General features: G+C 48.2%; 1 protein-coding gene across 2 annotated transcripts; it reads right to left on the minus strand.

Annotated features, from left to right (window-relative positions):
• Positions 1-855: 855 nt before the first annotated feature.
• On the minus strand, positions 856-99,013 carry MAF1 (MAF1 homolog, negative regulator of RNA polymerase III). Of its 2 annotated transcripts, none has more exons than XM_069221062.1 (8): positions 98,784-99,013; positions 79,286-79,415; positions 70,390-70,518; positions 64,531-64,696; positions 59,457-59,578; positions 57,880-57,999; positions 34,141-34,254; positions 856-2,573 (listed from the first exon to the last, which is right to left on the minus strand). In XM_069221062.1, exons 2-8 carry the CDS (start codon positions 79,366-79,368, stop codon positions 2,552-2,554), a joined length of 756 nt encoding a protein of 251 aa, XP_069077163.1. In that variant the 5' UTR covers positions 79,369-79,415; positions 98,784-99,013; the 3' UTR covers positions 856-2,551. The 2 variants fall into 2 exon arrangements, with proteins under 2 accessions (XP_069077163.1, XP_069077162.1); XM_069221061.1 differs by having other exon boundaries at positions 34,070-34,254.
• Positions 99,014-144,179: the final 45,166 nt, after the last annotated feature.

The following is a 144,179-nucleotide window of genomic DNA, read 5'->3' on the forward strand; positions in this document are numbered from 1 at the left end:
TTTGGTTGGTTCCCAGACCGATGGAGTGAGACGTGTGGGAGAATCATGACTAAGAACAATTCCACCAATGGAGTAAATATGGAAAAGGAAGGTTTTGAAACTGGACCGAGTGGAAGATGGAGTGAAGATAGACACGTTGGAACCCAAAGGCGGAGAGGAAACAATCTAATGAAAGAGTCGAGGCCCATGCGCAGTATCACAGAGGAGTCACTTGATCCTGTGACTCCAAAGTGCTTCTTCGAAAAAAAAAAAAAAAACTTATTGCGTCTCTCCGAACCCAACACTAGATGGTAGGAGTATGCAGAGCATGTGTATCTAAAGCCACACATTCCATCAAACATACAGTTTCTGGTATATAGTTGGGTACAGGTGTTTTCAGTTGGGAATGGGTGGTGACAGATTTCACAAGATTTTTCTTTACATACAAAAAAAGACAAAACGCACACACATTCTCCTCGTTTTGAAAGTCTTAAAAAACCTAAATTCACAAAATAGTGTTTTCCCACACCTAGAACCCTTACCAAACTGCATTCTTCTCCCTTTCCACTGCCCCTTAAGCCCCTCTCATGCACACCCTGCTAGTCGTATAAGGTATTTTAACATTATATGCCAGCAGGACTGTTGGAAAATCTGAGGCTCAGCTTACATTCAAGTTATGCTCCTGGATTTCATCACACTGCAAAGCCATGATACCTTAGACATTGGGGGGGGGGGGGGGGGGGGGGGGGGGAAGATTTGAGAGTAAAATATGAATAGAATTTGACAGATTATTATGCTGGGTCAATAGTGCAATCATACCCTACACTGGGCATGCCCAATATTCGAGTTTAACACAACTCAGACTATAGAAGGAAGTTCCAGAACAAAAGTTTTATTCACCATTACATTGTTTTGATTTACCTGGTGACAATATCTGAACAGAGAGTACAGACTGGGTTATATTTGTGCAAGCTCACTTTCTGCAAAATAGGAGTGTACCTAGTTCAAGCATACCTCACTCTGGTAACTACCCATAAAACGATCGTACCATTCAGACAGAATGGCACAGGCTATGTGAAGGAGTCTGAATTTTACTCAATTACACTTTATCTTTCTGTAATTACATTTTAATAAAGTCAATGTAAAAGGAAATACAAAGTCAGAGCTGAGGACACATGAACTGCCCAGGCAAGGGTTGCAACACCTTTTCTTCTAGGACAAGACTGTACAATTCTTTAGGGCGCCTACAACAACTTAGCAAATTGGGCTGTTTGGAATAAAATACATCAATGACCCAAACACGATCACTGTGTGGTTGTTTGAAGCCACTGTAGTTCAGAACACTCAAAGATGTTTAAGCATTAATGCACAGAAGTCTACCTGAGCAAGTCTCTTCATCCCTAAGCAAAAGTACCAGGATGTAGCACCTCTACAAAACCAATGACCAACTGAAAGAGCAGCCACTAAAACTGCATATTATTCTCCTCACCAAAGTAGAACAGAAGTCCCCAGGCTATAAGATCCAAAGCATTAAAAAGACAACAAAGCCAATTTCAAAATGGTGCAGTAAGCATGTTCAAGGAAAGCACCAAAGCAGAAATCACTTGTGTGTATTGCTGAAAGTTTTCAGTGCTTAAAAAAAAATTAAAACAAATACAACGTTGCCACTTGAAATGGGATGGAGATTCCCATATTAAAGATTTTCAGTTCTGATATTTTCAACTTTAGTCCGTCATGTTAATCTTGCAAGAGGAGATTACCTTCCAGCAGGGACCATTCTCCATAACTTTATTCGGTGTTACCATAAATATAAAAATGTATGAGCAGTCTAGAATGGTAGCCAAGAGATGGTCAGATGGTCAGTGAAGACCTGTCCTTGCAGAGTTCAAGACGTAAATCAGACTGTCCCCAACGGGTTTTCAAGGCAGGTGCTCAAACGCATAAAAGTCATAGAAAAATAATAAAACAATACACCAGCACAGTCCAACTTAACATGTCTCGCTGGCTCTAGAGGTCACAAATACCATCAGGCAAGCACAGAGGCAGCATATCTTGAAATTAAAAACATACAATTGAGTTTGCATTCAAATAAAATGCTGGTGCTATGCATGGACGGAATTTGCTACATCTGATTCTGTCAGAGAAATGCAAAACTTTGTTTGGTTCACAGCAGTTATCACTAGTTGAAAGAAAAACAATTCTTCATCCAGCAAGGGGAGTACAAGAACTATTGCACAACTGCCTGTCACAAACAATGTTGAAACAGGCACAAGGGCTTGTGGGTGTACTGTGATGCCCCTGTGGGGCATTCAGATTTTTAGCGGTCTCAGAGGAAATATATGGAGATGCCCAGTGACCGAGGAGCAAGGGTTCCTCCAAGGGCTCTCAAAACATCACAGGCTGCCATCCGTCATGCAGATTAGGTCAATGCAGAGATGTATCCTTTACAGCCAGAGCTGGCATTCATAGAAGCATCTAGGATCTTCCATTGTATGTTAGGCAAATATTTTCCACATTCCTTTGCAAGCAATCTAGACAGATGCGAGTCGTTGCAGAGGTTCATTGTTGGGCATCATATGCACATAACCTGAAACCTAAGGAAGAGAAAAAAAATATTAACATTCATGGAACATGTTAGATTAACACACCTGTTAGTTCATGAAGTATTACTAATTGTGAATATTAAAAAAAAACACACAAGCCCTTTCAATCTGAAGCACGAGATGTTTAAACCCAAGAAAGGGAAAGACCTAGATGGGAAATCTCAGCGTGAGGTTCCCAATCACAACATACTATGCAGCTCTGCTTTCACTTCAACATCTTCTCACCCGCCACAAGATAGATCGATTTAATGACAAAGAAACAAGTAGAATGGGGAATGAGGGACAAGAATGGTGAACAAAAGGAAGTTAGCACAGAAGAACAAGTTACTTACTTTCGGTGACACATTATTTGGGAAAGACTATCTAGCTGCAGATTCTTTCCCTTTGAATTTCCCCAGGCGTCAAGACTGGATCCGGCAACTTTTGCTCAAGCAATACCCCAGTGCACACAGTTGTGCGGTTTCATTCGGTTCTGCGTGGCGTTGTCAGCGCCAGATCTGTTGTGGTCACCAGCACTCACCTACAAAGGTGCCACCCAGGGGCGTGGAAGTCAGTTACTTTAATCAAGACCTTCCACACCAGGAAAACAGATCCATGAAAAGAACTGGTGCATGTGTGGGTTCAAACTAGGATCACCGTGAGCCTCGCAAATGAATCTGCAGAGTGGGGATGCATGGGTGGGTGTAAGGAATCTGCAGCTAGATAGAGTCTCTGCCAGATAATGCTTCACTGAGGTAAGTAACTTGTTTATCGGATAGATACTTCTAGCCGCACAATCCTAACCTTTGCATAGAAACACAAAGCCATATTCTCCTGGTGGGGGGCTGCAGACAAATTTACGTAGGACTGAATGGGCGAAATGACTGTCCCTGCGGACCGGACTGCCCAGGCAGTAGTATTTAGCAAACGTGTGCAGGGATGCCCTTTATAGAGTGCACAGAGCAGAGCCATGCTGGGCAAGAGAGGGAATGAAAAGAAAAACATTGTTGAGAGAAGCAGAAAGACGATCTATAGACTTCTCTGTACAAATCTTTGCCCAACGGCAGGCATGGATAAGTTACTTACCTGTAAATCCTAGTTCTCTTCCAGGGGTATCCTCATCAAAGTCATAAACATTGAATATTCCCGCCCTTGTGCGGGGACCCCGGAGCATATATAAAATACACACATATTATACATGTGTAAAACAGCAATGCAGGCTATAATGTTAAAACAGGCTAAAATGCTTTATTTCTATGAAGTTTTTTTTTTTTTTTTATATTATAAAATTACAATAGAGAATAAATATCTACCCAAGCCCCCAAAACTGGGCTTAGGGAAGTAAGCAGCAGTAAACTCTAGAGAAAAAAACTGCATTGAAAAACAATGGAGCATTCTTAGCCAATAGGCTGCATGCAGGTTAACACAGGAGAACCATAAAAACTTTGGCACTGTGCCTTTAAGACCCTGAGCACCTCCAGTATCCCACCATGCCTCAGGGGTGAAGGAAAGGTGACAGTTGGTTCACAGTTAGGTCAGTTCTTTTTTATGGTGACAATCTGTGTAACTGATTCAAAATACAGTCTGTCCTGCACTTCTAGGAGACGTGCGTCCGGGGAGGAGGGTGGGTTGTTTATGACTTTGATGAGGATACCCCTGGAAGAGAACTAGGATTTACAGGTAAGTAACTTATCCTTCTCTTCCAGGGGATCCTCATCAATAGTCGTAAACATTGAATAGATTAGCAAGCCCATCCCTAAACTCTGCGGACTGTCCGATAGAAGTGCAGGAATAGATACGTATTATGCAAATAAATTTCTCAGAGAGGCCTGCCCCACTTGGGCATCCGCTCTTGCATCTGAGTCTAAACAGTAATGTCTAGTAAACGTATGCACAGACTTCCATGTAGCAGCCTTACAAATCTCAGATATTGGAACATTGTTAAGGAGGGCAGCAGTAGCCGCTTTTCCCCTTGTGGAATGCGCTTTAGGCCTCGCTAGTAATTGTTTATTAGCCAGCTGGTAAGTATTAACAATACAAGAAACTATCCATCTTGATATCGTTCGTTTAGATGCTGCCTCTCCTGCCCGCAAATGACCATAATTTACAAACAAGCGGTTAGAGTGTCTAATCGCTTTTGTCTTATCCAGATAAAATTTCAGCACTCTTTTCAAGTCTAAGGAGTGCAATGCTTTCTCTGCCGGAGTCTCCGGATTGGGAAAGAAAGTCGGTAAAGATATAGTCTGATTGATATGGAATTCTGACACCACCTTCGGAAGGAAAGATGGGTGAGTTTGCAGAACCACTCTATTGTCATGAAAAACCGTGTACGGTTCTTTGGAAGACAAAGCCTGGATTTCGCTGACCCTCCTCGCTGAAGTAATGGCCACTAAAAAAGCTGTCTTCCACGTAAGGTGTTGTAAAGAGGCCTTATGTATAGGTTCAAAAGGAGGGCCCATAAGTTTTGCCAATACTATGTTCAGTTCCCATGGAGGAGAAGGTCTCCGAATGGGCGGAAAAACTTTCTTCAAACCTTCTAAGAAATCCTTGACTACAGGTTTCGTAAAGAAGGATTCCTGAGAAGGTGACTTGCGATAGGCTGTAATAGCAGACAAATGTACCTTAATAGATGATACCTGCAGACCGGACTTTGCCAGATGAAGCAAATAGGACAGTATGACATCCTCCTGAGCCCGTATGGGATTCTGACCTTGTTGACAGCACCATAGAATCTCTTCCACTTAAAAGCGTAAGAACGTCGCTTGGAAGGTCGTTTGGACTCTTTCAAGATGTTCATGCACTCCTGTGAGAGCCCTAGGTGCCCATACTTCAGGAATTCAGGAGCCATGCTGTTAAGCTCAGAGAGGGTAGGTTGGGATGTAGAATCCTGCCCTCCATTCTGCTCAGAAGATCCGGTCTGCACGGCAGCCTCCTGCGAGGTTTTTCCGATAGGTTGAGGAGATCTGTGTACCAGAATTGACAGGGCCATTGTGGCGCTATGAGAATCATTCTGGTTCTGGATCTGTAAAGTTTGTTGATCACTGCCGGTATGAGGGGAATCGTCAGAAAGGCGTAGAGAAATATCCCTGACCAGTCGATCAACAGGGCATTCCCTTGAGATCCCGGACGGTAGAACCTGGATGCAAAGTCTGGGCATTTCTTGTTTACTTCGTCTGCGAAGAGATCCAGTTGAGGCCGACCCCATTGAGCGAAGATGTATTCCTCGACTTCGCCGTGTAGGACCCAATCGTGAGCGTCCTCTAGGTGTCTGCTCAGAAAATCTGCTTCCACGTTTTTTTGACCTGGCAGGTGAACCGCTGTAAGTGACATCCCTCTGGCCAGGAGCCAATGCCATTTCGTTTGGGACTCTCGAGATAGGGGTAGGGATCTCGTTCCCCCCCTGTTTGTTCAAATAATACATCGTGGTTGTATTGTCCGTTTGTATTAGGAGAGTTTTCCCCTGAATTAGTGGTATGAAAGACTTGAGAGCCAGATGGACCGCTCTGAGTTCTAGCAGATTGAGGTGGTACTGCTTTTCCTTGTCTGACCACAGGCCCTGAGCTTGAAGGGGACCCAGATGAGCCCCCCATCCCTGAAGAGACGCATCCGTTACCAGAGTGTCGGATGGAACTACCTGGTGAAACGGAGCACCTACTGACAGGTGAGGTCTGTGCATCCACCATCTCAATGACTGAAGTGCTACTGCCGGTAGTCGCACTCTGTCCTCCCAGCGACCTGTCCTTTGGCTCCAGTTGCTCTCCAATGCCTCTTGGAGGGGCCTCATGTGGAGTCTGGCATTTGGGACAATAAAAATGCATGATGCCATGGAGCCCAGCAGCGATGTCACCTGACGTGCCGTAGGTGCGTTGGCTCTCAACAGGTCCTGACACTTCCTGTCTATTGAGGATAGTCGTTCCTCCGAAGGATACACTCTTTGGAGTTCTGGGTTTATGATAGCTCCCAGGTAGTGAAGGTTCTGTGTTGGAATCAAGGTTGACTTTTGGTAATTGACCTGAAGACCTAGAGACTCGCAAACTCCGAGCACAATGTCCCGATGGCTTCTCGCCTGCTCCGGAGAAGAAGCCTTCAGTAACCAGTCGTCTAGGTATGGATATATGAATATCTTTTGTTTTCGAAGATGCGCCGCTACCACTGCCATACATTTCGAGAAGACGTGTGGGGCAGATTTCAGGCCAAATTGTAGAACTCTGAACTGATAATGCTGTAACGCTACTTGGAAGCGCAGGAATTTTCGATGTTTGGGAGCTATTGGGATGTGAAAATATGCATCCTGCAGGTCGATGGAGCACATCCAGTCTCCCTGATGTAGCTGAGGGAAAATCTGGTGAAGCGCTAGCATCCTGAACTTCTGTTTCCTTATGTATTTGTTCAGCAGCCGTAGGTCCAGAATTGGCCTGAAAACGCCCTCTCGACCCTTCTTCGCCACCAGAAAGTAACGGGAGTAAACCCCCTTTCCTCTGTGCGCAGGTGGAACCTTTTCTATGGCATTCTTTTGTAGGAGGGCGAGAGCCTCTTTGCGCAGCAGGCTGAGATGAGATGGATTGCCTTTGGTTGGTGGCAGGTGTGGTGGAGGCTGTTTGAAAAGAAGAGAGTAGCCATGTTCGACAATATTGAGCACCCATTTGTCTCTTGTGATAGAGTGCCACTCGTGAAGATAAGCTGTAATACTCCCCCCCCCCCCCCCCCCCACCGGCGTGGTGTACAGTGTCGAGGGAAGCGAGATCTCATTGTTTGGCCGGCGCTTTCGGAGTGGACTGTTGAGGTCTACTTGACCCTCGCTCCCTTGTGTTCCTTCGCTGAAAAAGAGGGCGTCCCTGCCGTTGCTGTGACCTTTGGGACCAGTGAGGGGTTTGAACCCTCTGCTGGAAAGGGCGCCTGTCATAAGGCTTATACCTCCGCCTGAAATCTTTCTTTCTTTCCAGGCCCACTGCCCTCATGGTATCCACCTCGGTCTTCATGCGGGCCATTTCCTCGTCTGCATGGGCACCAAATAGTGAGTTCCCGTCGAATGGGAGATTCAGGATGCGTTGTTGTGCTTCCTGCTTTAAACCAGTGAGACTCAGCCAGGAAGACCTCCTTGCACAGATTCCATGCGCGTACCCATGTGCAGCTAAATCCGCCCCATCTGCTGCCGCGCTGATAACCTGGTTGGATACCAGGCATCCTTCTTGCAGGATCTCTTGAAAATCTCGTCTGTCCTTTCTAGGCAATTTCTCTGTGAATCTATTGAGAGAGTCCCACAGAGAACGATCATACCTGCCCAGGAGTGCAGAAGCACTGGAGACTTTCATTGCCGAAGCCGCCGCCCCGCATATCTTTCTCCCCAGAGTCTAGATGCCTGCTCTCTTTATCCGGGGGGGGGACCGTGGATGATGATGCCACCGAGTGGGTCTTTCGGGCTGTGGCTAATATTACCGAGTCCGGTGGCGGATCCTTCCTGAGGAACAAAGGGTCCTGTTCGGGAGCCTTGTATTTTTTGAGAATCCTAGCCGGGGCAGATTTGAGCGAGGCTGGGGCCAGAAAAGTGTCCATGGTTGGCTGCAACAAACCAGGCACTAGAGGCAGCAGCTTTTTTAATGCTGATCTCTGTTGTAGAGTCTCAAAGATGACTGACGAGGAGGTAGATGGCTCTGGAACCTCTAGGTTTAGTTTCTGCGCTCCGCTTAACAGCACCTCGTTAAACGTGGTAATGTCATCCACCGGTGAGACCCTAGCAGGTGGAGAATCTGTTAGGGTGGGGGAGTAACGCCCGACAGATGATCCTGACGACGACCAAGAGGGTGATCTTCTTCGTGAACGAGACCTGGATCGTCGTTGAGAACGAGACCTGCTGCGAGACGCTGTAGCAGAGCGCCCAGGCCTCGCAGCCGGTTGACAAGGAGCAGAACGAGCCCGTCCTGCCCTTGCTGTCGGTGATGGCGTTCTTGGCAGGGAGGCAGTAGGCGAGTACATTCGCGAATATTGCGAATCCGGGGAGGCCGCTGGTCTGTTAAGGCTCTCTAGCCATCTTGGAGATAGATTGATGGGCGAGACATGCCCAGATGATGCCGCTCTTGAACGAGATGAGTCGCTCGGTATGGAGACCACTGGAGATGGTGCGGCCTTGTCTGGCGTGGGCGATGTTCTACTCCCTGCGGGACAGGTAAAACCTGTGTCGACGTCGACAGCTGTGTCTACGTCGAAGGGCGCCCCACCGGTTGCTCTTGCCTCGACGTAGAGTGTCTCGACGTCGAACGGCGATCTTTGGACCTCGACCTGCTCGCCGTCGTGTGCCTCGACGTGGAGCGGTGGGAAGCAGACGGCGGATGTCTCTCATGCCGTCGTGGCGATTTCGACGCCGTGTCTCTTGGCGTCAGGGGCGCACAGCCTTTGGCGGCGACCGGGCACGCCGGCGATGGCTCGACGTCGATCGGCGGACTGCCGTCGACGGAGACCTGCCCCTGTGATGGTGTTCCCTCGACGCCGTCCCCTTCGACGTCGGGTGTGTCGCCGTCGACGGCGATCTATGCCGGTGAGACTGTGGTAGCGACGACGTAGACTGGGAACAAACAGGTACTTTCCTACCAGCTGACGTCGACCTAGCCATTCTCTCCTGAGAATGGCCTGCTGGTTGTCTGGGAAGTGAAGAGGACGATGTTTTCTGCCTCTCATGAAGCCCATGTAGCCTGATCTTTTCTCTGTCCTTCAGAGTCCTCTTTGACATATTCTTGCAGTGCTTACAAGTGTCAGGGCAGTGACTCTGAGGCAGGCACACTATACACAGAGAGTGTGGGTCTGACTGGGCCTTCTTCTTCCCACAAGCAGGGCATTTGACAAAAAGTGAAGGCATTTTTCTGTCAGGAAAAAACTGCCAAGCTCAGACAAAGATGTTATCTGTCGAATGAAAAAAGGAAAAAACGCTTTTTTAAAGGATTTTTCTGAGAAAAACTCAGAAAAACTGAGAGCTCAATGCTCCAGGATCCTCTCAGAAGAAGCCGGAAAAAAGAACTGACCTAACTGTGAACCAACTTTCACCTTTCCTTCACCCCCGAGGCATGGTGGGATACTGGAGGTGCTCAGGGTCTTAAAGGCACGGTGCCAACGTTTTTATGGTTCTCCCTTGTTAACCTGCATGCAGCCTATTGGCGAAGAATGCTCCATTGTTTTTCAATGCAGTTTTTTTCTCTTTTTCTCTAGAGTTTACTGCTGCTTACTTCCCTAAGCCCAGTTTTGGGGGCTTGGGTAGATATTTATTCTCTATTGTAATTTTATAATATAAAAAAAAAAAAAAAAACTTCATAGAAATAAAGCATTTTAGCCTGTTTTAACATTATATCCTGCATTGCTGTTTTACACATGTATAATATGTGTGTATTTTATATATGCTCCGGGATCCCCGCACAAGGGCGGGAATATTCAATGTTTATGACTATTGATGAGGATCCCCTGGAAGAGAAATACTGTATTTCTGGAGGAACGCCTGGCTGCTAAAATAACAACATTACAGACTTCGGGAGGAAGGTCGAAGGAAGTCAACTGTCACAGTTCAATCTCCATGCATGAAGGCGCAAAGTTGACCGGTTCGGATGGCGAATGCTCCTCTGTGATAGAAGATCCCCCTGAAGTGGCAGCCTGATTGGAGAATCAATGCTCAACTTCAGAAGCTCAAGATACGAGACACTCCTTGCCCACTCTGAAGCCAGCAGGATTACTTGGGCCGGGTCGTTCTTGAAATGCGTACAGGAAGCCTGAACTCCACTCACGACGAAGTGAAGCCGAGCGATTGCGGCCTTGAAAACTCCAACGCGCAATACTACTGACATTGCATGTTATCTTCAGAGGCGAATAAATCAAACCAAGGCCCGCCCTACTGCTGAAAGAGTGCTTGCACCACCTCCGAATAGAGATGCCACTGGTGATCCGCTAAGCATTGATGGCTGAGTCCATCCACCCTGGCATTCAGAGAACCTGCCAGGTGTTGAACCATCAGGACTATGCCCGGGTTCTTCAGCCACGTCCACAGGCCTCCTGACAAAGGGTCGATGACCTCACCCCGCCCTGCTTGTTGCAGAACCACATGGTGGTGTTGCCTGTCAACACCTGCACTAACTTCTCCTTGATAGAGGTAAGAAATGCCTTCAATACCAGACAGATCGCCCAAAGCTCCAACAGGTTGATGTGGAGCTTCGATTCCGCCAGAGACCAGAAGCCTCTGGTCTCCACCTCTTTCAGATGGCAGACCCATCTCAAAAGTGATGCATCTATCACTACTGTGAGGTCTGGTTGGGGAAAGGAGAGGAGTCTGCCTCTGACCTAATCACGATTCATAATCCACTGCTGCAGGTCTTTTGCAGTTCCCTCCGAGATCTGGACCTTGTCGGAGAGATTTCCAAAACGCTGCGCCCACTGGAACTTCAGGTCCCACTGCAGAGCCTGCATATGCCTTCTGGCAGGATTTACCAACAGGATGCAGGAGGCCATGAGGCCTAGCAGCTTCAGACTCCGTCTCATCAAAGCCCAGGCTAGAGGGAGGAAAAATAGGTATCATAGCCTGAATATCCTAGACTTGCTGCTCTGGAGTAGAAGTCTGAAACTGCATGGTGTCCAGAACAGCTCCTATGAAAAAGCACCTGAGAGAGTCCGGCGTGAGTTCAGAACTTTTGTAGTGAACCCCAGCACATGCAGGAGGTTCGATGTAGTCTAGAGGTGGGAGACAACTGCATGCGCAAGCTCGCTTTCAACAGCCATTTGAGGTAGGGGAAGATTGAAAACCCTACCTGCGCAGATGAACTGCAACCACTGCCATCACCTTGGTGAAAATGCGAGGGGCACTTGTAGGGCCAAACGGCAGCACAGTGAAATGAAAGTATTTCGTGACCAACCATGAACCACAGGTAATGCCTCTGGGCCGGCAGGATAGGATTATGAAAATACGAATCCAGTGAGGCTAACACTACCAAACAGTCTTCTAGGTCTAGGGCAGACAAGACCTGAGCCAACGTGACCATCTTGAACTTCTTGAGGGAGATTTACGGTCCATAGGTCTAGAATAGGGCAAAGACCTTTGTTCTTTTAGGGTATCAGAAAGCAGGTATAGCAACCATTGCCTACTTCTGATATCTGGACCGTTTCTGTGACCAAGAGAGCTGTAACTTCCTCTCGGAGCAGAGATAAATCATCCTCAGCCAGGCGGTATGGGGTGTAGGATTGGAAAGGCAAGGCATAGCCCTTCCGAATGCTCACAGTTTGGCATAAAATGGCAATAAGCTATTTTAAAAGTGGACACAGTGCAACATTCAACAGTTCCTGGGGGAGGTAAGTACAGGTTTGTTTTTGAGGTAGTAAAGCACTTAAAAGTTCAGTCTTCGGGGCATAGGTAGCCCACTGTTGGGGGTTCAAGCCAACTCCAAACACCCAGCAACAGCAACACAGGGCCGTGGGGGTGGAGGGGGATTTTTCAAGGAGGGGGTCACCAGCTCTGATCACCACAGGGGTGTACCTGGCTGAGGGGGTGACTCCTTGTTTTTCTCATTATCTCCCCAGAATGGCTGCCAAAAGTGGGGGCTGGTATCTGTAGGAGGCTGGACTGGCTTGTAGTGAGTACCAAGGGGTACTTGCACCTTGCACCAGGCCCAGTTATCCCTTATTAGTGTATAGGGTGTCTAGCAGCATAGGCTGATAGATAATGGCAGCTTAGCAGAGCAGCTTAGGCTGAACTAGGAGACTAGTGAAGCTCCTACAGTACCACTTAGTGTCATATGCACAATATCATAAGAAAACACAATACACAGTTATACTAAAAATAAAGGTACTTTATTTTTATGACAATATGCCAAAGTATCTTAGAGTGTACCCTCAGTGAGAGGATAGGAAATATACACAGGATATATGTACACAATACCAAAAATATGCAGTATAGTCTTGGAAAACAGTGCAAACAATGTATAGTTACAATAGGATGCAATGGGGACACATAGGGATAGAGGCAACACAAACCATATACTCCAAAAGTGGAATGCGAACCACGAATGGACCCCAAACCTATGTGACCTTGTAGAGGGTCGCTGGGACTATTAGAAAATAGTGAGAGTTAGAAAAATAACCCTCCCCAAGACCCTGAAAAGTGAGTGCAAAGTGCACTAAAGTTCCCCCAAGGACATAGAAGTCGTGATAGAGGAATAATGCAGGAAAGACACAAACCAACAATGCAACAACGATGGATTTCCAATCTTGGGTACCTGTGGAACAAGGGGACCAAGTCCAAAAGTCACAAGCAAGTCGGAGATGGGCAGATGCCCAGGAAATGCCAGCTGTGGGTGCAAAGAAGCCTCTACTGGACAGAAGAAGCTGAGGTTTCTGCAGGAACGAAAAGGGCTAGAGACTTCCCCTTTGGTGGACGGATCCCTCTCGCCGTGGAGAGTCGTGCAGAAGTGTTTTCCCGCCGAAAGAACGCCAACAAGCCTTGCTAGCTGCAAATCGTGCGGTTAGCGTTTTTGGATGCTGCTGTGGCCCAGGAGGGACCAGGAGGTCGCAAATTGGACCAGGAGGTAGAGGGGACGTCGAGCAAGACAAGGAGCCCTCTTAGCAGCAGGTAGCACCCGGAGAAGTGCCAGAAACAGGCACTATGAGGATGCGTGAAACGGTGCTCACACGAAGTTACACAAAGGTGTCCCACGTTGCCGGAGACCAACTTAGAAAGTCGAGCAATGCAGGTTAGAGTGCCGTCGACCCAGGCTTGGCTGTGCACAAAGGATTTCCGCCGGAAGTGCACAGGGGCCGGAGTAGCTGCGAAAGTCGCGGTTCCCAGCAATGCAGTCTAGCGAGGTGAGGCAAGGACTTACCTCCACCAAACTTGGACTGAAGAGTCACTGGACTGTGGGAGTCACTTGAACAGAGTTGCTGGATTCGAGGGACCTCGCTCGTCGTGCTGAGAGGAGACCCAAGGGACCGGTAATGCAGCTTTTTGGTGCCTGCGGTTGCAGGGGGAAGATTCCGTCGACCCATGGGAGATTTCTTCGGAGCTTCTAGTGCAGAGAGGAGGCAGACTACCCCCACAGCATGCACCACCAGGAAAACAGTCGAGAAGGCGGCAGGATCAGCGTTACAGAGTTGCAGTAGTCGTCTTTGCTACTCAGAAGGTGAAGAGAGAGATGCAGAGGAACTCGGATGAGCTCTTGCATTCGTTATCTAAAGTTTCCCCAGAGACAGAGACCCTAAATAGCCAGAAAAGAGGGTTTGGCTACCTAGGAGAGAGGATAGGCTCCTTCAGGTGTTAGTAGCCTATCAGAAGGAGTCTCTGACGTCACCTGGTGGCACTGGCCACTCAGAGCAGTCCAGTGTGCCAGCAGCACCTCTGTTTCCAAGATGGCAGAGGTCTGGAGCACACTGGAGGAGCTCTGGGCACCTCCCAGGGGAGGTGCAGGTCAGGGGAGTGGTCACTCCCCTTTCCTTTGTCCAGTTTCGCGCCAGAGCAGGGCTAAGGGGTCCCCTGAACCGGTGTAGACTGGCTTATGCAGAATTGGGCACATCTGTGCCCAAGAAAGCATTTCCAGAGGCTGGGGGAGGCTACTCCTCCCCTGCCTTCACACCATTTTCCAAAGGGAGAGGGTGTAACACCCTCTCTCAGAGGAAGTCCTTTGTTCTGCCATCCTGGGCCAGGCCTGGCTGGACCCCAGGAGGGCAGATGCCTGTCTGAGGGGTTGGCAGCAGCAGCAGCTGCAGTGAAACCCCAGGAAGGGCAGTTTGGCAGTACCCGGGTCTGTGCTACAGACCACTGGGATCATGGGATTGTGCCAACTATGCCACGATGGCATAGAGGGGGCAATTCCATGATCATAGACATGTTACATGGCCATATTCGGAGTTACCATTGTGAAGCTACATATAGGTAGTGACCTATATGTAGTGCACGCGTGTAATGGTGTCCCCGCACTCACAAAGTCCGGGGAATTGGCTCTGAACAATGTGGGGGCACCTTGGCTAGTGCCAGGGTGCCCTCACACTAAGTAACTTTGCACCTAACCTTTACAAGGTAAAGGTTAGACATATAGGTGACTTATAAGTTACTTAAGTGCAGTGTAAAATGTCTGTGAAATAACGTGGACGTTATTTCACTCAGGCTGCAGTGGCAGGCCTGTGTAAGAATTGTCAGAGCTCCCTATGGGTGGCAAAAGAAATGCTGCAGCCCATAGGGATCTCCTGGAACCCCAATACCCTGGGTACCTCAGTACCATATACTATGGAATTATAAGGGTGTTCCAGTAAGCCAATGTAAATTGGTAAAATTGGTCACTAGCCTGTCAGTGACAATTTGAAAGAAATGAGAGAGCATAACCACTGAGGTTCTGATTAGCAGAGCCTCAGTGAGACAGTTAGTCACTACACAGGTAACCCATTCAGGCACACTTATGAGCACTGGGGCCCTGGAGAACAGGGTCCCAGTGACACATACAACCAAAACAACATATATACAGTGAAAAATGGGGGTAACATGCCAGGCAAGATGGTACTTTCCTACAGTATCTCCACTAGCTGGAGTGCCGTGGGGCATTGTAACACGAAGCCCGAGCCTTTCAGGCTCACTGCTAGGTGTTACAGTTCCTGCAGGGGGGAGGTACGAAGCACCTCCAACCCAGTGCAGGCTTTGTTTCTGGCCCCAGAGAGCGCAAAGGCTCTTACCCCAGGGGGTCAGAAACTCATCTCTCAGTGGCAGGCTGGCACAGACCAGTCAGTCTTGCACTGCAGGTTTCGGTAAAATAAAGGGGACATCTCTAAGATGCCCTCTGTGTGCATTTACAATACATCCAACATTGTCATCAGTGTGGGTTTATTATTCTAAGAAGTTTGATACCAAACATTCTGGACCTCACTGAAGCCATCATGGAGCTGTGACAGACTCCCAGCATATGTACTTAATATGGCCACACTGTACTTACAATGTCTAAGAATGGAGTTAGATACTGTAGGGGCATATTGCTCGTGCAGCTATGCCCTCACCTGTGGTATAGTGCACCCTTCCTTAGGGCTGTACGGCCTGCTAGAGGGGTGACTTACCTATGCCACAGGCAGTGGTTTGTGGGCACAAGGGGTCCCTTAGGGTGGCACAATACATGCTGCAGCCCTTAGGGCCCCACCCTGGTCACAGAGCCCTTGGTACCACTGGTATTTTGTTTTTTTTACAAGGGACTTAGCTGTGTGCCAGAGGTGTGCCAATTGTGGAAACAATGGTACAGTTGTGTGTAAGAACACTGGTGCTGGGGCCTGGGTAGCGGGATCTCAGCACACTCTCAGTCAAGTCAGCATCAATATCAGGCAAACCTTTGTGGGTGGGGGTGATAACCATGCCAAAAGGGTCACTTTCCTACAGATCCAGCACAAGATAAAATGCTTCTGCAAAGCATTGCCTTTTATTGATCCAGCGAAACCCATAAAGCGATGATCGTACCTAACAACACTGGATGGACAATCTTTGTAGAAGACTAGTGTTCTCTTGGGGTCCAACTGATGGGCTCTCTCCTTGTTAGAGAGGTGAGGCGGAGCATAGAATGCCAGCAGGCTGATGGTTTGACCGATGTGGAGTAGCGTCAACTTTAGGCAGGAATGATTCCCTAGTATGAAGAACCAGTTTGCCTGGGAATAATGTAGTGTATGGTGGTTTAACAGAGCATGAAGCTCATGGACATGCTATGCTGAGGTCGTGATGACGAAATACAGACTTGATGGTAAAGAGGTGAAATGGACAGCTGCGAAGCAGCTCCGAGTGCAAATCAGATAAATGAGGACCAGACTGAAGTCCCACTGGGGCATCGCAGAAGGAGAAGGGGAAACATGTTGCAGCCCTTTCAAAAAGTGCATCACAACAGGTGACAAACAAAAAGGGCTGATCAGGCAACCATAAGAAGGCCGAAAGAGGACCTTTAACTGTTTAACTGTGCCCAAAGTAATTTCTTGCCAGGCAAGAGATATGGAGAAGAGAAAAAAAAAAAACACGGGGCATCTGGCATGTGCTGCACCAAACCAGACCAATAATTTGCTCCAATGGCAGGTATATACAGTATTTGTCAAGGGACGCCTGGCAGCCAAGATTACACGAGCCAACACCAGAAGGAAAGTAGGTGTTCAGCTGCTAAGGCTCAATCTCCATACATAAAAGGTGGAGACTTCGAAGGTCCGGGTGATGAACCAGACTGTGCCGTTGCCCCAGTAGATCTTCCCAGAGGGGCGGCTTGATCGAAGGCAGATACTCAAGATCAGGAGATCTGGATAACATACTCCCTAATCTGTAGCCACTAGAATGACATGGGCCCAGTTGGTCCTGATTTTGACAACTTGGGGAAGGAGTGGTATCATCAGAATGCATATAGGAGTTGAGGGCTCACCTCAAGGTGGAACGAGACTCCCAAAGGGAGAAGCCTTGTAAACTCAAGAAGTCTGGACATTACAGGTTCTTGGTGGTCGCAAAGTGATCAATCCAAGGTTCTTACCATTTGTGGAAGAGATCCTGCACCACCTCCAGTTATAACTGCCACTTGTGATCCGCTAGGCACCAATGACAGAGTTTACCCACCCTAGCGTTCAATGATCCGGCCAGTAGGTTCCTCACCAGGAATAATCTTTGGACTAGCCATTTTAAAAGGCACAAGGCCTCCTGGCACAGGATCAGTAAGCCCCACCAACCCTTTTTGTTGCAGTACCACGTAGCGGTGGTGTTATCTGTGAGCACCTGTACCAGCCTCCCCTTGATGGCTGGCATGAAGGCTTTCCATGCCAAGCGGGTGTCCCAAAGCTCCAGAAGGTTGATATGTAACCAGGACACCACCGTAAACCAGAGGCCTCTGATCTTCACTTGTTTTAGGTGGCTGTCCCACTTCATAAGTGACGCATTAGTCACCACTGTCTGCTTGGTGTGGGGAAGGGAGGGGGCATGGTGCTAACCCAAATTGCGACCCAGTAACCACCACTCTGAAATGTGAACCAGGTAGGACAGGTCCCTTGCTGTTGGGTCCACTGGGACTTCAGATTCCCACAGCAGGGCCTGCATACGCCACCCGGTGTGCTTGACCAAGAGGATGCAGGAAGCAATTTGTCACAGCAACTTCGGAGTCGACCACACTGAAATATAGGACGAGGCTGAAAGATCAGGATCATTGCCTGAATGTCCTAGACTCTCAGGTAAAAGGCACAAAACCTATCTGTATCCAGAAGACTTCAATGAAGGTGAGCATCTGAGGAGTCAGGTGTGCCTTCCAAATGTTGATCATGAACCCCAAAGATTACAGGAGGTTCCCCATAGTCTGGAGGTAGCAGACAACTGCTTGGGGGAGCCCGCCTTCAACAGCCAGTTGACGAGTGTAGGAAGTTGGCTCTGTATGTGCTATTTCAAAGTAAGGAATAGCATGCACAGAGTCCAAGGGTTCCCCTAAGAGGTAAAATAGTGGTAAAAATAGATAATACTAGTGCTCTATTTTGTGGTAGTGTGGTCGAGCAGTAGGCTTATCCAAGGAGTAGTGTTAAGCATTTGTTGTACATACACATAGACAATAAATGAGGTACACACACTCAGAGACAAATCCAGCCAATAGGTTTTGTTATAGAAAAATATCTTTTCTTAGTTTATTTTAAGAACCACCGGTTCAAATTTAACATGTAATATCTTGTTTGAAAGGTGTAGGAAGTTGGCTCTGTATGTGCTATTTCAACGTAAGGAATAGCATGCACAGAGTCCAAGGGTTCCCCTTAGAGGTAAAATAGTGGTGAAAATAGATAATACTAGTGCTCTATTTTGTGGTAGTGTGGTCGAGCAGTAGGCTTATCCAAGGAGTAGTGTTAAGCATTTGTTGTACATACACATAGACAATAAATGAGGTACACACACTCAGAGACAAATCCAGCCAATAGGTTTTTATATAGAAAAATATCTTTTCTTAGTTTATTTTAAGAACCACAGGTTCAAATTTAACATGTAATATCTTGTTCGAAAGGTATTGCAGGTAAGTACTTTAGGAACTTCAAATCATCAAAATTGCATGTATACTTTTCAAGTTATTGTCAAATAGCTGTTTCAAAAGTGGACACTTAGTGCAATTTTCACAGTTCCTGGGGGAGGTAAGTTTTTGTTAGTTTTACCAGGTAAGTAGGACACTTACAGGGTTCAGTTCTTGGTCCAAGGTAGCCCACCGTTGGGGGTTCAGAGCAACCCCAAAGTCACCACACCAGCAGCTCAGGGCCGGTCAGGTGCAGAGTTCAAAGTGGTGCCCAAAACACATAGGCTAGAATGGAGAGAAGGGGGTGCCCCGGTTCCGATCTGCTTGCAGGTAAGTACCCGCGTCTTCGGAGGGCAGACCAGAGGGGTTTTGTAGGGCACCGGGGGGGACACAAGTTGACACAGAAATTTCACCCTCAGCAGCGCGGGGGCGGCCGGGTGCAGTGTAGAAACAAGCGTCGGGTTTGTAATGGAAGTCAATGGGAGATCTAGGGATCTCTTCAGCGCTGCAGGCAGGCAAGGGGGGGATTCCTCGGGGAAACCTCCACTTGGGCGAGGGAGAGGGACTCCTGGGGGTCACTCCTCCAGTGAAAGTCCGGTCCTTCAGGTCCTGGGGGCTGCGGGTGCAGGGTCTCTCCCAGGCGTCGGGACTTTAGGTTCAAAGAGTCGCGGTCAGGGGAAGCCTCGGGATTCCCTCTGCAGGCGGCGCTGTGGGGGACAGGTTTTGGTACTCACAGTATCAGAGTAGTCCTGGGGTCCCTCCTGAGGTGTTGGATCGCCACCAGCCGAGTCGGGGTCGCCGGGTGCAGTGTGGCAAGTCTCACGCTTCTTGCGGGGAGCTTGCAGGGTTCTTTAAAGCTGCTGGAAACAAAGTTGCAGCTTTTCTTTGGAGCAGGTCCGCTGTCCTCGGGAGTTTCTTGTCTTTTCGAAGCAGGGGCAGTCCTCAGAGGATGTCGAGGTCGCTGGTCCCTTTGGAAGGCGTCGCTGGAGCAGGATCTTTGGAAGGCAGGAGACAGGCCGGTGAGTTTCTGGAGCCAAGGCAGTTGTCGTCTTCTGGTCTTCCGCTGCAGGGGTTTTCAGCTAGGCAGTCCTTCTTCTTGTAGTTGCAGGAATCTAATTTTCTAGGGTTCAGGGTAGCCCTTAAATACTAAATTTAAGGGCGTGTTTAGGTCTGGGGGGTTAGTAGCCAATGGCTACTAGCCCTGAGGGTGGGTACACCCTCTTTGTGCCTCCTCCCAAGGGGAGGGGGTCACAATCCTAACCCTATTGGGGGAATCCTCCATCTGCAAGATGGAGGATTTCTAAAAGTTAGAGTCACCTCAGCTCAGGACACCTTAGGGGCTGTCCTGACTGGCCAGTGACTCCTCCTTGTTATTCTCATTATTTTCTCCGGCCTTGCCGCCAAAAGTGGGGCCTGGCCGGAGGGGGCGGGCAACTCCACTAGCTGGAGTGTCCTGCTGGGTTGGCACAAAGGAGGTGAGCCTTTGAGGCTCACCGCCAGGTGTGACAATTCCTGCCTGGGAGAGGTGTTAGCATCTCCACCCAGTGCAGGCTTTGTTACTGGCCTCAGAGTGACAAAGGCACTCTCCCCATGGGGCCAGCAACATGTCTCGGTTTGTGGCAGGCTGCTAAAACTAGTCAGCCTACACAGATAGTCGGTTAAGTTTCAGGGGGCACCTCTAAGGTGCCCTCTGTGGTGTATTTTACAATAAAATGTACACTGGCATCAGTGTGCATTTATTGTGCTGAGAAGTTTGATACCAAACTTCCCAGTTTTCAGTGTAGCCATTATGGTGCTGTGGAGTTCGTGTTTGACATACTCCCAGACCATATACTCTTATGGCTACCCTGCACTTACAATGTCTAAGGTTTTATTTAGACACTGTAGGGGTACCATGCTCATGCACTGGTACCCTCACCTATGGTATAGTGCACCCTGCCTTAGGGCTGTAAGGCCTGCTAGAGGGGTGTCTTACCTATACTGCATAGGCAGTGAGAGGCTGGCATGGCACCCTGAGGGGAGTGCCATGTCGACTTACTCGTTTTGTCCTCACTAGCACACACAAGCTGGCAAGCAGTGTGTCTGTGCAGAGTGAGAGGTCTCCAGGGTGGCATAAGACATGCTGCAGCCCTTAGAGACCTTCCTTGGCATCAGGGCCCTTGGTACTAGAAGTACCAGTTACAAGGGACTTATCTGGATGCCAGGGTCTGCCAATTGTGGATACAAAAGTACAGGTTAGGGAAAGAACACTGGTGCTGGGGCCTGGTTAGCAGGCCTCAGCACACTTTCAATTGTAAACATAGCATCAGCAAAGGCAAAAAGTCAGGGGGCAACCATGCCAAGGAGGCATTTCCTTACACAACCCCCCCCCAAACGAAAGAGGATGAGACTAACCTTTCCCAAGAGAGTCTTCATTTTCTAAGTGGAAGAACCTGGAAAGGCCATCTGCATTGGCATGGGCAGTCCCAGGTCTGTGTTCCACTATAAAGTCCATTCCCTGTAGGGAGATGGACCACCTCAACAGTTTAGGATTTTCACCTTTCATTTGCATCAGCCATTTGAGAGGTCTGTGGTCAGTTTGAACTAGGAAGTGAGTCCCAAAGAGGTATGGTCTCAGCTTCTTCAGGGACCAAACCACAGCAAAGGCCTCCCTCTCAATGGCACTCCAACGCTGCTCCCTGGGGAGTAACCTCCTGCTAATGAAAGCAACAGGTTGGTCAAGGCCATCATCATTGGTTTGGGACAAAACTGCCCCTATCCCATGTTCAGAGGCATCAGTCTGCACAATGAACTGCTTAGAATAATCTGGAGCTTTGAGAACTGGTGCTGAGCACATTGCCTGTTTCAGGGTGTCAAAGGCCTGTTGGCATTCCACAGTCCAGTTCACTTTCTTGGGCATTTTCTTGGAGGTGAGTTCAGTGAGGGCTGTCACAATGGATCCATATCCCTTCACAAACCTCCTGTAATACCCAGTCAAGCCAAGGAATGCCCTGACTTGAGTCTGGGTTTTTGGAGCTACCCAGTCCAGAATAGTCTGGATCTTGGGTTGGAGTGGCTGAACTTGGCCTCCACCTACAAGGTGTCCCAAGTAAACCACAGTTCCCTGCCCTATCTGGCATTTGGATGCCTTGATAGAGAGGCCTGCAGATTGCAGAGCCTTCAAAACCTTCCTCAGGTGGACCAGGTGATCCTGCCAGGTGGAGCTAAAGACAGCAATATCATCAAGATAAGCTGTGCTAAAGGACTCCAAGCCAGCAAGGACTTGATTCACCAACCTTTGGAAGGTGGCAGGGGCATTCTTTAAACCAAAGGGCATAACAGTAAACTGATAATGCCCATCAGGTGTGGAGAATGCTGTCTTTTCTTTTGCTCCAGGTGCCATTTTTATTTGCCAGTACCCTGCTGTCAAGTCAAAGGTACTTAGAAATTTGGCAGCACCTAATTTATCAATGAGCTCATCAGCTCTTGGAATTGGATGAGCATCTGTCTTGGTGACAGAATTGAGCCCTCTGTAGTCCACACAAAACCTCATCTCTTTCTTTCCATCTGTGGTGTGAGGTTTGGGGACTAAGACCACTGGGCTAGCCCAGGGGCTGTCAGAGCGCTCAATGACTCCCAATTCCAGCATCTTGTGGACTTCCACCTTGATGCTTTCCTTAACATGGTCAGACTGTCTGAAGATTTTGTTCTTGACAGGCATGCTGTCTCCTGTGTCCACATCATGGGTACACAGGTGTGTCTGACCAGGGGTTAGGGAGAAAAGCTCAGGAAACTGTTGTAGGACTCTCCTACAATCAGCCTGCTGTTGGCTAGAGAGGGTGTCTGAGTAGATCACTCCATCTACTGTGCCATCTTTTGGGTCTGATGACAGAAGATCAGGGAGAGGTTCACTCTCTGCCTCCTGATCCTCATCTGTTACCATTAACAGATTCACATCAGCCCTGTCATGGAAGAGCTTAAGGCGGTTCACATGGATCACCCTCTTGGGGCTCCTGCTTGTGCCCAGGTCCACCAGGTAGGTGACCTGACTCTTCCTCTCTAGCACTGGGTAAGGGCCACTCCATTTGTCCTGGAGTGCCCTGGGAGCCACAGGCTCCAGAACCCAGACTTTCTGCCCTGGTTGGAACTCAACCAGTGCAGCCTTTTGGTCATACCAAAACTTCTGGAGTTGTTGGCTGGCCTCAAGGTTTTTGGTTGCCTTTTCCATGTACTCTGCCATTCTAGAGCGAAGGCCAAGTACATAGTCCACTATGTCCTGTTTAGGCTCATGGAGAGGTCTCTCCCAGCCTTCTTTAACAAGGGCAAGTGGTCCCCTTACAGGATGACCAAACAGAAGTTCAAAGGGTGAGAACCCTACTCCCTTCTGTGGTACCTCCCTGTAAGCGAAAAGCAGACATGGCAGGAGGACATCCCATCTCCTTTTGAGTTTTTCTGGGAGCCCCATGATCATGCCCTTTAATGTCTTGTTGAATCTCTCAACTAAGCCATTAGTTTGTGGATGGTAAGGTGTAGTGAATTTATAAGTCACTCCACACTCATTCCACATGTGCTTTAGGTATGCTGACATGAAGTTGGTACCTCTGTCAGACACCACCTCCTTAGGGAAACCCACTCTGGTAAAGATACCAATGAGGGCCTTGGCTACTGCAGGGGCAGTAGTCGACCTAAGGGGAATAGCTTCAGGATACCTGGTAGCATGATCCACTACTACCAGGATATACATATTTCCTGAGGCTGTGGGAGGTTCCAGTGGACCAACTATGTCCACACCCACTCTTTCAAAGGGCACCCCCACCACAGGAAGTGGAATGAGGGGGGCCTTTGGATGCCCACCTGTCTTACCACTGGCTTGACAGGTGGGGCAGGAGAGGCAAAACTCCTTAACCATGTTGGACATATTGGGCCAGTAGAAGTGGTTGACTAACCTCTCCCACGTCTTGGTTTGTCCCAAATGTCCAGCAAGGGGAATGTCATGGGCCAATGTTAGGATGAACTCTCTGAACAGCTGAGGCACTACCACTCTCCTAGTGGCACCAGGTTTGGGGTCTCTGGCCTCAGTGTACAGGAGCCCATCTTCCCAATAGACCCTATGTGTTCCATTTTTCTTGCCTTTGGACTCTTCAGCAGCTTGCTGCCTAAGGCCTTCAAGAGAGGGACAGGTTTCTTGTCCCTTACACAGCTCTTCCCTTGAGGGTCCCCCTGGGCCTAAGAGCTCAACCTGGTAAGGTTCAAGCTCCAAAGGCTCAGTTCCCTCAGAGGGCAGAACATCTTCCTGAGAAGAGAGGTTCCCTTTCTTTTGCTGTGTTGCAGTTGGTTTCCCAACTGACTTTCCTTTCCTCTTGGTAGGCTGGGCCATTCTTCCAGACTCCAGCTCTACTTGTTCACCCTGTGCCTTGCATTGTGCTCTTGTTTTCACACACACCAGTTCAGGGATACCCAGCATTGCTGCATGGGTTTTTAGTTCTACCTCAGCCCATGCTGAGGACTCCAGGTCATTTCCAAGCAGACAGTCCACTGGGATATTTGAGGAGACCACCACCTGTTTCAGGCCATTGACCCCTCCCCATTCTAAAGTAACCATTGCCATGGGATGTACTTTTCTCTGATTGTCAGCGTTGGTGACTGTGTAAGTTTTTCCAGTCAGGTATTGGCCAGGGGAAACCAGTTTCTCTGTCACCATGGTGACACTGGCACCTGTATCCCTCAGGCCCTCTATTCTAGTCCCATTAATTAAGAGTTGCTGTCTGTATTTTTGCATGTTAGGCGGCCAGACAGCTAGTGTGGCTAAATCCACCCCACCCTCAGAAACTAGAGTAGCTTCAGTGTGGACCCTGATTTGCTCTGGGCACACTGTTGATCCCACTTGGAGACTAGCCATACCAGTGTTACCTGGATGGGAGTTTGGAGTGGAACCTTTCTTGGGACAGGCCTTGTCTCCAGTTTGGTGTCCATGCTGTTTACAGCTATGACACCAGGCCTTTTTGGGATCAAAGTTTTTACCCTTGTACCCATTGTTTTGTGAAGAGGCTCTGGGCCCACCCTCCTGTGCAGGTTTTTGGGGGCCTGTAGAAGACTCTTTACTATTTTTAGTTTTGGTTGTCTCATCACCCTTCTGCTGGGGAGTCTTTGTGACCCCTTTCTTTTGGTCACCCCCTGTTGAAGTCTTGGACACCCTTGTCTTGACCCAATGGTCCGCCTTCTTTCCCAATTCTTGGGGAGAAATTGGTCCTAGGTCTACCAGATGCTGATGCAGTTTATCATTGAAACAATTACTTAACAGGTGTTCTTTCACAAATAAATTGTACAGCCCATCATAATTACTTACACCACTGCCTTGAATCCAACCATCTAGTGTTTTCACTGAGTAGTCAACAAAGTCAACCCAGGTCTGGCTCGAGGATTTTTGAGCCCCCCTGAACCTAATCCTGTACTCCTCAGTGGAGAATCCAAAGCCCTCAATCAGGGTACCCTTCATGAGGTCATAAGATTCTGCATCTTGTCCAGAGAGTGTGAGGAGTCTATCCCTACACTTTCCTGTGAACATTTCCCAAAGGAGAGCACCCCAGTGAGATCTGTTCACTTTTCTGGTTACACAAGCCCTCTCAAAAGCTGTGAACCATTTGGTGATGTCATCACCATCTTCATATTTAGTTACAATCCCTTTGGGGATTTTCAACATGTCAGGAGAATCTCTGACCCTATTTATGTTGCTGCCACCATTGATGGGTCCTAGGCCCATCTCTTGTCTTTCCCTCTCTATGGCTAGGATCTGTCTTTCCAAAGCCAATCTTTTGGCCATCCTGGCTAACTGGATGTCCTCTTCACTGGGGTTATCCTCAGTGATTTCAGAGTTGTTGGTCCCTCCTGTGAGGGAACCAGCATCTCTGACTATTATTTGTGGAGTCAGGGCTTGAGAAGCCCTGCTCTCCCTAAGTAGGACTGGAGGGGGGGAATTTCCCTCCAAGTCACTATCTTCATCCTCTGAGTTGCCATCCTCAGAGGGGTTGGCCTTTTCAAACTCTGCCAAAAGCTCCTGGAGCTGTACTTTGGTAGGTTTGGGGCCCATTGCTATTTTCTTTAGTTTACAGAGTGACCTTAGCTCTCTCATCTGTAAATGGAGGTAAGGTGTGGTGTCGAGTTCCACCACATTCACATCTGTGCTAGACATTATGCTTCTAAAAGTTGGAATACTTTTTAAGAAACTAAAACTGGTTCTAGAATCTAATTCAAACTTTTACCAAACTTTTAAACTCTAAAAGAAATGCTAAACAGGATCTAACACAAGGCCCTAGCAGGTCTTTTAAGAATTTAGAAAACTTTTCAAATTGCAAAAATCAATTTCTAATGACAATTTTGGAATTTGTCGTGTGATCAGGTATTGGCCGAGTAGTCCAGCAAATGCAAAGTCTTGTACCCCACCGCTGATCCACCAATGTAGGAAGTTGGCTCTGTATGTGCTATTTCAACGTAAGGAATAGCATGCACAGAGTCCAAGGGTTCCCCTTAGAGGTAAAATAGTGGTGAAAATAGATAATACTAGTGCTCTATTTTGTGGTAGTGTGGTCGAGCAGTAGGCTTATCCAAGGAGTAGTGTTAAGCATTTGTTGTACATACACATAGACAATAAATGAGGTACACACACTCAGAGACAAATCCAGCCAATAGGTTTTTATATAGAAAAATATCTTTTCTTAGTTTATTTTAAGAACCACAGGTTCAAATTTAACATGTAATATCTTGTTCGAAAGGTATTGCAGGTAAGTACTTTAGGAACTTCAAATCATCAAAATTGCATGTATACTTTTCAAGTTATTGTCAAATAGCTGTTTCAAAAGTGGACACTTAGTGCAATTTTCACAGTTCCTGGGGGAGGTAAGTTTTTGTTAGTTTTACCAGGTAAGTAGGACACTTACAGGGTTCAGTTCTTGGTCCAAGGTAGCCCACCGTTGGGGGTTCAGAGCAACCCCAAAGTCACCACACCAGCAGCTCAGGGCCGGTCAGGTGCAGAGTTCAAAGTGGTGCCCAAAACACATAGGCTAGAATGGAGAGAAGGGGGTGCCCCGGTTCCGATCTGCTTGCAGGTAAGTACCCGCGTCTTCGGAGGGCAGACCAGAGGGGTTTTGTAGGGCACCGGGGGGGACACAAGTTGACACAGAAATTTCACCCTCAGCAGCGCGGGGGCGGCCGGGTGCAGTGTAGAAACAAGCGTCGGGTTTGTAATGGAAGTCAATGGGAGATCTAGGGATCTCTTCAGCGCTGCAGGCAGGCAAGGGGGGGATTCCTCGGGGAAACCTCCACTTGGGCGAGGGAGAGGGACTCCTGGGGGTCACTCCTCCAGTGAAAGTCCGGTCCTTCAGGTCCTGGGGGCTGCGGGTGCAGGGTCTCTCCCAGGCGTCGGGACTTTAGGTTCAAAGAGTCGCGGTCAGGGGAAGCCTCGGGATTCCCTCTGCAGGCGGCGCTGTGGGGGACAGGTTTTGGTACTCACAGTATCAGAGTAGTCCTGGGGTCCCTCCTGAGGTGTTGGATCGCCACCAGCCGAGTCGGGGTCGCCGGGTGCAGTGTGGCAAGTCTCACGCTTCTTGCGGGGAGCTTGCAGGGTTCTTTAAAGCTGCTGGAAACAAAGTTGCAGCTTTTCTTTGGAGCAGGTCCGCTGTCCTCGGGAGTTTCTTGTCTTTTCGAAGCAGGGGCAGTCCTCAGAGGATGTCGAGGTCGCTGGTCCCTTTGGAAGGCGTCGCTGGAGCAGGATCTTTGGAAGGCAGGAGACAGGCCGGTGAGTTTCTGGAGCCAAGGCAGTTGTCGTCTTCTGGTCTTCCGCTGCAGGGGTTTTCAGCTAGGCAGTCCTTCTTCTTGTAGTTGCAGGAATCTAATTTTCTAGGGTTCAGGGTAGCCCTTAAATACTAAATTTAAGGGCGTGTTTAGGTCTGGGGGGTTAGTAGCCAATGGCTACTAGCCCTGAGGGTGGGTACACCCTCTTTGTGCCTCCTCCCAAGGGGAGGGGGTCACAATCCTAACCCTATTGGGGGAATCCTCCATCTGCAAGATGGAGGATTTCTAAAAGTTAGAGTCACCTCAGCTCAGGACACCTTAGGGGCTGTCCTGACTGGCCAGTGACTCCTCCTTGTTATTCTCATTATTTTCTCCGGCCTTGCCGCCAAAAGTGGGGCCTGGCCGGAGGGGGCGGGCAACTCCACTAGCTGGAGTGTCCTGCTGGGTTGGCACAAAGGAGGTGAGCCTTTGAGGCTCACCGCCAGGTGTGACAATTCCTGCCTGGGAGAGGTGTTAGCATCTCCACCCAGTGCAGGCTTTGTTACTGGCCTCAGAGTGACAAAGGCACTCTCCCCATGGGGCCAGCAACATGTCTCGGTTTGTGGCAGGCTGCTAAAACTAGTCAGCCTACACAGATAGTCGGTTAAGTTTCAGGGGGCACCTCTAAGGTGCCCTCTGTGGTGTATTTTACAATAAAATGTACACTGGCATCAGTGTGCATTTATTGTGCTGAGAAGTTTGATACCAAACTTCCCAGTTTTCAGTGTAGCCATTATGGTGCTGTGGAGTTCGTGTTTGACATACTCCCAGACCATATACTCTTATGGCTACCCTGCACTTACAATGTCTAAGGTTTTATTTAGACACTGTAGGGGTACCATGCTCATGCACTGGTACCCTCACCTATGGTATAGTGCACCCTGCCTTAGGGCTGTAAGGCCTGCTAGAGGGGTGTCTTACCTATACTGCATAGGCAGTGAGAGGCTGGCATGGCACCCTGAGGGGAGTGCCATGTCGACTTACTCGTTTTGTCCTCACTAGCACACACAAGCTGGCAAGCAGTGTGTCTGTGCAGAGTGAGAGGTCTCCAGGGTGGCATAAGACATGCTGCAGCCCTTAGAGACCTTCCTTGGCATCAGGGCCCTTGGTACTAGAAGTACCAGTTACAAGGGACTTATCTGGATGCCAGGGTCTGCCAATTGTGGATACAAAAGTACAGGTTAGGGAAAGAACACTGGTGCTGGGGCCTGGTTAGCAGGCCTCAGCACACTTTCAATTGTAAACATAGCATCAGCAAAGGCAAAAAGTCAGGGGGCAACCATGCCAAGGAGGCATTTCCTTACAAAAGGTATTGCAGGTAAGTACATTAGGAACTTTGAATCATTTCAATTGCATGTATACTTTTCAAGTTATTGACAAATAGCTATTTCAAAAGTGGACACTTAGTGCAATTTTCACAGTTCCTGGGGGAGGTAAGTTTTTGTTAGTTTTACCAGGTAAGTAAGACACTTACAGGGTTCAGTTCTTGGTCCAAGGTAGCCCACCGTTGGGGGTTCAGAGCAACCCCAAAGTCACCACACCAGCAGCTCAGGGCCGGTCAGGTGCAGAGTTCAAAGTGGTGCCCAAAACGCATAGGCTAGAATGGAGAGAAGGGGGTGCCCCGGTTCCGGTCTGCTTGCAGGTAAATACCCGCGTCTTCGGAGGGCAGACCAGGGGGGTTTTGTAGGGCACCGGGGGGGGACACAAGCCCACACAGAAATTTCACCCTCAGCGGCACGGGGGCGGCCGGGTGCAGTGTAGAAACAAGCGTCGGGTTCGCAATGTTAGTCAATGAGAGATCAAGGGATCTCTTCAGCGCTGCAGGCAGGCAAGGGGGGGGGTTCCTCGGGGAAACCTCCACTTGGGCAAGGGAGAGGGACTCCTGGGGGTCACTTCTCCAGTGAAAGTTCGGTCCTTCAGGTCCTGGGGGCTGCGGGTGCAGGGTCTTTTCCAGGCGTCGGGACTTAGGTTTCAGAGAGTCGCGGTCAGGGGAAGCCTCGGGATTCCCTCTGCAGGCGGCGCTGTGGGGGCTCAGGGGGGACAGGTTTTGGTACTCTCAGTCGTAGAGTAGTCCGGGGGTCCTCCCTGAGGTGTTGGTTCTCCACCAGCCGAGTCGGGGTCGCCGGGTGCAGTGTTGCAAGTCTCACGCTTCTTGCGGGGAGATTGCAGGGTCTTTAAAGCTGCTCCTTGAAACCAAGTTGCAGTCTTTTTGGAGCAGGTCCGCTGTCCTCGGGAGTTTCTTGTCTTTTTAGAAGCAGGGCAGTCCTCAGAGGAGTCAGAGGTCGCTGGTCCCTTGGAAGGCGTCGCTGGAGCAGAGTTCTTTGGAAGGCAGGAGACAGGCCGGTGAGTTTCTGGAGCCAAGGCAGTTGTTGTCTTCTGGTCTTCCTCTGCAGGGGTTTTCAGCTAGGCAGTCCTTCTTCTTGTAGTTGCAGGAATCTAATTTTCTAGGGTTCAGGGTAGCCCTTAAATACTAAATTTAAGGGCGTGTTTAGGTCTGGGGGGTTAGTAGCCAATGGCTACTAGCCCTGAGGGTGGGTACACCCTCTTTGTGCCTCCTCCCAAGGGGAGGGGGTCACAATCCTAACCCTATTGGGGGAATCCTCCATCTGCAAGATGGAGGATTTCTAAAAGTTAGAGTCACCTCAGCTCAGGACACCTTAGGGGCTGTCCTGACTGGCCAGTGACTCCTCCTTGTTGCTTTCTTTGTTCCCTCCAGCCTTGCCGCCAAAAGTGGGGGCCGTGGCCGGAGGGGGCGGGCAACTCCACTAAGCTGGAGTGCCCTGCTGGGCTGTGACAAAGGGGTGAGCCTTTGAGGCTCACCGCCAGGTGTTACAGCTCCTGCCTGGGGGAGGTGTTAGCATCTCCACCCAGTGCAGGCTTTGTTACTGGCCTCAGAGTGACAAAGGCACTCTCCCCATGGGGCCAGCAACATGTCTCTAGTGTGGCAGGCTGCTGGAACTAGTCAGCCTACACAGATAGTCGGTTAAGTTTCAGGGGGCACCTCTAAGGTGCCCTCTGGGGTGTATTTTGCAATAAAATGTACACTGGCATCAGTGTGCATTTATTGTGCTGAGAAGTTTGATACCAAACTTCCCAGTTTTCAGTGTAGCCATTATGGTGCTGTGGAGTTCGTGCTTGACAAACTCCCAGACCATATACTCTTATGGCTACCCTGCACTTACAATGTCTAAGGTATTGCTTAGACATTGTAGGGGTACCATGCTCATGCACTGGTACCCTCACCTATGGTATAGTGCACCCTGCCTTAGGGCTGTAAGGCCTGCTAGAGGGGTGACTGACCTATACTGCATAGGCAGTGAGAGGCTGGCATGGCACCCTGAGGGGAGTGCCATGTCGACTTACTCGTTTTGTTCTCACTAGCACACACAAGCTGGCAAGCAGTGTGTCTGTGCTGAGTGAGAGGTCTCCAGGGTGGCATAAGACATGCTGCAGCCCTTAGAGACCTTCCTTGGCATCAGGGCCCTTGGTACTAGAAGTACCAGTTACAAGGGACTTATCTGGATGCCAGGGTCTGCCAATTGTGGATACAAAAGTACAGGTTAGGGAAAGAACACTGGTGCTGGGGCCTGGTTAGCAGGCCTCAGCACACTTTCAATTGTAAACATAGCATCAGCAAAGGCAAAAAGTCAGGGGGCAACCATGCCAAGGAGGCATTTCCTTACAACGAGGTAAGGGGAAGACTGGTACCCCAGATCTTTGAAGATGAGCTACCACCAAAATCACTTTTGTGAACACCAGAGGGGCGTTGGTGGGACCAAAAGGGAGCACAGAAAAATGCTCTTCTCTCAACACAAACCACAGGTAGTGCCAATCAGCCGGCAGGCAGGTATATGCAGATAGGCTATGCAATCTAAAGGTCCAACGCCACCACCCAATCTTAAAAGCAGACAACGCCTGAGCCATAGTAAGCATTTTGAATTTCTCCTTCGGGAGAAAGGAACTGAAAAAATGCAGATCTAGAATAGGTCAAAGACATATGTCCTTCATGGGCACCAGAAAGTAGCAGGAATAGCAACCATGTTCTACTTCTGGCACCCTCTCAACAGCCCTATTAGTCAGCTTGCATTTCCTGCCAGAAGATGAAGAGATAATCCTCACCCTCTGGTTGAGTGGAAGGTGCGTAGGGAAGAAAAGGAAGGGTAGGGTGTATCCTTTGTGAACAATTTGTAGGTCAGTGTCCCTGTGGGGATGGACAGGATGCCTCAGCCAAGCTACGAAAGGACAGATGGAATTATTGCTGCTGGTGAGGCGAAGAGGGCGGAAAGGCACAGAGAGCGATCGGTAGCCTACTCTCCTTAAAATGCTCAAAGACTGTATCAGACTTGACCCTGAACAGGCGAGTCCCGTCAAGGAGTATGTCCATCAGTAAAGACTGGACGTTGCCAGAGAATTCAGTTGATAGAGCCATGCATGACTGCGAATGGCAACACTGGTGCCTACAGACTGCCTATGACCTTGGTTTCATCATGGCCATCTTGAATTGCCTGAGAATGCGTAAGGTGATGAAGGTCTTCAGGGATACCAGAGAGAGGACTTGCGCTAAAAAATCCCAAAGGGTGAACGTACACATCCCAACAAATAGCTGGTGTTAACAGGTAGGTTGGACAAGCTGGTAGAAGAAAAGCAGAGTTTACCCAATGTTTCCATTTGCTTAGATTCTCTATTAGCGGACTGGCAAGCAATGTGTTTGGATTGGAGCGGCTGGTAGAAGCCTGCTCCACAAGCCCTTCTGGCAAAAGGCTTGTGGGAAAAGGAAAGGCAGGTTGCCTGGATTACGGCGATGGTGCCTGGCAATCTGTTGATTGAATGGTGGCTGGAACAAGTTAGGCCCAAGTCCCAATAGGCTGTCCATTAGTGCCTCGAAGGAAAGAAGGGGCTCAGAAGATGTTAGGCTTGTTGAAGACCAATGTTACTTTCGAAGTACGGAACTGGAAGTCAAGAACTCTGGCTGCCATATGACCAAGGTATGGAGGCAGATTCTTCAGTGGTTGTTTCGAGGATAGGGGGTGTCCTTATACAAGTTGTCATCCTGATAGGGCAGAGTGAACTAATCACCTGGTTCATAGTCACTATCCAAGTCAGTCCCAAAGTAGAAATGCAAGGAATTTTGTCTGCTATGAGGTAATTCAAGGGCAGGAATGAGCACCTCAGTCTGATTCGGGCACTACTTCAGTCAAGGTCGGATTGGTGTCTATTCACTGTCGGAGATTACATTCTGCTCCACGTCTTCGGCTGGCGTAGACATATCCAGGAATGGCACGGATTTTGATGCCGGGAGCAATGTCTGAACAGGAACTGGAGACAAAATAGGCTCAGAGGGTCCAGCTGGCATAGAGGGCCAATCTGCCAGCGGTATTTCAGGTGGAAAGGGAGTCAGTCGGGATCCGAAGTGCCAGACTAAAGCTTTGCAGAACTCTTGACATGATGCAGCATGGCTGGAGGCCCCAGAAACTCAGGTGGACCGAGAACCAGCTGTGGAATCAGCGACAAAGTTGGCCAACTTCAGGAGCGATATCAACATAGGTGGTGCCACCAACATACTTGTTCAGATAAATGAGTGGTGCTAGGGACTGAAACCCTGCTTCAAATTCTTGTGCTTACCTGAAAACAGCAAGTGATGAAGACTGACCTCTGGACCAGCTAGGTTGACCACGGGAATGGACCTGGATTGAACACTGAACGCAGAGCGGGGCTTGGAACGGTCACAATGGGGAGTCTTCTTATGCTTGGCCACAAAGTTTCACTTCACATCTCCTGACGGCCTTCTGGTTCAGCGATAAGCAGATATCACTGGTCTTTTACTCACAGCCTTATACCAATACATATTTAACGGGGGTCCATCACAGACATCCGTTTGGCGACAGTGCCTAAAAAGTTATGAAACAAACCCTGTTTTCTGGGGAGACATCTCTAGCGCACTTAAGAAATGGTGGGGGAAATAGGGGTCAAGTGTTGATGATAGGAAGAACCGTATCCACTTCTTTTGGGGTGGAAAGTAGTAAACTGCCGCCAGCATGCAGGCTTACCACCTATTTAGGATGCACACATTTCTGTATTGGAATGGTGTCAATGCAAAGCTGCTTAGCACTACCTTCCTGCGTGCAGAGCTACTATGAAAAAGTTTCCAGATCCAGTCTGATGCCTGGGCAATATTCAAAAGGTGAGGAATCTATGGCTAAATGTCTTTATTAGACATAGGGTACCATGTTACAGGGGGTTTTATAAAGCACAATGTTCACTGCAGAAGGCAAGTCAGTACTGGCAAATCGCTAACGGCAATTTCAAGTTAAGTAATATGCCAATGTAAACTGCAGATGAATCCACATGCTAGTTGATCCAACCATCAGATATGAAGTAATGGCAGAACAGACAGGTGCAGGCTTTGTATGAATGCTACATGGAAAATGCCAATTACAAACAAGTCAAAAGTATGTTTATTAGTCAACCCGGGAAAAGGGAATACAGTAGCTCTTGAGATGCGCATTTGCTGTTGGATATTCCAACACTTACACTCCTGCACACTGCTTCTTGATTGTTAGCAGGAGTTGTCAAATTATAAGAAATGGCTAGGCAAGTAGCTTTCTCACATGAGGAATTTAGCCCTTGTACAACTGTAGACTGATTCTATGACACCACACAAGTTACAGGTTCACGGCCAGACAATCGATCTACCCTAAATTGTCTTTCCTCTTTGCGTACCTCATAACCCCTCACTTTATTGCAGGATGCCACATCATTTACAAGAGGGAACGTGCTGTAGTTTCACTGACCGGTCTTCCTCAATGTTTATCTCATCATCGTAATTGTCATCAATTCCCTCTTCATCGTCTTCAAGATCCATATCCAACTCAGTGCCAACATCAGAACGCGTGTATGTGTACCCACTGAAAAAAAAAGTACATCAGTGTGCAAGAGATGTTTGCATTTATAAATGCTGCATTAGTTATATATTGTGGGTACAACACAGAAACAAAAGTAGAACATTTCCATACCAATTCTTACATACCCTTTTTGAATATTTGTTCCATGTCTGATTTTTAGCTTGTTTAAACTAATACCACCTGTTGTTCCTACGAGAACAGGATTCCACAGACTGGGGTGACAGAGGACGTAGCACGATCTGATCTGCCTCACTCCTTTTGTTTTCTACTCGTGTGACATATGTTGAATGAAATCTCTGAGTGAACAATAGCTGCCACCGGAACCAGTTCCTACAGTCCATGGAATTGTGTTAAGACTTTGAGACACCCTGTTTTAGATATGGGTAGGCTTGGCCACCCAGAAATGTCAACTAGGGAAGTTGTTATAAGCCTAAAGATGAGTGCAAGGTATCTACTGGACAAACTTCCTGAATGAGAGATGAGAGGTAACAAGGCAACAGACTGCTGCCACAATGAAGTTTGAAAAAAAAATAAAAAATAAAAAAACACACAAAAAAACAAAAGTTAAAGAAAAAGAAAAAGCACTACTGTATGACTGCCCTTTCTCCATAACCTTAGGAACCTAGCTACATAGATTAGGTAGGCACACCTACACTACTCTAGGGAGAATGTCTTTAGTGGAAAACACAACCAGGGCCTCAGACTCTAGGTATGAGAACCTTAACTTTCACGAGTTAAGGGAACTGTGTGCTTCCAGGAAGATAAAGACAGGGAAAATTGCCAACAAGGCTCTCCTCCTAGGATTGCTCCTTCAGGTTGATAGTCAAAGCACTGAAAAGCAGGAGATAGAGGCTGACCCTCCACTTTTCGACAGGGTAGACAGGCTACACTGAGGAGGGTCAGGAAGAAACTGGGGCATACCATACCCCTGTTAGGAGCACTGCAGGTAGTGAAAGGGTAAGTCATTCAAGGAGGCCCACTTTTACTCCTAGGGGGTTGGTACAAAGGGTCTCCAGGAGGAGGGAATAGGTCCTCCTCATCTGTCAACACTCATGTCTCAAGGACCTCCTGTTAGACCACTCTAACTTGGGTGGGGGCCCCTAGATAAGGAATTCCACAGACTGAAGTTAGACCAGGCAAAACTGAGGCTCCAGCAGCAAGGGAGGCCCTAACAGTGGAAAGGGAAAGACAGAATTTGGGTCTAGCTCCCCATGGTGGCAGCAGCAACAACTTTAGGAACACCAAGGTCAGGGAGGATTCCTATGATTATAGGAACCTGAGCATAATAATCCAAATTTATAAGGTGGAAGAGGACATACACAAGTGGTTCACTGCCTCAGAGAGGGACTGTAAGACAGTGGGCAGCAATCCTGTAGCTCTCCTTCTCTGACAAAGGCAGAGACAAAGTCCTCACTGTCAGGGAAGAAGATGCAGATGATTACCAGGCATTAAAGAATGCACTCTAAAATGGGTTTGGGCTAACCACAAAACAACACAGAATCAAGTTCAGGGAGAGAGAGAAAAAAAAAAGAAGAAGTCCTCCCAGGATTGGGTATATTTTGTGGCCAGCTCTGTCAAGGCCCTGGAAGGCTGGTTGCATTGCAGCAAAGTAAGTGACTATTAGGGTTTGTACAACCTTATTTTAAGAGAGCACTTCCAGAATTCACTAGACTGGTCCTGTTCTTGTATATTCCTTTTTCTAAGTTCTCCCGATAGTCCCTGGGAAGACCAGGCAGTTACTTCTGCTCTCCTAGTAGTTGGTGGTCACTCAGGTACTCACCTAGACCCTCTAACAACTCCACATTCTTGGGTGGGGCACTTTCTTGGTATATGGTTTGGCCGTTCCCTCAGGGCCCGCTCTATTTTCATTAAGCATTGGCAAAGACTGTTTCTATGCTAATTCCTGATTGCTATTGTGTATATATATCTAGTGTGTACTTGCATCCAGTTGGGGAAACTGCTCATAAGTAAACAAGTGTTGTGTAACTATAATAAAGTATCTTTATTTTTGTAAGACTGTATGGTTCTTCCATGTGTGACACATTGCTGTGTGCCTATAGTGATATTGCATAGATAAGTCTTGGCTGCTCATCCACAGCTACCTCTAGAGAACCTTGGCTTCCTAGACACTGCCTACACTTCACTAAGATGGGATAGTTGGACCTGGTATAAGGTGACACCATAGGTGTCCACCACACACCAGGCCAGCTTCCTACAGTAAAGAGCACCCCCAAAACCACTGCTTGAGATGGACCAGGAACTAGCAGTTTAAATTAAGCACTCTTACGCATGTCACATAGATGGAAGAGAATGCAATCAGTCCTTTTGTGGTTTAGGAGCCTCAAGTGCTTTGGTTTCCATCTTTACCTGCCTAGGTGAGCACCACCCTTCTGTCAGGTTCCTGCATATTTTTTTATTTATTATTTTGAGAGTACAGCCATATTTGCGAAGCATTTATTTTCATAGATGTTACTATTACTCAGTACTATTTTCACAGATACCTACAATTTTGTGGCTTGGGATTTCAAATAAAAAAAAGAAAAAAGAAAGTAAAGAAAAACCTTTGCACTAAGCTTAACTAGCTAGTTGGCCTTGTTGGTGTGCCTAGGCTCAGAGTCTCAGACATTACTGACTGAGCCAGAGAGTTTTTTCAGGTATCAGATTAAGTTCATATTATTGGTCAAGATTTGACCTGAATGTCCACGAAGTGCTGGGGGGAAGGCTTTGAGTGAAAACCAACTGCACTCAGTTCCAACAGACTGATGTGACAACTCTGCTCTCCTGGACTGCAAATGCACCTGATCTCTTGGTCCTTCAAGTGCACTTCCACCCTAGAATGGAAGCACCAGTTACAAACGGGGCCACTGCTTCTACTGTGTCGTCCATTGCTTAGCTTGATCTCTTTTTTTCCTTCTGTTTTGCTTAACATGCTTTCAAGCTATTCATATTGTCTCAGTTGGGAAGATAATCCCTCGATTTAATGGCATCGAAGCACTGTCAACTTGGTAAATGATATATCTTATTTGTTATTACATATTGTACAAAATCGTTATTAAATTTACTGGAGTGTCCTTTCTATGGCTTATAGTTGTGTCTCTTTTTGAGTACTGTAGCAAAGTGGCCTTTTTGACATGGCCATCCCTTACTTTTTGCCTCGTTTCCGATGTAATGTTGACTGTCAATGCACTGGATACCTGCTAACCAGGCCCCCAGTGCTAGGTGATCTTCTCCAAAACTGCACAGTCATTTTGCACAATTGGCAAAACCTTTGGATACCACAGTAAGTTCCTAGTAAATGGTACCCCTGGTAACTAGGGCAGGGGTTACTAAAGGACGGCCCTTGAGGGCTGTAGCACAAATTGTGCCACCCTCAGGGACCCTCTTTCACCTAGAGCACACAGTGTTGCTTTTGCAGGCTGCATGTCTTGGTGCAGAACTAAAATGAAAACATGACATGGTACACAGCCTGTGTGCCCCCGTCCCCTTTACACTGCATACTGCATGTAATATTTCTAAGTCATCCCTCTAGAAAGCCTTCCAACCTTAAAGGCAGGATGTCATATATAACATGTGAGAGCATACTTGCATGAGCATATATGCCCCTGTTGTGTCTGTCAATTCTCAGACATAGTAAGTGAACAGGGAAGCCGTTTTCAATGCATTTGTTGGAAGCTAGTCATTAAGAGTTACCTAGCTACATGATGGCTTCTCTGAATCTGGGATGTTTGGAATCACAGTGATGGATTTATTAAATAATAATTACAGGGGGCACCTTAGAGGTACCCCCTGAAAACCTACCAGTTACTCGTGTGCCGACTGACTGGCCCTAACCAGTTCAGCCACCACAGGAGTATCTCTGCACCCGACGACCTCGACACGGTGAGATGCCAACCAACAGTGCGAGCATGCCTCTCCAGCTGTCCTGAGCAGGAGTCCATCCGAGTGTCACCTCTCTTGGACTCATCCAAGTCGCCTGCAGCACCTGTCTACCTCTCCCACTGCCTGGTGATTAGAGAGAACAGGACATCTACAGCAACCACTGCACCCATCGCCCCTGATGCCATCTGAGAAGGGCCACCAGTGCCAACTACGTCCCTTAATTTCCTTGAGCTTGAGTCCACCTTGGTTGACCCTCTTGCTGGACCCCCAGATGACGCCTGCAGTCTCAACAAGCAGGACCCCCCTGACCGAGAGTACTCCAGGACAGTGAAACCCGACACCAATGGACACCTGCACATCCTTGGCCCCTGGAGACAAGGACAAAGGGTGCACCTACCTTCCTGGACATCTCAAGTCTTCGCCCTACCTGCTTGTCGTCCCTGGCTGGCTTCCTAGCCAGAGCCTGAAGCCGGTCTTCACAAGGACCAAATTCCCATAAGAAGTCATTGGGCACCCACCGCCTTACTGCACCTGGCTGTCCTAGTACTGCCCAGTATGACCTGTTGGTGTGGTTCTGATCAGTACCCAGTACTTACCTTATCTCGCTGAGATTGGCTTTTTAAGTCGTTGTTAACCCCATGTTTGCTGAACTTGGTTTTCCTCCACAGGTTAACACTGAGAACTCTAAAAATAGCATTAATTGTTGATTTTTGAAACTGTAAAATATTTTTCTTGAAAAACACACTTACCTTAAAATAGACAGGCCTCGAAAAATCATAAAAATGTTACTAGACCTGCAGGTCGAGTAGCTTGAATAATCTACTAGACCTAACTGTAATGTACTTGACTGGGAAAAGGATCTCAAATTGTGTGATCACCGGCCTAGGACTGAGCATCTGAATCAGCCTCCATAGTGTGATGGAGTGTGTATTATTCTTCCTACAGAAGAAGACAGAATGACTTGCACCCCGAGTGATATGTTTTGACTGGCAATCGGGGTTAAGGTGAGGGCTGTGATGACCTATCAATGTTGAAGGCAGTTTTGCCATAGACATAAAAGACGGCATGGACTGTCTCGGATTCTGCAGAGGGTCATGCCTGACCGGAGCTGTTGTTTCTATAGACGTTACTCAAAACTGGTGGTTGTGATAGGGGCCCAAAAATGGAGTGTGAGGGTAGGCTTTATCTGCACCAGACAGAATATGTCTGGTGCAAACAGCGTTCCACGAATGAGGCTGTACGGGCCTGGGACTGCTCCTGGGGGCCCAAGGGTGCTCCAGAGGGGTAGCCACCCTCCTGGGCACAGCTGACACCGCTGGAGTTATCTCCACTACCTTTCAACGATGGCGATGGAGGGGACTTGGACTTACCTGTTGATTCAGACCCTTAAGGAGAAAAGGGGTGCTTTTTCTTTTACCACCTCTTGACCTTTGAAGATCTGGTGAAAGGGGACGTTCTTCAAGGTGACCTAGTCCTGTACCTGGACTGTCACTCCACCTTTGTCCTACAATGCCTCAGACGAACCCTTTTAGAGCGAACCTAAAAAAGCTTGGCTGTATGTTCCTTCACGGCCTTCAGGTGCAACTATTTGCAGAGGCCACACAACGACACGTCATGCCTTGGCCCGAGGCACCAGAGGGAGCCGTAGAGTGCATCAGTGATGGACATTTAGCTGTTGCAACAACAACATAGCTTGAAACCAGTCCCGTCGGAGGTGACGTCCCTATTGCCGCCAACTTGAAATATTTTAATTTTTTGGAGAAAATGATCACTCCAGAGTGAGAGAATGAAGCTCCTGATGCATCAAAAGGAGCTCCTGGGATGGTACTCTTCAGTGAGTAAATTGCTCAAATCATTCTGTCGTCAGTCCTGACAGCACTCTATATTATATCAGGAAGTTACTTACCTGTAACCAGAGTTCTTCTCTGGGGAACCGTCATAACAGCCATAGCCATAAGCAATGAAACCTCCTGCCCACGTGCATGATCCAGGAGCTTTTTTACAAAATACATTATATAGATACGGTCACTTACCCAGTGTACATCTGTTTGTGGCATGTAGTGCTGCAGATTCCAATGCTGCACATATATCGCGTTCTAGTGTTGGGCTCAGAGTGTCACAAGTTGTTTCTTTTACCAAAGAAGTCTTTTGAGTCACTGGATCGAGTGACTCCTCTCTGTGACAGTGACTGTGACTCCTTTGTTTTCCCCCCAGGAGGGTGAAGTAAGGAGTGAAGAATTGTGTATGTACAAATATATATATAAAAAGTAAAGAAGATGTCCATGCAATGTATATACTATTTATATGATTAAGTACTACAACGACTTCAGGCTCCCGGGGAGGAGGGAGGGCACATGTAAATTTGCAGCACTACATGCCACAAACAGATGCACACTGGGTAAGGGACATTTTACGTTCGATGGCATGTGTAGCTGCAGATACACAGGCTGTGCACAGACTGAAAAGCAGTTCTTCTCTCAAGTAAGCAGTGGTTAGCCTGTAGGAGTTGAAGTAGTTTGAAATAGTGTTTTTAGCACTTGACCAACATTCTCTTGTAGAGAGAACACATCCACAAAGTAGTGTATAGTGAATGTGTGTGTGGTCTAGACCATGTGGCTGCTTTGCAGATGTCCACCATTGGTATATTTCCTATGAATGTCATTGAGGCACCCTTTTTTCCTAGTAGAACGTGTTTTTGGAGTTACTAATAGATGCCTTTGCGCCTTGAGATAGCAGGTTTGAATACATTTTACAATACATCTAGCTAATCCTTGTTTTGAAATAGGATTATCTTCATGAGGTTGCTGGAAAACAACAAAAAGTTTTTTAGTTTTTCTAAGTTTTTAGTTCTGTCTACATAATACATTAGAGCTCTTTTGAGATCAAGTGTGGAGAGTGATTTCAGCAGCAGAATCTGGCTGTGGAAAGAAAACTGACAATTTGTCGGACTGATTAATATGAAAGGGTGAAACCTCTTTAGGTAAAAAGTTTGGATTTGTCCTAAGTACTACTTTGTGTTTGTCTACTTGGAAGGATTCTTCTAAAGTAAATGCTTGAATTTCACTTACTCTTCTTAAAGAAGTAATTGCTACTAAGAAAGCAACCTTCCATGAGAGAAACGGAATAGGGCAAGAGTGCATGGGTTTAAATGGTAGACCCATAAGTCTTGTGAGCACAATATTAAGATTTCATGTAAGAGCTGGTGGTAGTCAAGGTGGAATAACTTGTTTAAGCTCTTCCATAAACGCTTCTATAACAGGAATTCTAAACAGAGAAGTATGCTGTCTGTTTTGGAGGTAGGCCGATATTGCTGTTAAATTAATTTTAATAGACAAATAGGCAAGATTGGCTTTTTATAAATAAAACAAACAATATCCTGTCCTGAATGGATCAATATTTTCAGGTTTGCAGTAAGATACAAAATGTTTCCATTTATTTGCGTAGCACTGCCTAGTTGTTGGTTTACTTGCTTGTTTTAGAATGTCCATACATTCTAATGGAAGCTGTAGGTATCTAAATTCTATTAACTGAGGAGGCAAATTGCCAAGTTGAGTACACTGGGATTGGGATGCCGGATTTGATCCCGGTTCTAAGTTAACAGGTCTGGTCTGTTTGGAAGCTTGTGATGTGGTACTACTGACAGATCCAACAGTGTTGTGTACAGGTGTTGATGTGCCCACGTGGGAGCTAGGAGTATCATAGTGAGGGAAGTGCAATGCAAATTGTTGACCAGAAATGTTATTAACTGGAGGGGGGCTGGTGTTAGGCTTTAGCAAATATCCCTGAACAGTTGATCCATAGAGCATTGCCCTTGGATTGAGGGTGTGGGTATCTGGACGCGAAGTTTTGGCATCTTGCATTTTCGCTTGTTGCGAAAAGGTTTATGTTTGGTATTCCACACATCTGAAAGTAATATTGAATTACTTGTGGGTGAATCTCCTATTTGTGTATGTGTTGCTGCGTCCTGCTTAGAAGGTCCACTAGCTGGTTGTGTATCCCTGGGATGTATTCCGTTAGGTGAATGTTATTGTGAATTGCTCATTTCCATATTGTTTGTGCTGGAAGGGACAATTGGGATGAGTATTCTCCCCCTCCCTGTTTTTGCAGATAATACATTGTCGTCATGTTCTCTGTCCTTATTAAGACTATTTTCTGTATGATTTGTGGTTGGAATGCTTTGATGGTTAAGAACACTGCTAGTAATTGCAAGTGGTTTATGTGGTAAGTTTCCTGGATGGAGTCCCATTCCCCTTGTACTGTCAGATTGTTGAGATGGGCAACACAATCTGTCACTGACGTATCTGTTGTGATTATGGTTTGTGACACAGGGTCCTAAAACGGTCACCCTTTTATTGAGTTGTGATTCCACCATTGCAGAAATTTGTAAATTTGGCGGTCTAACAACACTAGATCCTGTAATTGACCTTGTGCCTGAGACCATTGTCACTGCTGCAGCGGTCTCATGTTTAGACGTGCATTTGGCACTACTGCTATGCATGATGCAATCATTCCCAGTACTTTCATGACAAATCGTATTGTGCAAGTTGGATTGGCTTGTAATTAGGATATGAAGGAGTGAACCGCTTGTATCCGTTGTGGATTTGGGTAGGCTAATGCAGACTGAGTATTCAGAATTGCTCCTAGATAAGGTTGAATTTGTGCTGGCTGAAGGTGAGATTGCTGGTAATTGATTGTGAACCCTAATTTGTGTAGGGTATCTATTGTGTGCGCTGTTGGCAAGACATGTATGTGTTGCCTTCTGAAGTATGCTGCAACTACAGCTAGACATTTTGTGAACACTCTTGGTGCTGTTGTTACCCCAAAGGGTAGTATCTTGAATTGATAGTGCTTGCCTGCTATTACGGACCTTAGATACTTGCGGTGAGCTGGGTGTATAGGAATGTGGAAGTAAGAGTCCTTTAGGTCTAATGCGGTCATGTAGTCTTGTTTTTGTAGCAAAGGAATGACATCCTGTACAGTGACCATGTGAAAATGCTCCGACAGGATATATAGATTTAGAGGCCTGAGATCAAGAATGGGTCAGAGTGTACCATCCTTTTTCGGTGCAAGGAAGTATAGGGAATATACTCCTGTTCCTTGCTGTGAGATGGGAACTATTACCTCCTTGAGTAGTAGAGATTGTACCTCTTGTTTTAGTAGAATAGTGTGTTCTGGAGAGAGTCTGTGAGAACGAGGCTCAATGATGATGGAGTAGAGATGAGCTCTAGGCAATAACCACTGCAGATAAATGAGAGTACCCATTGTTCTGTAGTAATTTTTTGCCAGTGAGAATGACATTTTTGCAGTCTTCCTCCCACAGGAGATGTATGGTGCTGTGGAATTTTGGGGAAGTCATTTGTAGGAAGCTGGCTTTGCATAAACTATCTCAAAGTGAGAGAGTGTGCACAGAGTCCAGGGGTTACCCAAGAGGCTTGACAGAGGCAATAAAATAGATAATACTAATGCTCTATTTGTGGTAGTGTGGTCGAGCAGTTAGGCTTATCAGAGGGTAGTGTTAAGCATTTGTTGTACACAAACAGGCAATGAGAGCACACACTCAGACTTAACTCCAGGCCAATAGATTTTAATATAGAAAAATATTCTTAATTTATTTAAGAACCACAAGATTCAAATTGCAGGTAAGTACATTAAATGTAAGGTACTTTGCACAGGTATTGATAGGTTGTTGAATCAAAACACGAATGTACACAATTTGGCATAAAATGGCAATAAGCTATATTATAAGTGGACACTGCAAAATTCAAAATTCCTGGGGGAGGTAGGTATAGTTAGGTTAATGTGGTAAGTAAAGCACTTACAAGTTCAGTCTCCGGGGCATAGGTAGACCATCGTTGGGGAGCTCAAGTCAACCCCAAACACCCATCAACACAGGGCCTGTCAGGTGCAGAGGTAAAAGAAGCCAAAATAACAAAAGGCGCCTATGGCGACGGGGTGCGCTGGTTCTAGTCTGCTGGCAGGTTAAGTACCTGCATCCTTGGGGAGCAGACCAGGGGGGTTTAGGAGAGTACCTGGAGGGGTTGGGGGAAAGGGGGAGGGAGAATTTACAAATAGGCACACAAAACACACCCTCAGAGGCACAGGCTGGCCTGGTGCAGTGGGCAAATAGGGAGTCGGGTTTGCAATAGATTTCAATGGAGGGACCCGGGGGTCCCTCAGATGTTGCAGGCAGGGAACAGGGGGGTTTCTTGGGCCGGCCACCGACTAGGCAAGGGTGAGGGCCGCCTGCCGGTCACAGCTGCACTGGTGGTGCTTCTTCGAGGGGTTGGGTTTCTTCGTCCCTGGCAGTAGCGGTCAGGGGGTCCTCGGGATTCCTTCTGCATGCTGCATAGTGGGGGTGCAGAGAGGTTAGCCCAGGGTGGACACGTTATCAGAGTCGCCCGGGGATCCTCTCTGGGTCGTTGGTTTCTCTGGACACGGGACAGGGGCTTCAGGTGCAGAGTGGTGGGGACTCACACTTCTGGAGTGAGGTGAGAGTCCATTTAAAGATGGTTTCTTCTTGCTTGGTTGGACAGGTCCGCTGGAGTTTCTTGGTCCTTTGTAATTGCAGGGCAGTCCTCTGAGTCGGCAGAGGTCGCTGGGCTCGCAGGATAAGTTGCTGGTGCAGGTTCTTTGAAGTTGGACAGGACGGTAGGGTTGGGGCCAATGCAGTTGTCTTCCTTCTTCTCAGCTGGAAGTTTCAGCTACGTAGTCCTTCTCCTTTGTAGGAAGTCAGGAATCTAAAATCCTGGGTTCAGGGTCGCCACTAAATACTGAATTTAGGGGTGTGTTAGTGTCACAGGGCAGTAGCCAATGGCTACTGTCCTGGAGGGTGGCTACACCCTCCTTGTGCTTTCTCCGTTTGGGGAGCGGAGCACATCCCTATCCCTATTGGGCTAAGTCCTCCAAAACAGGATGGAGGATTTTCCAAGGAGTGGGTCATTTCAGCTCTGGTCACCTTAGGGGTGGGGACCTGGCTGAGGGGGTGACTCCTCCTTGTTTTTCCCATTATCTCCCTGGACTTGCTGCCATAAGTGTGGGCTGTGTCTGGGGAGGAGGGTGGGGGAGGTGAGAGGGAGGGAAGGCATCTCCACTAGTTGGAATACCCTGGGGCATTTTAACACGAAGCCTGAGACATTGAGGCTAGGTGTTACAGTTCCTGCAGGGGGGAGGTGTGAAGCACCTCCAACCAGTGCAGGCTTTGTTTCTGGCCTCAGAGAGCACAAAGGCTCTCACCCCAGGGGGTTCAAAAACTTGCCTCTCAGTGAAAGGCTGGCACAGACCAGTCAGCCCTGCACCAAAGGATTGGGTAAAATACAGAGGGAATCTCTACGGAGCCCTCTGTGTGCATTTTAATTTTTAATAAATATAGCACTGGCATCAGTGTGGGTTTATTATTCTGAGACGTTTGATACCAAGCTTCCCATTGTTCAGTATAGCCATTATGGAACTGTGGAGTTCGTTTTGACAAACTCCCAGACCATATTCTTAATATGGCCACACTGTACTTACAATGTCTAAGAATAGACAGACACTGTAGAGGCATTTTGCTCATGCAGCTATGTCCTCACCTGTGGTATAGTGCACCCTGCCTAAGGGCTTAAAGGCCTGCTAGAGGGGTGACTTAACTATGTCACAGGCATTATTTTGTGTGCTTGGCATCCTGATGGGGATGCCATGTAGACTTTTTGCCTTCTCCCCACCAACACACACAATCTGCAATGGCAGTGTGCCGGTGTTAGGTGAGGGGTCCCTTAGGGTGGCACAACACATGCTGCAGCCCTTAGGGACCTTCCCTTGGTACCACTGGAACCTTTTATAAGGGATTTATCTGTGTGCCAGGGGTGTGTCAATTGTGGAAACAATGGTAAATTTTTAATGAAAGAACACTAGTTCTGGGGCCTGGTTAGCAGGGTCCCAGCACACTGTTAGTCAAGGGGGGTTTAACTGCAACAAAGAGCCATTTTCCTACATCATTGTTTTGTGGATGTTGAAGCACCCTTTGAGGCTGGGAATTTACCTCTGGACCTGAAATGTTGTCCTCTGTAAGAGCTTCTGAATGACCCCCTTGCATAATACTGCTGGCTTTGCTTCGAATGGGAGGTGGAAGGTAGTTTGGATTTCAAATCCTTCCCTAAATTGTGGTTTTCGAAAGGAACCCTGAAATGGTGTCAGAATCTTTGAGTTTTTCTATAGTTGTGTCCTACTCTGGTCCAAAAAGCTGTTTATTGAATGGCATATTAAGGTCCGCCTCCTGCTCTCTGGTTTGAAACCAGAGGACCTCAACCATGCATGTCGCCTAATAGTAATGCTGGTATTAATTCCTCTAGCTGCAGTGTCAGCTGCATCTAGAGCAGACCTAATTTGATTATTTGTGATGGCCTGGCGTTCCTCTACAATTTGCTGCGCCCTTTTTGGTGTGCTTTGGGGAGATAATGCAAGACTTCTTGCATCTCATCCTAATGTGCCCTGTCGTATCTTGCTAACAGGGCCTGGGAATTGGCAACAGCATCTGGTGGTAATTGCTGCGAGATGTAAATTGCGTCTGTTGGTGCAGGCTTATATTTTTTGTCAATTCTTGGTGTTAGAACATTAGTTTTAACTGGTTCTTTGAAAATTTTGTCTGTATGCTTGAGCATACCAGGATGCCTTGGTAGACACTGTTGAGTTGAGGCCAGAGTATTGAAAAGTAAGTTCTATAAAAGGTTCTGCATGCATTTGTACTCCATGGTATGCAGCTGCTCTGGAGATAACTTGGTTGCATGCTGTACTATACTCAGGTGGAGATGGTCTGTTGGGATACAAATCTGGATCGTTAGATAGGATAGGATCTGAATCATACATATCCCATGGATCTATGATGTAACAGAATGTGATGGTGAAGGTGGTGGTGGAGTCAGAGGTTGTGCTGAAATTAAGCTGAATGTAGTGGAGAATGCTCAACAGGATTTGTTTTTTCTTTTTGCTTGTAGATTTTTGCCGGTGGTGGGGCAGTATCCAGAGTTTCCTGGAATGCTAACTTCTTTTAGTCTGTGGCGCCGGAGAAGTAATAATTTTTCCAGTCTCTTTCTGGATTTGAATTCTCCTTTGTTTGCTGTCCATAACCTCCAAACTGGGCTCATGGCTGATTTCTCTGTAGGAAGTTGGCTCTGTATATACTATTTCAAAGTAAGAAATAGTGTGCACAGAGTCCAAGGGTTCCCCTTAGAGGTAAGATAGTGGCAAAAAGAGAGAATTCTAATGCTCTATTTTGTGGTAGTGTGGTCGAGCAGTAGGCTTATCAGAGGGTAGTGTTAAGCATTTGTTGTACACACACAGGTAATAAATAAGGAACACACACTCAAAGACTTATTTCAGGCCAATAGGTTTTTATATTGAAAAATATATTTTCTTAGTTTATTTTAAGAACCACAGGTTCAAGATGGATAAGTTACTTACCTGTAAATCCTAGTTCTCTTCCAGGGGTATCCTCATCAAAGTCATAAACATTGAATATTCCCGCCCCCGTGCGGGGACCCCGGAGCATGTATAAAATACACACATATTATACATGTGTAACAAACAGTCATGCAGGCTATCATGTTAAAAACAGGCTAAAATGCTTTATTTCTATGAAGTTTTTTTTTTTTTTTTTATTTTTTATATTATAAAGACTACAATAGAGCATAAATATCTATCCAAGCTCCTAAAACTAGGCTTAGGGAAGTAAGCAGCAGCAAACTCTAGAGAAAAAATAGAAAAAACTGCATTGAAAAACAATGAAGCATTCTTAGCCAATAGGCTGCATGCAGGTTAACACAGGAGAACCATAAAAACTTTGGCACCGTGCCTTTAAGACCCTGAGCACCTCCAGTATCCCACCATGCCTCAGGGGTGAAGGAAAGGTGACAGTTGGTTCACAGTTAGGTCAGTTCTTTTTACGGTGACAATTTGTATAACTGATTCAAAATACAGTCTGTCCTGCACTTCTAGGAGACGTGCGTCCGGGGAGGAGGGTGGGTTGTTTATGACTTTGATGAGGATACCCCTGGAAGAGAACTAGGATTTACAGGTAAGTAACTCATCCTTCTCTTCCAGGGGATCCTCATCAATAGTCATAAACATTGAATAGATTAGCAAGCCCATCCCTAAACTCTGCGGACTGTCCGATAGAAGTGCAGGAATAGATAGGTCTTACGCAAATAGATTTCTTAGAGAGGCCTGCCCCACTTGGGCATCCGCTCTTGCATCTGAGTCTAAACAGTAATGTCTAGTAAACGTATGAACAGACTTCCATGTAGCAGCCTTACAAATCTCAGATATCGGAACATTGTTAAGGAGGGCAGCAGTAGCCTCTTTTCCCCTTGTGGAATGCGCTCTAGGCCACGCTAGTAATTGTTTATTAGCTAGCTGGTAAGTATTAACAATACAAGAAACTATCCATCTTGATATTGTTCGCTTAGATGCTGCCTCTCCTGTCCTCAAATGACCATAGTTTACAAACAAGCGGTTAGAGTGTCTAATCGATTTTGTCTTATCCAGATAAAATTTCAGCACTCTTTTCAAGTCTAAGGAGTGTAATGCTTTCTCTGCCGGAGTCTCCGGATTGGGAAAGAAAGTCGGTAAAGATATGGTCTGATTGATATGGAATTCTGACACCACCTTCGGAAGGAAAGATGGGTGAGTTCGTAGAACCACTCTATTGTCATGAAAAACCGTGTACGGTTCTTTGGAAGACAAGGCCTGGATTTCACTGACCCTCCTCACTGAAGTAATGGCCACTAGAAAAGCCGTCTTCCACGTAAGGTGTTGTAAAGAGGCCTTATGTATAGGCTCAAAAGGAGGGCCCATAAGTTTTGCCAAGACTATGTTCAGTTCCCATGGAGGAGGTGGTCTCCGAATGGGCGGAAAAACTTTCTTCAAACCTTCTAAGAAATCCTTGACTACAGGTTTCATAAAGAAGGATTCCTGAGAAGGTGACTTGCGATAGGCTGTAATAGCAGACAAATGTACCTTGATAGATGATACCTGCAGACCGGACTTCGCTAGATGAAGCAAATAGGACAGTATGACATCCTCCTGCGCCCGTATGGGATTATGACCTTGCTGACAGCACCATATGTAGAATCTCTTCCACTTAAAAGCGTAAGAACGCCGCGTGGAAGGCCGTTTGGACTCTTTCAAGATGTTCATGCACTCCTGTGAGAGCTCTAGGTGCCCATACTGCAGGAATTCAGGAGCCATGCTGTTAAGCTCAGAGAGGGTAGGTTGGGATGTAGAATTCTGCACTCCGTTCTGCTCAGAAGATCCGGTCTGCACGGCAGCCTCCTGTGAGGTTTTTCCGACAGGTTGAGGAGATCTGTGTACCAGAATTGTCGGGGCCATTGTGGTGCTATAAGAATCATTCTGGTCCTGGATCTGTAAAGTTTGCTGATTACTGCCGGAATGAGGGGAATCGGCGGAAAAGCGTAGAGAAATATCCCTGACCAGTCGATCAACAGGGCATTCCCTCGAGATCCCGGACGGTAGAACCTGGATGCAAAGTCTGGGCATTTCTTGTTTACTTCGTCTGCAAAGAGATCCAGTTGAGGCCGACCCCATTGCGCGAAGATGTATTCTGCGACTTCGCCGTGTAGGACCCAATCGTGAGCGTCCTCTAGGTGTCTGCTCAGAAAATCTGCTTCCACGTTTTGCTGACCTGGCAGGTGAACTGCTGTAATTGACATTCCTCTGGCCAGGAGCCAATGCCATATCGCTTGGGCCTCTCGCGATAGGGGTAGGGACCTCGTTCCCCCTTGTTTGTTCAAGTAATACATCGTGGTTGTATTGTCCGTCTGTATTAAGAGCGTTTTCCCCTGAATTAGTGGTATGAAAGACTTGAGAGCCAGATGGACCGCTCTGAGTTCTAGCAGATTGATGTGGTACTGCTTTTCCTTGTCTGACCACAGACCCTGCGCTTGAAAGGGACCCAGATGAGCCCCCCATCCCTGAAGAGAAGCATCCGTTACTAGGGTGTCGGATGAAAGCACCTGGTGAAACGGAGCACCCACTGACAGGTGAGGTCTGTGCATCCACCATCTTAATGACTGAAGTGCTACCGCCGGTAAGACCTAGAGCTTCGCAAACTCCGAGTACAATGTCCCGATGTCTTCTCGCCTGCTCCGGAGAAGAAGCCTTCAGTAGCCAGTCGTCTAGGTATGGATATATGTATATCCTTTGTCTTCGAAGATGCGCCGCCACCACTGCCATACATTTCGAGAAAACTCTTGGGGCAGATTTCAGGCCAAAGGGTAGAACTCTGAACTGGTAATGCTGTAACGCTACTCGGAAGCGCAGGAATTTTCGATGTTTGGGAGCTATTGGGATGTGAAAGTACGCATCCTGCAGGTCGATGGAGCACATCCAGTCTCCCTGATGCAGTTGAGGGAAAATCTGGTGAAGCGCTAGCATTCTGAACTTCTGCTTCCTTATGTATTTGTTCAGCAGCCGTAGGTCCAGAATTGGCCTGAAAACGCCCTCTCGACCCTTCTTCGCCACCAGAAAGTAACGGGAGTAGACCCCCTGCCCTCTGTGTGCGGGTGGAACCTTTTCTATGGCATTCTGTTTTAGGAGGGCGAGAGCCTCCTTGCGTAGCAAGCTGAGATGAGATGGATTGTCTTTGGTTGGTGGCAAGCGTGGTGGAGGCTGTTTGAAAAGAAGAGAATAGCCATGTTCGACAATATTGAGCACCCATTTGTCTCTTGTGATAGAGTGCCACTCGTGAAGATAAGCTGTAATACTTCCCCCCACCGGAGTGGTGTACAGTGTCGAGGGAAGCGAGATTTCATTGCTTGGTGGGTGCTTTCGGAGTGGACTGTTGAGGTCTACCTGACCCTCGCTCCCTTGTGTTCCTCCGTTGAAAAAGAGGGCGTCCCTGTCGTTGCTGTGACCTTTGAGACCAATGAGGGGTTTGAACCCTCTGCTGGAAAGGGCGCCTGTCATACGGCCTGTACCTCTGCCTGAAATCTTTCTTTCTTTCCAGGCCCACCGCCCTCATGGTATCCACCTCAGTGTTCATGCAGGCCATTTCTTCGTCTGCATGGGCACCGAATAGAGTTCCCGGCGAATGGGAGATTCAGGATGCGTTGTTGTGCTTCCTGTTTCAAACCAGTGAGCCTCAGCCAGGAAGATCTCCTTGCACAGATTCCATGCGCGTACCAATGAGCAGCTAAATCCGCCCCATCTGCTGCCGCGCTGATAACCTGGTTGGATACCAGGCATCCTTCTTGCAGTATCTCCTGGAAATCTTGTCTGTCCTCTCTGGGCAATTTTTCTGTGAATCTACTGAGAGAGTCCCACAGTGAACGATCATACCTGCCCAGGAGCGCAGATGCACTGGAGACTTTCATTGCCGAAGCCGCCGTCCCGCATATCGGTCTACCCAGAGAGTCTAGATGCCTGCTCTCTTTATCCGGGGTACCGTGGATGAAGATGCCACCGAGTGGGTCTTTCGGGCGGCAGCTATTATAACCGAGTCCGGTGGCGGGTCCTTCCTGAGGAACAAAGGGTCCTGTTCGGGAGCCCTGTATTTTTTGAGAATCCTAGCCGGGGCAGATTTAAGCGAGGCTGGGGCCAGAAAAGTGTCCATAGTTGGCTGCAACAAACCAGGCACTAGTGTCCATAGTTGGCTGCAACAAACCAGGCACTAGAGGCAGCAGCTTTTTTGATGCTGATCTCTGTTGTAGAGTCTCAAAGATGACGGACGAGGAGGTAGATGGCTCTGGAACCTCTATGTTGAGTTTCTGCGCTCCTCTTAGCAGCACCTCGTTAAACGTGGTAATGTCATCCACCGGTGAGACTCTAGCAGGTGGTGAATCTGTTAGGGTGGGTGAGTAACGCCCGACAGATGAACCTGATGAAGACCAAGAGGGTGATCTTCTTGAACGAGACCTGGATCTTCGTTGAGAACGAGACCTGCTGCGAGACGCTGTAGCAGAGCGCCTAGGCCTCGCAACCGGTTGGCGAGGAGCAGAACGAGCCCGTTCTGCCCTGGCTGTCGGTGATGGCGTTCTTGGCAGGGAGGCAGTCGGCGAATACATTCGCGAATATTGCGAATCTGGGGAGGCCGCTGGTCTGTTAAGGCTCTCCAGCCATCTCGGAGATTGATTGATAGGCGAGACATGCCCAGATGATGCCGCTCTTGACCGAGAAGTCGCTCGGTATGGAGACCACTGGAGATGGCGCCTTGTCCGGCGTGGGGCGATGTTCTGCTCCCTGTGGGACAGGTAAAACCTGTGTCGACGTCGATGGCTGTGTCGACGTCGAAGGGCGCCCAGCCGGTTGCTCCTGCCTCGACGTTGAGTGCCTCGACGCAGAGTGCCTTGACGTCGAACGGCGATCCTTGGACCTCGACCTGCTCGCCGTCGTGTGCCTCGATGTGGAGCGGCGGGAGGTCGACGGCGGATGTCTCTCATGCCGTCGTGGTGATTTCGACGTCGTGTGTCCTGACGTCGGGGGGCGCACAGCCTTTGGCGGCAACCGGGCACGCCGGCGATGGCTCGACGTCGATCGGCGGGCTGCCGTCGACGGAGACCTGCCCCTACGATGTTGTTCCCTCGACGCCGTTTCCTTCGACGTCAGGTGTGTCGCCGTCGACGGCGATCTATGCCGGTGAGACAGTGGTAGCGACGACGTCGACGGTGAACAAACAGGTACTTTCCTACCTGCTGACGTCGACCGAGCCATTCTCTCCTTAGAATGGCCTTCTGGTTGTCTGGGAAGTGAGGAGGACGATGTTCTTTGCCTCTCCTGAAGCCCATGTAGCCGGATCTTCTCTCTGTCTTTCAGAGTCCTCTTAGACATGTTCTTGCAGTACTTACAAGTGTCAGGGCAGTGACTCTGAGGCAGGCACACTATACACAGAGAGTGGGGATCTGACTGGGCCTTCTTCTTCCCACAAGCAGGGCATTTGACAAAAAGTGAAGGCATTTTTCTGTCAGGAAAAAACTGCCTAGCTCAGACAAAGATGTTATTTGTCGAATGAAAAGTGAAAAAACGCTTTTTTAAAGAATTTTTCTGAGAAAAACTCAGAAAAACTGAGAGCTCAATGCTCCAGGATCCTCTCAGAAGAAGCCGGAAAAAAGAACTAGACCTAACTGTGAACCAACTGTCACCTTTCCTTCACCCCTGAGGCATGGTGGGATACTGGGGGTGCTCAGGGTCTTAAAGGCACGGTGCCAAAGTTTTTATGGTTCTCCTGTGTTAACCTGCATGCAGCCTATTGGCTAAGAATGCGTCATTGTTTTTCAATGCAGTTTTTTTCTATTTTTTCTCTAGAGTTTGCTGCTGTTTACTTCCCTAAGCCTAGTTTTAGGAGCTTGGGTAGATATTTATGCTCTATTATAGTCTTTATAATATAAAAAAAAACAAAAAAAAAAACAACTTCATAGAAATAAAGCATTTTAGCCTGTTTTTAACATGATAGCCTGCATGACTGTTTGTTACACATGTATAATATGTGTGTATTTTATATATGCTCCGGGGTCCCAGCACGGGGGCGGGAATATTCAATGTTTATGACTATTGATGAGGATCCCCTGGAAGAGAATTACAATTAATACTTTAAATGTAAGGTAGTTACTTAGATACTTTAGGAACTTTGAATAAAAGCAATATCACATACAGTCTTTGTAAAAATGGCAATAAGCTATTTTCAAAGTGGACATAGTGCAAAAATCAACAGTTCCTGGGGGAGGAATGTAAAGGTTAGTTTTGAAGGTAAGTAAAACACTTACAAGTCTCACGTTTGGGGCATTTGCAGCCCAGCGTTGGGGGTTCAAGGCAACCCCAAAGTTACCACACCAGCAGCTCAGGGCCGGTCAGGTGCAGAGGTCAAAGAGGTGCCCAAAACACACAGGCGCCTATGGGGAACAGGGGTGCTCCGGTTCCAGTCTGCCAGCAGGTAAGTACTTGCGTCCTAGGAGGGGGAGGGGGAGACAAGCAGGCACAGAAAGTACACCCTCAGCAGCACAGGGGCGGCCGGGTGCAGTGTGCAAACAGGAGTCGGGTTTTAGATTATAAACAATGGACGGACCCGGGGTTCACTTCAACGATGCAGGCAGGCACAGGGGGGGCTCCTTGGGGGTAGCCACCACCTGGGCTAGGCAGAGGGTCGCCTGGGGGGGGTCGCTCCTGCACTGGAGTTCCGTTCCATCAGGTCCTGGGGGCTGCGGGTGCAGTGTTGGCTCCAGGCGTCGGGTCCCTTGTTACAGGCAGTCGCGGTCAGGGGAGCCTCTGGATTCTCTCTGCAGGCGTCGCTGTGGGGACTCAGGGCGGGGGTGGGTGTGGGTGTGGGTGTGGGGGGGGGGGGGGGGGGGGGGGAAGTCTCATCTCTGGATACTCACAGGCTCGCAGTGCCGGGGAGTCCTCCCTGAGGTGTTGGTTTTCTGCAGGTCGAGCCGGGGCTATCGGGTGAAGAGTGGGAAGTCTCACGCTTCCGGCGGGAAACGTGAAGTCTTTAAAGTTGCTTCTTTGTTGCAAAGAAGTTGCAGGTTTTTGAACAGGGCTGCTGTTCACAAGAGTTTCTTGGACCTGTAGTCCAGGGCAGTCCTCTGAGGCTTCAGAGGTCACTGGTCCCTGTCAGATGCGTTGCTGGAGCAGGTTTTCGAAGTTGGAGACAGGCTGGTAGGGCTGGGGCCAAATCAGTCGTCGTCTTCCTCCTTCTCTGCAGGCTTGTGGGTCAACAGTCCTTCTTTCTTCAGGTTGCAGGAATCCGATTTCCTGGGATCTGGTCAGCCCCTAAATACTGAATTTAGGGGTGTGTTTAGGTCTGGGAGGGCAGTAGCCAATGGCTCCTGTCCTTGAGGGTGGCTACACCCTCTTTGTGCCTCCGCCCTGTGGGGAGGGGAGCACATCCCTAATCCTATTGGAGGAATCCTCTAAACTCAAGACGGAGGATTTCTCAAGGCAGGGGTCACCTCAACTCAGGACACCTTAGGGGCTCTCCTGACTGGTGGGTGACTCCTCCTTGTTTTTCACAGTATCTCCTCCAGCCTTGCCGCCAAAAGTGGGGGCAGTGGCCGGAGGGGCGGGTATCTCCACTAGCTGGGATGCCCTGGGGCGCTGTAACAAAAGAGGTGAGCCTTTGAGGCTCACCGCCAGGTGTTACAGTTCCTGCAAGGGGAGGTGAGAAGCACCTCCACCCAGTACAGGCTTTATTACTGGCCACAGAGTGACAAAGGCACTCTCCCCATGTGGCCTGCAACATGTCTGCTGTGTGGCAGGCTGGCAGGAACTGGTCAGCCTACACTGGAAGTAAGGTATATTTTCAGGGGGCATCTCTAAGATGCCCTCTGGGTGTATTTTACAATAAATTGCACACTGGCATCAGTGTGCATTTATTGTGCTGAGAAGTTTGATACCAAACTTCCCAGTTTTCAGTGTAGCCATTATGGAACTGTGGAGTTCGTGTTTGACAAACTCCCAGACCATATACTCTTATGGCTACCCTGCACTTACAATGTCTAAGATTTGCTTAGACACTGTAGGGGCATAGTGCTCATGCACATATGCCCTCACCTGTGGTATAGTGCACCCTGCCTTAGGGCTGTAAGGCCTGCTAGAGGGGTGACTTACCTATGCCACAGGCAGTGTGAGGTTGGCATAGCACTCTAGAGGGGAGTACCGTGTCGACTTCGTCATTTTCTCCCCACCATCACACACAAGCTGTGAGGCAGTGTGCATGTGCTGAGTGAGGGGTCCCTAGGGTGGCATAAGACATGCTGCAGCCCTTAGAGACCTTCCCTGGCATCAGGGCCCTTGGCACCAGGGGTACCAGTTACAAGGGACTTACCTGGGTGCCAGGGTTGTGCCAATTGTGGACGCAAAAGTACAGTTTACGGAAAGAACACTGTTGCTGGGGCCTGTTTAGCAGGGTCCCAGCACACTTTAAAATCATAACTTAGAATCAGCAAAGGCAAAAAGTTGGGGGGTAACCATGCCAAGGAGGCATTTCCTTACATCCTCCATTTGATGTTCTGACGCATGTTTTGTGTTTTTAGAGGAGTGTTCGGTAAATGTCTTGGGCACATGCTTCATTTGAGTTAAAAGCCCTGTTTCTTCCCGTGTAAGATGTTTTTTCTCCTCTCCGAAGTTGGACCCAGATGTTTCGGGTCCAAAGCTGTTAGCTGAGGTTTGGGCTCTGAAGGAGAGCATTTTTTTTCCAGATTCGATGGTTTTGGACGTCGACTCGGTTCGGAGGTGGAGGCTTGCATTGTTTGGCTCGACCGACACAGGCATGGTATCCTGTTGAGGGAGTGCCTTGGCCTTTTTTGGCGCCGAACCCAAGGGTCAGTCGACGATTAATTTTTCCTGGGTGGAACCATGCCTTAAAAGCAGTGATGCATCCAAGGCCTTGCCTGATTTTTAATTGTTGGTGTTAAGGCAAGTGTACTCACGTACTGCGCCACTGATATTGCGTGGCTGTTGTCCTCTGAATCCTGCTCTGAGTCGGAGTCTAGGTTCGAAACTGCAGCTTGTGCCTGCTCTTCGCCAAGGATGTCGGTGGTGGACTCTAAGTTTAGACGCCATCTCCAATCTTCTTGCCCTTTGATCGCGCAATGTTTTTTTCGATTGAAAAGACCGACATGCCTCACAGCTTTCTTCTTTATGTTCTGGAGAAAGGCAGAGATTGCACACCAAGTGCTGGTCGGTGTATGGAAACTTGGCGTAACACAGAGGACAGAATCGTAATGGAGTCCGATCCATTAGCCTTTGACACAGTAGGCCCGAACAGGCCTTAAGAGGGCGTGGGCGTCCAAAATTGTGTTTATTTGATCCCAACAGTACTATCGGATCGAGTGCAAAAAGGAAACCACATTCGGAACAATACCGATGGTATGAGAAAAGTTTGAAAGTGTAGAGAATTTCCGAACTGAAAATCCCAGAGCGAGAGGGAACATGTCCAAACCTGACGGTGGAAAGAAAACAATCTAACAAAGGAGTTGACGCCCACATGCACTATCACTGAAAGGAGGAGTCACTTGATCCCGTGACACGAAAAAAAGACTTCTTAGAAGAAAAACAACGTGCAACACTCCGAACCCAACACTAGATGGCGATTTATACACAGCACATGTATCTGCAGCTACACATGCCATAGAACATCTATACACACACACACACACACACACACAAAAACAAAAAAAAGGTTAAAGTGGCACTCTGGTTGGGCCTTGTAATTAAATAAATCACCAATTAAAGTTTCCTGAGCTAAATATTACGTGCGCCTCCGCCATGCACTGCTTAGGACCTCACATATTGTCATTAATTCCATACATACATCAGTCTACGGCACAGCAGACAAGTGTTGCACTGAAGGGGCTTGGTCAATCCTCTCACCTCCTTTAAGGATCGAGCCAAAAAGATCAATGCTGTGGCAACTAGAATGGCACAAAGGGATGTGGTAAAATCACCCATCATAAAAACAGGGGCAGTAACGAAATCGGACAAGGGTTAACGATCTTTCTAAAGTGATAGGGAAGGCTACAATAAGAAACAGTTACATCCAACAAAATAAATGTCTGAAGTTAAATAAACAACCAAAAGAAAGAAAAGATTAAATGTATACAATTTACAAATCAGTCACATGACTTCATGCCTCCTTTTACTATAAGAGACACACTTCTGGAGCAGCAATCGCTGATTTACAGACTTTCATACAATAAAGTAACCTAAAATCTCAGGATGCTGTTTTTCATTGAGAAAAAACTATTAACTATAGTTGTTGACACTGACCTGATGGAGCGACAGGTGAAGAAGACAATCCTCTTAAGTTTCTTATTATAGAAAAAGTAGTTGAATGACCAAAGGCTTCCCTCCTCTCCGAAAGGATCAGAGTCCAGATCAGGGTTATAGCTAAAGCAAAGGATAAAACTAAATTAACTGCATGACTGAGAATAAATGACATGCACACAATACAGTGTATAGGACCAAGAGTAATCGTGGAGGATAATAAAAGACTGTACAAAATAAGTAACATAACACATTATTCCAACAAATGTGAATTTACCAACATAGGGAAATGCTTATATTTTAGGCTACGACTTTGGTAGTCCTGATTTTGCACAGTGGATGTTCAATAAACACTTCGGTTCCGGTTTAGTGCTGGGCAATGGGTGATAGGAGTCAGTCTGCACTTGATTAGACTTCTCTCTTCGAATGTCAATGAACTGAACACGAAAAATTAAGAGGGGTCACTGTGGTGAAGTCAGCAAGAAGACCAGCTTACAGACTTATTATTTTGCCAACAAACACTTGTTAGACACAAATAGTTCAAGCTATAGGAGTTGTACAAAAGAACAATTACCAGTTTTGTAGAGACAATGAGGCTTCCCGGATAGGTTCTTCTACCAACATAACCTTACTGTCCCCCACATTAGCAACTGTTTCTATCATCTGTGATCTGGGATTTGAGGTAAGGCTTCAGAAACCTCCTCTGAGAGCCCTGGTGAAGCTCAGTCAGTTCCTTGGTGGCACAAATGCGGATCCTTCTTGCCCTTTTAGTTCTGGAAACCTGTGTGGCAAGTTGGCAATTAAGCATTCTGACTACAAATGGGTCACCAAACACATTGGGTACTATGGTCAACAACAAGGTCTATACCAGACTGTCTACCAATCATGGATTTACTCACTATTGATGGTCACCATCAGGAGACCAATATCAACTGTCCTGCTTGACATTTGCAACCTGCAATGTTTTACCAGGTCATGCAGGGGACTTTTGGCCAACCAGCAGTTAACAGACAGAAAAGATCCAGTGCTAAAGAACCAAACATTTCCTACAGGATGGCATCGCCCTTGCTCAAGAAGCATTCTAGATGGCTGTTTAAGGTGCAGACCTCATCAGAATGGGAGCCCACACAAGAAGTCTGAGTACCAGAAAGAAGAAACAGAGTTAAGTTTTGATAGCCCTAGTAAACTGAAGAAAAGAGGAGTGAAAAGCAAGAAAAATGTACAAAGGTTGCAGAAGCACTATGTTAGGATGGGCTTAAGTTAACTGATAAATGTGTGCATGAGCATCTGCATGGGGCAAAGGAGACAACTATGCACAAGACACATCCGCATGCACAATACCAGCAAATCCAAGGATTTCCAACATCTGATTTTAGTTAGTAGTTTGTGATCCACCTTCTAGGTGGTAGGCTACCGAGACTGGCCACGGAATGTTAGTAAGAATCCAAATGTCTGGAACCCAACTACTGCTGAAGTCTCACACTCACCAAATCAGATATTTTTCAAATCAAACTGAAAATGTGACAGGAGTCACTTGCAGCAGTGCATTTGGTAGTAGTCTAACGAAACATATCACCCACCTGTATATGTCGCACTCGGAGAGACCAATTTCTTCATCCACAGCATTCCATAAATGGGGTTTCAGAGTATTGAACTCTTCCCCGACCGCAGAGCACAAACTGCAGTTAACAGCATTCACCACCTAAAAGTCACGGATAAAAGAAAGCAAACAAGTGACGAAATAGATGACTCTCAGGCATCCACACCATGCAGAAAAGTAAAGTAACAACCAAACGGAGCATATGGCTGAAAGCAATCTATATTGGGGATTAGAATACACAGTATACTGCCCCACAACATTATTAGCCTTCTGAAGTCCAGACCTGCGGCTTATGAACTTGAACATCGAGATGAAACATACTGCAGTCTCAGATCAAACTTTTCTCTGTCCTTAAAGGTCTTCAAGACCCAGGTCGCCAGATTTCGTGATACTTTACAATTTGAATAAAGTGGTGTAGGTCACCTGTGTTTCAAGGTTGAGTGGAGAAGGAATTGTTTCTTACCTGTAATCCTAGTTCTCTCTCTGGGAAATATCCACTGAAATTATAAGCAATGAATAGTCCTGCCCACTTGCAAGTACCCCAGAGCACTTCTTTCAAAGTCAAATTTTTACTGTAACTTTGCCTTACTGCTGAAGAGGCATGAGGTACATACACAAATGTAAAAACAGCCTTAAGGCAGTCTATTGCCAATTCCATTAATTTTCTTCAAAAAATGGAATAAAAAACATAGCTGTTGAAAGCCAATAAAAAACAAGCAACTGCAACCTCACAAACATTTTACTTTCTTTTAAAATGAATGATAGGGCAATGCAACCGTGTAGGCTGCAGCACTGAAAAATAGATTACTGTATCACATCATGCCCTCCAGGTGGCAGTTTAATCGATTCTTGTTGATGCAATAAAGAACAGGCCAGAATGAACTATACTATATCTCTTCCACTAGAAAGGATGGAGGGTTGCTAATGATTATTAGAGTTTCTCTTGAGAGAATTAGGATTACAGATAAGTAACCATTCCTTCTCTTTCAGGGATTGCCACTAAACCATAAACATTGAATAGAATAGCCAGTTCACTCCTCATCACGATCCACAAAGGAAAAACTAACCAAAGCATGATGTTTAAGCTTATCAATTTCTTAGAGAGGCTTGCCCTTCTTGTGCATCTGCTCTCAAATCTGAATCAAGACAACAGTGTCTTGTAAAGGTATGAACAAATATCCAAGTTACAGCTTTGCAGAAACCAGATGTAAGAAAGTCCCACTGTTGGCATGGTTACCTCCCTCCCACCCCCCAAATATTTTGCCTGATATGGATGCCAACTTTGAGTGAAAGTGTGCTGGAATCCTGCTAACCAGGCCCCAGCATGAGTGTTCTTTCCCAAAATCTGTACCTTTGTTTTCACTGTGAGCACACAGTTGGGTCCCTTCTAAAAAGGTACCCATGGTACCAAGGGTCCTGTGGCCAGGGAAGGCCCCAGGGTATTCCTTGGCTTGACTGGTTATTACAGGAGGTTTGTGAAGGGGTATGGATCCATTGTGACTCCCCTCACAGAACTGATCTCTAAGAAGATGCCCAAAAAAGGTAAACTGGACTCATGACTGTCAAAAGGCCTTTGACAACGTGAAGGAGGCAATGTGCTCAGCATCAGTACTCAAGGATCCAGATTATTCTAGGCAGTTTGCTGTGCAGACAGATGCCTCGAACATGGGATAGGAGCAGTCCTGTTTCAAACCAACAATGATGGCCTTGACCAGCCTGTCGCTTCCAGATTCCCGGCGACCTGACAAGAAGGACTGCATAGTTGAAACCCAGCAGCGAAGAGGATAGACCACAACTGTCTTGTCTGCAGCAGACCTGTCTCCTGCTTCAAAGAACCTGCACAAGACCAGCAGCACATTCCGTGGGATCAGCAACATCTGCCAAGCTCCAGAGGACAGCCCTGCACCCAAAAGGACCAAGAACTCACCTGGACAGCGACCCTGACCAAGAAGAAACCACCACCAAGGACTCCAGCCTCACTCCAAATGCTTGAGTCCTGACCACTCTGCACCAAACTCCCACAGCCCGTGTCCAGGAGACCCAACCAGCTAAGGAGGTTCTCCAGGCAATTTTGAGCAAGTGCCCACCCTGAGTTGACCTCTTCACGATGACGACTGCAGAGCAAATCCAGAGGACCCCCCTAACCAGGAAAGCTCTGGACGAAGATATCCAATGCCTAAATACACACTGCACCCGCAGCCCCCAGGCCTTGGAGAACCTGACCTCTGGTGCAGCTACATTCAAGCAGGCGGCCCTGCTCCCTGTCCAGCCTGTGGTTTACCCGATTCTACCCCTGGGCCTCACCTGCAGCATCTAAGTGACCCCCCCCCCCCGAGGTCCCCTCACAGACTCAGAGAATCATTGGAAACCCAACACTTTGTTTGCACCCAGCTGCCCCAGCGCCACTGAGGGTGTATGTTTGGTGCCTACTTGTGCACCCCCCGCCACAGGGCACCTCTAAACCCCACAGGTCTGCCCTCCGAAGATGCAGGTACTTATCTGCCTGCAGATCTGAAACCGAGTGACCCCAGTCTCCATAGGAGACCATGTTAATTTTGCCTCACCTTTGACCTCTGCACCCGGCTGGCCCCATGTTGCTGGTGGTGGGTGTGCGGTGTTAACCTGAAACCGACCTGTGGACTTCCTAATCCCTGGATACTGAAACTGTAAGTGTTATACTAACCTACAAATCGATATAACTTTTCTTCCCCCCAGGAACTGTTTCTGAAACTTGCTCCATGTCAACTTTTAAAACAGATAATTGCCAATATTTCAAAAACTATATAACTTACCGATTTCAAACAAAGGTCTCGTTATCACATGAGCGAGATCAATGGCGGTGCCACACGTACAGGTGACTGATGGCCAAGAATCACTGACTGGTTGAGCTGGTGTCAGTATTACTGCTGGATCTACAGCTTGTGAAGGAGGAGGAGAAGACAAATGACCGCTGGAACGTAAGGAAGTGTATGAGACATGAAGGAGAATCTTGTATAAGGACTGAAAAAGCCAATCTGGATGGAGAGTAGTTTTGAGTCCTCTAAATAAGACACTGATGGAAGCCTGCAAGATTTCAGGCACAAGACTCATTCAGCTGTCTCTTTCTGTGTAATCTTGGTGTTAGAGTTCTTGGTATCTACTGATGTCAACGTCAAATGTGTGTCAACATCAAGTCTCCTACTAGATGTTGAAAAGTAGGTGCAGTATCTTTTCTTGACACTGATATTATCTATGTCAAACAGGGATGTAATTTCTCACCAGATCGCCTCCTTTTGGATCTCCTACTCTGGGAGCCCTGAAGCAGAGATAGAGGCACTGGTCCCTCAGATGTCTCTCCAGCCACAGAAGGTAGCATTTTTTGGTGCTCTACTTGGCAATGTAGGCACATTTTCTCTCAAAGTGGTTGTGGACAGAAGTCCTGCAGTGCTGACATGATTTGGGATCATGTGAATCTGGCATGTAGAGAGTACAGATCCTGTGCAGGCAGGTCTGTTTTTGCAATTGTTCTGCTATATTCTAGGCACTGTGCAAAAAAGTATGGCCTTTTGTGGAAAAAAAAAAAAGATATACTTCTTATCAGGGAAATATCAGAAAATACTCTTCTCCCTAAAGTATGTTAAAAGACACCCTCTGAAATGGGTTATGATGAACAATTCCAAGTGAAAAAGACTTAAGGCACAGCTCTGCTCCAGGGTCTTGTCTGCAGGAGCCAGATAAAAAGAACTGAGTAAACTACCAACTGTAGTGCATGATGGGACACTGGATGTCAAGTTACCCTTGAAAGGCCCAACATTCTATTGCCATTGCTTCAAAGCATGAACCTATACAATTACATTGCCCTATCTTTCACTTTAAAAGAACAAAATAACATGAAAGGTTTGTCAAAGACATTTTAAAAGGGTCATGATTGCTTATTTTTAATTACTTTTTAAGGCAGCATGTTTTTTCTACCACCTTCTAAAGTAAATTAATGGAACTGGCAATAAAACTTGTCTTACGGCTGCATATTATTCAATATTTTTACATGTACCCCCTGGCCTTTTCGAAGCAAGGCAAAGATACTGTAAAATGTTTACATTAAAAGGAGTGCTCTGGGGACCTCGCACATGGGCCGAACAATTCAGTGTTAATGATTATCAGAGGAGATCCTCAGAGTGAACTGAGCTTATTTGCCACACTGGCTGTAAAGCAGCCCAAATAATGGCATGAACAGGTGACAACAGGACTGTATTAATTATGTGCACTTTCAATACTGGGAAGGTAAAATAAGTTACAACTGTACTCCCAAGCCTGATGTGAAAATTAAAAGGACATGGTTATAAAAGATCAAACAATGGAGAATGGACAAATTTGTTCATAATGTGGATGGAAAAATGCCAAGCAAACTCATAAAAAGCTATGCTTCCCACTTTTTTGGCACAAACACAAGAAGCCTAATTCTCAAAAAGGTTTTGTCTTGGATGTTTTAAGTTTTGTAAAATGACTTTGTACCTTCACTGAACTTACATTTCACTTACTGCACGACTACTATCCTAACCGCAGGTAGCAGTTGCTGATGTTTATGGTGCAAGAATTAAGAGAAGAATTAATAGAAATGAATGGGGCAAATAGTATTCTAAACTAACAGAATGCAATGTAAGAAAAGGTACAGGGCATGGTAACCATACAGAAATAAAGACCAAAATAAATGTACACCCTTTAATAGGTGTGTTCGAAATTAAAACTCCACTGCAGGAAGGATTGTAATGTAAATCTGACAACTTTCAAGTTTCATGAAATTTGCTAAATGGGCGGGTGTGAAAGAGTGATGAAATTTATAAACAATTTGTTAAGCAAAACATGGACTGAAAGAAAGGTACATGTATCAGCAAGCTGTTTAAAGGAAGCTAAGCATGCTGTACTCATCTTTAACAAGCAGCAAACCCTGCAACATCACTTGACAACCTATTTAAATACGGTCCATGAATCATTGCCAACGTTTCAGAATTTGGCAACTGCACGCTTTTCCACATGCAAATTCCATGGTATTCCTTCGCCCAGAAAATGAAGCTTACCCAGTTGAGACTGGGCTCTCTGCTGAACTCATGGCTCTTTGCTGCACTGAAGTCGTAGTCAGGCCGAAAAGACTCGTTCAGTGTGGCAATCAAATAGAAGAGTGTCTTCCGGCAGCATTTGTCACTGAGAGGGCTGTCTTCATCCCCACTCTGACTTTTACCTAAGCTATAAAAGAAAAACATTCATTAGCATACAGGTTATATTATGCCGTAACCAACGCTAACTCAGGAAACATGACTTAAGCACAATGGCCCTTTTATTGCTTGAGAAATATACTCTGCATTACAATAAATCAGCTCCGCGGTGATAAAGTATTAACGCTTCCCATGTGCAATGCAGAATTACATATTGTCAAAGAAAGAGTTGAAGTTATTAATCTACAGAGCCCAACCAGTGCAACTGGCAGACGTGTGTGTGCGAGGACCACGGGTGCTACCTTACCCTCCTGGATTCCTGAAACGCGAGATCTTTCACACACAGGCATCGGCATCAAACGGAAAACAAGGAACCGGTCCTGGATCACAACACGTTTTAAACAAATACATGATCAACTCCAAACCAAAAACAATTGCTGTATATGTACACAAAGTGAATACAATAAATCAAGCCAGTCATTAATACACATCAGAACACACAGCAAACTCATCCCATTCCACCCAAGAGCGCATGAAATGGGAGGAAGAGGTGTCACATCTGCAGACGTATGGTCCACAGCTTCTCGCTTAAGGACATCTGGATGAGCCCATCATTAAATACAGATGTTATATATATACATACATACATACACGCACTCCTGTCTCCTTCAACCCATCTTAAACCCCTCCTTCCAATGAGTTCCAATGACAAAGCTACACCAATAAATGCAAGTTGTACCCTCTGCACCCTCAAACACCAAAGCTGCCTGCACACCTACCTCCAGAAGATACGAAGAACACTAAAAGTGATTATTCTGCACTCCCATCAGGCTGAACAAGAATAATCTGGCTGCCTTGCTTTGTAAAAACAAAGCTATCACTACAGGGTAATTTCAGAAAACATGCACCTCTCACGATTACTTCAATAGCCCTGGAAACTACCACTTTTCTGACCACCAAGAGGTGATGCTTCCTATCTTGAGTACCCAGGCTTACATGAAGAAACAGGAGAAGTATGTGGATATCAGAGATCACTGGGCTCTTACACAGTGCTGCTTTCAAAGTAGTGTTATGCCTCTCTGGAGGTACTGAGGACCACTGCCAATATGTCTTCAGTACTCCTTTTAGCAGGGAGTCTACATGGATAGGACACCGGTTGCCCCATTTCCTCCTTCAGAATTTTTAATAGGTTCCACGGTACCGTTTCCATCACATGAGCCAATGGCTACTCATTAAATGAGGCAGGAACCCACAGAACCCTAAACTGCAACCCCTGCCACTTATTTTCCCCCCACCAATTCACACCGCAGTTCCAACAACACCTGACACTTTACTGACAGCAAAATCCTTGCATTCAGCTGTCAAAAGACCCTTGTATCTCTACAAAGACTGCTGGATAAGGGGCGGCAGCACCTCGGATTGTAGGCAACTGGGGCACTCCTACACCAGTTGGCAGCTGTCAGCCTCACCCTTCCAGCTTTCTAGCTGCACCTCACCCAAAACATAATCCGTAAAGGTGATTTCTGGCAGCCTAGCGCATGCACTCCGAAATCCTCAGGGTAATCGCAGTGTAACAAGTATTTCCCTTTTCTCTCGTTAGAATTGAGTCTACCATAAACAGGCAAGGAAGAAGATACAGAAAAGCTTTCAGTACACTTATTGAAAAGGCTGCACTCTATGATAAAATAAACTGCATGACTAGGATAACGACGAGAAAAAATCATGATTGTGAGAACAAGCAATGTGATTATGAACAATTCCAACATTTTGCGACAAGCATGAAAACACAAATTCCTCCCTACAGCATATGGTCTACCATAAAGAGAGCAAGGCGTAATAAACCTAATCTGCCAAAGTCCTGTCCATGAGAAGCACCCCAATTCCCATTACCTTAGAACAAGGTCAGCCTCCAGTCCCCAAATCAGGCAGTGTAGAGACGCAGAGACTGTAGTCTGCTGAAAAGTGATGTGCAGTATGGGTGGAATATCCTGGGTAGAACCCCCCTTCTAATGACCTTGGTCTCACAGGTCGTTTTTATAAGGCCAAGGCTAATGTCCATGCAGACATCCTGACGTGGGAATGTACCTAAACGTTAGATTGTGTGCGCAAACTTGGATCACAACAAAATGCCTGACATGTTCATATTCTATGAAGCAAAGGGACATGACAATCCAATTCATACATTACTGATGACGACACTTACGGAATGGCAACTGATTATAACAAAAACATTTTGTATAAAACGCAAGAACTTCTAAAAGGAACAAAAGGAATAAACAGAGCATGTTTATCCTATCCAGGTGAAAAGGCAAAGGCCTGCAGGCCGGGGCTAAACTCTTATACCCAAGCAAACTAAAATGGATCCTCGACACAGCCATTTTCACCAAATCCTCAGTGACCCACAGTCCCTGGCTATTCAGCTGCTGAACCGCTGCAGACTACTTTGCTGTTGGCTGTCCCACCAAAACCACTATTTGACAGCCCCTCCAATTTGTATTCCTGTGCTCACATTGCAGGTTTGAACTTGCCAGATTTTTTAAAATACTGGAGTACATTTACTCCCCCCATCCACAGCCTTTACTCCACATCATTCGCAGGTTTACTGCCTGTTTTGCTAAAGAGGTTGAGGCGCAAAAGTCCCCTCTTTTTCCATCCACCACGTTGCGCTGATAGAAAAAGCAGGACAGAAAAGCATGCCCATTCCTCAAACCTCCTGTTGGAGATATAAGTATACCTTCTAGTGGAGGAAAAGGCACCCCCCCACCCCCACTCCCCAATCAGCAGCCTGAGTGGACACCCAATAGCACGGGGGGCTAATCCTGCTCTTGTGGTCACCATTATCCCTGCAGTGCTCTAATGTCCAACACTGCACTGGTGCTGACAGAACTCATACATGGCTCCACTTTTGCTCGAAATTGTCGCAACACTTCAAAATTGGAGCCATGGAGAGGACACAACCGCCAGTGCCATTTCCCAGTGATTTCTCTGTTGCATGGTTATAGCCAGATTACGGTAAGGGGAATGCAGATTAGGACATACAATTTTTGCTACCCTACTGCCCAGCCACTCGGATACTGCAGAATTTCTACTTAACTGATTAATCTGGATCACAGAACCTTCCCATGCAGCACAGCCCTATTAAAAATCGGGGCCTCAGCTGGAGCCCCACAGAAATATGATTATCTTGGATCCTGGGCGGCCCCATCCTTCCATCCACACTTCAGAATGCTCAAGGGAAAAACAGGAGCTTTGGCTTCTACACCCAACACTCACATAGCTTTTTCCATTCACAGAAAGGTACAACATTGTGCTGGAGCGCAACAATATCAAGGGCATATACTCGCATCAAGTGATGCAGGCATGAAAAGAGATTCCAGCGACCTATGGGGTAGTTAAATTATGATATATTTTATTACTTTTGTTTAAAATCATTAGAGCTTTATGCCGCCCAGTGGACATAAAAAAAAAAAAAAACATAGCAGAAGACCCTAAGCCATTACACATGTTCTATCTAAGCCATTACACATGTTCTATCTACCCCTGCACAAGAAACATTAAGCCTTTTTACATATTCCTGATATAAATATTACTTTTGATTACAAACCCATCAAACCATACAAAAAACATGAATAAACTACACAATAACAGCAAATACACATATCAAATTCAAAATGTAAAACCGTAAGGAGTCAATCAATTATGGTTATACAATTTTTTATGGCTTGTTTCAATCCTAAATTAATAGTTGTAGGAAGTTGGCTTTGTATATACTATTTCAAAGTAAGAAATAGTGTGCACAGAGTCCAAGGGTTCCCCTTAGAGGTAAGACAGTGGCAAAAAGAGATAATTCTAATGCTCTATTTTGTGGTAGTGTGGTCGAGCAGTAGGCTTATCAGAGGGTAGTGTTAAGCATTTGTTGTGTACACACACAGGCAATATAGGAGGAACACACACACTCAAAGACTTACTCCAGGCCAATAGGTTTTTATATAGAAAAATGTATTTTCTTAGTTTCTTTTAAGAACCACAGGTTAAAGATTTACAAGTAATACTTCAAATGAAAGGTATTTCACTCAGGTATTCTAGGAACTTTGAATAATCACAATATCATGTACAGTTTTGACAAAAATGGCAATAAGCTATTTTAAAAGTGGACACAGTGCAAAAATCAACAGTTCCTGCGGGAGGTAAGTAATTGTTAAGTTCCCAGGTAAGTAAAACACTTACAGGGTACAAAGTTGGGTCCAAGGTAGCCCACCGTTGGGGGTTCAAGGCAACCCCAAAGTTACCACACCAGTAGCTTAGGGACGGTCAGGTGCAGAGGTCAAAGAGGTGCCCAAAACACATGGGCTGGGCTTAAACGTAGAACAGGGGTGCCCCGGTTCCAGTCTGCCAGCAGGTAAGTACCCACATCCTCGGAGGGCAGACCAAGGGGGCTTTGCAGGGACCTGGTGGGGGGAGAAGGTGCACAGAAAGTACACACTCCGTGGCACAGGGGCAGCCGGGTGCGGAGTGCAAAGAGGCGTTGGGTTTTGTATTGAAAGCAATGGGGAGATCAACAATGCCAGCAGGCACGGGGGGGGGCTCCTCGGGGTAGCCACCACCTAGGCTAGGCAGAGGGTCGCCTGGGGGTGGTTCCTGCACTGGAGTTTGGTTCCTTCAGGTCCTGAGGGCTGCGGGTGCAGTGTTGGTACCAGGTGTCGGGTCCCTTGTTACAGGTAGTCACGGTTAGGGGGAGCCTCTGTATTTCCTCTGCAGGCGTCGCTGTGTGGGGCCCAGGGGGTCAACTCTGGCTACTCACAGGTCAGCAGTCAACAGGCAGTCCTCCCTGTAGTGTTGGTTTTCCACAGGTCGAGCGGGGTTGTCGGGTGCGGAGTAGAAAGTCTCACGCTTCCGACGGGAAACGTGAAGTCCTTAAAGTTGCTTCTTTGTTGCAAAGAAGTTGCAGGATGTTGAACAGTGCCGCTGTTCACAGGAGTTTCTTGCTCCTTGGTTGCAGGGCAGTCCTCTGAGGCTTCAGAGGTCGCTGGTCCCTGTTGGATGCATCGCTGTTGCAGTTTTCTTCGTAAAACTACAACTGTCTCCTGAAATAAAGGACTACGCATCTGTGGCATTGAAAACAAACTAATCCTTTCAGCTTAAGGGTGCATTCTAGAGCCAGGAGAGAGTCTGAGGGATGTGCAGGAAAACAACTGTCACAATAGCAGACTACACACCTACACAAAGGCACACAGAAAAGTGGAATCTGCACAAAGGCACCACCAAATATTTCACATGAACTAGCCCACCATATAGGACAGCAGACCCTGCTTATGTATAGGGATATATCCTGTGCAATGTTACATCTATTGCCACAAGAGGTCAAGGATCATTATCGTTATGACCAGCGATCTGCACAGGACAAGGACTGAGCAAGAGATGTCCTGCCTCCATCTCCAACCCCCAACAAGACTTCAACTGTACAATATATATCACCTCTTCATTTAAGAATGCTTGCTACTTTTCACCCCTTAATTGCTCATCCAGTAGAAGAAGAGTGGGGTGGCATATACAGAGCTCAAGATGAGGCTTTTGTATTATTTTCTTGTTGCCACACATCATGACATTAGGAAGCTAATGGGCTGAGGGATTCATTGGAGGGCTTACGGCAAAGTGTGGCTCGTAGTGGGGAAAAAAATAATCAAAAAGACGTGAAAGCAAAATGGGTTATTGGTGGCTTCTTACCGACTGGGGCTAACTCCACTGGTCTGAGGCGGAGACAATGCCTCCAGTACATGCGGCTGGCCTTCCTGACAGAACTGCTTGAACATGTGCTTGTCATCACCAGCCATCTTACATGAGTAACTCTCGATCCTGTCAAGAAAAAACAGAACTTCAATATAATGATGAGCTCATGCCCAGGTGTACTCTAAGGTAGAAAACAAACTAATGAAAACAAACACACGATGCAACCATTCCTCCATGGTCTAAATTTACAAAATAAGTAAATCACAAAATGGCATTTAAATACAAGTAAATTAGAGGTGCGGCTAGAACCCTGCCAACACCTTTCTGCTTTGAAAATTGCATGGCATCCTGTTTTTTATCTGGTCAGTATTTTTTATGGTCTATGGGATGATATTAACTCGAGTAACTCCACAGGAATGGGGTATTTCACCAATCCATAGGAAAAAAAATATTATCTCTGTAAACAATAGAGATAAGGAAAAGTTACTAACCTGTAATCCTATTTCTTTTTTTAGAATAGTGACTGGGTTAAACACTGAATATTTTGGCTTATGTGTTGAGCCTTAGTTGAACACGCATTGGTAAATGCATTAGATTTCACCTATATGATTAATAATAATATGAGGTGTGGGAGCAGTGTGGGAGGAGTGCAGGTCAGATGGTGTTCGTGTACGCATCAGTGTGAGCCCGGGTGTGTCAGTGTATCCATTTGTGTGTGCCCGCTACATCAAGCGACCCCAGACGCTTCCCCGGGCTGGATCACTGTGCCATAACCTCTCCGCCATCGCTTCAGAGAGAACCCATATGCTGAAATTGGAGCTGGCGCCGGGGTGAGGCCTGACGAAAGATGGACGGTCAGCTCCCAAGATGGACGGCTCGTAACTGGCTGGTCGAGCTCACCTGGGGCCTTGCTGAAAACGAGAGGTTGCGGCGGCGACTAAGGCCATTAGTGGAGGCTCTTGAAGTGACAGGAGCAGCGGGCCTAAGGGCGGACGGCCCGTGGTTGATCAGCTGGGCCACCGGGGAGCAGCATGGAGCAGCAGCAATGGATAGGGCCGTCAGCAGCAGCCCCTGAGAAGGCGGGCGCTACAGGCCCAGAGGTGGATGGCCCATAGCTAGTCAGATGGGCTCACTAAGTGGCAGCCTTGGTTGGGACCCTTAGTGGCACTGCATGTGGAGACAGCGGATGAAGAGAGGAGCATCTGCCCAGCCCGCGGCCTACCTGGCAAGGAACACTGAGGGGAGCTGTGTGCAGGGTAGGTGACCGCATGGCCTGTGCATAGTGGCAGTAGGGTGCACTCGCCCGGCAGTACCAGATATATGGGTGCCTGCTGAGGCCCTGAGAACCGGCAGGAGACAACTAAGTGAGAGCTGCTCTGGGGGAAAAATACCAGTTGGAGGAGCGGGAGTGTGCTGTCGCCCACTGATGGACTGGCGGGAGCAAACTCGGCCCATCTTGGGCACCGATGGGGTGTGTGGTGATCCTTCTGCTCCTTTGGATTGGACCTTCCTGAATACACAGCGAGACGGGGAGCTGCTGCTTAACGGACTTCCTTCTCAAGCAAGGGATCAGATATAGATGAGGATATCCCTTTCGCCTCCAATTTGCATGGAATAAGAGGATGGAGAATATCCGCACACTGGTAGAAACTCAAGCACAGACGGACACGCCTCCTCGTTCCGAAAGACCCTCATCCCAGCAATCAGAGTAGGCCCTGGACCCCTCCGGGCTGGCGACACCTGCCGCGTCCGAGAAAAGGAAATCTTTTCAAGCCCACGGAGACTGAGAGTCACAGTAAAGAGCAGCGCAGATACACCTGTTGCAGTGCCACAAAGAGTGCCGGAAGCAGATAGTGACCACTGAGACATTGGAGTTTTCAAACTAATATATCAGGCATTACCAGTAAAGCAACCACCTTGTGAAGGAGGCGTTTCCCCCTTCCCGGGGCGCGTTTGTGGGCAGACTCTGCTGTAGATTGCATTCTTAGCTGCAGTGATCCTATCCCAAGACTTGGTGGCGACAATTAGAGCCCTCAAATCCACGATCTGGGCCCCTCAAGATCAATTATTGGTGTTTCCAGGTGTGGAACAGTTTTATGTTTTTTGTTTACCCCGCCTCCTTTCTCCTTTGACGACTTTTCAGCACCTACATGCTCCCTCTCTGAGGCCCTTTGTTTGTATACATGTTTAAAGACATGCCTTAATCCATCCGAAAACAACAATTAAAATCATCAGTATTATTGCAAGGGCCTTAATGCCCCTGTAAAAAGGTTGGCCCTCCACTCCCTTATTAGGGAGCCCAAATGTGACATTTGCCTCATCCAAGAAACACACTTGCTAAGGGCTGACTGGAAACGCTTGCACTCTCGCTTGTTTGACCGCCAATATATCTCATCAGGTCTGGGGAAAAAAGCCAGAGTGGTGATATTGTTACTTTGAGAATTGATTTGAAAGGCTACAGGTTTACAGTGGCCAATGTTTATCGACCAAACAACAGTCAAGAGCTATTCCTATGCGATGCACTGGGTCAAGTGCTTACTTTCCCAGCTGGGTGTTTGGGGTGGGGGGGAGAGAACTATCCATGATGCATAGGTAGACTGATCCATTCGAAGGTCCGGGCTAACTGGGGCACTGTCCCCCTGTAAGGAAATGCCTTCCTTGGCATGGTTACACCCTGACCTTTTGCTGATAACAGTTATGACTGAAAGTGTGCTGGGACCATATTAACCAGTCCCAGCACCAGTGCTCTTTCCCTAAACTGTACCTTTGGTCCCATAATTGGCACAGCCCTGTCACACAGATAAGTCCTTTGTAAATGGTACCCCTGGTACCAAGGGCCCTGTTGCCAGGGAAGGTCTGTAAGGGCTGCAGCATGTCTTATGCCACCCTAGGGACCCCTCACTCTGCACATGCACACTGCCTCACAGCTTGTGTGTGCTGGTGGGTAGAAAATGACTAAGTCGACATGGCACTCCCCTCAGAGTGCCATGCCCACCCCACACTGCCTGTGGTATAGGTAAGTCACCCCTCTAGCAGGCCTTACAGCCCTAAGGAAGGGTACACTATACCACAGGTGAGGGCATATGTTCATGGTCCACAGGTAAAACCTTAGACATTGTCAGTGCAGGGTAGATATCAGGAGTACATGGAAAACTCCACAGTTCCATAACAGCTACACGGAAATCTGGGAAGTTTGTTATCAAACTTCTCAGTACAATAAATACACACTGATGCCAGTGTGGAAGTTATTGTAAAATACACCCAGAGGGCATCTTAGAGATGCCCCCTGAATACCAGTCCGACTCATAGTGCTAGGCTGACTAGTTTCTGCCAGCCTGCCACAACCAGACGAGTTTCTGGCCACATGGGTTGAGTGCCTTTGTCACTCTGTGGCCAGGAACAAAGCCTGTACTGGGTGGAGGTGCTTCTCACCTCCCCCTGCAGGAACTGTAACACCTGGCGGTGAACCTCAATGGCTCATGCCTTTTGTTACAGCACCCCAAGACATCCCAGCTAGTGGAGATGCCTGCCCCTCCGGCCACTGCCCCCACTTTTGGTGGCAAGGCAGGAGAGGATAATGAGAAAAACAAGGAGGAGTCACCCACCAGTCAGGACGGCCACTAAGGTGTCCTGAGCTGAGGTGATCCCAGCCTTTAGAAACCCTCCATCTTGAGAGGATCCCCCCTGTAGGAAGTTGGCTCTGTACGTACTTTTTCAAAGTAAGAAATAGCATGCAAAGAGTCCAAGGGTTCCCCTTAGAGGTGAGATAGTGGCAAAAAGAGAATTCTAATGCTCTATTTTGTGGTAGTGTGGTCGAGCAGTAGGCTTATCAGAGGGTAGTGTTAAGCATTTGTTGTACACACACACACACAACGACAATTCCAGGCCAATAGGTTTTTATATAGAAAAAAATATTTCCTTAGTTTATTTTAAGAACCACAGGTTCAAGATTTACTAGTAATACTTCAAATGAAAGTTATTTCACTCAAGTATCTTAGGAACTATGAATCAACACAATATCATGTACAGTTTTAGCAAAAATGGCAATAAGCTATTTTAAAACTAGACAGTGCAATTTTCAACAGTTCCTGGGGGAGGTAAGTTTTGGTTAGTTTTGCAGGTAAGTAAAACACCTACAAGGTTCAAAGTTGAGTCCAAAGTAGCCCACCGTTGGGGGTTCAGGGCAACGCCAAAGTTACCACACCAGCAGCTCAGGGCCGGTCAGGTGCAGAGGTCAAAGTGGTGCCCAAAACGCATAGACTTCAATGGAGAAGGGGGTGCCCCGGTTCCAGTCTGCCAGCAGGTAAGTACCCACGACTTCGGAGGGCAGACCAGGGGGGTTTGGTAGGGCACGGTTGGGGGACACAAGTCAGCACAGAAAGTACACCCTCAGTGGCATGGGGGCAGCCAGGTGCAGTGTGCAAACAGGCGTCGGGTTCGCAATAGGTTTCAGGGGTCTCTTCAGCAATGCAGGCAGGCGGGGGGAGGGGGGGTTGTGAAGCCACCACCTGGGCAAGGGAGAGGGCCACCTGGGGGTCGCTTCTGCACTGGAGGTCAGATCCTTCAGGTCCTCGGGTGCAGTGTCTTTACCAGGCATAGGGTTCTTTGAAGCAGGCAGTCATGGTCAGGGGGAGCCTCTGGATTCCATCTGCAGGCGTCGCTGGGGGGGCCCTGGGGGGGTCAACTCTGGCTACTCACAGAGTCGCAGTCGCCAGGGACTCCTCCCTGTAGTATTGGTTCTCCGCAGGTCGAGCCGGGGGCATCGGGTGCAGAGTGGAAAGTCTCACGCTTCCGGCGGGAAACGTGTTGTCTTTAAAAGTTGCTTCTTTGTTGCACAGTTGCAGTCTTTGTGGAACAGGGCCGCTGTCCTCGGGAGTTCGTGGTCCTTTTAGATGCAGGGTAGTCCTCGGAGGCTTCATAGGTCACTGGACCCTGGGGGGCGCATCGCTGTTGCAGTTTTTCTTGAAGTGGGGAGACCGGCCGGTAGGGCTGGGGCCAAAGCAGGTGGTGTCTCCGTCTTCTCTGCAGGGCTTCAGGTCAGCAGTCCTTCTTCGTCTTCAGGTTGCAGGAATCTATCTTGCTTGGTTCTGGGGGCCCCTAAATACTCAATTTAGGGGTGTGTTTATGTCTGGGGGGTTAGTAGACAATGGCTACTAGCCCTGAGGGTGGCTACACCCTCTTTGTGCCTCCTCCGAGGGGAGGGGGGCATGTCCCTAATCTTATTGGGGGAATCCTTCATCTGCAAGATGGAGGATTTCTAAAAGTCATAGTCATCTCAGCTCAGGACACCTTAGGGGTTGTCCTGACTGACCAGTGATTCCTCCTGGTTATTCTCTTTATCTCCCCTGGACTTGCCGCCAAAGGTGGGGGCTGTGTCCAGGGGGCGGGCATCTCCACTAGCTGGAGTGCCCTGGGGCATTGTAACACAAAGCCTGAGCCTTTGAGGCTCACTGTTAGGTGTTACAGTTCCTGCAGGGTTTTGTTTCTGTCCTCAGAGAGCACAAAGGCCCTCACCACATGGGGTCAGAAATTCGTCTCTCAGCAGCAGGCTGGCACAGACCAGTCAGTCCTGCACTGAACAATTGGGTAAAATACAGGGGGCATCTCTAATATGCACTCTGTGCATTTTTGAATAAATCCAACACTGTCATCAGTGTGGGTTTATTATTCTGAGAAGTTTGATACCAAACTTCCCAGTATTCAGTGTAGCCATTATGGAGCTGTGGAGTTCGTTTTTGACAGACTCCCAGACCATATACTCTTATGGCTACCCTGCACTTACAATGTCTAAGGTTTTGCTTAGACACTGTAGGGGCATAGTGCTCATGAACCTATGCCCTCACCTGTGGTATAGTGCACCCTGCCTTAGGGCTGTAAGGCCTGCTAGAGGGGTGACTTACCTATGCCACAGGCAGTGTGAGGTTAGCATGGCACCCTGAGGGAAGTGCCATGTCGACTTAGTCATTTTCTCCCCATCAGCACACACAAGCTGGCAAGCAGTGTGTCTGTGCTGAGTGAGGGGTCCCCAGGGTGGAATAAGACATGCTGCAGCCCTTAGAGACCTTCCCTGGCATCAGGGCCCTTGGTACCAGGGGTACCAGTTACGAAGGACTTACCTGGGTGCCAGGGTCGTGCCAATTGTGGAGACAATGGTACATTTTAGGTGAAAACACTGGTGCTGGGGCCTGGTTGGCAGGGTCCCAGCACACTTCTACGTCAAGTCAGCATCAGGCAAAAAGTATGTGTGTGGTGGGGAGGGGTAACTGCAACAGGCAGCCATTTCCTTACACCCCCCAATAGGATTAAGGAGGAGGCAAAAAGAGGGTGTAGCCACACTCCAGGACAGCAGCCATTGGCTACTGCCCCCAAGACCTAAAACTCATCCCAACGTTTTTGCAACTTTGAAACAACTTTAAAAAAAAAAAAAAAAAAAAAAAAAAACTCTCCCTTCCTGCTGGAAGCGAGAGACATCTCACTATGCACCTGACGCCCCCAGCTTGAGCTCCAGAAAACAAACACTGCAGAGAGGACTCCCAGGTGACTTAGACAGCGTGAGCAACCCGAGTTGACCCCCTGCACTCCCACAGCGACACCTGCAGAGAGGATCCAGAGGCTCCCCCTGACCGCGACTGCCTGGAACAAAGAACCAGACGCCTGGACCAAGCACTGCAACCGTAGCCCCCAGGACTGAAAGGAACCAACCCCCAGTGCAGGAGTGACCAGCAGGCAGCACTCTTCCTAGCCCAGTCAGTGGCTAGTCCGAGAAGCCCCCCTGTGCCCTGCCTACATCGCTTAAGTGACCCCTGGGTCCCTCCATTGCTTCTTATAGCAAACCCAATGCCTTCTTTGCACACTGCACCCAGCCGCCCCTGTGCCGCTGAGGGTGTGTTTTGTGTGCCTGTTTGTGCCCCCCCCAGTGCTCTACAAAACCACCTTGTTCTACCCTCCGAAGACGCAGGTACTTACCAATTGGCAGACTGGAACTGGAGCACCCCTGTTCGCCATAGGCGCCTATGTGTTTTGGGCCCTCCTTTGACCTCTGCACCTTACCGGCCCTGTGTTGCTGGTGAGATGACTTTGGGGTTGCCTTGAACCCCCAACAGTGGGCTGCCTACGCCCAAGAAACTTAACTTGTAAGTGTCTTACTTACCTGAGAAACTAACCAATACTTACCTCCCACAGGAACTGTTGATTTTTGCACTGTGTCCACTTTTTAAATAGCTTATTGCCATTTAACTAAAAAGGGTTTTGGACATTTCTTGGAAATGTTCTGTTTGTAAATGACAGTGTGCAAACACATCATGCTTTAGTAATATATTTATTAAAAGTGAGTGTTAAAAGAAACTGAGAATCACTCCTGCCCGGATGGCACTGCTATTAATAAACTATGAGTTAAGTAATGAATCATGTGTTCCCTATATGTGGGTTAGATTCTTTTAATACATGGAGCAAACGTTTAGCCTGTTTAATCAAACAAAGTTTTTTTGTACAGCACTAATATTTTAAGATATCCTTGTATGTGACAATGAAGGAAAAGGCGACCCTGTAAACTGAAATATCTGACTAGTAGGCATGGGATGTGGAACTCCTACCTCCCGACGCCAGGACATATTGTTTGGGGTCAAAGGCAACAAGTTTTCATGTTTATTTTGTCCTTGGGACAAGTAGGCCCAACCCCCTGCAGCACAAACCCTTTGGCTGCCAGTTTACAGACAAGGCAACTGTCTGAAGTTGAGGTAACGTGTCCATATGTTAATGCTGTTCGAACTTGTATTTATGGTTCATTAATGAAACCCCTTCATTATTAGGGATAGCACTGTAAATAAACGTTTTAAGGTCACACTGCACTACTGACAGTTTCAGAAATAAATAAATAAAAAAATAAAAAAAGTGTACGCACCTGTTTGAAACGTTTAACAATATGAGGCTACGTATAATGCTCCCAACAATGCTCTCTGATTAGATGCAAATTTCGCTACTATGAAATTTTAGGTGCCATTTCTTTGAAGCGTCATTTATTAAAATGGGTTGATGCATGCTAGTATTTCCCAAAAATATTCCTAATGGAAAAATCAGTGTAATTCTTCTCAACAAGATTATGGGAAGCATGAAAATAAACAAGCACTGGCAAAGCCAACTGATTAGCGGGGGGGGGGATCTTGTTTCATCAATGTGTGTCTTGTTTTGACATGGCTTTTGTAACACTTTATTGTTGCCAGGCCCTCACTATTGTAAAACACTGGCAAAAAGAAAAAAGTTTTTGGTCTCAAAAAGCACGCATTGACACCAGTGGCGTAACAAGTGCTCACAACCCCCCTCCAGGGTGGCCTCCTCATCACAGCACCTGCCTTGAGTGAGTCTGGAGGTGGTGGTGGGTGGGGGCGGGTGGTGGTGTCATTTGTTCTTTGCAGGGGGCCCCCTCCAGTTTCGTTACGCCACTGATTGCCACAGTAGTTCCTGGCAATGAACAAAACTACTCTGTGTGCCTATTTGCTCCTTGTGGAAGAGCAGAATGCGATCGCTCACAGTAAAGTCAGCCGATAGAGACCAAGGTTACCATTTACTAGGGACTTACAATGGCAACTAAAGGGTTTGCCAATTGGAAAAATGCCTATACAGTTGTGGAAGAAAGCACTGGCACTGGGGACCTGTTTAGCAGGTACCCAGTGCACTTAGTTGAAATTGCACCAGAAACCAGGCAAAAAGTGTGGGGAGACCATGTCAAGAAGAGAGACTTTGTACAATAGGTCAATCCAATACCTGGGTAAGAGACAGACATGTACCAGATGTCCTTGCCTTGGTCTCTGGGTACACAAAGCTAGAAACAGCGAGACGCTCTAACAGCACAAACACAACTGGCAGGTATAAATCGTGCATGTATGAGCTAGCTTACCTGCCAATAATATGAGCATCGCCTGTTTCCACTGACAGCTGAGAGTTGATCGCTTCAAAGCTTGAATTCTCCAATAGCTTCATGTTTGCAGCTTTTCTTTCAGACACTTCACAGGGCAGTTGATAATTTCCTGATAAATATAAAGATAATTTATGATTTTGTTTGTGTCACATAAGACAATTTTCTCGATAAAAATCTGATATACTGGCTTTATGTGTGTCGCTCACAGCTCAATAACTGGCAAGGTTGTTAGGGGAGTTTTTTTTGTTTTTTGTTAAATTCATGCTCTCCTTCCCCCACCAACTGGCTATGGGTGAGATGGTATGCAAAGCAAGATCTCGACAGAACGTTCATCACTCCAGCCATGTCGTGGACGCATCGGCTCAGTGCTTACAGAGCGCAACACTGGAGTCACTTTAACCAGTGCAGGATGTCCCCTCTGCCCCCCGGGCCCCTTCCAGCCCCCTATCTGCAGTGGCTTGCTTGTAGTTTGGTCTTTTAAAAGCATGTTCACTTCAAAAGCAAAGCCAAAACAATACAGAGCAACAGCTTTTTTTTTTTTTTTTTTTTAAAGCCTAACAGACATCATGGCTGTCTGGTTTGCTAACAACATCTTGGAGACATTTGGAAAGTTTCCCTGGGAACGCATTCCACTTGTTGCTTACCAATGGCTTTGTGGTTTGTAACTCACCCATGCTTGCTTTCTATTTGCTGGCTTTACAACACACTGGCTTTAAAACCTATAATTTAGACGGTCTTACTTATTTGCAAAGTACACTCCCAGCAAGGTTAAAACTCCCCCCCCCCCCCCCCCAGTAAAAACACATCATATCACATGGATATCATGCATACAGAACAGCAGGAGAGCACACATTTACTTTTAGGAGGACAGTGGACAAAAACATGAGATGAAAGTATACCTACCTGCCAGCTATGGTACGAATGCATGCTTCCACCGTGACTCAAATGTGACTTTAGGCCCTTCGGTCATGAATATAAATGTGCAGGACAGTACAGTAACTGAACCACAGACACAAGGGATAGGTGGAAAAATCAGTGCGCGTTTGGGACACAAGCCACGCATTACACATTGCGGCTGTAATGTTGTACACATTTGTAGGGTGTGCCTATCACCCCTGAGGATACGCTTACCACCAGAGAAGGGAGAATCTGGCCTGGCAGTTCGGGCTGGACTGTTCGCATGGGGAACTGGGTCAAGACTGTTTTGCATATAGCTGGGTCCAAACTGGAATGGCGTGGTGAGCAAAAAATCTGATGGATTAAACCCAGATCTGTGACTGGAAGATGAATGTTTGATTTGGTCTACATTCTGTCCATCAACTGTTCTTTTTGCATTTGTCGCCCCAAGTGGGAAGGGTATGCTCAGACACGGGTCCTGTGCTCTCTAAGCCACCAGATTCAAGCTAACCTTGCTGAAGAGGCGTGATACCCTGAAACCAGTTCCAGGATGCTTGTTTCTGGTCAAGGGAGGACTTGGCCTGTCAGTTCGGGCTGGACTGTTCCCACTGTGGAACAGGGCCAAGACTGATTTGCACATGGCTGGGTCCAAACTGAAATGGCAGGGTAAGCAAAAAAACAAAAACTGATGGATTAAACCCAAATCTGCGACTGGGGTGAATGTCTGATTTGGTCTACACTCCGTCCATCAACTGTTTTTTTTTTTTCTTAAAAAAGAAAAGATAACTGGATCAGAGGAGTGCCTACTACAAAATTCAAATTTAAATATTTCCAGTCATGCAGTCTGTACCACCTCAGTTAGCTGTTCATGCACAGATGTCATTATAGACATAAAAATACAATATATTTTGTGATGTTGCCCCTACAGAACTGTATAGAAAACATCCCTGCATTGCAAAGTAAACTCTAGAACTGCTTGTGTGCAAATCTGACCTTGAAGTGAAGTTTATTCTGCCATTGTTAGGCATTAATGGGTCCCTAGTTAGCTGTGCCATGAAGCACTGGCCATTTCTCATGAAAGCGATTCCAGGAGTTACTGCGCCATGAAGGTCTTGAAAGGATCAGGGATGCTTGGGACTGGCCACTGCAGTGCTGCCACTCTTACTATGCCAAATGCAACCCAACGCAACTTATTTTTATAAATCAATTAATCAACAATAAAATGGATACTAAAAACAAATCCCAGCCATTGACTACAGCAGTGTTACCCAATGATGTGCTGTTCTGCCAGAGGAGGGGCAAGGAAAGAGTATAGCAAGCAGTATTTGTATTTTGGTTTTTTTGTAGAGCACATTCAGACCACAGGTATCGAAGCGCTAGGCAGGTAAGAAAAGGTTGGTAATAGTCAGGTAAACAAAAATGTATTTTCTCTACACATTCTTATAGTCTAAGCCTGCCACTCCACTGCCAGGTTAACTGGATGGATGCTGGGGGCACACAGAATACCTCAAATAGGCTCATTCATCCATTCCAAGTTGTCTGGGTATAGCTAACCAACTTTTCATGTAACAGAATGCACAGATGGCAAATACCTTTCGTAACAGGAATCTGTTAAATTGTTTACTTGTACAGTTAATTAAAATGATTACAAAAAATATATCAAATACATAAAATGCAAACTTGTATCAAGTGGCGCGTAAGACTTATCAGCTTAGTAAAGCAATGCAAAGATTAGAGAGATCTAACAGTGTTTAAAGTGGTCAATGTATTTTTTGTAGATTGCGCAAGTGCTCAGCCACTAACAGAGACACAGTATTTACTGTGGCAGCGTCCTGGTGACCAAGGTCCACCTCGGCTGGGCCACGCCCCAGTGAAGACTTCCAATGTAGACACGTATTTTTAGGTCTCAGCTGCACCGTGCATTCGCTGTGTTTGCAAGGGTGCTGTTTACAGTGAAGAACTTAGATCCTACCCATTGCTTACCATTTGTTGACATTATTATCATTCTTCCATGAAGTCTCCTAATACGCTGGTCAGCATATTCTCGACGTCACTTTCATTTCATTCTGTGGCACAAATATCAAGCACAGATTGATTTGATTTAATTAGTGTGGGGCCCACTGCTCGCGATGTGGCTGAAGTACTATTTCTTTTTTACTGCTGCTACCTCGCTCCACCTAGTTTTTCCCCAAACCTACAATAAATGTGCTTCTCGGCCACTCACTACCCCCCTGTCTAAAACGCATTTATTTGTAAAGCGGTCCTTGCAGAAGCGCTGAACATACCAAGAAGCTCTTCAATAGGATCAAAGGCATCAGATGCTTACCCAGATAGGCTAGTTGGTAAGTTAATGCATTGGTTTGGTTTAGAATTTAATTTATATAGCACTTATTTACCCTGACGAGGCTTTGAAGTACTGTAGGTAAATAAAGCGGCAAATCAGACAACTTTCAATACCACACAATGCCACTCCACTCTATGCCAGACCAGTCTACACCAGACCAGTCCACTCTAAGAGAATCTACTCTATGTCGCTCCACGTCTATCTACTCAATACCAATCTACTACACACCAATCTACTCGGTCACTGCCATACACTACTTTATGCTACGTGCTACTGTATGCCACACCAGTGCACTCTAACCCACTTCACACCACTAACCTTTAGCCATGGTGAGTCACAGCCATGTTGCTGTACAATATGGCTAAAAGACGTTGGCAAAGCAAATAGCTCCTGCATAGGCAAGACCAATTGGTCCCCTGGACTCCACAGCTGAACTTCTTCCCTCACCATCCTGCAAGAACATCACCTCCAAGAGGGTGGTCATTGCATACCTGCACTGCCTGAACATTTCCGAGTGGTCTGGACACTGTCCCCTTCTTTTTCAGGTTCTTCATGTCCGGAATCAAGCTTTAGGTTCCACCGGCTTGGTCTACGGGTCACAACAATAGGTGGACAACTGAGGCTTCCATTGACTCCAAAAGGGTTTCTGACATCACTTCACCCCTATGCACCTGGGCTCCCTGGTGTAGGTCTGGTTTCCTGGGGGTCCACGCAGAAAGGTCCTGAATCCATAAAAATCCAACCGCAACGGTCCTGTGTTAGCCACCCAGCTCAATGACAACTCTGCACCGGGGCACCTGTGGGATTTCTAGTACTTACCTTTAGTAATTCCCTACTCTCCCAGCCCCTGGGATTCTAACACACTTACCTTGGTTAGGCACCGCCATTCTTATACCACTTTTTTACTACATGGTTTGGCTCCCCCAAAGGGTCCCATGTATTGCTATGCTTTTCCCACGTTTTGCCAAGTGTATATTTTGTGTGTAGATATCACCAAGTGGAGATATACCAATGTTAGTATAGTCTTAGTGTTGTAATAAAGGACAGTTTATTTTTGCAACACCTGATGTGTTTCTTTCTTGTGTAACAGTTACTGAGTATTGTAGTATTGCACGTGCTTTACACTCCTCTGGAATAAACTTTACCTGGTCACCATAGCTATCACTAGAGAGCTTTTGCTATCTGGACACCTAAACACTATCACTAAGGGTTGCCTGGACTCAGCTGTAGGGTGACACCATATGTGTACACCATGAACTGAGCCAGCCTTTTACATCCTCTAAAAGACAACTCAGATGGACATTGAAGTTATTGTGTCTGGTGGTAGATTGTTGAGTTCTGAGCACTTATCCCCCACTACCTCTTTGATAAACCTTGAACGAGCATTGTATGCCGGACACTAGTGGGAACTACCTCCATCACCATGGTTGAGGCCCAGCTGCCTCTGTCCATCAATCCCCCTAACACCCCCAAAAGGTTCCTGACAAGTTTAAATACAATTCTGTGGCACGAAACAGAAACTGGTTTAATTAGTATATTGTGTGGTACATACTTCCTTTTTTCATGTTTTGAGGTTTTATCTCATGAGCACACCAACCTAAAATGAATGAAACTGTCCACTCTATACAGGAATCCCCCAATATGTCCAAAACCTTACCAATGTCTATAGTAAGAAACTTATGGCTGAACCTTGATACAACCCTCACAATTCTTTTTGAATAGCTAATACAATTCACTCTGAATTTAGACACTGCTGAATGAGGAATGCTAGCTGACAGCAATTTTCTGCAACTTGCCTTGCAGCAGTCTACTGAAAAGATAAATACATGCAACAATATGACACAGCCAGATGGGATATGGAAAACTTAAGAGGAGTACTGAAAACATCTTAGTCACACACCTTTCACTGCACCTTGGAAGTAGAAGCGGGAGTCAGAGATCTTAAAAAAAACGAGAAATACTGCAAGTCATCTCACTAAAAGGTGGCCAAATTAAAATAAGAGGAAAAACCTAACTGGTGTAGAACCTTGAAGTACAGAATTATTTTTTCTTTACTTTGTTTTAAGAGATTGACAGTAAGAGCAGGACAATCAATAAATAATCAAGTTTCTTCAGGAAATAGCCTTACTTGCACTGCACTAAGTTACCCACAAAATTATGACATTCTTAATTGTTGAAAATATGTTACAACATTCATCTACTCTTCATTTTGAAAAATTGTGCTGGTATGGAGCAGCGGGTTGAGGGGAGATGTGCAGAGATGAAGGGTACCAACAAATCTCAATAAACATATCCAGACAAAGTTCATGGCGAGTCTGGTACAATGACCCGGCGAGAGAGTGGTCTCTCCACAAGCATGCTCACATCAATTGCCCTCAAAACCTATTGTTCTGGATTTTGGGCTCAAATGGTCCATTTTTAAACTCTGGAGGTATCCTTTTAAATAGAGATGTTGACTCTTTCAACCAGCCCATTAAATCTTGGACAATATAGAGCTGTTCTGAGATGTTCTAGCAAGCATTCGAAAAAGTGATTCTGCATAAGCATAAATTGTACTCCATTGCCAGCTATTAGTGTCTTAGTCTTAAGGGAAACATTTATAAGGAAATTTGTAGGGTACTCATGTTGATGTGAAGGACAGACAAGGCTTCTGTCCATTTGGGATGGTAGTGTACCATACTACGATATATCTACACCTAAACGTGGGTTGCTGAATGGGGCCAATGATATCCATAGCTAACGTATTCAAAGGTCTGTCCAGTACAATCACTGCTGACAAAGGGATATTTTCAAGTACTTTTAAATTTGTCACCAGCAGCACACCCTATACAATCTCCAACTTTCTGTTAAGTTAGCCATGCTGGGTCCCAAAATTGTGATCAAAACCGATTTTGGATAAACTACTGCCCTGATGACCCAAATGAGCTAAGTCTTCTATTTTATCTCACAAAGACTTAGTGGGAACAATTTTCTTACCTCTCAGTACCTTGCTGCCCACTAGGCATGTGATTTCTGACTTTCCAAAATCCCTTTATCAGTTCAAGTACATTCTTATGATTTTCAGGCCACTATTTTTTTTTCAAGGTCCCCCATCTTCTTCTGAACTCCCCTTCCAATCTTCTTTGTTAAGCCCTTCTATTGTTTTCGTCAGAATATTGTTGTCAAAGTGCTCAAATATCCCTACTCTCCATGGGCAGCTGGGAAAGGCAGCTACCCAATTACTTTAACCAGGAAGGTGTTGCATCTTAAAATGTTAACCTTCTAACCCTAATACCAATAGAAATATTTTTGTGGATTTGTACATTTTACACCTTCGATGGAAAAAAAGGCAAAAATCAAAAGGTTTGCAGTCCAATTTTAAAGTGAAAGAAATAACCCATTTGAAAAAGCAAAAAAAAAAAAAAAAAAAAATACTTTAAATGTTTGATTGCCCATAAGGAGGTCAAAGCCTTCATATGTAGAGAAGTAATTTATCTGAGAACTAGAAGTATGTAGAGGCAATTGCTATGAGATTTTTTTCACTTACCTTGTTCATACTGTTCTAATGCAGCACCTAATCTTTTGGAACTGGCATCTGTGTTTAAGACAATACAAAGAGGTATAGCAAAACTAGCTATAGAAGTGGCTTCTACAGTGACTTTTTTATGGTAAAGAACTCCTCATTCCAAAGTGTTCCATTATTAGGAGAGGTCTTAATAGGATCATCCTTGTCACCAAATACTTCACTAATTTGGAATCGTATACAGCAAGGTCTAGTAAATACTTTGACAAATTTTTGTGGTGTGGGTGCTTTGCCAACAACTTCTACTAGATCTATCTTGGGAATTCTTCAGTCTTTAGATGGTGGTTGGGGTGGTGGAAGTTTGGGAGCCAATCATTGCGGTGCTCTCTGAAAGAGCCCATCACCACCACAATCGTCACCCACCTAATCTGGAGCCGTTCCCCAGGGATCTCCGTTCGGGATCAGACTACTCGATGTGGCAGCACTACCTGCGTCAAGGGAATCCCACTGGGGGAAGCAAGGATGAGTGGGTACAGCATGGAAGCCGAGAGGGCTGGGCGGCCTGCGTGATCCCAGCCAGTGACGCTGACAGGCTCCTTGTGCAGGAGCCTCCTGCTGGGCCCCTGCTTTCCCACACTGCTGTCAGGGCCTTACCCTGGAGTCCTGCAGTTGTGAGAGGGCCCATGGACGTGGCACCAAGACAACCTTAATCATGCCATGCAGCTGTGGCCTATGACATCGAGGTCTGGCCTCTGCGCCTGAGGTGCGCGCCAGACAAGAAGCTGGTGAGACAGAGGGGTAGGGGGGGTGGGGGCAGGCACACTGGCCCACCCCCCTTGCAGTGCTGGGCGTTTGGTGGGCTGAGGGGGCGACAGACCCTGGGTGAGGGGAACTAGGGACGCCACCCTGCATGCTGGGGCCCCAGAGGTGAGAAGCACCGCTTGAACATCGAGGCTGCTTGGAATGGGTTGTGGGGCACGCTCTGGGATGAACTTTGATGCTGGCCCCATGAATGACTACTGTGGTGGGGTCAGAGCCGGACCCAGGAGGGCAATGGGGCTGCTAGACCGTTTTTTGCCTCCCAGTAGCATTGCTGACTGTTGGGAGAGGAGTAAGAGCCCATATTCAGTCTCAGGGTCCGAAAAATCTACTCGACCACTCGCTATGACGAGTCTTATTTGATCAGGTTGAGCTATTTTTAGGACTTACTCGCCCCTTCTGGCTAGCTGACAAAGAACAGGTATTCCGTTCGGTCAGAAAGGGGAGGAGCAATTAAAGACTCCTTTAAATCTTGTTCTTGTATGTCACATTTGCTCTGTGCCCACAGAGGTTAAAGTCAGTTTGACAATTTCTCTTCTAACTACAGAGTTCAAGGATTTTGTAAGATGAACTGTTTGACTGCTGTTTAGAGAGTGAAATAGGCTATAGGATGTCAGGTTTTTCCTCACACACAACATTTAAATGACTTAGTCAACTGTACACACATTTCAAAATGTATTTCAGTTGTTGTGAAAGCCCATTTTTTGTATTTGGGTGTGATGAAAAACATTTTAATAGGATGAAAACACACGAGAATACTTTGTGTTGATGTGCAAAGGATATGTTTTCTGAAACCCAATTTTCAAAGATTGTTAATGCACTATATAGTTTTATCAGCAAAGCTGCAAGTTAGTGGAAAGGTTTTTGGAAATTCCTTAGAACTTTACTGTGTGTAGATGACAGTATGCTACCACATCATGGTTTAGTCATATATGTATTAAAAGGGAGTGTTTAAACAAACAGAGAAACACACCTGCCCTGATGGCAATGCTATTAGTAAACTAAAAGCAAGTTGTGGACCATGTGTCTCCTATATGTGGGCTAGATTCTTCAGATACATACAGCAAACTTTAGTCTACTTAGCTAAACAAAAGTTTTTTTTCTACTGCAGAAATGCTGAGCTCACATATTTGAAGATGCAATCATATGTGAGAATGAAGGAAAAGGTGACTAAATTATTTGCCTAGGATCACACAATTTGAGACGGGAAAAGTACATCACAGTTAGGTTGAGTAGATTATTCAAGTTACTCGACCTACAGGTCTAGTAATATTTTTCTGATTTTTTTAGGCCTGATTATAGCCTCCCCACCCCCCATGGGCAGGGTCCTAGGCACTTGATGTGGCGGCGGCTCTGAAGTGACATTGACCTGGACGTCCCTTGTGGCGAGCCACCATTACTGAGGGGCCCTGGGCCCAGTTTTGATTGGTTAACCCCCTCTTGCATCACAAAGAGAGAGCCACACAAGGGGTACCACAATCCATTCAGATGCTGAGGTGACTCACACTACTGGGTCCAACCCTGCAGACCAACACATAGCAAGGAACGCAACAAAAACCCTCAGCCTCTCCGGCCCAGCAGAAAATAGACAAATTCACTAAACTGATGACAGTTGGGGGAGTCGGGCACCTCCCAGAGATGGGAATGCCAGCAGGAAGAGCCTCTATCCATCAGGCTGTCCATGACCTGAAGGTGTCAAAGGAGGGCAAAATGGAGGAGCTCAAGGTGGACTTATCTTTGATCAGACAAGACTTAGGAAACATAGCTGACTGATTAACAAAAGTGGAAAGCATGGTCTCCAAGGCTCAAGACACTGTTTATTCCCAAGAGTCACAATCAGCCCCTCTGCAGAGACAGGTCAGTCAACTAGAGCCCCAAGCGGAGGAGGCAGAGGGCAGGTCTCAGAGCAATAACTTAAATATTGTGGGTATCACTGAGGGGAACATCCCAACACCATTTAAATCATACCTAAGGTTCCAGTCATCTGTAGTAATTATCTTCTTGGATTAAACCCTCATGGTCTAGCACCAACAACGATCCTTCTTGGAAGTGAAACAAAGGCTGTGAGCCCTGAATGTCCACTACATGTGCCTGTTCTCGGCATGACTGAAGGTCATATAAAAAGGACAACTCTCTCTTTTACAACACTGAGGGCCGTGTAGGATTGTGCAGTGGAGTGCCCCAACTTGCAGAGCCAGGGCATGCCTGCACAGTGGGGATCAGGGAGAACGAGGCCCCATAAGTGAGCACGCTCACATGAACTGGATGGTACTCCAGCGGGACAGCTGCCTTGATGGCCTGAGATGCCGGTTATGCAGGGTGAGGAGCCCTTTGTCTCCCTGCTGGCCACCCAGGAACCCCTGGCAGATGTTAAGGGGCACAAATATGCTGACACTGAGACTAAGGGGTGGTTGATGACCCATGCCCAAGTTGATCTGTTTTGTTGGTTTTGTGGTTTGTGTATGTAATTGGGGGCGGGGGAAGTTCTGATTTATCACTGGGGTGTGGGTTACATGGTGAGATGTGCACACCTCAGGCTAGCCCAGTTGGCTTCAGTTCCTAGTTACACCACAACAGCTTCTTCTTATTGGAGACGTATAGGGGCAAGGGGGGTAAGCAAGGGTGGGGTTAATGTGTGTGTGTTCCTGATGTATTTTATTATTGGATTAGCCACGCCAAGTTCTTGCTTCCATTATTCTTTTTGACACATGGCACACACACCACCATTCATGATGCCGCCTTTGACACAACCACCCTCTTGGCCTCATGATTTATATTCAGACCCACCCTCACTTGGAGTGACTCACAGAACTCTCGTGGGATGTCACTGGCATGCTGGACACGAACAAGAAAGGGGCGGACTTGACAGTGGCACACAAATATGACCCCAACATTATTACAGGAAACACATATGGTGGTCAATAGTGCTCCCTTTTTGGCACGCAGGGGATTCTTGCAGGTGTTCCATGAGGGGTGCCACTGTGGCTCAAGGGAAGCAGTCATTTTGGTGAAGCATCCTTACTATATCCACAAAGATTGATATCCACCTTTACAATAACAATGTATCTTTGCCAAACTTGTCATAAAGCACCTTAGCAAAATGAAAAGGGAACAGAAACCTTGTACCTCCTCCCCGTCTATTAAAATATCACAAGATGGTGACTGTATCACGGATTGTACAGCATAAACCTCAAACATCCTCAGAAACCCAAATAAGGCACTAAAAACCCAATGCAAAACCGAACTTGAGAAATGAGTGGAATCAAAAAACTAGAATGCTAATTAACACTTACAAAAAGACTCAAGGCTGCAGAACTCTAAATGGTGGCCCAAAATGTGGATTGCAGGGAACAACCATACACGGGGGGGAGGGGAGACAACAGAGTAGGTAATATCTACCCACAAACTCTCCCGCAGCTGCAAGAACCTGCCACCAGGGAGAAGTAAAAATTAAGAAACACTTCTTCCTAAGCCGCACCACATAGGGCAGGATATGTCATCATCGTGCAATGAAAAAAAAACAATGCAAAACTCGGTCCTGTCTTTGGGAAAACATCACTGTTGTGACAACAGTACAGTGAAGGCAGACAGCTATCACCTGTCCCTGGGTGGAAGGCTACAGGGAGGAGCTACAAAGCCTTGGATGGCAGTAAGGAGCGTTATTGTATGTGGGAGGAGGGCCGTCATTGTAAAAGTATAGGCCACTTGCAGGCAGCGAATGAGAGGAGAGGTTCCCCTACATGCAGAGAAGTCGAGGGGTGTCAACTTGGGGAGAAAAGTGTCGGGGGATTCACTTACAGGCAGTGAAGGCGAAGTGTGCTATTGTCTGTGGGTGGAGGGGTGTCACTGTGGGAGAAGGGGTTTCCTTAGAGGCAGTGGATGCGAGGGGTGGCACTGTGGGAGAAGGGGTTTGCTTACAGGCAGTGGATGCGAGGGGTGCCGTGTTCTGTGGGTGGGGGAGCGCTACTGCCCGTAGGAAGGGAGGTTTCCTCAGAGGCAGTGGATGCGAGGGGTGGCACTGTGGGAGGAGTGGGTCACTGTACAGGCAGTGAATGCGAGGGGTGGCACTGTGGGAGGAGTGGATCACTGTACAGGCAGTGGATGCGAGGGGTGGCGCTGTGGGAGGAGTGGGTCACTGTACAGGCAGTGGATGCGAGGGGTGGCGCTGTGGGAGGAGTGGGTCACTGTACAGGCAGTGGATGCGAGGGGTGGCGCTGTGGGAGGAGTGGGTCACTGTACAGGCAGTGGATGCGAGGGGTGGCGCTGTGGGAGGAGTGGGTCACTGTACAGGCAGTGGATGCGAGGGGTGGCGCTGTGGGAGGAGTGGGTCACTGTACAGGCAGTGGATGCGAGGGGTGGCGCTGTGGGAGGAGTGGGACACTGTACAGGCAGTGGATGCGAGGGGTGGCGCTGTGGGAGGAGTGGGTCACTGTACAGGCAGTGAATGCGAGGGGTGGCACTGTGGGAGAAGGGGTTTCCTCAGAGGCAGTGGATGCGAGGGGTGGCACTGTGGGAGAAGGGGTTTCCTCAGAGGCAGTGGATGCGAGGGGTGGCACTGTGGGAGGAGGGGGTCACTGTACAGGCAGTGGATGTGAGGGGTGGCGCTGTGGGAGGAGTGGGTCACTGTACAGGCAGTGGATGCGAGGGGTGGCACTGTGGGAGGAGTGGGTCACTGTACAGGCAGTGGATGCGAGGGGTGGCGCTGTGGGAGGAGTGGGTCACTGTACAGGCAGTGGATGCGAGGGGTGGCGCTGTGGGAGGAGTGGGTCACTGTACAGGCAGTGGATGCGAGGGGTGGCGCTGTGGGTCACTGTACAGGCAGTGAATGCGAGGGGTGGCACTGTGGGAGAAGGGGTTTCCTCCTCAGAGGCAGTGGATGCGAGGGGTGGCACTGTGGGAGAAGGGGTTTCCTCAGAGGCAGTGGATGCGAGGGGTGGCACTGTGGGAGGAGGGGGTCACTGTACAGGCAGTGGATGTGAGGGGTGGCGCTGTGGGAGGAGTGGGTCACTGTACAGGCAGTGGATGCGAGGGGTGGCGCTGTGGGAGGAGTGGGTCACTGTACAGGCAGTGGATGCGAGGGGTGGCGCTGTGGGAGGAGTGGGTCACTGTACAGGCAGTGGATGCGAGGGGTGGCGCTGTGGGAGGAGTGGGTCACTGTACAGGCAGTGGATGCGAGGGGTGGCGCTGTGGGAGGAGTGGGTCACTGTACAGGCAGTGGATGCGAGGGGTGGCGCTGTGGGAGGAGTGGGTCACTGTACAGGCAGTGGATGCGAGGGGTGGCGCTGTGGGAGGAGGGGGTCACTGTACAGGCAGTGGATGCGAGGGGTGGCGCTGTGGGAGGAGTGGGTCACTGTACAGGCAGTGAATGCGAGGGGTGGCACTGTGGGAGAAGGGGTTTCCTCAGAGGCAGTGGATGCGAGGGGTGGCACTGTGGGAGAAGGGGTTTCCTCAGAGGCAGTGGATGCGAGGGGTGGCACTGTGGGAGAAGGGGTTTCCTTAGAGGCAGTGGTTGCGAGGGGTGGCACTGTGGGAGAAGGGGTTTGCTTACAGGCAGTGGATGCGAGGGGTGGCACTGTGGGAGAAGGGGTTTGCTTACAGGCAGTGGATGCGAGGGGTGGCACTGTGGGAGAAGGGGTTTGCTTACAGGCAGTGGATGCGAGGGGTGGCACTGTGGGAGAAGGGGTTTGCTTACAGGCAGTGGATGCGAGGGGTGCCGTGTTCTGTGGGTGGGGGAGCGCTACTGCCCGTAGGAAGGGAGGTTTCCTCAGAGGCAGTGGATGCGAGGGGTGGCACTGTGGGAGAAGGGGTTTCCTTAGAGGCAGTGGATGCGAGGGGTGGCACTGTGGGAGAAGGGGTTTCCTTAGAGGCAGTGGATGCGAGGGGTGGCACTGTGGGAGAAGGGGTTTCCTCAGAGGCAGTGGATGCGAGGGGTGGCACTGTGGGAGAAGGGGTTTGCTTACAGGCAGTGGATGCGAGGGGTGGCACTGTGGGAGAAGGGGTTTGCTTACAGGCAGTGGATGCGAGGGGTGGCACTGTGGGAGAAGGGGTTTGCTTACAGGCAGTGGATGCGAGGGGTGCCGTGTTCTGTGGGTGGGGGAGCGCTACTGCCCGTAGGAAGGGAGGTTTCCTCAGAGGCAGTGGATGCGAGGGGTGGCACTGTGGGAGGAGTGGGTCACTGTACAGGCAGTGGATGCGAGGGGTGGCGCTGTGGGAGGAGGGGGTCACTGTACAGGCAGTGAATGCGAGGGGTGGCGCTGTGGGAGGAGTGGGTCACTGTACAGGCAGTGGATGCGAGGGGTGGCGCTGTGGGAGGAGTGGGTCACTGTACAGGCAGTGGATGCGAGGGGTGGCGCTGTGGGAGGAGGGGGTCACTGTACAGGCAGTGAATGCGAGGGGTGGCGCTGTGGGAGGAGGGGGTCACTGTACAGGCAGTGAATGCGAGGGGTGGCGCTGTGGGAGGAGGGGGTCACTGTACAGGCAGTGGATGCGAGGGGTGGCGCTGTGGGAGGAGTGGGTCACTGTACAGGCAGTGGATGCGAGGGGTGGCGCTGTGGGAGGAGGGGGTCACTGTACAGGCAGTGGATGCGAGGGGTGGCGCTGTGGGAGGAGTGGGTCACTGTACAGGCAGTGGATGCGAGGGGTGGCGCTGTGGGAGGAGTGGGTCACTGTACAGGCAGTGGATGCGAGGGGTGGCGCTGTGGGAGGAGTGGGTCACTGTACAGGCAGTGAATGCGAGGGGTGGCGCTGTGGGAGGAGTGGGTCACTGTACAGGCAGTGGATGCGAGGGGTGGCGCTGTGGGAGGAGTGGGTCACTGTACAGGCAGTGGATGCGAGGGGTGGCGCTGTGGGAGGAGTGGGTCACTGTACAGGCAGTGAATGCGAGGGGTGGCACTGAGGGAGGAGTGGATCACTGTACAGGCAGTGGATGCGAGGGGTGGCACTGAGGGAGGAGTGGATCACTGTACAGGCAGTGGATGCGAGGGGTGGCACCGTGGGAGGAGTGGGTCACTGTACAGGCAGTGAATGCGAGGGGTGGCACCGTGGGAGGAGTGGGTCACTGTACAGGCAGTGGATGCGAGGGGTGGCGCTGTGGGAGGAGTGGGTCACTGTACAGGCAGTGGATGCGAGGGGTGGCGCTGTGGGAGGAGTGGGTCACTGTACAGGCAGTGGATGCGAGGGGTGGCGCTGTGGGAGGAGGGGGTCACTGTACAGGCAGTGGATGCGAGGGGTGGCGCTGTGGGAGGAGTGGGTCACTGTACAGGCAGTGAATGCGAGGGGTGGCGCTGTGGGAGGAGTGGGTCACTGTACAGGCAGTGGATGCGAGGGGTGGCGCTGTGGGAGGAGTGGGTCACTGTACAGGCAGTGAATGCGAGGGGTGGCGCTGTGGGAGGAGAGGGTCACTGTACAGGCAGTGGATGCGAGGGGTGGCGCTGTGGGAGGAGTGGGTCACTGTACAGGCAGTGGATGCGAGGGGTGGCGCTGTGGGAGGAGTGGGTCACTGTACAGGCAGTGAATGCGAGGGGTGGCACTGAGGGAGTAGTGGATCACTGTACAGGCAGTGGATGCGAGGGGTGGCACTGAGGGAGGAGTGGATCACTGTACAGGCAGTGGATGCGAGGGGTGGCACCGTGGGAGGAGTGGGTCACTGTACAGGCAGTGAATGCGAGGGGTGGCACCGTGGGAGGAGTGGGTCACTGTACAGGCAGTGGATGCGAGGGGTGGCACCGTGGGAGGAGTGGGTCACTGTACAGGCAGTGAATGCGAGGGGTGGCACCGTGGGAGGAGTGGGTCACTGTACAGGCAGTGGATGCGAGGGGTGGCACTGTGGGAGGAGTGGGTCACTGTACAGGCAGTGAATGCGAGGGGTGGCACTGTGGGAGGAGTGGGTCACTGTACAGGCAGTGAATGCGAGGGGTGGCACTGTGGGAGAAGGGGTTTCCTCAGAGGCAGTGAATGCGAGGGGTGGCACTGTGGGAGAAGGGGTTTCCTCAGAGGCAGTGGATGCGAGGGGTGGCACTGTGGGAGAAGGGGTTTCCTCAGAGGCAGTGGATGCGAGGGGTGGCACTGTGGGAGAAGGGGTTTCCTCAGAGGCAGTGGATGCGAGGGGTGGCACTGTGGGAGGAGGGGTTTCCTTAGAGGCAGTGAATGCGAGGGGTGGCACTGTGGGAGAAGGGGTTTCCTCAGAGGCAGTGAATGCGAGGGGTGGCACTGTGGGAGAAGGGGTTTCCTCAGAGGCAGTGAATGCGAGGGGTGGCACTGTGGGAGGAGTGGGTCACTGTACAGGCAGTGAATGCGAGGGGTGGCGCTGTGGGAGGAGTGGGTCACTGTACAGGCGGTGAATGCGAGGGGTGGCACTGTGGGAGGAGTGGGTCACTGTACAGGCGGTGAATGCGAGGGGTGGCACTGTGGGAGGAGTGGGTCACTGTACAGGCGGTGAATGCGAGGGGTGGCACTGTGGGAGGAGTGGGTCACTGTACAGGCGGTGAATGCGAGGGGTGGCACTGTGGGAGGAGTGGGTCACTGTACAGGCAGTGAATGCGAGGGGTGGCACTGTGGGAGGAGTGGGTCACTGTACAGGCGGTGAATGCGAGGGGTGGCACTGTGGGAGAAGGGGTTTCCTCAGAGGCAGTGGATGCGAGGGGTGGCACTGTGGGAGAAGGGGTTTCCTCAGAGGCAGTGGATGCGAGGGGTGGCACTGTGGGAGAAGGGGTTTCCTCAGAGGCAGTGAATGCGAGGGGTGGCACTGTGGGAGAAGGGGTTTCCTCAGAGGCAGTGGATGCGAGGGGTGGCACTGTGGGAGGAGGGGGTCACTGTACAGGCAGTGAATGCGAGGGGTGGCACTGTGGGAGGAGGGGGTCACTGTACAGGCAGTGAATGCGAGGGGTGGCACTGTGGGAGGAGGGGGTCACTGTACAGGCAGTGAATGCGAGGGGTGGCACTGTGGGAGGAGTGGGTCACTGTACAGGCAGTGAATGCGAGGGGTGGCACTGTGGGAGAAGGGGTTTCCTCAGAGGCAGTGAATGCGAGGGGTGGCACTGTGGGAGAAGGGGTTTCCTCAGAGGCAGTGGATGCGAGGGGTGGCACTGTGGGAGAAGGGGTTTCCTCAGAGGCAGTGGATGCGAGGGGTGGCACTGTGGGAGAAGGGGTTTCCTCAGAGGCAGTGAATGCGAGGGGTGGCACTGTGGGAGGAGTGGGTCACTGTACAGGCAGTGAATGCGAGGGGTGGCACTGTGGGAGGAGTGGGTCACTGTACAGGCAGTGAATGCGAGGGGTGGCACTGTGGGAGGAGTGGGTCACTGTACAGGCAGTGGATGCGAGGGGTGGCACTGTGGGAGAAGGGGTTTCCTCAGAGGCAGTGAATGCGAGGGGTGGCACTGTGGGAGAAGGGGTTTCCTCAGAGGCAGTGGATGCGAGGGGTGGCACTGTGGGAGAAGGGGTTTCCTCAGAGGCAGTGAATGCGAGGGGTGGCACTGTGGGAGAAGGGGTTTCCTCAGAGGCAGTGAATGCGAGGGGTGGCACTGTGGGAGGAGGGGTTTCCTTAGAGGCAGTGAATGCGAGGGGTGGCACTGTGGGAGAAGGGGTTTCCTCAGAGGCAGTGAATGCGAGGGGTGGCACTGTGGGAGAAGGGGTTTCCTCAGAGGCAGTGAATGCGAGGGGTGGCACTGTGGGAGGAGTGGGTCACTGTACAGGCAGTGAATGCGAGGGGTGGCGCTGTGGGAGGAGTGGGTCACTGTACAGGCGGTGAATGCGAGGGGTGGCACTGTGGGAGGAGTGGGTCACTGTACAGGCGGTGAATGCGAGGGGTGGCACTGTGGGAGGAGTGGGTCACTGTACAGGCGGTGAATGCGAGGGGTGGCACTGTGGGAGGAGTGGGTCACTGTACAGGCGGTGAATGCGAGGGGTGGCACTGTGGGAGGAGTGGGTCACTGTACAGGCAGTGAATGCGAGGGGTGGCACTGTGGGAGGAGTGGGTCACTGTACAGGCGGTGAATGCGAGGGGTGGCACTGTGGGAGAAGGGGTTTCCTCAGAGGCAGTGGATGCGAGGGGTGGCACTGTGGGAGAAGGGGTTTCCTCAGAGGCAGTGGATGCGAGGGGTGGCACTGTGGGAGAAGGGGTTTCCTCAGAGGCAGTGAATGCGAGGGGTGGCACTGTGGGAGAAGGGGTTTCCTCAGAGGCAGTGGATGCGAGGGGTGGCACTGTGGGAGGAGGGGGTCACTGTACAGGCAGTGAATGCGAGGGGTGGCACTGTGGGAGGAGGGGGTCACTGTACAGGCAGTGAATGCGAGGGGTGGCACTGTGGGAGGAGGGGGTCACTGTACAGGCAGTGAATGCGAGGGGTGGCACTGTGGGAGGAGTGGGTCACTGTACAGGCAGTGAATGCGAGGGGTGGCACTGTGGGAGAAGGGGTTTCCTCAGAGGCAGTGAATGCGAGGGGTGGCACTGTGGGAGAAGGGGTTTCCTCAGAGGCAGTGGATGCGAGGGGTGGCACTGTGGGAGAAGGGGTTTCCTCAGAGGCAGTGGATGCGAGGGGTGGCACTGTGGGAGAAGGGGTTTCCTCAGAGGCAGTGAATGCGAGGGGTGGCACTGTGGGAGGAGTGGGTCACTGTACAGGCAGTGAATGCGAGGGGTGGCACTGTGGGAGGAGTGGGTCACTGTACAGGCAGTGAATGCGAGGGGTGGCACTGTGGGAGGAGTGGGTCACTGTACAGGCAGTGGATGCGAGGGGTGGCACTGTGGGAGAAGGGGTTTCCTCAGAGGCAGTGAATGCGAGGGGTGGCACTGTGGGAGAAGGGGTTTCCTCAGAGGCAGTGGATGCGAGGGGTGGCACTGTGGGAGAAGGGGTTTCCTCAGAGGCAGTGAATGCGAGGGGTGGCACTGTGGGAGAAGGGGTTTCCTCAGAGGCAGTGAATGCGAGGGGTGGCACTGTGGGAGAAGGGGTTTCCTCAGAGGCAGTGGATGCGAGGGGTGGCACTGTGGGAGAAGGGGTTTGCTTACAGGCAGTGGATGCGAGGGGTGCCGTGTTCTGTGGGTGGGGGAGCGCTACTGCCCGTAGGAAGGGAGGTTTCCTCAGAGGCAGTGGATGCGAGGGGTGGCACTGTGGGAGGAGTGGGTCACTGTACAGGCAGTGAAGTAGAGCGGCGTCTGGGTGGAGAGGTGTCACTGCGAGAGATGTCCGTTTCTAGGTGATACAAGTAAGGGGGCTTTATTACTAGCAGTGAAGGGAAAGATGCATCGAGTACTGGATTTGTGTTTTCACACGAGCAGCGAAGGAGGCGTTATCGGCTTTTGGGGCGGGTGTGTTTGAGCAGAAGAGGAGCTACTCTCGATGGCTGGAAGGCAGAGGTTGCGTATGTGAGCTAGGTGAGTGGTTTCTTTATGGAGTGTTTGGCTGAGAGGCTGAACAGACCTTGGGGAGGGGGGATATCTTCCTTCCGTGTGGACAGGCGGCGGGTAGCCCTATTTAGTTGGAGACAGCGCTGGGGGCATTGTTTAGTCGGGGTGGGTTATCTTTTTTGTTTTTAAGGCTTAGGCGTCACTGGGCTCCGGGTGGTTGACGGGGACAGGGACGGCCTCCTGCTCGCAGTGAAGGCGGCGTTAACTGGTAGGAGGTCATTAATCAGCAGCGTCTGGAAGGGGTCACATTGATAGGTGGTTTCTGAAGCCTGGGGGTGAGGCCGTTTTATTGTCGAAGGGCGCGCATTAGTTAGTGAGGTGAAAGGGGGGTTAATACTGTCGGAAAAGGGACCAATAGTTCCGCGGGCGAAGGGGGTTTCTATGGGGTGTTTTATTCCGGAAGGTGTTTATCCATGGCGAAGGGGTCTTAGCAGGCCCTACGGCAGAGGCGCCGGACACTAGCCGGGCGGGGGCTCTCGCACAGCCCGGGAGGGGCCGGTCTCTACTCCGAGAGGCTCACCTTCGGCTCCTCAGAAGCGGGCGGCTCCTCTCCGTCTGTGCGATCTCGACGGTCCCTGCGGACTACGACTCGAGCAGGCTCTGAGCCCCGCCATGTCGCTCGGTGGGGCGCGCTGGACGGACACGAAGGCCACAGACTCACTGACACCGAACCCCAAAACCAGCGACGCCACAACCGACGGAGACAACAACAGAACCCAAGCTCCCGCCCACCGAGCACGGGCCAACCTCATTGGCCTCCGATGATCAGTCACGTGAGCTGTAGCCATCAATTCGTCCACTCCACTCTTCGCCCCAGGATATATCTTTTTGTTCATTGGATGTTATTGCTATCAGTCATGCACTGCACCCAATCGGAACAAGGCGCGATCGTCCAATCTAATGCCGCGGCCTGGTACCTGGCGAAAATACATTCCTAACCCCTTCGCTGCCAGGCTTTTCCCCTCCTCTGCCGAGCCTTTTTTTGCCTATTTGGAGCAGTTCGCGCTTAGGCCCGCATAACTTTTTGTTCACATAAGCTAACCACGCCAAATTTGCGTCCTTTTTTTCCAACATCCTAGGGATTCTAGAGGTACCCAGACTTTGTGGGTCCCCCTGAAGGAAACCAAAAGATTACCCAAAATACAGCCAAAATTTCGTTTTTTTTAAAAAAAATTGGAAAAAGGGCTGCAGAAGAAGGCTCGTGCTTTTCCCCCTGAAAATGGCATCAACAAAGGGTTTACAGTGCTGAAATCACCATCTTCCCAGCTTTCACGAACAGGCAGACTTGAATCAGAAAACCCAATTTTTCAACACAAATTTGGCATTTTAGTGGGACATACCCCATTGTTACTATTTTTTGTGCTTTCAGTCTCCTTTCAGTCAGTGACAGAAATGGGCATGAAACCAACGCTGGATCCCAGGAACTGCAAACATTTCTGAAATGTAGACAAAACTCTGAATTCAGCAAGGGGTCATTTGTGTAGATCCTACAAGGGTTTCCTTCAGAAAATAACAGCTGAAATAAAAAAATATTGAAATTGAGGTGAAAAAACAACAATTTTCTCAATATTTTACTCTGTAACTTTTTCCTGAGATGTCAGATTTTTTAAAGCAATATACCGTTGTACGAAAGTACCATCTTGCCTGGCATGTTACCCCCATATTTCACTGTATATATGTTGTTTTAGTCGTATGTGTCACTGGGACCCTGCCAGCCAGGGCCCCAATGCTCATAAGTGTGCCCTGTATGCGTTCCCTGTGTGATGACTAACTCTCTCACTGAGGCTCTGCTAACCAGAACCTCAGTGGTTATGCTCTCTCATTTCTTTCCAAATTGTCACTAACAAGCTAGTGACCATTTTCACCAATTTACATTGGCATACTGGAACACCCTTATAATTCCCTAGTATATGGTACTGAGGTACCTAGGGTATTGGGGTTCCAGGAGATCCCTATGGGCTGCAGCATTTCTTTTGCCACCCATAGGGAGCTCTGACAATTCTTACACAGGCCTGCCTCTGCAGCCTGAGTGAAATAACGTCCACGTTATTTCACAGCCATTTACCACTCTACTTAAGTAACTTATAAGTCACCTATATGTCTAACCTTTACCTGGTAAAGGTTGGATGCTAAGTTACTTAGTGTGTGGGCACCCTGGCACTAGCCAAGGTGCCCCCACATTGTTCAGGGCAAATTCCACAGACTTTGTGAGTGCGGGGACACCATTACACACGTGCACTATACATAGGTCACTACCTATGTATAGCTTCACAAAGGTAACTCCGAACATGGCCATGTAACATGTCTAAGATCATGGAATTGCCACCCCAATGCCATCCTGGCATTGGGGAGACAATTCCATGACCCCCCGGGTCTCTAGCACAGACCCGGGTACTGCCAAACTGCCTTTCCCGGGGTTTCACTGCAGCTGCTGCTGCTGCCAACCCCTCAGACAGGTTTCTGCCCTCCTGGGGTCGAGCCAGGCTTGGCCCAGGAAGGCAGAACAAAGGACTTCCTCAGAGAGAGGTTGTTACACCCTCTCCCTTTGGAAAAAGGTGTCAGGGCTGGGGAGGGAGTAGCCTCCCCCAGCCTCTGGAAATGCTTTGATGGGCACAGATGGTGCCCATCCCTGCATAAGCCAGTCTACACCGGTTCAGGGATCCCCCAGCCCTGCTCTGGCGCGAAACTGGACAAAGGTGCCCAGAGCTCCTCCAGTGTGCTCCAGACCTCGGCCATCTTGGAAACAGAGGTGCTGCTCGCACACTGGACTGCTCTGAGTGGCCAGTGCCAGCAGGTGACGTCAGAGACTCACAGAAGTGTTTTTCCGCCGAAAGAACGCCAACAAGCCTTGCTAGCTGCAAATCGTGCGGTTAGCGTTTTTGGACGCTGCTGTGGCCCAGGAGGGACCAGGAGGTCGCAAATTGGACCAGGAGGTAGAGGGGACGTCGAGCAAGACAAGGAGCCCTCTTAGCAGCAGGTAGCACCCGGAGAAGTGCCAGAAACAGGCACTACGAGGATGCGTGAAACAGTGCTCACCCGAAGTCGCACAAAGGAGTCCCACGTCGCCGGAGACCAACTTAGAAAGTCGTGCAATGCAGGTTAGAGTACCGTGGACCCAGGCTTGGCTGTGCACAAAGGATTTCCGCCGGAAGTGCACAGGGGCCGGAGTAGCTGCAAAAGTCGCGGTTCCCAGCAATGCAGTCTAGCGAGGTGAGGCAAGGACTTACCTCCACCAAACTTGGACTGAAGAGTCACTGGACTGTGGGAGTCACTTGGACAGAGTTGCTGGATTCGAGGGACCTCGCTCGTCGTGCTGAGAGGAGACCCAAGGGACCGGTAATGCAGCTTTTTGGTGCCTGCGGTTGCAGGGGGAAGATTCCGTCGACCCACAGGAGATTTCTTCGGAGCTTCTAGTGCAGAGAGGAGGCAGACTACCCCCACAGCATGCACCACCAGGAAAACAGTCGAGAAGGCGGCAGGATCAGCGTTACAGAGTTGCAGTAGTCGTCTTTGCTACTATGTTGCAGGTTTGCAGGCTTCCAGCGCGGTCAGCAGTCGATTCCTTGGCAGAAGGTGAAGAGAGAGATGCAGAGGAACTCGGATGAGCTCTTGCATTCGTTATCTAAAGTTTCCCCAGAGACAGAGACCCTAAATAGCCAGAAAAGAGGGTTTGGCTACTTAGGAGAGAGGATAGGCTACTAACACCTGAAGGAGCCTATCAGAACTAGTCTCTGACGTCACCTGGTGGCACTGGCCACTCAGAGCAGTCCAGTGTGCCAGCAGCACCTCTGTTTCCAAGATGGCAGAGGTCTGGAGCACACTGGAGGAGCTCTGGACACCTCCCAGGGGAGGTGCAGGTCAGGGGAGTGGTTACTCCCCTTTCCTTTGTCCAGTTTCGCGCCAGAGCAGGGCTAAGGGGTCCCCTGAACCGGTGTAGACTGGCTTATGCAGAATTGGGCACATCTGTGCCCAAGAAAGCATTTCCAGAGGCTGGGGGAGGCTACTCCTCCCCTGCCTTCACACCATTTTCCAAAGGGAGAGGGTGTAACACCCTCTCTCAGAGGAAGTCCTTTGTTCTGCCATCCTGGGCCAGGCCTGGCTGGACCCCAGGAGGGCAGATGCCTGTCTGAGGGGTTGGTAGCAGCAGCAGCTGCAGTGAAACCCCAGGAAGGGCAGTTTGGCAGTACCAGGGTCTGTGCTACAGACCACTGGGATCATGGGATTGTGCCAACTATGCCAGGATGGCATAGAGGGGGCAATTCCATGATCATAGACATGTTACATGGCCATATTCGGAGTTACCATTGTGAAGCTACATATAGGTAGTGACCTATATGTAGTGCACGCGTGTAATGGTGTCCCCGCACTCACAAAGTCCGGGGAATTGGCCCTGAACAATGTGGGGGCACCTTGGCTAGTGCCAGGGTGCCCTCACACTAAGTAACTTTGCACCTAACCTTTACCAGGTAAAGGTTAGACATATAGGTGGCTTATAAGTTACTTAAGTGCAGTGTAAAATGGCTGTGAAATAACGTGGACGTTATTTCACTCAGGCTGCAGTGGCAGGCCTGTGTAAGAATTGTCAGAGCTCCCTATGGGTGGCAAAAGAAATGCTGCAGCCCATAGGGATCTCCTGGAACCCCAAAACCCATGGTACCTCAGTACCATATACAAGGGAATTATAAGGGTGTTCTAGTAAGCCAATGTAAACTGGTAAAATTGGTCACTAGCCTGTCAGTGACAATTTGAAAGAAATGAGAGAGCATAACCACTGAGGTTCTGATTAGCAGAGCCTCAGTGAGACAGTTAGTCACTACACAGGTAACACATTCAGGCACACTTATGAGCACTGGGGCCCTGGAGAACAGGGTCCCAGTGACACATACAACTAAAACAACATATATACAGTGAAAAATGGGGGTAACATGCCAGGCAAGATGGTACTTTCCTACATCCACCTACCAGGTGTCTCAGATAAACCACTTTCCCCTGCCCTATCTGACACTTTGAAGCCTTGATAGTGAGGCCTGCCTTCTGCAGGGCCTCCAAAACTTTCCATAGGTGGACCAGGTGATCATCCCAGCTGGAGCTAAAGACAGCTATATCGTCTAGATATGCTGCACTAAAAGCTTCCAGCCCTTGCAGGACTGTATTCACCAACCTTTGAAAAGTGGCAGGTGCATTTTTCAATCCAAAAGGCATTACTGTGAATTGGTAATGGCCTCCAATGGTTGAAAATGCAGTTTTTGCTTTTGCATCTTCTGATAACTTGATCTGCCAATACCCTGCAGCCAAATCAAAAGTGCTTAGATACTTGGCAGATGCCAGTGTATCTATTAGCTCATCTGCCCTGGGTATAGGGTGAGGATCAGTTTTGGTTACCTGGTTGAGACCTCTATAGTCTACACAAAACCGCATTTCCTTCTTTCCATCCTTGGAATGAGGTTTTGGTACAAGTACCACAGGAGAGGCCCATGGACTTTCAGAGTGCTCAACCACTCCCAGTTCAAGCATTTTCTGTACTTCTTGCTTTATGCAGTCTCTGACATGGTCAGGCTGCCTATAGATCTTACTTTTGACAGGCAAGTTGTCTCCAGTATCTATAGTGTGCTCACACCAGGAAGTGGTGCCTGGCACAGTAGAGAAGAGTTCAGAAAACTGACCCAGGAGATTTATGCAGTGGTCTTTCTGCTCAGCAGTAAGACAATCAGCCAACACTACACCTTCCACTAGAGCATCTTGTTCTGTGGAAGAGAAGAGATCAGGGAGAGGGTCACTCTCTTCTTCCTGTCCCTCATCTGTTACCATGAGCAGGGTGAGATCAGCCCTGTCATAGTAGGGTTTCAGGCGATTGACATGGAGCACCCTAAGGGGACTTCTGGCAGTGCCTAAGTCAACTAAGTAGGTGACTTCACCCTTTTTTTCAACAATTATGTGGGGTCCACTCCATTTGTCTTGGAGTGCTCTTGGGGCCACAGGCTCCAAGACCCACACTTTCTGCCCTGGTTGGTACTGAACCAAAACAGCCTTCTGGTCATGCCATTGCTTTTGGAGCTCTTGGCTGGCCTGAAGGTTTTTACTGGCCTTTTTTTATGTACTCAGCCATCCTAGATCTTAGGCCAAGTACATAGTCCACTATGTCTTGCTTTGGAGCTTTTAAAGGTTGTTCCCAACCCTCCTTAACAAGTGTGAGAGGACCTCTCACAGGGTTTCCAAATAGGAGTTCAAAGGGGCTGAAGCCCACTCCTTTTTGGGGTACCTCCCTGTAAGCAAAAAGGAGGCAAGTTAACAGGATATCCCATCTCCTGCGGAGTTTTTCAGGGAGTCCCATAATCATGCCTTTGAGAGTTTTGTTAAATCTCTCCACCAGTGCATTTGTTTGTGGATGATAGGGTGTGGTGAACTTGTATGTCACACCACATTCCTTCCACATGGCCTTTAAGTAAGCAGACATGAAATTGCTTCCCCTGTCTGATACCACCTCATTTGGGAAGCCCACCCGGGAAAAGATTCCCAGGAGGGCCTTTGCCACTGCAGGAGCTGTAGTGGTCCTTAGAGGAATTGCTTCAGGATATCTGGTGGCATGGTCCACTACCACCAAGATAAACCTATTTCCTGAAGCAGTAGGAGGGTCAAGGGGGCCAACTATGTCAACCCCTACCCTTTCAAAGGTAACCCCAACCACAGGCAGTGGGATAAGGGGTGCCTTTGGAGTGCCACCTGTCTTGCCACTGGCTTGACAGGTTTCACAGGACTTACAAAATTCCTTTGTGTCCTCTGACATTCTAGGCCAATGAAACAAGGGGACAAGCCTCTCCCAAGTTTTCATTTGCCCCAAATGTCCAGCTAAGGGAATGTCGTGGGCTAGAGTTAGGAGGAACTTTCTGTACTCCAGAGGAATCACCAATCTCCTGGCAGCTCCAGGTTTTGGATCCCTTGCTTCAGTGTACAAGAGGTTGTCCTCCCAGTAAACTCTGTGAGAGTCACTGACATCCCCATTTGCTTGTTTAACAGCTTGCTGCCTCAGACCCTCTAGTGTGGAACAGGTATGCTGTGCCATACTCAGCCCCTCCCTGGCAGGCCCCCCTTCACCCAAAAGCTCAGCAGTGTCTGCTTCCAGCTCCTCTGGTGTAGGTTCTGCACAGGGTGGAAATTCTTCTTCCTCAGAAGTTGAATCCACTGTAGAGGGAGGGATAGTAGGTAGTGTTTTACTTCTAATAGCCCTAGCTTTAGGGAGCACTTAGTCCATTCTTCCAGGATCCAAGTCACCCTGTCCTTTTTGCTTTTTGGCCTGAGCCCTGGTTAAAGCAAAAATGTGCCCTGGAATGCCCAGCATTGCTGCATGAGCCTCCAACTCCACATCTGACCAAGCTGATGTCTCTAAATCATTTCCTAGTAGACAGTCTACAGGTAAATCTGAGGCAACCACAACTTTCTTTGGACCAGTAACCCCCACCAGTTGAGATTTACAACAGCCATGGGGTGGCTAAGTGTGTTGTTATGAGCATCGGTTACTTGGTACTGGTGACCAAGTAGGTGTTGTTCAGGGTGGACCAGTTTCTCTATTACCATGGTAACACTGGCACCTGTGTCCCTGTAGGCCTGAACCTCAACACCATTTATTAGGGGTAGTTGCTTGTACTTATCCATGTTAAGGGGACAAGCAACCAAGGTGGCCAAATCAATGGATGGTATCAGACAGGGGTAGCAACTTCATGTCTGCTTACTTAAAGGCCATGTGGAAGGAATGTGGTGTGACATACAAGTTCACCACACCCTATCATCCACAAACAAACGGACTGGTTGAGAGGTTTAATAAAACTCTCAAAGGAATGATAATGGGACTCCCTGAAAAACTCCGGAGGAGATGGGATGTCCTGTTACCTTGCCTCCTTTTTGCTTACAGGGAGGTACCCCAAAAAGGAGTGGGCTTCAGCCCCTTTGAACTCCTATTTGGACACCCTGTAAGAGGTCCTCTAACACTTGTAAAGGAGGGTTGGGAACAACCTTTAAAAGCTCCTAAGCAAGACATAGTGGACTATGTACTTGGCCTAAGATCCAGAATGGCTGAGTACATGACAAAGGCCAGAAAAAACCTTCAGGCCAGCCAAGAGCTCCAAAAGCAATGGCATGACCAGAAGGCTGTTCTGATTCAGTACCAACCAGGGCAGAAAGTGTGTGTCTTGGAGCCTGTGGCCCGAAGAGCATTCCAAGACAAATGGAGTGGTCCCCACATTATTGTTGAGAAAAAGGGAGAAGTCACCTACTTGGTTGACTGAGGCACTGCCAGGAGTCCCCTTAGGGTGCTCCATGTCAATCGCGTGAAACCCTACTATGACAGGGCTGATCTCACCCTGCTCATGGCAACAGATGAAGGACAGGAAGAAGAGAGTGACCCTCTCCCTGATCTCTTCTTTTCCACAGAACAAGATGCTCTAGTGGAAGTGTAGTTCTAGCGGATTGTCTTACTGCTGAGCAGAAAGACCACTGCATAAATCTCTTGGGTCAGTTTTCTGAACGCTTTTCTACTGTGCCAGGCACCACTTCTTGGTGTGAGCACACTATAGATACTGGAGACAGCTTGCCTGTCAAAGTAAGATCTATAGGCAGCCTGACCATGTCAGAGACTGCATAAAACAAGAGGTTCAGAAAATGCTTGAACTGGGAGTGTTTGAGCACTCTGAAACTCCATGGGCCTCTCCTGTGGTACTTGTACCAAAACCTCATTCCAAAGATGGAAAGAAGGAAATTAGATTTTGTGTAGATTACAGAGGTCTCAACCAGGTAACTAAAACTGATGCTCACCCTATACCCAGGGCAGATGAGCTAATATATACACTGGCATCTGCCAAGTATCTAAGCACCTTTGATTTGACTGCAGGGTATTGGCAGATCAAATTATCAGAGGATGCTAAAGCAAAAACTGCATTTTCAACCATTGGAGGGCACTACCAATTCACAGTAATGCCTTTTGGGTTGAAAAATGCACCTGCCACTTTTCAGAGGTTGGTGAATACAGTCCTGCAAGGGTTGGAGGCTTTTAGTGCAGCATACCTAGATGATATAGCTGTCTTTAGCTCCACCTGGGATGATCACCTGGTCCACCTGTGGAAAGTTTTGGAGGCCCTGCAAAAGGCAGGCCTCACTATCAAGGCTTCAAAGTGCCAGATAGGGCAGGGGAATGTGGTTTATCTGGGACACCTGGTAGGTGGAGAACAGATTGCACCACTTCAGGGGAAAATCCAAACTATTATAGATTGGGTTCCCCCTACAACTCAGACCCAGGTGAGAGCCTTCTTAGGCCTCACTGGGTATTACAAAAGGTTCATAAAGAACTATGGCTCCATTGCAGCCCCTTTTAATGACCTTACATCTAAGAAAATGCCTAAAAAGGTATTGTGGACAGCTAGCTGTCAGAAAGCTTTTGAGGAGCTGAAGCAGGCCATGTGCTCTGCACCTGTCCTGAAAAGCCCCTGTTACTCCCAAAAAATCATTGTCCAAACTGATGCATCTGAATTAGGGGTAGGGGCAGTCTTATCACAACTTAATTCTGAGGGCCAGGATCAACCTGTTGCTTTTATCAGCAGGAGGTTGACCCCTAGAGAAAAGCGTTGGTCTGCCATAGAGAGGGAGGCCTTTGCTGTGGTCTGGGCACTGAAGAAGGTGAGGCCATACCTGTTTGGCACTCACTTCATTGTTCAGACAGACCACAAACCTCTACTTTGGCTAAAACAAATGAAAGGTGAAAATCCTAAATTGTTGAGGTGGTCCATATCCCTACAGGGAATGGACTATACAGTGGAACATAGACCTGGGAGTACCCACTCCAATGCAGATGGACTCTCCAGATATTATCACTTAGACAATGAAGACTCATCAGGTCATGGCTAGTCTTATTGTCCTTCATTTGGGGGGGGGGGGGTTTGTGTAGGAAAGTACCATCTTGCCTGGCATGTTACCTCCATTTTTCACTGTATATATGTTGTTTTAGTTGTATGTGTCACTGGGACCCTGTTCTCCAGGGCCCCAGTGCTCATAAGTGTGCCCTGTATGTGTTACCTGTGTGATGACTAACTGTCTCACCGAGGCTCTGCTAACCAGAACCTCAGTGGTTATGCTCTCTCATTTCTTTCCAAATTGTCACTAACAGGCTAGTGACCATTTTCACCAATTTACATTGGCATACTGGAACACCCTTATAATTCCCTAGTATATGGTACTGAGGTACCCAGGGTACTGGGGTTCCAGAAGATCCCTATGGGCTGCAGCATTTCTTTTGCCACCCATAGAGAGCTCTGACAATTCTTACACAGGCCTGCCACTGCAGCCTGAGTGAAATAACGTCCACGTTATTTCACAGCCATTTACCACTGCACTTAAGTAACTTATAAGTCACCTATATGTCTAACCTTTACCTGGTAAAGGTTGGGTGCTAAGTTACTTTGTGTGTGGGCACCCTGGCACTAGCCAAGGTGCCCCCACATTGTTCAGGGCCAATTCCCCTGACTTTGTGAGTGCGGGGACACCATTACACGTGTGCACTGTACATAGGTCACTACCTATGTATAGCTTCACAATGGTAACTCCGAATATGGCCATGTAACATGTCTAAGATCAGGGAATTGCCACCCCAATGCCATCCTGGCATTGGGGAGACAATTCCATGATCCCCCGGGTCTCTAGCACAGACCCGGGTACTGCCAAACTGCCTTTCCCGGGGTCTCACTGCAGCTGCTGCTGCTGCTGCTGCCAACCCCTCAGACAGGTTTCTGCCCTCCTGGGGTCCAGCCAGGCTTGGCCCAGGAAGGCAGAACATCGGACTTCCTCAGAGAGAGGGTGTTACACCCTCTCCCTTTGGAAAAAGGTGTCAGGGCTGGGGAGGAGTAGCCTCCCCAGTCTCTGGAAATGCTTTGATGGGCACAGATGGTGCCCATCCCTGCATAAGCCAGTCTACACCGGTTCAGGGATCCCCCAGCCCTGCTCTGGCGCGAAACTGGACAAAGGAAAGGGGAGTGACCACTCCCCTGACCTGCACCTCCCCTGGGAGGTGCCCAGAGCTCCTCCAGTGTGCTCCAGACCTCTGCCATCTTGGAAACAGAGGTGCTGCTGGCACACTGGACTGCTCTGAGTGGCCAGTGCCAGCAGGTGACGTCAGAGACTCCTTCTGATAGGCTCTTACCTGTGTTGATAGCCTATCCTCCTTCCTAAGTAGCCAAACCTCCTTTTCTGGCTATTTAGGGTCTCTGCTTTGGGGAATTCTTTAGATAACGAATGCAAGAGCTCATCAGAGTTCCTCTGCATCTCTCTCTTCACCTTCTGCCAAGGAATCGACTGCTGACCGTGCTGGAAGCCTGCAAAACCGCAACAAAGTAGCAAAGACGACTTCTGCAACCTTGTAACGCTGATCCTGCCGCCTTCTCGACTGTTTTCCTGGTGGTGCATGCTGAGGGGTAGTCTACCTCCTCTCTGCACTAGAAGCTCCGAAGAAATCTCCCGTGGGTCGACGGAATCTTCCCCCTGCAACCGCAGGCAACAAAATACTGCATCACCGGTCCTCTGGGTCCCCTCTCTCCACGACGAGCGTGGTCCATGGAACTCAGCAACTCTGTCCAAGTGACTCCCACAGTCCAGTGACTCTTCAGTCCAAGTTTGGTGGAGGTAAGACCTTGCCTCCCCACGCCAGACTGCATTGCTGGGCACCGCGTGATTTGCAGCTGCTCCGGCTCCTGTGCACTCTTCCAGGATTTCCTTTGTGCGCAGCCATGCCTGGGTCCCCGACACTCTAACCTGCAGTGCACGACCTCCTGAGTTGTCCTCCGGCGTCGTGGGACCTTCTTTTGTGACTTCGGGTGAGCTCCGGTTCACTCTTCTTCGTAGTGCCTGTTCCGGCACTTCTGCGGGTGCTGCCTGCTTCTGAGTGGGCTCCTTGTCTTGCTGGGTGCCCCCTCTGTCTCCTCACGCAATTGGCGACATCCTGGTCCCTCCTGGGCCACAGCAGCATCCAAAAACCGTAACCGCGACCCTTGCAGCTAGCAAGGCTTGTTTGCGGTCTTTCTGCATGGAAACACCTCTGCAAGCTTCTTCACGCGGTGGGACATCCATCCTCCCAAGGGTGAAGTTCCTAGTCCTCTTTGTTCTTACAGAATCCACAGCTTCTAGCATCCGGTGGCAGCTTCTTTGCACCCTCAGCTGGCATTTCTTGGGCATCTGCCCACTCATGAGTTGAGTGTGACTCTTGGACTTGGTCCCCTTGTTCCACAGGTACTCTTGTCTTGAAATCCATCGTTGTTGCATTGCTGGTGTTGGTCTTCCTTGCAGAATTCCCCTATCACGACTTCTGTGCTCTCTGGGGAACTTAGGTGCACTTTGCACCCACTTTTCAGGGTCTTGGGGTGGGCTATTTTTCTAACCCTCACTGTTTTCTTACAGTCCCAGCGACCCTCTACAAGCTCACATAGATTTGGGGTCCATACGTTATTCGCATTCCACTTTTGGAGTATATGGTTTGTGTTGCCCCTATACCTATGTGCTCTCATTGCAATCTATTGTGACTGTACATTGCTTGCATTGCTTTCTATTGCTATTACTGCATATTTTCTGTATTGTGTACATATATCTTGTGTATATTTGCTATCCTCATACTGAGGGTACTCACTGAGATACTTTTGGCATATTGTCATAAAAATAAAGTACCTTTATTTTTAGTATATCTGTGTATTGTGTTTTCTTATGATATTGTGCATATGACACCAGTGGTATAGTAGGAGCTTTGCATGTCTCCTAGTTCAGCCTAAGATGCTCTGCTAAGCTACCATTTTTTATCAGCCTAAGCTGCTAGACACCTCTTCTACACTAATAAGGGATAACTGGACCTGGTGCAGAGTGTAAGTACCCCTTGGTACCACTACAAACCAGGCCAGCCTCCTACAACCGTTACATCTGCTGGACTTTTCTGGTTGTAGGGATATAGAGGGCTTGTAGGTTCATCAAGAACCCTAGGTACCCAGAGCCAATAAATGAGCTGCACCCTGCAATGGGTTTTCATTCTATACCGTGTATACTGCAATTCATTTGCTGAAATATAAAGAGTGAAAAATAGGTATCAAGAAAACCTTTGTATTTCCAAAATGGGCACAAGATAAGGTGTTGAGAAGTAGTGGTTATTTGCACATCTCTGAATTCTGGGGTGCCCATACTAGCATGTGAATTACAGGGCATTTCTCATTACATACTGTCTTACATTTGGAAGGAAAAAATGAAGGGAAAGACAAATTTCCTTCCACCCAGCATTCCGCCAAGTCTCCTGATAAAAATGATACCTCACTTGTGTGGGTAGGCCAAGTGCCCGTGACAGGAAATGCCCCAAAACACGACATGAACACATCAAATTTTCCCAAAGAAAACAGAGGTGTTTTTTGCAAAGTGCCTACCTGTGGATTTTGGCCTCTAGCTCAGCCGGCACCTAGGAAAACCTACCAAATCTGCGCATTATTGAAAACTAGACACCTAGGGGAATTCAAGATGGGGTGACTTATGGGGCTCTGACCAGGTTCTGTTACCCAGAATCCTTTGCAAACCTCAAAATTTGGCTAAAAAAACACTTTCTCCTCACATTTCGGTAACAGAAAGTTCTGGAATCTGAGAGGAGCCATAAATTTCCTTCCACCCAGCGTTCCCCCAAGTCTCTCGATAAAAATGATACCTCACTTGTGTGGGTAGGCCTAGCGCCCGCGACAGGAAATGCACCCAAAACAGAATGCAAAGTGCCTACCTGGAAGCTGAGAGGAGCCACAAATTTCCTTCCAAATTATCAAATACAAAAGTACCTGTTTTTGGGGGGGGCACCCTGCGTTTTTGGTCCTGGGCTCAGCAGCCATCTAGGGAAACCTACCAAACCCAGACATTTCTGAAAACTAGACACCTGAGGGAGTCCAGGGAGGTGTGACTTGCATGGATCCCCCAGTGAATTCTTACCCAGAATCCTCAGCAAATCTCAAATTTAGCTAAAAAATCACTTTTTCTCCACATTTCTGTGTGGGATCACTGCACCGGGACAAATTTCCTACCACCCAACATTCCCCTCAGTCTCCCAGTAAAAATGATACCTCATTTGGGTAGGTGGGCCAAGGGCCTGTGACAGGGAAGAGCCAAAAACATGTTGAAATTGAGGGGGAACCAAAGCGGGTCCAAAAGGGCAGTTTGGCAAAAAATCATTTTTAGGCTGATAAGTGCAGCAGAATTTTTATCGGTAGGAATTTTGTGGATTCCTGCAGATTACAGAAGGTTCCATCACAAAAATGTGGGAAAATGTGTGATTTTCAGCAAAGTTGGAGGTTTGCAGGGCATTGTGGGTAAGAAAATGGTGCAGGATGCATGTGAAGCACACCGCCCTGGAATCAACCAGATGTTTAGTTTTCAGATGTGCCTGGGTCTTGTGGATTTTTCTACATGGCAGCGTCCCAAAGTCAAAAAAGTGCAGCCCTCACCATTCTAAGTGGGACGATTTTGAGAGTTACCAAGCTCTCATGGCCCAAATGTAAAACCAAAACCCAACATAATCAAATGTCTTCTTGCTCGTGATGGGATAAAATGTTTTAGTGTGCAGGGGGAGAGCTGGAAGACTGTTACCCCCTTCATTTGGGGTGGGGGCATAACAGGCCCATACTGGTTGGTAGCCACCACCCCCCCTATTTTTTGTATTTTTTTAATTCCATGCCATCTACCCATCCCAGTGTGTCTAAAAAACGTTTCCTGTCAAACCTTGACCTCTTCCCTACACCTCCTCCACCCCTTCTGTCCCCTAGGGCCCGCCTGTCCAGGTCCCAACCCAGCACCTCAGCCACCACATCACCGGGAACAGTCGTGCCAGCAGTAACCGGCTTCTGGAGTGCGCCAAGAAGCAGGGCAGGCAGTGTGCCAAGGAGCCAGGCCAAAGACATTCCCCCACCTCAGAAACATAAGAAGTTGGCCCAGCCCGGAGGGAGAAGGGCAAAACACCTGCCACCAAGGGCTCTCCGAGGACTACAGTTGTGAGTGGCAAGACAGCTGCGCCACCATCCAAGGTGGGGAAGGGCCAGAGGAAAAAAGGGAAGCCGCCGCCAACCTGCACGGTGGACAAGACCGCCACCGGCACTGCCACATGCACCGCCGCCACGGGCACAGCTGCCCAGGACACCGCTGCCTGCACCACGCTCACTGAGTCACCCTCCAGCACCGCTGCCCAGGACACCGCCGCCAGAAACACGCTCACTGAGCCACCCACCAGCACCGCTGCCCAGGACACTGCCGCCAGCAGCACGCTCACTTAGCCCCCCCACCAGCACCGCTGCCCAGGACACCGCCGCCAGCAACACGCTCACTGAGCCACCCACCAGCACCGCCGCCCAGGACACCGCCGCCAGCAGCACGCTCATTGAGCCACCCACCAGCACCGCCGCCCAGGATACCGCCGCCAGCAGCACGCTTACTGAGCCACCCACCAGCACCGCCACCCAGGACACTGTCGCTAGCAGCACGCTCACTGAGCCACCCACCAGCACAGCTGCCCAATCAGCGCTGCAAGCACCGCCGGCACTGAGGCTGCCGCCAGCGGTCACGCCACATCCTGTGCCAGTGGCACCACCGCAGACAGGGCTGCCATCCCCAGTGGTCAGTCGTACGTGGCTGGTGGTCAGTTCCAGGGGCCTGGACAGCTTCCATGTTGGCCCCCCGTCAGTGGAGAATGACATCCACTACCTTAGTCCTTGGCAGGATGAAGCACTGTGGGCACAAAGCCCCCTCCAGAACCAGTGGAGACTGTTATCCACTTGAGAGACTGTGGCTTTGTACTCCCCAGGAAAAAGCAGTGGGCAAACCGCCCCCACTGGAGAGACTTGAGAGACTGTGGCTTTGCACTCCCCAGGATAAAGCAGTGGGCAAACCACCCACTGGAGAGACTTGAGAGTCTGTGGCTTTGCACTCCCCAGGATACCTCAATGGGCATGGAGCCCCCTCGTGGAGCTGGCGTCGTGCACTCATCCGGCTGAGGTGCCCCCCCTTCCCTTCCCCTGAGGTGCCTGTTTTATTTCGATCTGATGCCCCAGCAGTGTTCTCTCCGTTTGGATTGGGTATCTTGTGTGGGCCTCGCCCATGCATTTTGGGCCCAGTGGTCCACGGACTATGTAGGTGCAGTACATGGACTTGAAATCTTGGTGTACATATTTGTTAAAAATGTATATATATTTTTGACTAATGGATTTTTACTCATTACAATCGTTCAAATCATTTCCTTTTGTCCTTGCGTTCTTCCAGGGGGGTTGGAGGATGTAAATGTAATGTTTCAACATGTATTTGTGTGTGTGTTGTTGTATGTGAGGGTGGGGGTGGGGATGTTGCGTGTGTGTGTCACTCTCTTTTCCCTCCCCCCTCCCCTGTGTCGTAGGTGCAGTACTCACCGTGGTGGTCACCGCCGTCGGTCGTGTTCCTGGTAGAGGAGCAGGAAGACAATGGCAGGTAGAATTTGGAGTTCCTGCTCCATGGCGCCCTGGTTCCTCGTGGGGTGTGTAGAGGTGAGCGTTTTCCCTTCCAAGTCCTGTTTCCGCCGAGTTTTTGTTCGCATTGAATCCGCCCCGGAAAAGGTGGCGGATTGGCCTCTCATAATGGTGTAATAACAGCTGAAATAAAAAATATTGAAATTGAGGTGAAAAAACAAAAATTTTCTCAATATTTTACTCTGTAACTTTTTCCTGAGATGTCAGATTTTTTAAAGCAATATACCGTTGTACGAAAGTAACATCTTGCCTGGCATGTTACCCCCATATTTCACTGTATATATGTTGTTTTAGTCGTATGTGTCACTGGGACCCTGCCAGCCAGGGCCCCAATGCTCATAAGTGTGCCCTGTATGCGTTCCCTGTGTGGTGCCTAACTGTCTCACTGAGGCTCTGCTAACCAGAACCTCAGTGGTTATGCTCTCTCATTACTTTCAAATTGTCACTAACAGGCTAGTGACCAATTGTACCAATTTACATTGGCTTACTGGAACACCCTTATAATTCCCTAGTATATGGTACTAAGGTACCCAGGGTATTGGGGTTCCAGGAGATCCCTATGGGCTGCAGCATTTCTTTTGCCACCCATAGGGAGCTCTGACAATTCTTACACAGGCCTGCCACTGCAGCCTGAGTGAAATAACGTCCACGTTATTTCACAGCCATTTTACACTGGACTTAAGTAACTTATAAGTCACCTATATGTCTAACCTTTACCTTGTAAAGGTTAGGTGCAAAGTTACTTAGTGTGAGGGCACCCTGGCACTAGCCAAGATGCCCCCACATTGTTCAGAGCCAATTCCCTGAACTTTGTGAGTGCGGGGACACCATTACACGCGTGCACTACATATAGGTCACTACCTATATGTAGCTTCACCATGGTAACTCCGAATATGGCCATGTAACATGTCTATGATCATGGAATTGCCCCCTCTATGCCATCCTAGCATTGTTGGTACAATTCCATGATCCCAGTGGTCTGTAGCACAGACCCTGGTACTGCCAAACTGCCCTTCCTGGGGTTTCACTGCAGCTGCTGCTGCTGCCAACCCCTCAGACAGGCATCTGCCCTCCTGGGGTCCAGCCAGGCCTGGCCCAGGATGGCAGAACAAAGAACTTCCTCTGAGAGAGGGTGTGACACCCTCTCCCTTTGGAAAATGGTGTGAAGGCAGGGGAGGAGTAGCCTCCCCCAGCCTCTGGAAATGCTTTCTTGGGCACAGATGTGCCCAATTCTGCATAAGCCAGTCTACACCGGTTCAGGGACCCCTTAGCCTCTGCTCTGGCGCGAAAATGGACAAAGGAAAGGGGAGTGACCACTCCCCTGACCTGCACCTCCCCTGGGAGGTGTCCAGAGCTCCTCCAGTGTGCTCCAGACCTCTGCCATCTTGGAAACAGAGGTGCTGCTGGCACACTGGACTGCTCTGAGTGGCCAGTGCCACCAGGTGACGTCAGAGACTCCTTGTGATAGGCTCCTTCAGGTGTTAGTAGCCTATCCTCTCTCCTAAGTAGCCAAACCCTCTTTTCTGGCTATTTAGGGTCTCTGTCTCTGGGGAAACTTTAGATAACGAATGCAAGAGCTCATCCGAGTTCCTCTGCATCTCCCTCTTCACCTTCTGATAAGGAAACGACCGCTGACCGCGCTGGAAGCCTGCAAACCTGCAACATAGTAGCAAAGACGACTACTGCAACTCTGTAACGCTGATCCTGCCGCCTTCTCGACTGTTTTCCTGCTTGTGCATGCTGTGGGGGTAGCCTGCCTCCTCTCTGCACCAGAAGCTCCGAAGAAATCTCCTGTGGGTCGACGGAATCTTCCCCCTGCAACCGCAGGCACCAAAAAGCTGCATCACCGGTCCCTTGGGTCTCCTCTCAGCACGACGAGCGAGGTCCCTCGAATCCAGCGACTCTGTCCAAGTGACCCCCACAGTCCAGTGACTCTTCAGCCCAAGTTTGGTGGAGGTAAGTCCTTGCCTCACCTCGCTGGGCTGCATTGCTGGGAACCGCGACTTTGCAGCTACTCCGGCCCCTGTGCACTTCCAGCGGAAATCCTTTGTGCACAGCCAAGCCTGGGTCCACGGCACTCTAACCTGCATTGCACGACTTTCTAAGTTGGTCTCCGGCGACGTGGGACTCCTTTGTGCAACTTCGGCGAGCACCGTTTCACGCATCCTCGTAGTGCCTGTTTCTGGCACTTCTCCGGGTGCTACCTGCTTCAGTGAGGGCTCTTTGTCTTGCTCGACGTCCCCTCTCTCTGCAGGTCCAATTTGCGACCTCCTGGTCCCTCCTGGTCCCCAGCAGCGTCCAAAAACGCCAAATGCACGATTTGCGTGTAGCAAGGCTTGTTGGCGTCCTTCCGGCGGGAAAACACTTCTGCACGACTCTCCAAGGCGAGAGGGATCCGTCCACCAAAGGGGAAGTCTCTAGCCCTTTTCGTTCCTGCAGAAACCTCAGCTTCTTCTGTCCAGTCGAAGCTTCTTTGCACCCGCAGCTGGCATTTCCTGGGCATCTGCCCATCTCCGACTTGCTTGTGACTTTTGGACTTGGTCCCCTTGTTCCACAGGTACCCTAGATTGGAAATCCACAGTTGTTGCATTGCTGGTTTGTGTCTTTCCTGCATTATTTCCTAACACGACTCTTTTGTCCTTAGGGGAACTTTAGTGCACTTTGCACTCACTTTTCAGGGTCTTGGGGAGGGTTATTTTTCTAACTCCCACTATTTTCTAATAGTCCCAGCGACCCTCTACAAGGTCACATAGGTTTGGGGTCCATTCGTGGTTCGCATTCCACTTTTGGAGTATATGGTTTGTGTTGCCCCTATCCCTATGTTTCCCTATTGCATCCTATTGTAACTATACATTGTTTGCACTGTTTTCTAAGACTATACTGCATATTTTTGCTATTGTGTATATATATCTTGTGTATATTTCCTATCCTCTCACTGAGGGTACACTCTAAGATACTTTGGCATATTGTCATAAAAATAAAGTACCTTTATTTTTAGTATAACTGTGTATTGTGTTTTCTTATGATATTGTGCATATGACACTAAGTGGTACTGTAGTAGCTTCACACGTCTCCTAGTTCAGCCTAAGCTGCTCTGCTAAGCTACCATTATCTATCAGCCTAAGCTGCTAGACACCCTATACACTAATAAGGGATAACTGGGCCTGGTGCAAGGTGCAAGTACCCCTTGGTACTCACTACAAGCCAGTCCAGCCTCCTACAGGCGGTACATTGTCTTCTGCCTGTCTGTTGGCGGTGAACGCCATGCTGTTTGTTTCTATCGCCATGGCGGTCGGAGTGTTAAAGTGGCTGTCTATGTTGGTGGTTTCCGCCACGGTCATAATTCCATTTTTTTTACCGCTGGTCTGTTGGCGGTCTTACCGCCTCTTTAACACCGACCGTCAGGGTTGTAATGAGGGCCATAATCCCTTTTGACGCCGATTCTCACGTTCACTTGCTGTGAGAGGGCCATGAGCGGCGTCTATTTGCATAGGTTCTTCGTTCTCTTTAGAGGCTGATCGAGTGTCTTCAGCACGATGGAAGATTGGACGTGGATTTCCAACATAAGAAAGACCACGATTCTTTCTTCGTTCAAGACGAAGTTCCTTGAGACGATACTCTGTGGAAAGTGCTTGATCCATCAATCCACGTAAATCTTCTATTCTGGTTGAATGTACTAATTCATCTTTAATTTCCTCTGGTAGACCCCTTCGAAACAGAGTTACCAAGGTTCGTTCTACCCATGTTGTCTCTGCTGCTAGTTGTCTAAATCGTGTAATATATTGAAGAACATCTTGGTTACCTTGTTGGATATCGCATAACGCTTCTTCTGCAGACGCCTCTAATCCAGGGCGTTCGAACATCTGTTTGAAGGCAGTGAGAAAAGCTGAATAATAAGATAACTTAGGGTCGTTGGCGGCTACCAACGGAGTTGCCCATGCCAAAGCAGGAACAGACAAGGCACTGATAAGGTATCCCACCTTTGTCTTATCTTGTGCGAATTGCGTTGGCCGAAAAGCAAAATAGACAGTAAGGGCATCAAGGAACTCTCGGAGTGTGTGCGGATCTCCTGAGAAACGTGGCGTGGTTGCAGAGACTGTGGGAACGTCGGAAGCTCGGGCTGCCAGGGCTTGTTGTAAAGCTGCATTTTCATTACGTACTTGTAGTTCCTGGGCTTGCTGTTGAATTGTTAATAGCAACGACTGGTTGGATTCTGCAGCTGCCGTTGAGGTATCTTCCATGCTGCTTAAAAAGGGCTGGTTAGTTTGGCGCTGCAATCTGTCACGGTTGACTCATCGCTTACCAAACTTGTCTGCAGGATGGTCTTGTCGCTAGTACGTCCTGCCTTGGCCAAGATATGGGCAACCCTTTTTGGTAGCCATGGTGCTGCTGACAAGGAAACGTCAAGGCAGTCCGTGCCCTCCAAAAGGAGTCCGTGAGGAAAAAACCCGAAGGAAAAAAAAACCTCAAGGCTGGAACTCCCTGGGACAACAAAGCACAGGCAAGGTAAGTAGTCAAAAAAACAAAAATATAACTGGAATCCAGAAAGAAGCAGAAAAAAGGGACTGGAAAAAAACGGAGCGTGATCACCACCAAAAGGAAGTGTTGCAGCGCAAGGAGATCAAGTGTCTGAGGCCTTATATACTCAAAAACAGGAAGTGACATGCAGGAAGGGGAAAATACGCCATGTTTGTTTGGGACAGCTATCATAGAAAATGTAGATGAGTACACCATGTTAGATAGGGATCCTGATGCATGCAGGGAAGAAAAAGGTGTGCTGGGAAAAAGAAGCAAAAATATGGCTCCACCCAAAAGGAGAGATAGACCATCAAAGAAGAACAAAAAACAGAAGAAAGAACAATAGAATTAAACAGAAGAAACCAGGTATGTGCTAAAAGTGGGGAAAATGGGACCAAACGAAATCTTATGCCATGCCGCCTCCCGAACTCGCCGAGGCCCGATGGGAAACCTAGGGCCTCGTGCAAGGAAAAAAGGAAAGTGGCATGCCCGGCGGGCGAAAAGAGGAACCGCGGCAACTGCCGCGTTCCGAACTGGTGTAATGGTGCAACATTCATGCGGTCTGGACCTGCAAATGTATTGCACACTATTGGCACGGGATATTCCAAATCCTGTCTAACAGGATCAATATCAACATTTCTCCTTCTCCAAAGATAGCATTGTTGGGCTACGTGTAAGACATACCTAAGGGATGGGGGTGAAAATCCACCTCTCCAGCCCTCCTTCTCACCAAACGAAGAGTGGCATGTGCTTGGGACGGCACCTCAGCTCCAACAACTAATGTGTGGCTAACCGATGTGGCATACTGCAAGGAGCAGCTGGGCGCATACTTTGGGGCGTAGCCTGGGGGTCAGGGAGTTGTTTGAGGTGGGACACCTTCCCTCCCATATAAGTACATTCTTAACTCGAGAGTTGGGTCTGGGGACCCTGAGTCGAGACTCCTATGCATTTGCACTTTTTTTCATCGTCCGCGTTTGACTAAAAGCTTTTAACTTGTTATTATATTTTTTAATCAGGATCCTAAACAAGCACCCACCTAATGCAAAGCAGTATTGATCCTATTCCTGATGGGAATCCTAAATATTGGTCATCCCATCCATCCACCCTTCGGAATACTGATTTTTTACTTGGGAAATGTAAGATTCACACCAGAGTTTCACTGACTAAGCCACACCCCTGTGCATGCTGTACCACCGTCCCACTCACAAGATGGCCAGCAGGGCCGGCTTTAGGGCATTGCGACCAGTACGGCCGCACCAGGTGCTGACCTGGAAGGGGTGCACTGACCTCAGGGCAGCGCTGTGTTTTGCAATAACTTACGAAACTTGAAATTTAAACACCTGCTGAAAAGTTCCTTGTGCATCCAGCCTCCAGGAAGCAATAAATGCCAAAATAACTCCTGTGATTAATGTTATTGCTAAAGAGATAGATGGGGTTTTGTCTGTTTACAGTGTTGACTCGATATAAAGTAGCGCAGAGGGTTAATTTGCTCACTGCAAAGAATTGAACTATGTTTTTTTTTTTTTCAATTCTTTATTAAACTTTTATAAGTGAACAAATAATTATAGATTGTACAAAAAGAGAAAAAAAGAACGTAGATTCACATTAAAGAGATTCCAGTGTACAGGGAGATGTTTAGATATTTTCCATAAATAAAACATTGTTAATTATATTATATCTGATATTCCTGACAGAGAAGTAATAAACAAATATATATTATGTCAAAATGATAAAATATATTATTACAAAGTTACACTTGTCTACAAGCTAACTAGAAAAAAAGGTTATTGTCAATAATATTGAAAATATAATAAAGGCATGAGGTATTATTTATGAATTATTGAACATTTAAAGAAATAAACAAGAGAAGTGAAATTATTAGCTAGTCAAGAATACATTCCATATTTGGTCAAATTGTTGTAAGTTATCATTTAATTTATATAGCATTCTTTCAAACTGGGCAATATCAAACATATCCTTTAACCACATTTGAGTAGATGGTAAAACATTAGATTTCCAAAAACGCAATATATTAACTTTGGCTACACTAATTGCAGTAGAAAGCCATCTGTATAGGTGTGAGGAAAGTGTGCCTAGACCTTGGGTATCATGTAGTAAAAATAGGCGAGGTGAGTGTGGGGAGGTATTGGGCACCACTTTCCTTAAATATTGTGATATTTGTATCCAGAATGGTTGGAGTGCAGTACAGTCCCATAGGATGTGAACGATATCACAATTGGTCTGGTCACATCTCCAGCAATTGGAATCATTACTAAGTTTAGCAGAGTAGAGTTTCGAAGGTGACCAATGCCATCTATGTAAAATTTTGAAGTAATTAAGTTTCAACCTTGCATCACGAAGCCCTTTATTATAATTCTCTAAAAGTTTAGCCCAATCTTTATCTGTATAGGTAATGTTAAGTCGTGTAGACCACCAAGATTGTAGATCTTTGGATGTATTATCTGAAAAAGATTTATCAATTAGTAAAGAATATAGGCCAGATACCTTGCCTTTAAAATTTCTCTATATATAAATATGGCGTGCAATGGATGAGTGAATCAAAAGGTCTGAGTTCAAGGATGTTATAGTGTTCAGAATCGATGTTAGTAGTATATAGTTAAGAAGTTGTGAGGTCGGGAGTCGATGTGTTTCTTGTAGTTATGTAAATAATTTCAAAGAATTGTTTCGATTATATAAGTCTGATATGTTGTTGACTTTAAATTTTTTCCAGATAAACCAATTTAGCTCTTTTCCTCTATGTATAATCGCTGAGTTATTCCATAACGGAGCATTTAAATGTATATGGACGTTACAGTTTATATTTTATGTGCTTTTTGCCATGCTAATTGGGATGAATAAATGATTGGATTGGAGGATGGGGAGAATTTAGGACATTTAGTATAATAAATCGCCAAAGAAGTGGTAGTTTTCAATAAATGTTGTTCCAATTTGACCCATATAGGTATCTTGTCTTTCTCAGATATCATGGAGGTCGAATGAGATAATTGTTGTGCTATCCAGTAAGTTTCCAGGTGTGGGAGTCTAAGGCCACCTTTTAGGGAGGATGAGTGTAATTTCGCACCACTTATACGGGGATTTTTCCCTCCCCAAATGAAACGGCTTATTAGAGAGGTTGTATTCTTAAAGAAAATCGAAGTAAGGGGGAGTGATAGCATGTTAAAAACATAATTAAATTTAGGATTGTGTTCATTTTAATAATCTGCACTCTTCCCCATAATGATAGATTCAGTTGAGACCATCTAACAAAATGTCTTTTAAGTTTGTCTATAATGGGGTTTAAATTATCCATCGCAATATTTTTTAGTCCCGTATTGAGAAGGATCCCAAGATATTTCAATTGAGATGTTTTCCAATTGAAAGGTAGATCCCTTAAGGTTGTTGAAGTGGTACATGTGTTCATTGGCAAAGCTTCACATTTAGACCAGTTGATCTTATATCCAGAGAATGCCGAGAAGTGAGTTAATAAATCAATCAGAGTGTTAATTGAGGTATTTGGGTTGGATAATGTGAGTAGAATATCATCAGCATAATAAAAAGCTTTAACCTCACCGGATAAGGTAGCGATACCCTGTATGTCGATATTTTGCCTGATTGCAATAGCTAAGGGTTCTAATGCTATGAGGAATAACAAGGGAGAGAGAGGACATCCTTGACAGTTTCCACGTGAGGTTTTAAAGTAGGGGGAAGTGAAGCCATTGCAAGTAATCGCAGCTGTAGGGGAGTTATACATTCCTTTAGCAAGCGTAATAAAATCTGGACCTATACCCATTCTATCCATGGTATGGAATAAATATCCCCATTCTACTCTATCAAATGCCTTTTCAGCGTCTAAGGATAAAAGGATATTTTTGTCTAGTTTTGCCATAACAAGTGCAGAATGGTTCGTAGATGGTTAGAGGAGGAACGCGATGGAACAAATCCCACTTGTGAGGGATGTATGAGAGACGTGATGACTGAATTTAATCTTGTCGCTAATATTTTGGCCACGATTTTAATATCAGAATTTATTAATGATATGGGTCTATAGCTGGAGCATTCCAAAGGGTCTTTATCGGGTTTAAGAAGTACCGTAATGCGCGCTCTTAGAAATTCAGGTGGGAAGTGGCCTTTGATTAGAGATTCATTAAAAAAGGAGTGTAGAATTGGAATAATTTGAGTTTTTGTGATTTTATAGAATTCTATGGGGAAGCCATCTTCTCCCGGGGCTTTATTTGTAGCTAGACATTCAATAGCTTTAGCTATCTCTTCTATTGATATATGTCCTTCTAATCTTTGTTTCTGTTCTTGAGTCAATCTTGGGATTTTTAATTTTTGAAAGAATTCATCTTCCACTAATGTATCTTCACAGTTCAAGGAGGTATAGAGTGTTTCATAGTATTGTTGAAATTGGGTTATTATATCCGTAGGTAGGGTAAGTAAGTCATTTGAAGAATTCCTAATAGCAGAAATCGTTCTAGACGATTCTTGTTGGCGTAATTGATAAGCTAGGAGACGTCTTGCTTTCTCCCCCCTTTCATAATGACATTGTCGTATAAGGAATAAGCATTTTTCAGCTTGAGAGGTATATAAATTATTAAGTCTAAACTTAACTGATAGTAATTTGTTTAGAAGGATAGGTGATTCTGATTTATTATAATCTTTCGTAAGCGATTGAGCTTCTTGTTCCAATGAGATCCTCTCTGCGTTCAAATTTTTTTTAAGTAGATAAGAATCCCTCATAATCATTCCTCTAATGACAGCCTTGCCTGCACCCCATAATACGCTAGCATCTGTGACGGAATCTTTGTTCTCATCTAGAAACTGATCCACATGTTGACATAGATCTAGTTTATCTTGTGGTGTTTTATACATTGAAGTATTAAATCTCCAATGAGTTCTAGGAGATTGAGTAAGTCCAATATTGATGTGCAAATCTATTAAATCATGATCAGATATACTACAAGGAGTAATTCCTGCATGTGAAATTGACTGTATCAATGTTGGTGATGTTAAAGAATAATCTATTCTAGAACGAATGGAGTGTGCACAGGATGTAAAAGTATAGTCTCTATCATGTGGATGCAGTAAACGCCAAGGTTCTTGTAGAGCAAAGTCATCCATAAGATCTTTCAGGATATATCTGTCGGTGGAATGATGGGTATCTGGTTTACCAGATTTGTCAATAAATGGGTCTATTGTAGCATTCCAATCTCCACCAATCAGTACTTTGGTGGGTCCAAAAGATGAAAGTAATCTAGTAATTTTTTTAATAAATATCGTTTTGGAATCAGTAGGTGCATATATTGACCCTATAATCATATGGCAGTTTCTGACACGTATTTTAACGTATGCATATCTGCCTTCATCATCTGTCCAAGTTTGTAAGATTTTATATGGTAGGTTTTTATTGAAAAGGATAGCCACTCCACATTTCCGGATGGGTGTGGCAGTATCCATAGGATGTTTATGAGTTATATTGGCGTGTATTACTTGACCTATCCATTCTCTCTGCAGTTTCTCACTTTCTGATTCAGTAAGATGTGTTTCTTGTAATAAAGCAATATCTGGTTTTTGTTGACCAAGATAACTAATTATCTTTTTTCTCTTAATAAAGTGCGTCAAACCATTAACATTTAAAGATACAACATTCAGAGGTTTTAACTTGTTAGAAGACATATTATAACGATATCAAAAAATATAGAAAAAAAAAAACAAGAAATAGAAATATATAATGCCAATCTATGAAAATAGATAAAAGAAATAGAAGAGTTGAGAGAAAAGAATATGAGGAGAGAAGAAAAAAGGAATTTAGAATATTAGGACTATAATTATGTAATTATATGAGATTTGAATCTTTAACTCAATATGGATTCGTTGAAAATGTAGTAACAGGAAAGTATCACTTATCGGAAGAGTTGATTATTACTGGACTGTCCAACTTAATAGATAAGACAGTATGTACACTGAGTGATTGAACTTTAATCAGGGGATAGAAGCCTGGAAGCTGTGAAAGGACGATAGAGAAGAGGAAAAGGAGAGGGAACACTATTGTTAGGACATACAATATATTTTCCTATGTCATAGATATAACAAACCACCCCTATAGGAATAATATACTGAGCTTTACTCATGATTTGATTGGAGATCTGGATTTGTCTCTTGGGTGATTTTTTTTCCATGCCTTAAATTTACCACCATGTGTCCATTGTCGCTGCACAGGTATCCATTCACCTTGATCTGTATCCTCTGCAGAGATAGAAGGTGTGGGTTCTATAATGTCTGTATTTGAGGTAGATTTGTGTTCCATTTCAGTGTCTTTATCATCAAGGTCATTCAAAAAGGATTCTAGATCGTGAGGGTCAAAGTATTCTTTGGTTTTCCCTTGAAAAGTCACATTCATGGTGGCAGGTTCCAAAAGGCCATATTTGATCTCTCTTTTCTTTAACCTAGTACGTAAATTTAGAAATTGTTTCCTTTTGAAATTTGTAGGAGCAGAAAAATCTGCTGTAATTATTTTCTGGGATGAGTCATATTCATAAGGTCCATGTTTTTTGGTGGCCATTTTGATTTGACTGGCTTGTTGATGACGTAAACAGCATGCCAAAACATGTCTAGGGGGGTGATTCTGACCTCGGCGGTAAAATGCCCTTACCGCCGGTCAGAAGACCGCCATAACACCGCCGCGGCCGCGGTCAACCGCCACGGTCATTCTGACCCACAACGGCCAAACCTCCAAAAATCCGTCCTCCACTGCAGCCCGCCACATCGGCGGGCAGCGATAAACTGGAGATGACCAAACCTCCACCGTCACGCCAACAGAAATACGCCCATGCCATTACGACCCACGAATCCACACAGCGGTCATTCAAACGCGGTATTCCATTGGCGCTACACACCGCCGCGGTCAGAATACACACACATCACCAAAACACAGCCACATTGGACAATTTGAAAAACACACACCTGATACACATACACACACCACTCCCACACAATCAACCAACTATAAAACACACACCCACATCACCCACAAACCCCTGCGACCCCAATTACTGAGAGAAGGAGAGAGAGACACAGCAGACAATCCAAAGCAAGACACACTGAGGCACACTACACCATCACACACACCACATAGTAGCACAAAGCACCACTCACCAACACACTCCTCATCACATACACCACCCCACACCTCACCCACACCACCCCATGGCACCCCAAAGGCATCCACGATTTTCGGACCAAGAACTCCGGGTCATGGTGGAGGAAATCCTAAGAGTGGAACCCCAGCTCTTCGGCTCGCAGGTGCAGCACACCAGTATAGCCAGGAAGGCGGAGCTATGGCAGCGGATCGTGGACAGGGTCAACGCAGTGGGACAGCATCCCAGGAATAGGGAGGACATCCGCAAAAGATGGAACGACCTACGGGGGAAGGTCCGATCGATGGTCTCCAGGCACAACATCGCGGTCCAGAAGACTGGCGGCGGACCCCCACCCACCCCTCCCGAATTTACATCGTGGGAGCAAGAGGTCTTGACCATCCTGCATCCTCAGGGCCTCGCAGGAGTAGCCGGAGGAATGGACTCTGGTAAGTCCCATCTCAACCACTATATCCCCCACACCCCACCAGCATGCCAACCCACACCCCCACCCTCACCCCCAACCCCCCAGCACACATCCTTCCTGACAATGTCTCACCAGCACAACCCACCCATCCCAACACCAACTCCTGCATGCCAACACAAACCATGGGCACCCATCACCTAAGCATGACCACTGCACTAACCCCTCCCCCCCACTAAATACCCTCACAACACCTCCCTCCAGGGAATGCCTGCACTGGGGGACAAGGGCACCCACAACACGCATGCTATTGCACACACAGAAACAATAACCAAACTCTCTTACCCCATGCAGGACCCGAACGACAACACACCAGCCAGGAGGGTCCAGAAGTGTCCATCCCACCACCGGAACAGGCCCACACTGAGGATAGCAGCTCTGTCGACAGTGAACCTGATGACCAGCCCGGACCATCGGGGACCTCTGGGCAGTCGGTTCCCCTCACCCAGACACAGGCCACACCAGACCCGACCCCCTCTGCCGACACCAGCACAGCTCCCACCCAGCGGGCCCATGCCTCTGTCTCTAGGACAGCTCAATCAGCGGTGTGTCCGCCACTACAGGGCACCCAGGCTAACCCGACACCCCAACAACAACAGGGACCTGGGGGCAGTGGGAGCGGGCACACCGGCCAGGGGACAGAGGCCGGGGGAAACCGGGCAGCTCGGAGGGCTGCTGTGCGACAGGGGGGGGAGGAGAGGCCCAGGGAACCCACTCTCCAAGAGGCCCTCACCACCATCATGGGGGCATACCACCACTCCCAAGAAACGATGGCGACGGTACTGGCCAGGTTCACTGAGATCCAGGCACAGCAGGAAGAACGCTACATGGGGTTCAGGGAGGAGCTGAGAATCATCGGGACCGCAATGGGGACCATCGTCCTGGCCCTCCACAGGATAGAGGACGCGTTGCGGGACCATGGTGCACCACACAGGGCCCCTGTCACTAGGCCGGACCAGGAACAGCCTACCACCTCCGCCGGCGCTAGTGGACAGGAGGTCCCAACACCTCGACAGCCCCCCAGAACCCCACCTCCTGCTGAAGAACAACCACCCCGTAAGAGGAGCCTGAGACCAAAGAAAAAGACAGAGTAGGATGGCAAGACCCCCGCCAGCAGGACATACCCCCTCAAGTCTTCCCACTGTCCCACATTGCCACCCTGTCCAACCATGAACTGCCTATGCTCCATCCTTCCACAGGCAAAAGAACAATGCACCTGTGAGACTGAGAACTGGACTCTGCCATGGATATTCCTCCACCCCCACCCATCACCCTTAGAATCACATGTACCGGTATCTAGCACTGTAAATAAATCACATTTTGCACACAAACCTGTTTTGAGTCATGCTGTATTATTAACAAAGGGATAACATATTACTGTTCAATTTCTGTTCTGTCAATTAGTCATGACAACATACCAATGTCAATACGCTGTATTTCATGGGCGAACCAAGCAGAAGTCAGGTACTGAGTCAGACAGCACTGAGAAGGGAAGGGAAAGGCATAAATTAATAAAAAACATCTGTGGGGAACTACAGAAAGTATAGATGCAGGAGGCTAGAAGCAATTGTGAAATGGCGTGGGTGATTCTTACCTGGGTGTTACTGGAAATACTGTTGTATCACTCTGTCCCTATTGTCTGTGTCGTCCTCAGAGTCTTCCTCCTCTTCACTCTCCACAGGCTCCACGGCTTCTACAACACCACCATCTGGACCATCCTCCTGCAGGAAAGGCACCTGGCGTCGCAAAGCCAGGTTGTGAAGCATACAGCACGCCACGATGATATGGCACACCTTCTTTGGTGAGTACATTAGGGATCCACCAGTCATATGCAGGCACCTAAACCTGGCCTTCAGGAGGCCAAAGGTTCGCTCAATCACCCTCCTTGTACGCCCATGGGCCTCATTGTAGCGTTCCTCTGCCCTTGTCCGGGGATTCCTTACTGGGGTCAGTAGCCACGGCAGGTTGGGGTAACCAGAGTCACCTATTAGCCACACACGTTGTCTCTGTAGCTGCTCCATCACATAGGGGATGCTGCTATTTCGCATCACATACGCGTCATGCACTGACCCTGGGAACTTGGCATTTACATGGGAGATGTACTGGTCAGCCAAACAGACCACCTGGACATTCATCGAATGATAATTCTTTCTGTTTCGGTACACCTGCTCATCGTCTTTTGGGGGTACCAAAGCCACATGGGTCCCATCAATGGCACCAATGATGTTGGGGATATGTCCAAGGGCATAGAAATCACCCTTCACTGTGGGCAAGTCACCCTCCTCGGGGAAAATGATGTAGCTCCGCATGAGTTTCATCAGGGCAGACAACACTCTGCTCAAAATCTTAGAAAACATAGGCTGAGACATTCCAGATGACATGGCCACTGTGGTCTGGAATGACCCACTGGCCAAAAAATGGAGGACTGACAAAACCTGCACCAGAGGGGGAATCCCTGTGGGTTGGCGGATGGGGGACATCAGGGCTGGCTCCAGCTGGGCACACAGTTCATGGATAGTGGCACGGTCAAGTCGGTATCGAAGGATTATATGGCGTTCTTCCATTGTCGACAGGTCCACCAGCGGTCGGTACACGCGAGGATTCCTCCTTCTCATCCCAAGTCCCAGCGGACGGTGCCTAGGAAGGACAACATGGAGCACAGAGTCAGCCAAACCACAGGTACGTACAGACAGCTTGCACAGTTAAAGAATGGCAATGGGTTGAAAGGCGTGTATGTGTGGCAATGCAAGGCCTAGGCCTGTGTGTCGCAGTCAAAATTAAGCCATGTGGGCCCTTGAAATGGCGGCTGCCTGACCTGTGAAGTGGGACAATGGGATGTGAGGTCACTGCGCTGGCGGGGCACACCGTGGCGGTAGGCGGTCGAAGACCGCGGCGCAAAGCCGCATTGGTTAACATTGAAGCCTATGGGTTTCAGGAGCCAATAACGAAGTGCGCCGGCGGTCGCGGTACGCACCGCCGCGGACGTGACCGCCATTTTCTATCTGCTTAATCACTCGAGACCTGATCATCCACAGGAGAGGACCTATACTGCAAGTGCTGCTGTGACCTCGGTCTGGAAGATACAATGGCTGCTGCGACTGGGGAAAGGGCCCCTGCCTTCACGTCTGAAAAATTGGACAAGCTCGTGGATGGGGTCCTCCCCCAGTATGCGCTACTCTACGGTCCTCCAGACCAACAAGTGAGTACCCCGGGTGCTAATGGAATGGGCTATGCCTGTGTGGATTGGGGTGGATGTAAGTTGGTGGGGTGGGGGGCGAATGAGGAGTGCAACGCCCGACAGATGAGAGCATGTGCCATATGGCAAAGTGGGTGGGGGGGGCCAATTACATCTAACATGCAGGCCATTGATGATTTCCTCCTTTCCACCCTGTACATGTCTAATAGGTCAGCGCCCATCAGAAGATCGAGATTTGGCGTGCCATCGCCAAGGAAGTCCGGACATTGGGGGTCCACAACAGACGGGGCACCCACTGCCGCAAGAGGTGGGAGGACATCCGCCGCGGAACAAGGAAGACCGCAGAAACACTGCTGGGGATGGCCTCCCAACCTAGGAGGGGTGCCAGTCGCACCATGACCCCCCTGATGTCCCGGATCCTGGCGGTGGCCTACCCTGAATTGGATGGGCGCTTTAAGACATCACAGCAGACACAAGGGGGTGAGTATCAGCACATTCTCCTATCTTTCTGCGCAGTGGAGGCGTCTGGGTGGGGGAGGAGGGCTGTGGGTGACATTAGGCCAGGGCGCTTTCTGTAGTGTAGTCCTCTCCCTTAGGCATGGCCCTGTGCCCCCGGCCCCCACCTCTGTAGGGTGACAAGTACAGCCATTGAAGGTCCAGCATCTCCCATGTGCGCGTTTGACGTCTCTTGGCCTGTTGTCCTAGTCAGTAGTACTGAGTAGTGTACCCCGAATGCGCGGCTTAGTGCATTAGGCTCCTGTGTCTGTCCTCTCCGCCAACGGTGTTGACATTGCATGCACTCAACCTGGTCTTCTTTTTTCTCCCCCCACCCTTTCTCTTCATCTTCTTGTGCATGTGTGCATTAGCATCATCAGGCGGAGGAGATATGGCATCGGAGCACGAAGGAGCTGCAGGACACAAGGCCCCGGTGGGCCCAGGAACAGACACCGAGGGCACCAGTGATCCGGAGGGCGAGGGGAGCACCACGACGGGGACCGCTGGTGAGAGCAGCGAAAGCGACACGTCCTCGGATGGGAGCTCCCTAGGGGTGGCGGCAACATCCGTGCCCCCCGCCTCTACAGGTACAGCCGCCACCCAGCGCACCAGCCCCGCCCTCCCAGCAGCCCCTCAGTCTTCGCTCCGTGCCGGTTCGCCCAGGAAGGCGCGCGTCTCCTTCGCCCCAGGCACCTCAGCCCCTGCCCCTGTTGCCCCTGCTGCCCTCAGTGCGGAGCTCATTGACCTGGTAAGGACGCTCATTGTTGGGCAGACGACCCTTTTGAATGCCATCCAGGGTGTGCAAAGGGAGGTGCAACAGAGCAATGCGTACCTGGAGGGCATTCATTCGGGTCAGGCTGCCCATCAACGAGCGTTCACTGCTCTGGCCTCAGCACTGACGGCAGCCATTGTCCCTGTTTCCAGCCTCCCTCTTCTGACTGCCTCCAGCCTGTCTCTGTCTCCTGTTCCTCAGCCTATCCCATCCACACCATCAGACCAGCCTGCACACACCTCAACACCCAAGAGCAGCTCATCCAAACACAAGCACCACAGATCCCGCAAACACTCACTCGAGCAACACCCAGATGCAGACATGCCAACAGCCACTGCCACCCCTGTGTCCCCCTCCTCCTCGTCTCCCTCCTCCCTCCCTGTGACGTCTACACTCACACCTGCATGCACCCCAACATCAGCCAGTGCTTCCATCACCACCTCACCCTCCAGTGCAGTCACCACCCCCACTGCCATGTACACGTCCCCTGTGTCCTCTCCCACTGTGTCTGTCACCCCCTCTTCCAAGACACACAAACGCAGGCAGCCACCCACCCAACAGCCATCCACCTCACGACAGCCTACAGCACCAGCACCTTCACCCAATGACAGCACACCTGACTCTCCTACAACCACCTCCTCTACCTCCACTTCCATCTCCACTTCTCCTACCCTTTACCTTGGCCCTAAAAAACTTTTCCTGGCTAACCTTAACCTCTTTCCCCCCGATGACCTCCCCCATCCATCTTCAAAGAGTCCCAAGAGCACCGCAGCCACCACCAGCCCAGCTTCGGGTGTCACTGTTGTGCCTGGGTTCTGGAGCCCACCCTTTGCCAGCAGTGACACATCGAGCTGCAGCAAGGACACGTCCAGCCCCCCCCCCGGCAAGAGGACCCGCAAAACCAAGGACCGCCGTGCGAGGACCGACAGGGCTGCCCCCAAGGAGCAATGTGCGGCCACTTCACCACCCACACCATCTGGGGGAGGCAAGGGCCCGAGAGCCCCATCAAAGGAGCGGAAGGGCAGCAGGAGCGCGGAGAAGATGGACCCCACATGCCACATCCCAGCTGGGAAGGAGGACACTAAGTAGGCCAGGAGTCCGTCCCCGAAGGGTCCAGAAATGTCACGGTCCGAGGGCGACTGAACAGGGAGTCCAGGCCAGGTCTGGCTCCCTTGACCTGCTGGATGAGCACCGCTGAACAGGGCCCGTGGTGCAGAAGAGTACCGCTGAACAGGGCCCCGCCGTGGAGATAGGCACCGCTGAACAGGGCCCGCGGTGCAGAAGAGCACCGCTGAACAGGGCCCCGCCGTGGAGATAGGCACCGCTGAACAGGGCCCGCGGTGCAGAAGAGCACCGCTGAACAGGGCCCCGCCGTGGAGATAGGCACCGCTGAACAGGGCCCGCGGTGCAGAAGAGCACCGCTGAACAGGGCCCCGCCGTGGAGATAGGCACCGCTGAACAGGGCCCGCGGTGCAGAAGAGCACCGCTGAACAGGGCCCCGCCGTGGAGGGCCCCGCCGTCTCAAGCACCGCTCCGCTGGGCCCTTCCTGTCAAGCACCGCTCCGCTGGGCCCCGCCGTCTCAAGCACCGCTCCGCTGGGCCCTTCCTGTCAAGCACTGCTCCGCTGGGCCCTTCCTCTCAAGCACCGCTCCGCTGGGCCCCGCCGTCTCAAGCACCACTCCGCTGGGCCCTTCCTCTCAAGCACCGCTCCGCTGGGCCCCGCCGTCTCAAGCACCGCTCCGCTGGGCCCTTCCTCTCAAGCACCGCTCCGCTGGGCCCCGCCGTCTCAAGCACCGCTCCGCTGGGCCCTTCCTCTCAAGCACCGCTCCGCTGGGCCCCGCCGTCTCAAGCACCGCTCCGCTGGGCCCTTCCTCTCACGCACCGCTCCGCTGGGCCCTTCTTCTCAAGCACCGCTCCGCTGGGCCCTTCTTGTCAAGCACCGCTCCGCTGGGCCCTTCCTCTCAAGCACCGCTCCGCTGGGCCCCGCCGTCTCAAGCACCGCTCCGCTGGGCCCTTCCTGTCAAGCACCGCTCCGCTGGGCCCCGCCGTCTCAAGCACCGCTCCGCTGGGCCCTTCCTGTCAAGCACCGCTCCGCTGGGCCCTTCCTCTCAAGCACCGCTCCGCTGGGCCCCGCCGTCTCAAGCACCGCTCGGCTGGGCCCTTCCTCTCACGCACCGCTCCGCTGGACCCTTCTTCTCAAGCACCGCTCCGCTGGGCCCTTCCTCTCAAGCACCGCTCCGCTGGGCCCCGCCGTCTCAAGCACCGCTCCGCTGGGCCCCGCCGTCTCAAGCACCGCTGAACAGGGCACCGCCGTCTCAAGCACCGTTGATGGTTCACTGTGCCCACCATGCCTCCTCCTTGACCAGTGGAGACTGTCATCCACCTGATGGACTGTGGCTTTGCACTCCCCAGGATGGTCCAGTGGGCAATCCACCCACTGCAGAGACTTGAGAGACTGTGGCTTTGCACTCCCCAGGATGGTCCAGTGGGCAATCCACCCACTGCAGAGACTTGAGAGACTGTGGCTTTGCACTCCCCAGGATGGTCCAGTGGGCAATCCACCCACTGCAGAGACTTGAGAGACTGTGGCTTTGCACTCCCCAGGATGGTCCAGTGGGCAGCCCACCCACTGTAGAGACATTGAGAGACTGTGGCTTTGCACTCCCCAGGATTGAACAGTGGGCATGGTGGCTCCTCGTGGATCTGGCGTCGTGGACTCATGTGGCTGTGGTGCCCCCCCCTTCCCTTCCCCCTGAGGTGCCTGTAGTTTTTACATCTGATGCCCCTGCAGTGTTCTCTCCAAAGGACTCAGGTCTCCTGTGTGGGCTTTGCCCTTGTTTCTCAAGACTTTGGCCCACGGACATGCTGAATTCGTAGGATGTGCAGGACTTGGTACTTCAGTTATACACTGATGTGTATGTCATTTGTTTTGTTGTGGATATATTTCATGGTTGTACGCTAATTTTCTGGAGCTTTTTGGTACATAAATATTTAATCCAAATATGATTATGTCCTAGCATTTTTCAGGGGTGTTTGGGTGGTGTCACTGTGACTTGGTGCTCTGCATTGGTGAGTACATGATTGGGGGGGGGGGGGTCGCATATGTGTGTGCCCGTAACCTTTCGTCCTCCCCCTCCCGTGTGTCGTAGGTGCAGTACTCACCGTTGTCGTCTGCGCCGGACTTCGTACTCGTGGTAGATGAGAAGGTAGACGAGAGCAGGTAGGATGTTTAATTCGGGTTCCATGCTGTCCTCCGTACTCGTGGAGTGTGTTTTGGTGAGCGTTTTCCCGTTCGTAGTCTGTTTCCGCCGTGTTTTTATCGGCGGTGCTCCCGCCCCGGAAAAGGTGGCGGATTGGTGAGTTATGATAGTGTGGGCGGTACATTGTCTGCCGCCTGCCTGTTGGCGGTGACCGCCGCGCTGTTTGTCTGTACCGCCGCGGCGGTCGGAGTGTTAAGTTGGCGGGCTGTGTTGGCGGTTCCCGCCAGGGTCAGAATTCCATTTTTTCGACCGCCAGCCTGTTGGCGGGTTGGCCGCCGCTTTAACACCGACCGCCAGGGTTAGAATCACCCCCTAGGTCTTGTAGATGATGTGATTCCACGTGAACGTACACGGTGGGCTCTTTGAAAATCCAGTGGCTGTGAAAAGGTCATTTTCGTTAAGGTCGGAAGAAAAGTGGTCAAAAAGTCCAAAATATTGTCCTTTTCTATTTGTTCCAGAAGGCCAATGATACGTAGATTATTCCTTCTGCTTCGGTCTTCTAACTCGATCACTTTTTGTTGCAGGTATCCAATATCTTGACTATTGTCAGGTATCTTGTCGATTAAGTTTTCAACAGCCGAAAGACGAGCATCCGTTGATTGCATATTAATCTGGAATTTTACAACTTCATTCCTCAGTCCTTGGACTTCCGTGGTATTAGTGGATACTGTGTGTTCTAAAGAGGAAATGGACAATCTAATGGCTAGAAGTTCTTTCAAGATAGTATCCATATTCGTTGTAGATGCAGCAGCGGATTCAGCCATTATGTGCTGTGAGTTTGCAATCTCTGGTAAGGCTGCACTATATGATAGTTGACGCACAACTTTAGGATCTGACATGTATGGTATCTGTTACGTTCCAGAAACTTACTTATGATTGGTATCAAAGTTGCCTTGATAAGGTAAAGCCCACTGTAAAGCGTGTGGTGCCTTCAATGAGAAAAGAGAGCAAGATTTTTCCAGATTTAGTTTGTAAATTCAATATGAGTTGTACTTTTGAGGTGTAGACCCATGTATTTGACGGAGCATTACTGCTGTGAAGAGAAAAAAAAATACGAGGATGGGCAACGCTTTATGTCACGTTTGAATAAAGAACCGATATATCATTTGTTGATAACGAGTCTGGAGTGGATTTTATTTTTGCAAAGTTTAATCGTCATGTAGATTTTATGATTTACTACATTACAGTAGGATTATTTAAGTTGTAGAAACTGAACAAGCAACTTTGTTTATTAATGCAGTCTTAGTACGCCTTTTCTCTGGTGGAGAGACCAATGAAGAAAAAAAAAAGAAAAATGGGAAAAGAATTAAAAAAAAAAAAAAAGGAAAAAAAAAACTGAATCCTATATACAATCACCCATGTAGATGTCGACTGCAGAGGTTGAAATTAAGAAGAGCACTTATATTCAATGTACGAACATTTTAGTAACCTTCCAGGGTGAGAGAGAAAGTCTCAAGCCTATAAGTCCACGTTATTCATTTCGTTTTTATAAGCTTTAAATTATATCTTTTCCCTTTGTTCCCTCGTTTCTATCCTCTTTTTTTTTTTTTTAAAGAAAAACCGTGAAGTAGTATTGTCATACAAATAGAAGTTCAGAGTGTGTATTTCTTAATTATTTGACGATATCTGGTGCATCGTGGTTGCATTATCCAAAAGTTATGGATCGGAAAGTTACATTGCATGTCTGAATTTCCTTTCGTGACTTTCGATTTGAAGGGAGCGTCGTTCAAGTCCACATTTCCCCCTATTGTACACTGTGCACTGTATATTTTAAGATTTTTTGCATTATGGGGTTAGTGTGGAGTGCATGACCAATGATATCCAGATGGCAAGCATTATTTGTTATTGAAGAATGCAAAGAAAGAAATACCGTTTTGTCTTGGTGCTCCGATTTCCGTATCTTTGTTTTCAAGGGAGTGTCAATAAACTCCACAGCAGTAAAGGCTGTGCATGCAGACTTCGATCGAAGTGAAGATAAGGCGAGTCTTATTCAAAGTTTCCAGTTTCAGTAGTTTCCTGTGGGGTTCCGATTAAATATTTTTGGCTTTTTTATAAGATTTGACGGGGAAAAAGCATGCTTAGTCCCCTTCTTTCTCCCCGTTCCATCGGCTCTAGAATTGAGCCGCCATCTTCCTCGGCGCTTGGCTCCGCCCCCCTAGAACTATGCTTTAGTTGGTTAGCTGAGTAGATTAGTAAAGCCAGCCTTTACTAGCGCGTAAAAACAAATGAAATGTAAGTGAGAGAGGCACTTTTGCTGGGTGGTAGTGAGGTAATCTGAGGAGGTGGTCATTGGGTGGGGGGGGACCAAAAAAGATTTTTGCAACGGGTGCCACCAACGCTAAACTTGGCACTGCCGACCAGAATGTATGTGGATCCACTACAGCGCCTCTTGCAGAACCAGGAGCTATCTGTAGCCAGCTGGGTGCAGTGGAGCTCTGCTAGGCTGATCTCCTGATGGCACGCCCTGACGTTGGCAGCATTTGGCAGCCGAGCACCTGTGTATCCTAGGATTAGACGCAGCATTACCGGCACTTCCTCTACATGGAGGTCTTGCTTGCAGGACCTGTGACAAAAATGGTCAATGCATGCACTTGGAGGGGAAAGACAGATGCAACAACTGATTAGACGGGGAATACTACTTCAGTGTTCTGCATTCTCTCCGATTGCTGGATTGCCTTTTAAATTGCATGTTTACTTACTAAAAGTCTATGTGCTATTGTATGGCATGATGTCTAGAAGTGGTGTGCCTGCAGGGGCGGACGAGAAAATACATTTCTGGGGGGGACAGGGATAACCTTGGGGACCTTTCTATTGATCCTATACAAATCACCCATTGTTTACGAACTGCAGGCTCCTATAAATGCACACAATCCTATTGTTTGGACTTGAAATAGGGAAACAGGAAAGCATGTTGTCACAGTTTAAAGATATGTTTTATTGTTATTTACATTCACAAAGTAATTAGACCAAATGTGAAAAAAACACGTTGATTAACCTTGCATCTTCAAGCACCAAGTAAATAAAGGTAGGAGGGAAAAAAGGAAAAACAAACCCTTTCTGCCTGCACCATGCCCCTTGCCTCATGCAAACTGAAACTGCACTGGAGATATCAAAAGTGATCAGGTACAACAATTGTAAACTGTACTCTGAAACGGTAGTTCTAATAACACTTCTACTCCTTTGAGTGATCTTGGGCAGTTCAGCTCCACATCAATCAAAACTGGGAGCATTTATACTAAAGAAGCTCTTGATGTTACAAGCTATACAATACATGGGATTCTGTAATCCCTGGATAAACAACAGTCAGTAATTTCTTTATAATCGGCTACTTGTGATGCACCAAGTCACCGATTATAATGAAAAGACATCAGAACTGGACTATTATAATGTTATTACAGTTGAGTTCTGATGTCACAATGCCTTCTGCCAGAGCCAGCAGCCAAGGTGAAAGGCATGTCAGGTCACAGAGCATAATTAATGCACCTGTTTAAAGCAACACATGGAAAATTGCTTTTTTTTCTTCTGCTCTATTTTAGTAGCTTACAAAGACAAAAGCTCTGCACTAAGGTTGTCAGTGATTTGTGGGAAAGTTGATGGTGTGACCATATATTATATGGAATAAAGTACCTCCATGGCGTTCATAATAAGGATATTGCAAGTCACTTCGGAGTTCCATACCTTATAAACAGGCATTGGCAAAGCCAATAGGTCTCACTTATGCAAGTGGTGTGCCATGGAGTTTCATGGATTGGTGTGGTGTAGAGGGTCACAGAGTGAGTAGAGTGTTGTAGAGTGGAGTATGGTCATAGAGTGGAGTAGAGTGGCAGAGTGTTGCAGAGTGGAGAGGCATAAAGAACAGTGGAATGGCGTTGAGTGGAGTAAAGTCACATGGAGTGGCGTAGAGAGAGATGAGTGGCGTTGAGCCTAGGACATTGTCATATAGTGGAGTGGCATAAACTGTTGTAGAGTGGAGTGGTGTAGGGTGGAGTAGACTATTGTAGATTGAAGTGGCATATACTGGAGTGGCACAGAGCTGATAAGTGGGTCATAGAATAGAGTGGAGTAAAGTAGCATGAAGTGGCTTAAAGAGAGATGCGTAGAGAGTCACAGAGTGGAGTAAAGTGTCATACAGTGGCAGAGAGTGGAGTAGAATGTCAGAGTGTAGTATCAAGGAGTGGAATGTCGAGTGAAGTAGAGTGAAGTGGCGTAGAGTACAGTAGTACAGAGTAGTTGGCATAGAGTGCAGTGGTGTAGAGTGCATTGGTTTTGAGTAAAGTGGTGTAGAAATCATTGGTGTTGAGTGCACTTGTTTAGAATAGTGTGTAATAGGTTGTAGTGGTGAAGAGTAGAGGGGCACAGAGTGGAGTGGCACTGCATAGATTTCCGTGGCACAGAGTGCAGAGTGCTGTGTCGTAGGGTGATGTCGTGCATGGTAGAGTGAAGTGGAGCAAGGTGGAGTAGAGTGGCGTAGAGTACAGTGGGGAAGAATGAAGTGATGCAGAGCAGAGTGTAGTATCTTAAAGTGCACTGGTGCAGAGTGCAGTAGAGTGGCATAGAGTTGAGCAGTGCAGGGTAGAGTGCAGTGGCGCAGAGTGGAGTGGTGTAGAGTTCAGTGGCAAAGAGTACAATTTTGCAGGGTAGAGTGTCGGAAAGGGCAGTGGTGTAGAGTGGAGTGGCATAAAATGCATTGGTGTAGAGTGCAGTTGCGTAGAGTGGTGCAGAGATGAGTAGAGTATAGTGGCGAAGGTTAGAGTGGTGCAGAGGAGAGTATAGTAATGTAGAATGCAGTGGCATAGAGTGGTGCAGAGTAGAGTGTCGCAAGTTAGATTGGAGTGTCGCAAAGTAGATTGGAGTGTCGCAGGGTAGATTGGAGTGGTGCAGGGTAGATTGGAGTGGATTAGCATAGAGTGGAGTTGCATATAGTGCATTGGTGTACAGCAGATGGTTTCAGAGTAGAGTGAAGTGCCCTGGAATGGAGTGGTGTAGAGTAGATTAGAGTGGCATAGAGTGCAGTGGTGCAGAGTAGAGTAGCACAGAGTTCAGGGGTGGAGAGTTCGGAGTTGCAGATTAGAGAGTCACAGAGTAGAGTAGTCTATAGTAGAGTGGCAAAGAGTGCAGTGGTGCAGAGTAGACTGCCATAGAGTGCAGTGGTGTAGAGTGCATTGGTTTTGAGTAAAGTGGTTAAGAGTGCATTGGCATAGAGTGCAGTGGTGTAGTGTGCATTGGATAGAGTAAGATAGCGTAGATTGAAGTGGCATTGTGTAGAGTGGTGCAGAGTGGAATGGAGTGGTACAGCATAGATTGCATTGGCATTGAGCACAGTGACATAGAATGGCACCGAGTGGAGAACAGTGATGTATAGTGCAGTGGCCTAGAGTAGATTGTTTCAGAGTAGAGTGAAGTGGCGCAGAGTGGAGTGGTTCAGGGTAGAGTGCAGTGGATTGGAGTGGCGTAGAGTGGCATAGAGTGGAGTATGCATGGTGTGTTAGCGCACTGCCATTACAGACAACACATCTTCAATTGAAATGATCATTACATTTGCACAGACATACAGTTCTACTGCTAAAAGTGCATAGCGCATAAATGGTAATTTGTGGAAATGTTATCACCTAGAGTATTGATTTGTTTTGATCATATTATAATATTTGTTTCCACCACACATATTCCTAAATATCTGCACATTTAATTTACAGACATTGAAATTTTGTTGTGTGAGAGAACTTATAGTCCCCTAAATGTCTTTAGCAAACCAGAAATCTGCGCGGTCTTGTAGGCTTCAACCTAATGAACTCAGCCTTTCGCCTTGTTCCTCTATATGGTTATGAAACTCCTCATAATGTACGGCAGGGGGTAGTTTATCCCTTGTATTAAGAACTGCGTACTGAATGTTATAACCTCTTGCAAGGCTGGGTGAACCTGCACGCTGAACCTCCATATCCCCATCTCCTGGACCTGTGCACCGTCCGCCACCCTTACATCACTTGGAGGGGCGCTGTGTGAAATGGAACATTTACTATGAATCATTTATGTTACACGTCAGAAGATTGGCTGAGATACCTTGCACTCTTTAACACAGATGAAAATATATGCAGAACTACTACTCCCGTTGAGACCCGAAGATATTCGAGGTCTGCTATGAACCTTTTTATACCACGCTGCTGAAAACAACGATGCAGAACCATCAAACGCCTCTAGCCTAACCCACACATCAGAGTAAGGATTCTATGCTCATGAAATGCTGTCATTACTCGGATACCTGACATACTAGAATACAATATGCCATCTAACCTATAGTCAAACTGCACCTTGCTATATAGGGCCTTTTACACACGCTCTTATGGGCATGGTTTGCACTCACTGTATTTTCCTATAACATTGTGAAATGTGTGCAGATTTATGCTAATGCAATGATACGAACACTGTATTGCTGATGGCTTGGTTGGCTATCAACAGGGCCACTGGAATTATGCATTGGTGCGCTGCAGTGTTTTTCACATAATTATGGATTTGCTGCATTCGCCACAAAATCCATCATCTGCTGAAAAATCTGCACATTTACACAAAAAATTATTTTAATTCTAAAACGGTTTGAAAGTTACTAAAAACACAGTGACACGAGTTGCTGCACAGTTGAAGGCCCCTTTGCAAAAGTTGACTGGTATCCTTTCTTCTGCTTGTTGTTATATTTAGGTGGTAAACCAGTACTAATGAGGTGTAGCCTAAGCCCAGAGAGTGTTTGCAAGTGCAAAAGTGACAAAATAATAAATACTATCACATGCTGCATAATTTGCCTCTGTTTGCTGCGTAATTTAGTCAACCCTTCCACATAATTTAGCCCTCTCCTACCGCATAATTCCAGAGGACCTATTACCAATTGGTAGAAATGGGGTCTTTGGTTGGCGGTCAGGTTACCCCCTGTCCAAGCAAGAACCCTCATTCTAGTCAGGGTAAGTCACACACAATCCAAATGATCCTGGTAGCTTGGCGCTGAGCAGTCAGGCTTAACTTAGAAAGCAATGTGTAAAGTATTTGTGCAATAAATCATGCAATAACACAGTATAGTACCACAAAAATACACAACGCAGTGTTTAGAAAAATATATAATATTTATCGGGTAAAATGCAGTTCAAAACTTTTAAGATGCAATAAGTATATGTTGAGACATCACTGTAAAAGTGATATAAAGTGTCTTTGGTCTTTTAAAAGCAATAAATGTCTCTTTCAAGCACAAAGTACCTGGTTCGTGTTCAATATCTCCGCAACAAACCGCAGAGGAGGAGATGCGTGGAAAACAAGGGGGTGTGAGTTGATTTCTCGGACCGCACACGGCGATGCGTTGTTTAGTTTTCGCTGTGCGTTGATTTCAGGTGCTCGGTCGTGGATCCTCTTCGGGTTGAGGGGTTTTCGGTTCCCCCGCGGACGATGCGTGGATTTCCTACTCTGACAGGACGAAGTCACAGGGGCTGCGTCGATCCGGTGGGCGCTGCGTTGAAATTTCTACCGCACGGCAGGCACTGCATAGATTCCTCTTGTTCCGGCTCAACTGTGCGTCGATCCAATGGGTTGTGCGTCGAATTTCCAGTCACTACGCTGGTGCTGCCTCAATCTTCTCATTGCAAAGTCAGGCTGCGTAGTTCCTGTTCGGCATGCAGTGAATTTTTCACCGCAGTGCAGGCTGTGCGTCGTTACGGGCAGGCTGTGCGCTGATTTTCGCCACACAAGGAGTCCTTCTTGTAGAGATGAAGTCTTTTTGGCCCTGAGACTTCAGGGAAGAGGAGGCAAGCTCTATTCAAGCCCTTAGAGAGCACTTCTCACCACAGCCAGAGAGTAGCAAGGCAGCAGGGCAACAGCAAGGTAGCAGTCCTTCACAGAAAGCAGACAGGTGAGTCCTTTGGGCAGCTAGGCAGTTCTTCTTGGCAGGATGCAGGTTCTGGTTCAGGTTCTCTTCTCCAGGAAGTGTCTGAGTTGGTAGGGGCAGATGCCCTGTTTAAATACCCAAATGTGCCTTTGAAGTTGGGGGAGACTTCAAAGAGTGGCTTATAAGTGCACAAGGTCCCCTTTCAGTTCAATCCTGTCTGCCTGGGTCCCAGTAGGGGGTGTGGCAGTCTTTTGTGTGAGGGCAGGCTACTGTCCTTTGACATGCATGTGTCGTGCCCTCCACCCTCCCAGCCCAGGAAGACCCATTCAAAATGCAGATGTATGTAAGTGAGGCTGAGTATCCTGTGTTTGGGGTGTGTCTGAGTGAATGAACAAGGGAGCTGTCAACTAAACCCAGCTAGGCGTGGATTGTAAGGCACAGAAGAATTTAAGTGCAGAGAAATGCTCACTTTGTAAAAGTAGCATTTCTAAAATAGTAATATTAAATCCAACTTCACCAGTCAGCAGGATTTTGTATCACCAGTCTGGCCATACTAAATATGACCTTCCTACTCCTTTCAGATCAGCAGCTACCACTCAAACAATATATGAGGGTAACCCCAATATTAGCCTATGAAGGAGCAGGCCTCACAGCAGTGCAAAAACGAATATAGGAGTTTTACACTACCAGGACATGTAAACCAAACAGGTACATGTCCTGCCTTTTTCCTACACAGCACCCTGCCGTATGGGTTACCTAGGGCAAACCTTAGGGGTGACATATGTAGAAAAAGGGGAGTTTTAGGCTTGGCAAGTACTTTTAAATGCCAAGTCGAATTGGCAGTGACACTACAAACACAGGCCTTGCAATGGCAGGCCGGAGACAAGGTTAAGGGGCTACTGAAGTGGGTGGCACAATCAGTGCTGCAGGCCCACTAGTAGCATTTAATCTACAGGCCCTGGGCACACATAGTGCATTTTACTAGGGACTTATAAGTAAATTAAATAATCCAATTGGGTATGATCCAATGTTACTATGTTTAAAGGGAGAGAGCATATGCACTTTAGCACTGGTTAGCAGTGGTAAAGTGTGCAGAGTCTTAAAACCAGCAAAAACAGTATCTAAAAAATGGAGGGAGGGAGGCAAAAAGTTAGGGGTGACCACCCTTAGGCTGTCTGGTCTAACACCAATGTATTCACATGTAACTGTTATTCTTTATTTGCCAATTGTTCCTGTCTGTACTCATGAAACTTGAAAATGAATGTAAAAAAATATAATACGAGTGAAACAAGAATGTTTAAAATCGAAAAGACAATATACTTCAATATGCTAATGATAACAACATAGATAATAACGCTAGGCAAAACTGCCCAAAATGAAACATGACTTCTCCCTGTTATCCACGTTGTAAACTATCCCTTCATTAAGTCGATAAAAATACATTAAGAATAAAGGTTAGCTTCATTGTACAGTGTAAAAAGGCAAAATCTGGCCTCAATCGTGCCTTCCTGGTTTCACCAAATGGTGTGATCCTTGGCAAATACAAATACTGCATTTCAAAGAGTCTCCTTTCTAGCCTGCAGGAGTCAGGCTGAGTGGGACTTTGCTCCCTCTTTACTTCCTCATTGTCCTGCAGGGCTGGTCTTCAAGGCGGCAAGTGGGGTAGGG

Source organism: Pleurodeles waltl, chromosome 2_2, assembly GCF_031143425.1.
Source record: "Pleurodeles waltl isolate 20211129_DDA chromosome 2_2, aPleWal1.hap1.20221129, whole genome shotgun sequence".
Classification (NCBI taxonomy): Eukaryota; Metazoa; Chordata; class Amphibia; order Caudata; family Salamandridae; genus Pleurodeles; species Pleurodeles waltl.

Bases quoted from the DNA above. Each gene is read 5' to 3' on its own strand.
- MAF1 (XM_069221061.1), bottom strand. From the start codon at position 79,368: ATGAAGCTATTGGAGAATTCAAGCTTTGAAGCGATCAACTCTCAGCTG. The intron at 58,000-59,456 runs GTGGGTGATATG...CCTTTGCTTTAG, and splicing joins TCCGAGTGCGACATATACAG to CTATAACCCTGATCTGGACT. The intron at 34,255-57,879 runs GTCAGTGTCAAC...TTTTTTTTTCAG, and splicing joins TTCACCTGTCGCTCCATCAG to TGGGTACACATACACGCGTT.